At 46.7% G+C, this 139799-nt stretch overlaps 7 protein-coding genes across 10 annotated transcripts; 3 read left to right on the top strand and 4 right to left on the bottom strand.

The window, feature by feature from the left end:
* Window positions 1-3198: 3198 nt before the first annotated feature.
* LOC136326641 (polyunsaturated fatty acid lipoxygenase ALOX15) lies at window positions 3199-15460 on the bottom strand. The gene is made up of 14 exons (XM_066262906.1): window positions 15294-15460; window positions 13696-13900; window positions 13318-13399; window positions 13101-13223; window positions 12852-12955; window positions 12516-12676; window positions 11746-11889; window positions 10360-10569; window positions 7825-7911; window positions 7558-7727; window positions 7259-7380; window positions 6626-6726; window positions 6336-6503; window positions 3199-6227 (listed from the first exon to the last, which is right to left on the bottom strand). Exons 1-14 carry the CDS (start codon window positions 15426-15428, stop codon window positions 6048-6050), a joined length of 1992 nt encoding a protein of 663 aa, XP_066119003.1. The 5' UTR covers window positions 15429-15460; the 3' UTR covers window positions 3199-6047.
* Window positions 15461-43318: 27858 nt separating this feature from the next.
* Window positions 43319-77573, bottom strand: PELP1 (proline, glutamate and leucine rich protein 1). The gene is made up of 17 exons (XM_066262892.1): window positions 77288-77573; window positions 59427-59491; window positions 58738-58843; window positions 54519-54668; window positions 54222-54293; window positions 48923-48982; window positions 48187-48337; window positions 47872-48001; window positions 47653-47740; window positions 47126-47214; window positions 46930-47046; window positions 46629-46776; window positions 46339-46498; window positions 45574-45629; window positions 45206-45412; window positions 43625-45073; window positions 43319-43465 (listed from the first exon to the last, which is right to left on the bottom strand). The coding sequence occupies exons 1-17, from the start codon at window positions 77534-77536 to the stop codon at window positions 43373-43375; spliced, it is 3390 nt and encodes a 1129-aa protein (XP_066118989.1). The 5' UTR covers window positions 77537-77573; the 3' UTR covers window positions 43319-43372.
* On the bottom strand, window positions 62539-64803 carry LOC136326631 (kinesin-like protein KIF3A). Its single transcript, XM_066262891.1, has one exon. It carries the CDS (start codon window positions 64668-64670, stop codon window positions 62925-62927), a length of 1746 nt encoding a protein of 581 aa, XP_066118988.1. The 5' UTR covers window positions 64671-64803; the 3' UTR covers window positions 62539-62924.
* A 5218-nt stretch (window positions 77574-82791) lies between the features above and the next one.
* ARRB2 (arrestin beta 2) lies at window positions 82792-91741 on the top strand. 2 transcript variants are annotated; one of them, XM_066262896.1, is made up of 15 exons: window positions 82792-82926; window positions 85834-85864; window positions 86470-86530; window positions 86641-86685; window positions 87245-87441; window positions 87740-87799; window positions 88184-88251; window positions 88372-88507; window positions 88746-88830; window positions 89118-89190; window positions 89470-89607; window positions 90485-90568; window positions 90659-90738; window positions 90846-90900; window positions 91188-91741. In XM_066262896.1, exons 1-15 carry the CDS (start codon window positions 82904-82906, stop codon window positions 91279-91281), a joined length of 1230 nt encoding a protein of 409 aa, XP_066118993.1. In that variant the 5' UTR covers window positions 82792-82903; the 3' UTR covers window positions 91282-91741. The 2 variants fall into 2 exon arrangements, with proteins under 2 accessions (XP_066118993.1, XP_066118992.1); XM_066262895.1 differs by having other exon boundaries at window positions 90816-90900.
* Window positions 91742-95086: 3345 nt separating this feature from the next.
* CXCL16 (C-X-C motif chemokine ligand 16) lies at window positions 95087-112696 on the bottom strand. Of its 3 annotated transcripts, none has more exons than XM_066262898.1 (6): window positions 112567-112696; window positions 111796-112187; window positions 111294-111432; window positions 110921-111003; window positions 108374-108763; window positions 95087-96590 (listed from the first exon to the last, which is right to left on the bottom strand). In XM_066262898.1, exons 2-6 carry the CDS (start codon window positions 111863-111865, stop codon window positions 96490-96492), a joined length of 783 nt encoding a protein of 260 aa, XP_066118995.1. In that variant the 5' UTR covers window positions 111866-112187; window positions 112567-112696; the 3' UTR covers window positions 95087-96489. The 3 variants fall into 3 exon arrangements, with proteins under 3 accessions (XP_066118995.1, XP_066118996.1, XP_066118997.1); XM_066262899.1 differs by lacking the exon at window positions 112567-112696 and adding an exon at window positions 112349-112463; XM_066262900.1 differs by lacking the exons at window positions 95087-96590; window positions 112567-112696 and adding an exon at window positions 107373-107932 and having other exon boundaries at window positions 111796-112279.
* MED11 (mediator complex subunit 11) lies at window positions 105096-106748 on the top strand. Its single transcript, XM_066262905.1, has 3 exons — window positions 105096-105252; window positions 105446-105576; window positions 106225-106748. The coding sequence occupies exons 1-3, from the start codon at window positions 105168-105170 to the stop codon at window positions 106360-106362; spliced, it is 354 nt and encodes a 117-aa protein (XP_066119002.1). The 5' UTR covers window positions 105096-105167; the 3' UTR covers window positions 106363-106748.
* Window positions 112697-113086: 390 nt separating the features above from the next.
* Window positions 113087-119542, top strand: ZMYND15 (zinc finger MYND-type containing 15). Its single transcript, XM_066262893.1, has 14 exons — window positions 113087-113698; window positions 114132-114366; window positions 114460-114615; window positions 114874-115034; window positions 115537-115689; window positions 116006-116086; window positions 116193-116309; window positions 116430-116518; window positions 116606-116704; window positions 116865-117018; window positions 117104-117162; window positions 117433-117593; window positions 117895-118168; window positions 119485-119542. The coding sequence occupies exons 1-13, from the start codon at window positions 113098-113100 to the stop codon at window positions 118064-118066; spliced, it is 2238 nt and encodes a 745-aa protein (XP_066118990.1). The 5' UTR covers window positions 113087-113097; the 3' UTR covers window positions 118067-118168; window positions 119485-119542.
* The last annotated feature ends 20257 nt before the right edge of the window (window positions 119543-139799 follow it).

The following is a 139799-nucleotide window of genomic DNA, read 5'->3' as shown; positions in this document are numbered from 1 at the left end:
GTGGCCCAGTGGGTAGAGCATAAACCTGGGATGCTGAGGAACACTGAGGTTCCTAACCCAGGGCTTACCTGGTCAAGGCACATATAACAAGCTACCAATGAACAACCAAAGTTAAGTATTAATACTTCTTGCTACTCACCTCCTCTCTCTGTAAAATCAATATATAAAATCTTTAAAATATATATATACATTATTAGAAAAAATATAAAAACACCACTTTTAGCCTGACCAGTGGTGGCACAGTGAATAAATAGTCAACCTGGAATGCTGAGGTCTCAGGTTCAAAACCTCAAGGACAACGGCTTGAGCATGGGATCATCGACATGATCCTATGTCACTGGCTTGAGCGGAAAGGTCACTGGCTTGAAACCCAATGTAACTGGCTTAAACCACCCTCAACCCCCATCAAACCACATATGAGAAGCAATCAGTGAACAACTGAAGTGTCAAAACTACAAGGCGATGCTTCTCCGCTCGCCGTCTCTCTCTAAAGAAAAAAGGAAAAAAAAGCAGCACTTTTATACTTCCAGGTACTATGAAAGACCTTCCAACTATAATAAAACAAATGTATTTTTAAATTTTTTCTTGGCTTAAAAAGGATGGAAGATCAGCCCTGGCTGGTGGTGCAGTCAGTGCAGAGAGCATCGTCTGGAGCACCAGGGTCACCATGGACTCTGCAGGCACTGGCTCAGTCCTGAGGGCACTGGCTCCACCCTGAGGTTGCCAGTTTCAGCCCGGTCCGGGCACATATGAGAAGCAGTTTATGAGAGCACAACTAAGTGGAACGAGTTGAGGCTTGTTCATCTCCATTCTTTATCCCAAAATTAATGGGGGGGGGGGGGGAAGAAGGGACATCGTGGGGAAGCTGACACATGACTTGTTCCAGCAAGCAAACCACCAAGCAGAAGCTATTCTAGAGCTAGAAGCTATTCATGATTTTCTTTTGAACTTCAGCAAATTTGAACTAGCAAGGGATTTCCTCAAACTTATATGGGTCATCTTAGAAACCTCTACAGTTAATAGCATACTCAATAATTATTTAAAAACTGAAACATTTCCCCCTGAGATTGAAAACAAGCAAGGATGCTCACTTTCACTGCTTTTATTCAGCATTTTACTGAAAGTTCTAGCCAATTCAATAAGACCCAAAAAACAATAATAAATAAATAACATTTAAACTATGTAAGAAAGGAATAAAAGTATCTATTTCTATTTGTAGATGACATAATTGTTTCCACAGAAAGTCCCAAGGAATTTACAAAACAATATATAGAACTACTAAAATAATTTGGTGAGATCATAGGATACAGAATTAATATATAAAAATCAATTATAGTCTTATACAATAGAAACAAACAGTTGGGAATAAACCTTTAAACACAATTTTATTTACAATAGTGCCCCAAAGAAACCATACAGGGGGGCCTCAGCTACGACAGTCTCGACATGTGACGTTTCAAGTTTACGACACTCACACCCATGAAAACTTTAAAAAATTGAAGCATGAGTGTTTTGGCTTACATTGTTAGTGTTGTACTTACAGACTACGGGGGCAAACTTGTTCCGGACTGGCCTGGAACAATTCTTGAAGAAGGTAAAGAGGCCTGCAACAGATCCTGTACCCTCCACATCAGCTGCTTCTCGAGATGAACACCTGTAGTGCAGGTAGAATCATCTCCAGTATCTCCTGCATGTTCCTTAGGCAATCCTGATTCTCCTGACCCAGTATCTCCAGCACCTTCTGCAGGTTCTCCTGCCTCCCCAGCTTCCTCCTCCCAGTAGGTCACTCTCTCCCACCTTGCAATGCCCCTTCCAGTGTGCAAGCCAATCACAAGAATAAAGGTAAGGAATTTTTTTTATTTTACTGTCATTTTTGGTCACTTTTTCTGTTACTACAGTACAGTGTATAGTACAGTATATTTTTGTTCTTTTCCTTTTCCTGTGGCTTAGTTGTGTTTTTATGTTCTAGATTATGATTTTACAACTGTGTTAGGATAGGTAAGTGACTTAGGCTGCAGTGTGTTTCTACCTACACCAAAATTCAAGATATGTCATTGTGGTAGGAACTGAACTGTGTCATAACCTGAGGACCCCCTGTATAATACCTAGGAGAAGATGAAACAGAAGTGCAGACTGTGCCTCTTACCATCTGTGGATTCTCCCGAATCCCAGCATTAGACTCCACCCCCACCCTCAATGACATATTTTCTATTCTTTCTTCAAGAATCAGACCAAGCCTCATCCATATGTCTTCTGCCAAATTCAATAGTCAAGAAGCAATTTTTTGTATTATTTTAAAAGTTGGCTTATATGTAGTGTTGTCTTCTGTTTGTTTATTTTGTTTTGAGAGGAGCAGACAGAGAGAGATTGAGACAGAACATTAAGCTGCTGGATATATGTGCCCTGATTGAGGAATAGAACTGACAACGTCCGTGCTCTGGACAATGCTCAACCAACGGTGCTATTCAGCCAGGGCTTTTTTTTTTTTTTTTTTTTTTTTTTTTTTTTTTTTTTTGTGACAGAGACAGTGAGTAGACAGAGAGAGGGACAGAAAGACAAGAAGGGAGGGAAATGAGAAGTATCAATTCTTCATTGAGGCACCTTAGTTATTCGTTGATTGTAATCTCATATGTGCCTTGTCCGGGGGGTTCCAGCAGAGCAAGTGACCCCTTGCTCAAGCCAGCAACCTTGGGCTCAAGCCAGCGACCTTGGGCTTTAAGCTAAGGACCATGGGGTCATGTCTCTGATCCATGCTCAAGTCGGCGATCCCACACTCAAGCTGGTGAGCCTATGCTCAAGCCAGCAACCTCAGGGTTTCGAACCTGGATCCTCTGTGTCCCAGTCTGACGCTCCTTGCATAGCGCCACTGCCTGGTCAGGCCCATTTATTATTTTCTAAGTGATCCACAAGTGAAAATCTGAAAAATCTTGAGAATTGCTGTGTGAGGGTTGCTTTGTCTTGTGTCTGGCTTACGGACATGTGGTAAATCCAATCGAGTTAAAAAGAAATGCCATATTCTTTTGCCAGTATTTGATTTAGGATAGTTTTATCTAATTCCTTTTCTTTCATGAGTCTAAAATACCTCTTTGTTGTCATTAAACTCAGGTTAGTTTCAAAATTATTAAAAACTAGCTGTACCCGGCCACGCATTGCTGTGGCTCAGTCTGGTTAAATGGAAAAGAAAGAAAATAGAAAGCACACATTTCTAATATGTTTAATTTCACAATGCTTTTGGGTATACAATAATTTTTGTTGTTCTATTGTCTGTACAGATATAGAGATTGTCTGGTTTGCCGAGTCTAGAACACGCAACATGTAATTGTCCATGTGAGAAGCAATCCGTGTGTAGATCTAAAGCGCACAATTCTAAAGATTGGCCCTGGGCTTTGTTGATGGTGATTCCCAGTGCCAATCGAATTGGGAATTGCAGTGTTTTAAATTGAAATGGCATATCCATTGTAATCATAGTAATGCGAGGAATGAGGATATCTTCATCACATTTGAAAGGTCCTGTCAAGATTGTTGCTTCTATGACATTGCTCATTAATTTTTTACAGCACACAGCCCCAAACACTTCATGTTTTACCATGAAATCCATCAGCGATTTCAGCTTCTGTCTGAAAACACATGCTGTGATGTCATGCCTATCCACTGGCGATTGGCCAGGAAGTAAGAGCTGTTATATATCATCCCAAGCTGGATTGCATGTGAATGTAATGAATAGGTCTGGACGCCCGTAGTGAAGAATATACACAATTGCATCTTGAGGATACTCATGCATATGACGTGGATGCCTGTATATGAAGATGGCAAAATCGTTAGTCTTCCAACATTAGTTGTATTACCGTCATTTACAACTGCATCTCGCAAATGAACGTATTCTTCAGAGTGAAGCTTGGTCTGATTCAAATGGATGAATATCAACATTCTGTTTCAGTTTTTGCATACATATCTACGATGTATTGGTGAAACAATTGACGGCATTTCAAAGTGTGATTGTCTCCATTCTCTCGAATCATTAATCGGTATGAATAATAGTTTATTGTGCTGCATTTCATATTTGTTTCTTCGTCACTGACTGGATTTATCATCTTAACGTTGAAGTGATATCCATTGGCACCATCCCAAAATATGACTGGATATTGCAGGGCATCGTAGCATCGATGAGTTTCTGCAAGTTTTGTCAATTGATTGTTTTTCCGATGAAGAACAATATCTCCAGGTTGGAATTGACCTCCGACTATAACAATTGCCACTTCGTCTATAGTTGGAGCATTGAATCTTCGCACATGTTCTCCAGCAGCCGTTTTGTCAGCATGAATAACAATCTTGTGTCTATCAGATGGCATCATGTCAATTGCTGTTTTGAACAAATGCACTAAATTGTTTTTTCCGTGAAGAAGCTCTTGCAGTTGGGAAACGATGGACATTTTATGCCAGTAGAAATTCCGCAGCATGCATTCAGTTCATCATTGCCATCACCGATGAAATTCATTTGTAGGAATTTATGTTGACCATCTGGGAATGGAAGCAGGGAGCCGGCTTTATGATAAATTTGTCCTTTCACTTTGAAAGTAGGCATGAATTGAGCTGTTACGATTTCTGCGCTGAACGACGTTATTTGGAAGCATGAGTTCTATTTCTGATGTTAGATAGGAAATGCTTTGATTCAGTGGTATATCCGGCAAGCAAAGTTTTTAATGGCTCTGGCAGTTCTCCAAGTTGAGGCAGTTTAATTTTTCCAACGGCACAACACATTCCTTTCATTTCTCCATTAAATTTCAGAGCCTTACAATAAGGACACACTTCAGTCATAGTGCAGATAGAACATGCCAGCTCAAACTATAATCATCAGCTGGGTTGTACCGGAATGGAAGGCGACTGTAATCGCGTGATTGCTGAGCACGGAGTCGTGTTTGACGCTGATCTGCTGTTTCTCGTTGACGTCTTTCAGCCACTCTCAGCCTGTCGCGTTCATTCTGTTGAGAACGAAACAGATCTGAAGCTGCAGAAAGCGATTGCCATGCTCGCAACCGTACATCCTCAAGTCTGACTGCACGTTAATGGATTGTAAATCGGAAACATTGAAATGGAATCGTAAAATATTTAGTATAGCGTGTGTTGCTCATATGTCCAACAGATGGCACTGTTTTACAAAAAAGCATGTTTTTACCTGTTAGAGATGTGACATCTATATCTATAGAATAGTAGGTATATAAAAAAGAGCGCATATTCAAATGCAACGATGTGTCAAAATTTCAAAGCAATCAGTGAAGAACTTTTGGATATTTAAGATTTTGAAAAAACGAACATTTACATTTTTATTTATATAAGATACAGAGTAACATGTATTATTACCCTAGTTCATTCTAACATAAAACAGTTTATGTAAGTGTAACTATTATCTGCCCTTTGGGAGCCCAATGAGGGAGGAAGGGAGAACACTAGGAAAAGGTGAAGGAATACAGGAGAAATGCAGCCAAATTTATTCACCAGGGGCACACACAAGAAAAGGTGACTCTCTCAGAGGATGGAGATAGAAAGGCGTGTGGTTGGGGAGGATAAGACTGAAAGGCTAGGCCCTGGCCGGTTGGCTCAGCGGTAGAGCGTCGGCCTGGCATGCGGGGGACTCGGGTTCGATTCCCGGCCAGGGCACATAGGAGAAGCGCCCATTTGCTTCTCCACCCCCCACTCCTTCCTCTCTGTCTCTCTCTTCCCCTCCCGCAGCCAAGGCTCCATTGGAGCAAAGATGGCCCGGGCGCTGGGGATGGCTCCTTGGCCTCTGCCCCAGGCGTTAGAGTGTCTCTGGTCGCTCGCGGCAGAGCGACACCCCGGAGGGGCAGAACATCGCCCCCTGGTGGGCAGAGCGTCGCCCCTGGTGGGCGTGCCGGGTGGATCCTGGTCGGGCGCATGCGGGAATCTGTCTGTCTCTCCCCGTTTCCAGCTTCAGAAAAATAAAAAAAAAATAAAAAAGACTGAAAGGCTCTAAGGGATGTGGCTGTGGGTTGGGTGGAAGGGAGGCTGAAATAACCAAAGGTCAGGGCAGCTCATATGGCCACGCTGTTTTCCACCAGGCTGGGTCTCAGGTACTCGTAGGGCAGGTCCAGCTTTGCATTCCGGATCTCAATTTCTTTATCCAGGGCAGCCAGCTCCTTCCTGAACTTGTTCAGCACAGCTTTAGGCTCAGGGCCCCCAAAATACTCCTCCTCATGCTGGCCCAGAGCCACCTGGCATGGGGAGAAAAGGGCATTTGATCGCCTTATGACACCCGGTTTGGAGTGCCCATCTCCCCATAGCTGCCCCCTTCCTCAGGGACCAGAGCACCTGGCTCTCACCATAACAGGCTGGCGTCTGCCCAGTTGCCAAGTGATGGACATCTGGAGAGAAGCCTGATGAAAGTTGGGCAGTGTTGCCATGACCGTCTCCAGTGTCGCATCCTTGGTGGTCGGTGGGGGCAGTCGCATAGTACAGGGTGCGTTAGGGACCCAAGAATACCAATCCAGCTAAGGAAGGACAGATATCTAAAATCAGTATCTGCTAAGCAAACAAAAAACTTTAGCCGCCTGCACACAGCCCCATCCTCCAGTACAGGTGCAAATGTCCACTGCCCTCCCATAGTAAGTACCTGGCCCATGTGGACAGAGGAGTGCTGGCCAGTGCAGGTGAAGATGCACATGGTGACAAAGTGGCAGAGCTGGTCCCGGGACTGTAAGGAGATGGGAAACCCTGCAAGGGGTAAGGAAGGTTAGAAGCTCTGAAGCCAGAACAGAGCAGAGTTCAGAGAGCAGGGAGAGCAGGAGAGAGAGGGGGGCAAGGAATCTCAGGAACTGATGTGAGTGGCAGTGGGGAAATGGGGAGATCCCCTGGGAGGGCCTCTCTCAGTGGGGTACTGGTACGGTTCATACTGGCTCACAAGAGTCAGTTACGTTAAATGTTCAGGTATTAGGCAAGATGATTGACATCACAACTTTAGCTATGGTGGAAATATTTGCACCATGGAAATGGCCAAATGCTAAAACCCAGGGCTTCTTTATTCCCCCAGAGAGCCAGTTGTTGAACATTTATAAGCAGCCACTGGTCCCACTGCATCTGGGACCTAGAGAGGTTCTTATTGCACAGGAATCGAAGAAGGCCTTTGGGCATTTAAATAGGGGTTGGACATGCTTCTGGAAGGTTTAAGAGAAACAGGGAGGATTCTGGGGATGCTCCAAGGAGGAATCTCTCACATTGGCGGTCTCAGGGCAGGGGCTCAACTCACCTTGGTCCTGAGCCCCTTGCAGCCCAATTTCAGTGATCTCTCGACACCAGGACTGCAGTTCAAGATCCTCTTTCACGGCCTCGTCCATCTTATAGTGAAGACTCACAATTCCCTCCACATAGCTGCCGGCCAAGGGATTGGGCTGAGAGAGTGGAAGCTGACAGGGAGCCTCCAGATCCCCTGGGCTCCTTGCTCACAGGGCCAGGCCAGGGCCCCCAGGCCCCAACACAGTCCTTCTGTTCTCCTGGGCCTCTTCCTGCCCACCCACCCGCACCAGCCTTGTCTTCCCCTTGCCTCACCAAGAGATGACTTCCCAGAGCCGCAGGGCATCTTGGGCATAGAAGGAAGACTTGACTCCCAGGAGCCCTCGGTCAGCCAAGTCCTCAGGAGGACAGAATGATCTATAGGTTAAATTGGCTCCAGCTCGCCTAAGGAGCTCCACATGGCCTCCCCCACCAGAGCTCACCACCTGAAAAGCAAGGATGGGCAGGGTCAGGCAAATCCACCTGCCCAACGCCAGAGCTGGGAGAAACATGAGCTCCAGAATCTCCCTCCTGTCTACATACCTGGTCAAAAACGCCCATGTCAGAGACCAGCCCAGTCCTGGCCCGCACGTTAATTTCCATGGTGTATCGCAGATGCGGGATTAATAGCTGGAAGGAGAGAGCCAGAGACTGCAAAGTCAGAGGAGAGTAGTGACAAGTCCCTGTAGGAAACTGGAGTTGAAGAGCAGGAAAGGTTCCCGGTCTTCAGGAAAAGCAGAGACATGAAGTTCAGTGGTCCCTCGACAGCAAAGAGTGTTCAGTTGATTTGCAACTCATTCCACAAACCATTGATTTATTGCTGTATGATATTGTAAAAAGAAAAAAATCATTCTCCTTTTCTTTTCATATAAGACTGTCCAAGTTCTAGCTCAGTTTTCTCAACCTTTTTTTATCATCACTCTTCTAAAGAGCCTTTTCAGATATATTTTCCTCTTCTCCCCCCCCCCCCCTGAATTTTTTTAAGGAATTTTCCAAAGACTTTATTTGAGCCAAACTGATGATAGTTGTTGGGAAGCAAGATCTCAAATGCTTCACCCCATGAAATTTTAATGCTACAGATATACTATATCAGTTATGTTCTGTATGCATATGTTTGATTCCTACATAAAAATTGTAAGTTTTTTGTTGTTGTTGTTGTTTTTACAGGGACAGAGAGTCAGAGAAAGGGATAGATAGGGATAGACAGACAGTAATGGAGAGAGATGAGAAGCATCAATTATCAGTTTTTCGTTGCAACACCTTAGTTGTTCATTGATCGCTTTCTCATATGTGCCTTGACTGGGGGCCTCAGCAGACCGAGTAACTCCTTGCTGGAGCCAGCGACCTTGGGTCCAAGCTGGTGAGCTTTTTGCTCAAGCCAGATGAGCCCGCGCTCTAGCTGGCGACCTCGGGGAATTGAACCTGGGTCCTTCTGCATCCCAGTCTGACACTCTATTTACTGCGCCACCGCCTGGTCAGGCAAAAGTCTAAGTTTTTTTGCATCCCAGAACTTTTCCATGGTCCTGGTCCCATTTTTACCCCTTGGGGGTATATTTTCTTCCACTGACGATGCATGCTGTAACCTGCCTACCTTCAGAACTCCATCTCCTACCCTCTCCATTTTGACCATGGCACTCACCTTCTTTCTTTTTCATCTTAAGTGAGAGGAGGGTAGATAGAGAGACAGACTCCTGCACATGCCCCAACTGATATCCACCTCGCAAACCCCATTTAGAGCTGATGCTCAAATCAACTAAGCTATATCAGCGCCTGAGGTCGACACTCGGACCAATCGAGTGACTGGCTGTAGGAGAGGAAGAGGGAAGGAAGGGAGACAGAAGCACATCTCCTGTGCGCCCTGACCAGGAATCAAACCTAGGCTGTCCATATGCTGGGCCAACGTTCTACCCACTGAGCGAGCCAGCCAGAGCCTGCACTCACCTTCTCTCGGTTTTTCAGACATGCCACGCTTGTTACTGCCTTGAGACCTCTGCACTGTTCTAAGCATTCCCTCCACCTAGAATAGTGTGCGCCTTGATCATCTCATGGCTGGCGCCTCATAGTCTTGATCTCTATGTCATGTCATTAAGGGAGTCTTTCCTGACTACCCAATCTGAACTTGATATCCCATCACTCTGCTTTGATTCTCTGCATTGTACTTGTCACAGCTAATATGTTATAATGCAATCTTTATTGCCTGTGAGCCCTAAAGTGAATTACTTAGCACGGACATCCAGAATGGTTCTTGCCCCACTAGAAGCATCCAAGAAAAAACGTTAATGGGTGAATACTGCATTCAAATTGTCTGTTTGAAAAAAAAAATGGCTACTGTTCTTGACCTGAGCACATCTAACTGGCCTATGTGTTATTATTTTAGAACTCTTCAGAACTGGTTGGAAAAATCTGTTATTTGCATGGTCCCCTTTTGGCAGGGTCAGAAACCTATGGATCACGAGCCAGATATGGCTCTTTTGATGGCTGCAAAGACTCGTGGACAAATCTTTAATAAAAAATAATAATAATAACGTTAAAAATATAAAATATTCTCATGTATTACAATCCACATATTTCCTACCGCTCATGTTCATCGTTGCAGGTGGCTGGAGCCAATCACAGGTGTCCTCCAGAACAACACCAAATTTTTACTGGATAATGCGTAACATACACAGGTTGTTCTATGGCTTTCATGGAATTACATTTTAAGATATGTGGCATTCGTAGCTCTCTGAGCCAAAAAGGATCCCGACCCCTGCCGTTTGGGAAGGAATCCCAGTCTTTTGAGGGTACTATTTATAAGTAATACATTTATCTATCTGTGCATTATACATAAAGAGAGTAAGACTTCTTACCTCCCACCACACCCACTGCCCACCTTGCCAATGAGTCATTTTCCCCTACTTGGGAGGTGATGTCGCCCTGTTGAAAATGCAGAACAGTCCTTGCTCGCTCCCTTGCTCACTTGTCTTTCGTTGGTTGGCTTTCCCCACACCCTGAAATTCCACAGAGGTAGTGCCTCCAGAGGAAGGACTGTGCCATGAGGCCAAAGGGCAGGCAGAAGAGAAGGGGATAGGGCATTACCTTGAAGATAGGATGTATCGATGGAAGGCATCTCATGGTGGCCACAGCGATAACCTCAGACATTAAATGTCCCCTCAGAAGATGAGAATTCAGCTCATGAACCTGGAAGTCAGAGCTGCGGACCCAACATTTGGCCAAGAGCCAGACCATTGGGGGATCCGTGGGCAGGAAAAGTGGTGGTGTGGGGGATCCTGTGCATGGCAATTGGAGCTAGAGCAAGGATAAGAGTGGGGAAGAGAGAGATGAGTGTGGGTGCCCAGCAGATTCCCCATCCTTTGCATATTTAACCCCTCCCTTCTTCCTCAAATTTGCTTAGCTTTCTCCATCTGACTGCTGCTACTCCCCAACAGCTACTATTCCATCTCCGCCCTTTCCTACCCACTCAGAGCATTAACATGCTACAAGCTGCTCTACCCCGGGCCTTCTGCACAAACTCTTCTTCCACTGCCTTGCTGGCCTCCACCTTCCCTTTCAGCCCCTCAGGGTGAACAAGATTCAAACCCTCTGCTTCCTTTATCCCGTGCTCTTTTTCAGAAACTTCAGCTTCTCTTGGACCTTCCAACATCATCCCTATCAGCTGACTAAGTCTCCAGTTCTCAGCTACTGGTCACTAGCTAGCTGTAACAATTTGAATGTCTCCCCATACCTCATGATTGGCCTGACAAAAGGCCACCCAATCATATTTTTCTCTTTATTTCTGTAGGTGCCTTGCGTGACGCTTCCTTTTCTCTCTTCTTGAATCTAAGCCAGTTTAATTTTCCTCTGCATGCCCCATCCTCCTTCCTCTGTACCCCCACAGCTATTCCCCACATCGGAGCGCATCACCCCCATCTTGGACAATTGCTGGAGCATGTCACCCTAATCTTATATCTAGCATTTCCCTTCTCTGGTCCATTCTATACAAAATCACCCATAGAATATGCCAACAGAATCTTTCACAACAGCCTACTCCAGCTACCTGTGTCATACTCCTTGATTTGGTGTCCACAGCCAGCTACAGTCTCGGCCCTTTCACCTCACACTATTCCCCACCATTCCAGCCCAACTGTCTACTGGTAAGTTGACTTCTCACACTCATCACACCTCAGCCTTCTGCCCAACCCATCTCCCCCTGGGGCAGGTCCTGCCCCTCCCCCAAGGCCCTAGCCCACCCCATCTCTTCTGACTCCTCCCAGACTGTCTCCATCGTCAGGTACTTCCTCAGCACTGGAGCACATATAGATTTTCCTAACTGTCTCTCCAGCTAGACTGCAACTTCCCATCTCTGCCTATTTCCTCCTTCAGTGCCACCTCATGCTCAGCACAAGGGAATCCTCAGTGAATTTGGGTAAGGGGCTGAATTGACAGGGCCAGCCACAGGGAAGAAGAAATTCTAGGTCCTCTCACCTGGATGACCATGGGCAAGAGTTGCCCATCCGGCTGCAGTTTCAGCATGACCAGGGGGGCTGCCAGGTGCTGCTGGCTACACAGGATGACATTAGCCTTGATCCCATCCAGCAGGGAGAAGTCAGCTTCAAACAGCGTACCTCCCTGGATGGGGGTAGAGGGCAAGTGCTATCAACATAAGCCATCTTCTTCTCACCCAGATTACCCAAGGGAAGAAGAAAAAGAAGGAAACTAACTTGTCTGCATCATCTACTTTGTACCAGGTAATGAATCACATGCTGATTGCCTCACATAATTCTTACACGCACTTGAATTAGCCCCAGTTTTATAAAAGAGGACACAGGTGATAAAAGAGGTATCTTACCTGAAGTCACACAGCTTATAAACAGCAGAGCCAGGGTACAAATCCAAGTCTATCTTATCTTAAAATCTGAATTTTCTCTTTCAATTGATCCATGTTGACTCCTGGTTAACAACCCCACCCGATCTGAGTCTCTTACTCCACACTCTCCCAAATCCCTAGCACCACGGCCCAGTTATTTTTTCATTTTAATTCTGTCTCTATCGCCCATCACACCCTCTTCTTCCACACTATGCACTTCTCATTGGAGAAGTGTGTACACCTCTCCAGGACCACTCAAGATTCCCCTGTAGAATTCCCTCTGGCCATCCAACAGCAAGCTGGGCTCACAGTGGACCCCAAAGCAGCACATACAGTAACCACACTCTTATTTCACTGTGTGGCCTCCTTTGGGCTATGAGGTCTATACCTGGAGCTCCTTCTCCAGCTGGGCCTGCAGCTCCTCCATCCCTGGAGGAAACACTAGGCGGGCAGGAAGTTGACTGGAGCGCCTTAGCAACATTGGGTTGGCACCATTGAGAAACTGGTACCCGAAAAAGGCATCCTCCTGCCAGGAATCCCGCACCTTCCCTGGGGATGTGGAGCAAGTTGAGAGATTTGAGGTCCTGGTTCTTCCAACCCCCACCAAACCATCCCCTCTTGACTCCAGCCTACCAGAAGAACCCAGACCTCAGGTCACCCCACACTGGTCCCAGTGGAATCTGGGGGTCAGGATCTCAGAGAAACACTGGGGTAGGGTACTGACCAGCCAGCTTGCTTTGGCCACACCAGAAAATTCTGCTGAAGTCATCCAGTTCCTTCCAGCAAGCCAGAATATTTAAAGAGTCTTTGACAGCTAGCTCAGCCAGCCTTCAGGGAAAGATAGGCAAAATGGTTGAGAGTTATTCTCAGAATCACACATTACAACCATAGGCATCCACCTTGGACCAGTCTAGCCCCTTGGCTTCCACTGGACCAGGGTACTTCTCATTCATCCAGTCCCCCTTGTTCTCACCCCTTGGCCAGTGAAGCCTCAAAGTCAATCTTTTTGTCCTCCAGAAATCTCTCATCTAGCGGGAGGTCGCTTATACTGGCTGCAGCCACATTCAGGATTAACCCATCCTTCCAGTTGCCCCACCTGTGGTGCAGAAATGAAATCAGGCATTGATGTGAGGAGGGGCCAGGGCTCCCTGTGAGGTCAGGAGGAGTCACCGGGAAGGGGGCAGGCTAACCGGTACAGCTTCCTTCTCTCTTCCAGCTCCTCTTCCCTGTGTTTCTTGAACAGGCCTTGAAGGTCATCTACCACTGTGCAGCCTAGAAGTGGAAGGAGAACGTGGACGATACGGCTTCTCCTGAGAGCCTCTCCCTGTCCCTGCCAGGGGTGCCTTCTCAGCCCACCTCTGGAGGAGTAGAGGGCCTGACACTTCAGCATCATGCCCTCCCAACCTCCATTCTGCTGCATGCCATCTGCAGCAACCTGCCTCTTCCACAAGCTGAAAAGACCGGCCCTCCGGTTCCTGCCCCTCACCATTTCCAGTCTTCTCCTCTCTCCCCACCCCCAGCTTCTCTTGGGCCCCCAGTAGTCTCCTTGCAGCCCACCCTGCACTCACCAGTGCCCTCAGCCAGGCTCAGAACGCCATCGCCCTTCACCCAGCGGTAACACGGGAACCTGAACTCGTCCCCACTGGCCCCGGGGCCCTGCACAGAGACCCAGTTGCAGAACCAGGCGTCATCCTGAAGGAGGTGCCGCTTGCGCATTTTCACGAACAGCAGAGGCCCCAGGTACTCAGACACGTCCACTTTGAATTCCGTCTCCTACAGAGGACAGAAGAGGCTCACCATCCAGGGTGATGCCCGGAAGGAGGACTGGGACTGATTCCCAGCTGCCCCCAGGCCCTCCTGCTGGGCCTCTGGGAAAGCGGCGCAAAAGGAACTCAAAAGAGAAAAGATACGCACGGACCTGCTGTCTCCACGACCCCATTCTGGGTCGTCAAGTTCAGCCCAGGGTGAGGCAGAGGAGGGAGGATGCACTCCTTCCTGCTCTTTTCCCTTTCTGTAGTCTTTGATGTGCCAAGCGCTGAGCTGGGTGCTGGGCACCCACACAGTTGCGCGGGGAGGTTCACTGTGGACCAGGCAGTTACACCGTGGGACCCTGGCGACCCCAATGCCACCTCCAAGGTTTGGCGCGGTAGAGGCTCTCACCTACCTGGGGGCTGGCTTCCCCGTGAACATTCTGTCTAAGCAGAGACCTCTAGATGCTAAGGGTTTAGCCAGAAAAAGTGCGAGGAAGGAAAAGGTTGGGGACGTGCGTGCCAGGGAGAGGAAATGAGAGAGCGGAGGCTGATCGAGGGCAGCAGAGGCGTGGGGCGCGCAGAGCATGTGGGACATGAGCCTGGCTAGATCGTGAAAAGTCTCGAAGGTTAGGTCACGGCTTTGGATTTGGTCATGAGGACAAGTGGAAGCCATTCAAATGTTTTAAGCGGAATGGGGGAGGGGGTACGGGGGGGGGGGGAAGAGGCTGAAGGTGACGTAGGTTCAAGGAGACGCTGTGGGGAGGGGGGGAAGCGGACATCCAGACAGGGATGCCGGAGGTGTCCAGGAGATAGAATTGACACCCCTTGATTTCGTGGTTAGACAGGGGCGAACAGAGGGGGAGGCGTGAGTGACAGCCGGGGAGGCAAGAGGAGAGGTGTGAGAGAGGTGAGGAGCCCCCCTTGGGGCATGTTCCTTTAGACATTCGTGGGACAGACATCTGGATCTGGGGGTCTTGGAGAGAGCTTGATGGACGATGGAAATTTGGGGATGGGGATGAAGGGAGAAAAAGGGGACAGAAGCCAACCCCCACCCCGCTTCGGTTCCTCCATCCCCCCCTGCCCCGTGATAAAGCCCGCAAGGTCGGGTTTCAGCAACAGCAGAAGAGATTTGAAATAGCAGCTTTTAAGAAGAGAGGAAAACAGGAGATGCACAGCCGCTTAAGGGTCCTTGAGTTTCAGAAAGAGAGCTCTGTGGGCGTGCGGGAGCATCCTCTCCATCCCAAGGAAGCCGGTGGCCCGAACTTTTATTGAGCGCTTGCTACGTGCCCCGCCCCGCCCTAAGGGCCCTGCCCAGCGGTCTCTGAGTGCTCTTAGCGCGGGGGCGAGTCTCTTCCCCGGTATTTGACGGCCTCCGGCCCGGTGCGCATCCCACTGCCCGGCTCCAGCCAGCTCACCTTGCCCCGCGACGGCCACAAGCGCGTCCCGAGAGCAGCTTCCCCGTGCTGGCCGACCAGCCACAGCTGCACCGGGTTGTTGGAGCCCGCACAGAGGGAGGACCCAGTGGACACGCGGACGCGGTAGACACCCATCTTGTCCAAAGACGTTTCGTGCCTTCTGAGGGGGAAGAGTGGACATGCCAAATAACTGGGCCCAAGACCCCGCCCCTCGGGAGCCTTGCAGGAGTAGGGGTGTGACTGGCAGGTCTCCAACCAACCCGGCCTGGCCACATGCTCTGGGCAGCCCAGAATTCAGCCCCAGCCCAGAAGGCGGGGCCCTAGAGGGGATACCGGGTACAGGCCACTATCTTTGTGGGAGGAGGATGGAATGGGGAAGCAGAATAGGATTTGGGAGAAAACATGCGGGAAGAAGGAATTGACATCTAGCCCAGGGGGCAGGTGGTGTGTGTAACCTGGAAGCCCCCTCCATCTAAACACACACATACCCCCTCCCACACACACACACACACACACACACACTTGCTAGTCTCACAGGCTGGTTCACCCTTTTCAACGGTCCTGCTTAATGTTGTAGGGGTGGATGAGGAGGCAAGGAGGCCTGATCTGCAGCAGCATTTGAATAAGATACCTTTGTGCCACCAAATTAATTTGACCAAATGTGAACCCTTGCAGCTATTCCCGGTGCAAGGCTCTGGGGCTCATGCCTTTCCAGCTTACAAGCCCTGCCTCTCTGCTGCCTGCAGGGTGAAAATCCAAACATTTTGTCCCTCAGAGCTCTTGCTGACCTTGCTTGCCCTCCTCCCACTTCATTCCACTGCACCCCACCCCACCTCTGCTCTCTCCACTTTGGGCTGGAGCCCTGTGTTTCCCAGAACCCACTTTGTTGTTTGCCTGCAGTCCTTACTCCTGAAAATTTTTATTCACCTTTTAAACTCTGGTTAGACTTCAGTTTTTGAAAGAAGTCTTCCCTGGCCATTCGACCCCTCCCTACGCCCTCACCAGAGCTAATAAGCTTTCCTCTCTACTGCTTTCCCTGTGTGCATACTTCTATTATTGCACACTTAATACTACAGTAACTTGTTTGTATGTCCATATCCCCCACCAAGGGGAGCCCCTCCCAAGCCAGGAACACATCCCAGCACAAATTACTCAATTTTGTTTCCCCTGAATTTAGCACAGTAGCAGGTTTGTGGGTGTCAATGTTTGCTCAAACATACTGAACTACAAGTTTAATGAAAGAGAAATGCTTCCCTTGAGGAAATGAAGACAAAGAACTTTCCATGTAAATAATAAGAGAATAGCAAAACAAGCTCCGGTACCCTCATGGTATAGATTAATATTAGTCTGGTGAAACCAATGAATTTGGTGGAAAATGTCTGTAATGCATACTTTCTTGTCTGCTTGACTTTTTGTTTTTTTGTTTTTTTTTGTGAGGGTATGGGAAGTACATTCACTTGATCCAAAGTTCACAAAGTACAAAGTGGTGTTCGCTAATGTCTGGCTCCCTCTTTGCCTCAGGTGACTCAGTCCCTTCACCCCATCCCAGCCGTCCACATTCACAAGCAAGTACATGCCTATCCTTTCTGTCCTTTTTCTGCACATAGTATAAACTTTACATACTGTTCTGCACCTTGTTTTTCCACATTACAACATAAATCAGGAGATCATTGTGCATCAGTACTTACAGAGCTTCCTCATTCTTACGGTGGCTATTGTTTTGATATAACAATGTTCTCTGCCAGTTTTCTTACATGTGGACATTTAGTTTGTTTGCTATCTTTTGTAACTATAAAATAAGTGTTCTGGAAAAATGTTTCCTGGTGTAGATACCATTTTTCCTATGTCGGTATATCTGTAATACAAAATCCTAGAAAATGCAAGATCTATTCTAGGTCAAAAGCATGTATGTGTACCTTTGGCAGAAATTGCTCAGCTGCCCTTAATAGAAGTTGTACCGATGTATGCTCCCATCAGTGAGTTAATGGATGTATAAGAAAGCCCATTCTCCCTCACTTTTGCCCAATTGTGTATTGATAAATGTTTTTACATTAGCCAATCTGAAAGGTGAAAAATGGTACCTAGTAGAATTTTAATTGCATCTCTCTTCTTATGAGTAAGGTTGAGCATCTTTTCATATTGTAGGAGCCATTTGTATTTCTTTTTCTGTGAACTAGCTGTTTCATTTTCTATTTGATTTTGGTCTTTTTCTTATTGATCTGTAAGAACTATTTGTATATTAAGAAAGTGCCCTGGCTGGATAGCTCAGTTAGTTAGAGCATTGTCTCCAATGCAGAGGTTGCCAGTTTGATATCCAGTCAGGGTACATATAGGAACAGATCAAAGTTGCCCCTACCCTCTCTCCTCTCACTCTCAAATCAATAAATAAGGAAATTTTAAATGTTTTTTAAAAAGGGAAAAATATTAGCCCTGTTCAAGCTCTATCACTACAAAAAGAGCCCCATAGAAATGACTTCTTTTTACCTATATCACTTCCTTAGAGCCAAGACAATGGTCTATAATAGTCTTCTCCACTAAAAGAAACCTGGGCTCCTTTGAAAGTAGCGGACTCTATGCCTTGGGGCAGGTAAAACTCGGTAAAAGCCTGGAACTGTGCTACTGTTGTTAAAACAGTAGGGTTGCTCTCAAGACAGTCACAGACTGTTCTGATACGGCAAAAGGTTTGACTCAAGAGACTCCCACTGGTTTTGTTGCGACTTTTTGAAAAGCAAAGACTAAATAATAAATAGGGTTAATTGAAATAGATAAATGTATCAGTTAGTAACCAAAAAATCGATTGGTTAATGGGTTGCATTAACCAAAAAATCTGTTCAAAATGGCTCAAACAAGAGAAACTTATTGTCTCAGAAAAGAAGAAGCCTGTCCCAGTAGAGCCCAAGCTCTACGTCAATCAGGCATCCCTGATTCGACTTCCTTGTGCAGTGGCACACTCCTGCTTATCAGCAGGGCTGGCAGCCTGTTCAAGATTACTCTTGAGGCGGCTATGAGGATGCTACTGTTAAATGTCACTGGAGGGAAGACACGACAAATTAGTTGCAATAATCACACAGGCAATTTACTACTCACGAATCCTTTTGGCGTGCCTGGGAACAGCTTAAGGGGGCCCCGTCAGCGAGCTCCTCTTGGCTGGCTTTGGTCAGAGCTCAGTGATGTGCCATGGAGACAGTCCACATCAACGTTGGAGTCTGGGCGACTACTGCAGCAAGGGCCCCTCAGCTTTAGTACTCTTTCTGGCCAACACCTTCTAACAGGTGTCAATCTACAGGATTATCACCTCAAACCACCTTTTTGGGAGTTCCTCACAGGGAACTCCCTTTATGTCAATGCACTGAAATGTTTACATTAAACCACTTTTTAAGATGTTCTTATTTTCATTAATTTTCAAAGTTAATGAAAATAACACCAAGCCATTTCTTACTATGTATAACTTCACACACATACTAACTGGGCTCTGCTTGTAAGTCAGAGACTGTGTATCACATTACAGAGTTAGAGCACTAAGCCACTATATTAATTCTTATCCAATTGGCATAACTTTACTTAATTTTAATAATTATTTTTAATATCCTTTTAATTACATTTATATATCTTCCATATTTTTATATTTCTATATATTTAATTACTATAACCTTATATTACTACAACAAAGCCCATAGGATAGGTTGTCTCTAGGGTTGTTAGATCCGTGGCTCAACAGCTTCATTAAGAAGCCAGGGTTTTCACCTGGGATCCACCCGGCACGCCCACCAGGGGCAAAGCTCTGCTCACCAGGGGGCGATGCTCTGCCCATCCTGGGCGTCGCCATGTTGCGACCAGAGCCACTCAAGCGCCTGAGGCAGAGGCCACAGAGCCATCCCCAGCGCCCGGGCCATCTTTGCTCCAATGGAGCCTTGGCTGCGGGAGGGGAAGAGAGAGACAGAGAGGAAAGCGCGGCGGAGGGGTGGAGAAGCAAATGGGTGCTTCTCCTGTGTGCCCTGGCCGGGAATCGAACCCGGGTCCTCCGCACACTAGGCCGATGCTCTACGCTGAGCCAACCGGCCAGGGCCTTTTTATATGTTTATTTTATTATCATTTTAAAACAATACTGTTCAATGCTATGTAATATAAAAAAAGATATCATATCCTAAAACTTCTACAAATCTATTTTATCATACTTTTGTTAAAATTTCTTTAATTTTTAATGTACTGAGTTATTCAGCAGTGAAGAGACTCTGAAATTCAATAAAAACCAAAATCCTGTTTTTAATGATTTAAAAAAAAAAAAAAAAAAAAAAAAAAAGAAGCCAGGGTTTGACTTGGCTGATGGTGGCAAGTGAATAGAGTGTTGATCTGGAACACTGAAGTCCCAGGTTCAAATTCTCTGAGGTCTCTGGCTTGAGTAAGAGGTCACTAGCTTGGCTGGAGCCCCCCTTCCCTCACATTAACACACATGTGAGAACAAATCAATGAACAAATAAAGTGATACAACAATGAGTTGATGCTTCTCTCTCTCTCTCCCTTTTTCTAAAAGAAGAAGAGGAAGCCAGGATTGTTTGTTTTGCTGTCTTTCCATCCTTCAATGAATTACCTTCTTACCACTCCAGTAATCCCACACAGACACAACATCTACTGAAGAAGGAAGGGCCATTCCTTCATGAGCCACCCTTTGTGAGAGTAGGGGAAGCTTTCTCAGAAACCATCCAGCAGCTTCCCCTTATCTACTTGGCCAAAACTGGGCACCAAACCCAAATCCTTCAAACAGACAAAGGAAATGAAACCACCATAGTCATCTTAACCTTGTCAGGATTTACCCCTGAATTACATGAGGAAAGGTGAAGTTTTACTAGAACAAAGATAGCTCCTTGGGAAATACAATAAGCTTCAGAGCCTCAAGTATGAATCAATCTGATGGGAATCCCAATTCTGAGATCCTGAGACAATATTCTTTGGGAGTGCAGGGGGATCTGACAAAATTCAGCAACACCAAGAAAACATCAAAAGAAGTATTTTAACGACTTTGAAGAAGTCTCTTCTACATGACCTGTGGTGACACTATGGATAAAGCACAGACCTGGAATGCTGAGGTCACTGGTTTGAAACCCAGGGCTTGCCTGGTCAAGGCACATATGAGAATCAACTACAGCAACTATAGCAACTATGAAGCAACTAGGAGTTGATGCTTCCTGCTCCTTCCCCACTTCCTTTCTATCTCTCTCTCTCTCTCTCTCTCTCTCTCTCAAATCAATAAATAAAAATTTTAAAAAGAAAAGAAAGAAAATCTGTGGGAAAGTCCATATAATAAGGAACTGAGCTCTCCTGCCAACAGCCAGTGAGGAACTGAAGCCTCCAGCCGACAGCCTCGTGAGGGAGCCATCTTGGAAACAGCCCCAGTCATCTTGGAAACAGCCCCAGTCAAGCCTTCAGATGATGCAGCCCCAGCTGACATATTGACTAAAACGTTATGAAAGACCTATGTTAGAACCACCTGACTCTCAGAAACTGTGTGAGATAATAAATGTTTGTTGTTCTAAGCCACTGAGCTTAGAGAGAATAATAATGCAGCAATACATAGTAAATAATAAATATGGTTGGCATATTTATTTTCTGAATCCCTGAACTCACAAGCTTGTGTAAAACTAAAACATTTATAATGAACTGACCACTTACAAAACTAGTCCTCACGTATTCTTACCAACCTTGCTAATCTAATTGGCTGCAGAGTGAAACTTCAAGCTTTGAAAAAGAAAACTTCACAAACTCCATGAAATGCTATTAGAAAATGAATCAAGCCTGACCTGTGGTGGCACAGTGGATAAAGCATTGACTTGGAATGCTGAGGTTGCTGGTTCAAGGCGCCAGGCTTGCCTGGTCAAAATATATATATGCGGGCGTTGATGCTTTCTGCTCCTCCCTCCTCCCTTCTCTCTCTCTCTCTCTCTCTCTCTTTCTCCTCACTAAAATAAATAAATAAAATTTTTTTAAAAATTTAAAAAGAAAACATATCAATCAGCCAGGCAATTGACAATGTTCATGTTGGAAGAAGAGCCATCCACCTGACATAACTCAGACAGGGGCTAAGCAAGGTTTTGGGTTGACTGTCGATGGATAACACATTCTCTGCAATAAAAAAAAACAGGCTTGGACAACCAGCAAAGCTTTTCTATGCAGGTGATGTCCACTGTCACTTACCTCTGTGTGGCCTCCTCTGTCCCCATGGGGCTCCTGTGAACTGACAACAGATGGTGCCCTCAAATTAAGGACAGAGAGAGTCCTGGATGTTAAACCTATTCACCTCTGTAGCTCCTCCCAGTCCTAATGCATCGGTCTTTTCCAAAACCCCCATCATGCAAAGGAGCCATTCCTAATCCCTTTATGTCCAGACTTTGAAACTCAACAATCCAAAACTGAGGCTCAGCACTGTAGGCCCAGTGAAATCATGAAAGTACCAGGACAATAAAAACCGATATGTTAATGTTGTATTTTGTAGGTACACTGCTCACAAAAATTAGGGGATATTTCAGAATGAATATGAAGCTATAAAATATCCCCTAATTTTTGTGGGCAGTATATTATTCCATCAAAGTGGGGCTCAGCCATGTAATTTAATGGATTATAAATAGCACTCCTCACATCCATGGTTGAAAGGTGTGGGATATGGGGAGGGCAAAGAAATCGCTGAATACTCCATGTTGCATGACGTGGTTCCTCCAACTTCCATAAAAATTATGAAATGCTTGATGTGATGTGATTTTAGGTGAAGAAACTGAATTTTGCTTCTAAATTTGCTCAATGGCCAATCAGAGACATTTTACTGGGAGCTGGGGTGAGAGGCAAGATGTGAGGCTATTAGTCTGAAGACTTCCACAGAAATTTGGGGGAAACTTTTGGATTTCTCTAGGCCATGAAAATCTGGGGAGAGGAGTAAGGACATTTCCCCTAGAGGTAAGGGTCAGGTATGTCCCATACTGACCATTATGCTACATTTGAGGTCCCATCCAGGGTGGTTTGAAGTAAGGTGGTGTAGTGACTACATGTTAAGCCTGAGCAAGAAGTGCACCCTCCCCACTACTGCTTAATTTTGGATAATTTATGCCAGGGTATTGATGCTACTCCCACAAAAACCTCTATGGTCCTAGGAAATCCACCTCAAAGATAACAGGAAGCTGTGTGACTGCATTGATATCAATCTTGTAGCCTTCAGGAAATAGATGCACAATCTCAAACTGGATGTTTTAATGCTAAGCTATGTCTACTTCGTTATGTGAACTTAGACCTGCTCAGCCTAAGACATTCTCTGGTGAAATAACTGGTGGCAAAAGACCTCAATATCTAGTGTTCTAGCCTCTAGACACCCCATTTCTTAAGAGAGTAGTGCTTTTCAGGATGTGTATTTGATATGCCTGAACTTTATAAGACTATACACTCTGTTCCTTCTGTTGAATCAGGATTCCATTATCCAGTTGAAAGACAATGGGTAGTTTATAATTTTTTGGTGACTATAAATAAAACTACCATAAAGATTTTCACACAGGTTGCTGTATGAACATAAGTATTTATTTCTCTTGGGTAAATACCTAAGAGTTGGTTCACTGAATCATATGGAAAGTTTATGTTTAACTTTCTAAGAAACTGCCAGTTTTCTATAGTGCATGTACCATTTTACATTCCCACCTGTGTGGAAATAAATAAAGATCACCCAAATGAGAACAGAGGCTATTTATTCAGAGTTGGCTACATAACAAAGGAGTTAGCCACCATCACTTGGCATTTTGAAGAGATTCAAAGATAGGCAAGGTAGTTGGAAAGCTCTACAGTGGACAAAAAGGAGGGCTTTGGGTATTTCCCTGATTGGAGGATCACCAACATATGTGATTGGTTAGGGGAGCACTTTTGCCTTTCCCTCATAGATGTTAAATTGAAGCAGAAGCAAAAATTAAGGAAGTTGGCAGTTATTGACCAAGTGCTGCCTGTCAGAAGCCGAAGCCGATCAACGACTGCTGGCTGACAAGGTCACAGCAGAGAAGATCCACAACTGCTGGCTGACAAGGTCACAGCAGAGAAGGCCAACAACTGCTGGCTGACAAAGTCACAGCAGAGAAGACCAACGGCTGCTGGTTGACAAAGTCACAGCAGAGAAAAGGCACAACGATACTTCCCCCTTTGACCTTTTGGATTAATTTGGCCTTTTATCCGCCCTTTTCTGGGTGTGTGCTATAATTTTGGCACAGGGATAATAGCACCGTGCATTCCTTGTAGATTCGTAGTGATTTCTTGGAAATAAGACAGAGGGTGTGAGTTCCACAGAAAAGCCTTTAAGACCCTTTGCCTGGGCTCATAGACATAAGAGGCTGGCTATGATATCCCTTGAAAAGGAATAAGCTTGTAAGAGAATTCCTTCTTATTAATCATGTTAGAAAAATAGATTGTGACTTATGAATAGGTAGGAAACAGTAACTATATACAGAAGCACCTTTCAGCCTTCACTTAATTCATTACTTTACCTCCCTAGCCTTTTCCTGTGGTAGAGAAACTTTCCTTTCTTCTTGCATACCTGCCCTGCAGGTGGTGGAACACTCTGAGAAAAATAAAGTTAGAACTTAACTAATGCATAATTAGTAGATAAATAAAACTTGACAAGACAATAGGACATTAGGTAAAGTAGAATTATTAATCAGTACTGACCTTTTAGAAGTTTGTACCAATATTGTTATTGCTGTTCAAGTTACTGTATAACCATACTTTGAATGACTTACCACCTGATTTATAGCTTATACAAATGAATTAACTGTTGCCTAGAAATATGTAACCATAGTGAAACAAAAACAATTATTAATCAATGTATTCTGAATACCATGTGATTGTAACTTAGTGTATGTGTATAAAAATAAAGCTAGACCAGCATTTGGCAGAGATGCCTGGCAGTAAATGCTAAAGAGAAAAAAGAATTCCGCTCTCTCACTAGATTCGCGCCGATGCCATCTCTTCCTGTGAGACCCCTAGATTCCCCCCGGGGCTGGACCTCGGCAGCTGACTGTTGGGGCCAATTGCTGCAGAGGTTGTGGTTGTGGTTTGGCTTCCATGGCTGCTTGCTCCAGAAGTTGTAGGTCAGAGAGAGAGGGGGGGAAAGACAGACAGACAGACAAGAAGCGAGAGAGATGAGAAGCATCAACTCATAGTTGCATCCTTGTACTTGTTCATTGCTTGCTTCTCATATGTGCTTTGATCCAGGGGCTCAAGCCAAGGCAGTGACCCCTTGCTCAAGCCAGCGACCTTGGGCTTTTCATGCCAGCAACACTTCTGGGCTCAAGCTGGAGAGCTTTAGGGATCTTGTGGATGATTCCCCAGCTCAAGCCCATGACCCCGGTGCTGGGCTTGGAACCACCAACCTCAGCATTCTGGGTCGACACTTTATCCACTGCACCACTGCTGGTCAGGCAAAAGAAGCCCTTTTGAAATAGTTTATGGGAGACCCTTACAAACTTCTGTTTTAGAAACACTCCTCTTTAGATTTATAACATGAATCAAAAAAAATCAAACAATATGTTCAACATTTAGGGCAAACACTAACAACTTTGTTCAGTTTTCTCATTGCAGGTCCTTCTACCCATCTGATGAGCCCTTACAACCGATCCAGCTGGGAAACTAAGTCTTACTAAAGATCTGGAAGAGTCAAGGTCCTGAACAGCATGTAGCCAAGCAGTGAACCAGTCCCATGACATCCTGCTGACAACATCCTCTTCCCTAAAGTTCTTGGGAATCAAGCCTCCAATCTACCACACACAGAATTCTAAACAGCATAACTCAAAAAATTTAACATAAAAATGTTTTTTAATGCCAGAATAAATTTAATTTAGTCATATATATCTCATTTAATTACCATAAAAGCATGCTTGGACTTTTTTTCTTTAATATTTGACTTAATTACTATAACATATTTCTCAGAAATTTGTATATAGTGCGCCTACAATTATTTGTAGGATTCTAAATGTGCCCTGACTTCAAAAAGTTTGAGAACCACTGGCCTAGATGATTCAGTAGGAAGTTCTTACACTGAATGTGCCAAAGGCTAGAAAGATGAATGGATAGGGCCCAAACACGCCAAAGCTACAAGATACTTGAATATAGAAAAGTTCCTCCCCTCTCTATCTCTGTAAGAATCCCAGACTTGCTGTCTGAGTGGTGCTGTGGTGCAGTGGATAGAGTGTCGACCTGGAACACTGAGAACCCAGGTTTGAAACCCCGAGATCATCAGCTTGAGCACAGGCTAGTTCAGCTTGAGCGCAGGGTCATTGGCCTGAGCGTGTGATCACAGACATGACCCCATGGTCACTAGATTCAGCCCAAGGCCACTGGCTTAAGCAAGGGGTCACTGGCTCAGGTGGAGAACCCCAGTCAAGTCATGTATGAGAAAGTAATCAGTGAACAACTGAAGTGCTGCAGCTACTAATTGATGCTTCTCATTTCTCTCCCTTTCTGTTTCTCTCTCTCTCAGTCTCTCTGTCTCTTTCTTTCGCTTAAAAAAAATTGCAGATTTGAGCAGGGAAAGGAGATAAGATAGTCTTCAAAATGGGAGCTCACCATTCTTGCCTAATTAAGCAGTGATGCAGTGGATAGAGTGTCAACCTGGGATGCCGAGGACCCCAAGGTCACCAGTTGAGCACAGGCTCATCAGTTTCAGCACAGGGTACCCAGCTTGAGTGTGGGATCATAGACATGACCCCATGGTTGCTGGCTTGAGCCCAAAGGTCCTTGGCTTGAGCAAGGGGTCACTGGCTCAGCTGGAGCACTGCCCCCCCAGGTCAAGGCACATTTGAGAAAGCAATCAATGAACAACTAAGGTACCACAATGAAGAATTGCTGCTTCTCATCTATCTATCTATCTCTCTAGCACTAAAATAGATGATAGATAGATAGATAGATAGATAGATAGATAGATAGATAGATAGATAGATAGATAGAGATAGATATTAGATAGATATAGATATAGATATTAGATAGATAATTAGATAGATGATAGATAAGATAGATATTAGATAGATAGATGGATAGATAGATAGATAGATAGATGATAGATAGATAGATAATAGATAGGTAGGTAGGTAGGTAGGTAGGTAGATGATAGATAGGTAGGTAGATAGATATATATATAGAGAGAGAGAGAGATAAAGTGGGAGACCACCATTCTCCCAAGGTCACAGCATCTGAGTAAACCTTCCATTTTGCACCAGCACTTGTGTCACGAGCTTGCTTTTGTTGTGGCATGCAACCTCCTTGTTCAGTTACAGAGGGAGTTCTGTTTGTCATTTGTTTTTTCACTGATTTCTGTTCTTATCTTTATTATTTCCTTTCTTCTGCTAGCTTTTGGTCTGCTCTTCTATTTCTTTGTATTTTTTTGTGTGCGAGAGAGACAGAGAGAGGGATAGATAGGGACAGGCAGACAGGAAGGGAGACAGATGAAAAGCATTAATTCTTCGTTGTGGCACCTTAGTTGTTCATTGATTGCTTTCTCATATGAGCCTTGACCAGGGACTACAGCAGACCAGTGACCCTTTGCTCAAGCCACTGATCTTCCATTTTATTTTCAAAGGTGAAGCTTATATTTTGACTTGAGAGCTTTTATCCTTTTGTGTGTGAGAGAGAGAGACAGAGAAAGACAGAGACAGACACACAGGAAGGGAGAGAGATATGAGAATCATCAGTTCTTCATTGTTGTGGCACCTTAGTTGTTCATTGATTGCTTTCTCATATGTGCCTTGACCCAGGGTGCAATGCTCCAGCTGAGTCAGTGACCCCTTGCTCAAGCCAGCAACCTTGGGCTCAAGTTAGTGAACCTTGCTCAAATCAGATGATCCTGCACTCAAGCCAGCGACCTTGGGGTTTCAAATCTGAGTCCTCCAGTTCCAGTCCGACACTCTATCCACTGCACCACACCTGGTCAAGCTATCCTTTCTAATATAAGTATTTAATGCTACAGCTTCCGTTTAGGCAGTGGTGGCCAAGAGTCAGCTTGCAGCTCTAGGTCACCACTCAGCAACTCAGGACTATCAATTATGTCTCTTTCCAATCTTGTGTTTAGAGATGTCAGCTTGATACCTGAAAATCAGTTGTGGTGAGACACTACAGAAATCAGAAAATACTACAAATTATGACTAGACCCTCTTCCCCACCAGAGAGCTTGTTTCTAAATAATTACTAGTTACCAGTGGCTCCAAGCACTGTTATAGCTGTCTCCCACAATTTTTGCTATGTTGTATTTTCATTCTGTTTAAAATATTTAAAGTAACTTTTGTTGTTGCTGTTTTGTTTTGTTTTTAATTTAAGTGAGAGGAGGGGAGATAGAGAGACAAAATCCTGCATGCGTTTTGACTGGGATCCACCTTGTGACCCCCATCTGGGGCTGATGCTCTGACCATCTGGGGCCATGCTCACAACTGAGCTATTTTTAGCACCTGAGGTGGAGACTCAACAGACCCATCCTCAGCACCCAAGGTCAACTCACTCAAACCAATCCAGCCACGGTTGTGGGAGAAGAGAGAGAAAAAAGGGGGAGGGAAGGGAGAGGAGGAGCATATGGTAGCTTCCCCTCTGTGCCCTGATCAAGAATCAAACCCGGGACTTCCACACACCAGAGCAACACTCTACCACTAAGCCAACCAGCCAGGGAAGTGTGTTTTTTAATTTTTAAACATTTGAGGGATTTTTCAGATATCTTTCTATTGTTGATTTCTAGTTTAATTCCATATGGTCAGAGACATACTTTGCATGATTTTCTATTATTATTATTATTTTATTATTTTTGGCAAGAGAGAGAAACAGACAGACAGACAGGATGGGAGAGAGATGAGAAGTATCAACACATAGTTATGGCACTTTAGTTGTTCACTGATTGCTTCTCATATGTGTCTTGACCAGGGAACTCCAGCTGAGTCAGTGACCCTTTACTCAAGCCAGTGACCTTGGGACTGAGTCAGCCTTTGGGCAACCTTTAGGCTCAAGCCAGCAACCCCGCGCTCAAGCTGGTGAGCCCACACTCAAGCCAGATGAGCCCATGCTCAAGCTCACAACCTTGGGGTTACAAACCTGGGTCCTCAGCATCTCAGGTTGATGCTCTATTCACTGTGCCGCCACCTGCTCAGGCTGATTTTTTTTTTAATTAAGTGAGAGCAGGGGAGACAAAGAGGTGACTTCTGCATGTGCCCGGACCCAGATCCACACCATAAGCCCCCTGTGTGGTGATCCTCTGCCCATCTGGGGAGTTACTCCCTTGCTTGGTGTAATGCTGGTGGCCGAGGCCAGGCAGGTCCACATTGGATTTGGGCAGTGAGTAGATAAACTGTGGATCCAGAAAGCATAGGGCCATTCCATTTAATAAAGTCTCACAATGGCAGACAAGCACACAGGCAAGAGAAAACCTCTTCTCTGGCACATAAACAGCAAGAATGGCCCCTCACAGTGGCAGACAGGCAATCCGCCATCCCCAACCCTCTATCTCTCACCCGTCCTGCAACAGGGTATGTGGTCTTGGCCGTAACTGGAGTTGTGGTTGTAATACTCTCAGTGGCTAGGAGGGCAGCATACACAACTGCCAACTGTTTCTCCACTAATGAGTAATGGACTTTTCAGCGCCTTTCCACAATTGGGACTAAGACCAAATAGGTTGCCATAGGTGCTATGTCTGTTGCCACAGCCCCATCCAAACCCCTCAGGGGTCACGTGGACATCAAGCTCACAGGGCCTGGCAGGATCAAACACATTCAAGGCCTATGCCACCTTGACAGCTCTCTTAGCTGAGGCAAATGCACCTTGTGCCTGCTCAGTCAAATCCCAGCAAACCCCCTTCCAAATAAGGTGAGATAAGGGAAGCAGTAAATGAGCTAAATGGGGTATGAATGCTCACCTATACCCAACAGACCTAGGAATTCCTATAACTGCTTTACCGTAGTGGGCACAGGGTATGCTTGGATCTTATCTATAACTGCACCAGGGATAACCTTTGTCATACCTGACCAGACAACTCCCAAGAACTTTACAGATAACCCAGGTCTTTGTAATTTGCCCTCATTGACCACCCAGCCACACACTTTCAAGTGGGATAGCAGGGTAGAAATTGCTTGCTCCAATTCTGGAAGAGAGTCACTAGTTAGCATAATGTCATCAATATAATGATACATGCGAACTGCCTCTGGCTGTTTCCATTTAGCCAGGTCAGCAGCCACCAGCCCATGACACAAGGTGGGGCTATGCAAAGAGCCCTGTGGTAATACTGTAAAGGTCCACTGCCACCCTTCCCACGTGAAGGCAAATTGGTCTTGACACTTTGCAGCTATAGCAACAGAGAAAAAGGAGTTAGCCAAATCTGCCACCAAGTGGTATGGCCTGTACGCATGGCTTAACTGATCCATCAGGTCAGTTACTGAGGGTATAGCAGCATGCAAAGTGGGAACAACTTTATTAAGTTCCCTGTAATCCACTGTCATTCACCAGGTTCCGTCTGCTTTGCGCACAGGCCACACCAGGGAATTATAAGGGCTGTGTACTAGCCAAATGATCCCCACCTTTCCTAGTTCGAGGACTGTCCCAGTGATTTCTTCATAGCTGCATGGCAGGTGATACAGCTTCGTGCTAGTCACATGCCAGAGAATGGATAATTGCAAGGGGTAGTGTGTTGCATGTCCCTGCAACACTGCCTTCACAACCCAGACTCGCAGGCGTAACTCCCCAGCTGTAGTTTCCAACCACAGTTCTTAAAAGACATCTACCCCCAAAACATACTCAGGAGTAGGGGATACATATACTTTATATGGCTTAGGAGGCAGTCTTCCTATCTCCAATGGAATAGTTATTGGCTTTACTTGAACAGTTTGGCCCCCATACCCATCAATGGCCACTGGGGTCCCAGCAAACCATTCCAGGTTCCCATAAAGAAGGGAACATTCTGCACCTGCATCCACCAACACCAATACCCATTGTACATTAGAAGGGGACTAGTGGTTAGCCAGTTCCATGTGTGCCCTCCAGTCCCCACCCCTTCCTGTTAGATGGGTTCCTCGATCTTCCCCCTATTCAAACTGGAACAGCGGGTCTTGGGGGTCCTCTTCTCCTTCAGTGGTCTCCATCATATAATCTTGTAACCTTGCTGCCCGTCCACCATCTGTTTTATTGGTAGCTTCTAGGACTGTTCTTCTCAGCAGCTGGAATCTCTGTCCTGATATAAGCTGCGGCCAAAGCTCCAAAAGAACCTTAATAGGCTTGCCATCCAATTCCTCCCTATCTGCCCCAGCCACAATTAAATCAACCCACATCTGTGTTCAGGTGACTTTCACAGGCCCATTCCTCTTGCTAGTTGGAGGGGCAGCACGGGCAGCAGCCCTCACCGCTTTGTGATTCCATGTTACCTCCAGCTCCCCCAAATCTGCTACCATCTGCATAATTGCATTGATGGGCTGTCCCGCATAGGGGCCCCGGATAGCCACTAGTGACCCAAAAAGGGCTGACAGGGCACTGCAGAGGATAAGATCTCACATCGCAACCATAACCACTTCCTCATCTGGTCCACAGGACCCTGGGTGGAAAGCAGCATTCTTCATACCTAGTTCCCTTTACTAACTCAATATAGCACTGCCACCGATTCATTGCCCAGGGCAAGTCTCCAGCATTCTGCCAGACCATAAAAATGGCAGCCATCACCCATTCTAATAGGGTATGGTTTCCTGGGTTGTCATGGCAGTTCTGAAAATGCTGCCTCAAGGAGGAGTATGTGGTAATGGTGGCCAATTTCTCCATCTCTGTTCCAGAGAGCATGATGCCATTCACTCCTATGTCCCACAACCTCAGTAACCACGCTGCCAGTGGATCCATGGGTTTTTGCCTGAATTGCACCCCCAACTCCATCAGCTCTGCCTGGGTGTAGGGCCGGACCACAGAGTGTTCCACTATCTGTGGAGGAGGCAGTGGTTGCCCCTGAGGGACTCTTTGCTGCTGGGATTTTACCTTCTTGGTAACCACCAGCTGGGCTCTGAGTCTGTAGATGATAGTTGCAGCCTGAGCTTCCTCTCAGAAGAGAAAGAGTTGGAAATACTTGCTTCCACCAACTCAGAGCCACTCCACTGGCAGGAATGCAGTTCCATCTTCTGTGCCCGCTTTGGCTCCTGCAGCTGCCAGCTCTCATCCTGAAGCTGACTCTGGAGCCCATGAACCCACAGTTGTTTCTCCAACAGTTGTCACTGCCAATGTTCAGTTTCCAAAGCAAACTGCAATTCCTTCTCCAGAGACCACTCCAGTTCCAGGCGCCGTTGGTGTTCAGCCTGCATCTCACATTGCAACTTTTAAACCCAGTTGGCCTTTTTCCCCAGTGCTCACTCCAGTTCACGCCATCACTGGTTCTCAGCCTGCAGTCTGACTTACAATTCTCAGATCTTCAGCTCTTTCTCCAGTGACTGTTCCAGCTCATGCCATTGTTGCCACTCAGTCTGTAGTTCACCCTGGAGCTTTCCACCTCAAACCACCTGAGTGCTGTGTATGGGTGGCTACAGGTCCTTGAAAATGACAATGGTACCCATTTCATTGATTCTATGTGAGGCAATGGGCTCAGAACCTAGGAGTGGACAGGAAGTAACATGTCCCCTACCACCCACAGGCTGCTGGAATCATTGAGCAGTATAATGGACTCTTAAAGCAGGGACTGCGACAGGAGGGGGGCCCTGGCTCCCTTACTGGATGGTCATGCCCCTTGTGGACAGTACTCCAGATTTTGAATGAGCGACCTCAATGGCGGGGCCCAGCTCCAGTGGAGGCCCTCCTGCACCGGGCAGCTGCTCCCATCCAGTTGCAGATATGCACCAAGGACTCTTTGCTCAAGCCGGCTTTTGGGTGGCAGGGCAACGTGCTTTTGCCTGCCCCAACAGCCCTCCTTAAAGGCCAATGGCTTCAATGGACATGGCCCTGGACTATACAGGCCCCCCGCCTATGATAGGTGGCCTTATTGGCACTATGGGGTGGAGGCTGGAGGGGGACCTCCAGTTAACTCCCTGGGCAACCAGCATCTGGCCACCTAAGGTAGAAGTGTATTATTATTCCTTGCATGCTCAGGGAGACAGCATTATGAAGGGCACCTTTGTAATTTCTTTATGGCCCATAGAGTTCTCCCATTTTGATGCACATCGAACCAGCAGATCCTGGTGTGCAGGCCAATAAAGTTTGGTATGACCAATCAGGGTGCCCTCTGGTACCGGGTACTGTGCTGTCTGCAGACAGAACTCTGGCCTGGATTCTGCAGAAAGGAAAGATTTGCCTCTCTTGGTGCCGCTGATCACTCCATCATTTTGCCCATAGCTATGTTTGTAAATCTGTTGCTGTAGATGGTACTGTTTTGGTTTTTGTAATGTACCTCACTCCTCACACAGGGGCGATCACAGAAGAAACCTGTCACGTAGATTGTGAGGCGAGCAACCCTAAAGGGGTGGAATGTGGGGCAGCCACGTTTGGCTTGCTTGCAGGTTTACTGGCTGCAAGCACTTTGCTTGATTAGTATGTGAGCACGTGGCAGAGGCACATGTGCACAGCTTATACAGCATAAGGCTACGGGTGCTTCCCCTGGGTGGTGATTCTCCCAGATCACTCTCCTGCCAACATGAGGTACAGTTTTCCTTGCTCCCTAGTCCTTACTGCGAATAGCAGGTTTTCCTTTGTTTATTAGCTCTTTCCCTTTGTTGTTTATTTGCGATCCTCCAGTAAACAGGTATGGCCTGATGCTTTCCAGCTCTGCAGTTCCTCTACTGTCTGCCTGAATTCAGTGGGAACCTATCTGACCTCAAACACCAGCATTACACTTGGCAACCAAACTACTTTTTTTAGCACCTGAGGCAGAGGCCACAGAGCTATCCTCGGTGCCCAGGACTAACTTGCTCGAGCCAATCGAACCATGGCTATGGGTGAGGAAGAGAAAGAAAGAGAGATGGGAGGGAGCAGATGGGAGCTTCTCCTGTGTGCCCTGACTGGGAATCAAACCTGGAACATCCATACACTGAGCCAATGCTCTACCACTGAGCTAACTGGCCAGGGCGGGCTGATTTTTGATTATTTTAAATTTAAATTTCTTTTATGACCCAGAATATAATCTGTCTTGGTGGATTTTCCATGTGTACTTGAAAAGTGTTATTCTGATACTATTTGGGTGAAGTGCTCTTTTTCTTTTTTTTAATTGATTTTAGAGAGAGGAAGGGAGACAAACAGAAACACTGATCTGTTTCTGTATGTGCCCTGACCAGGAATTAAACCCACAGCCGTCGTGTTTCAGGACAACACTCTAACCAACTAGAGCAGTCCAGCCAGCGTGTGGGTAGTGTTCTATAGTGTCAATTAAGTCAAGGTGGTTATTGTGTTGAGATATTTTTTCAGAGGATTAAGAAGGTGTGTATGGGAGGGCACTTAATCCTGTGTTTTCTAGCACAGTGTATTCAAGATTTCATATTTTATTGATTTTAGAGAGAGAAGAACAAAAGGCGGGGGGGGGGGGAGTAAGCGGGAAGCATCAACTCATAGTAGTTGCTTCCCATGTGTGTCTTTTTTTATTTTTCCAGAGAGAGAGGAGAGAGGGCAAGGAGAGCAGGAAGCATCAAGTTTCTTCTCATATGTGCCATGATCAGGCAAGCCAGAGGTTTTGAAGCGGTGACTTCAGCATTCCAGGTCGATGCTTTAACCCACTGCGCCACCACAAGTCAGGCTTAAGATGGTTGTAAGGCCAGTAGCCAAGGCCACAATCAGTCGCCTGGCCCATGTAGGTTTGCATTTGATTCGGACAGACGGTAATGAAACAACGAAGCCAAGAATTGGTGGGCCATTAGCTTTAATCCTAGCTTGCACCAGATGGGCAAGAAATACACAGTGGGAAAACACTTTCCTTTCCATTCAGGGCTCCCAAAGCCACTGACTTATCCGAGTTTCCTAGAATCAAAGATTTCCACCTCACCAGCCTTATTCACCTCTGCACAAACTGACTTCTCCTTCAGCACTCCACCATCTTGGCTGCTTCTCCTCTCCTCCATGTGGCCTTCCTCTGCTCTCTTCTCTAATGCTAATCTCAGGAACTGAGAGAGAGCAAGCTCCCGGTCTGCCCCATTTTATAGTGTAGAAATCCAAACCTTTAATCCAATATACAAACAAGTCTCTGATACAAAGTCACTTATCTGAAGCATAAATGGGATTCCTCATAAGAGTGCACTACACCGTATCTTTCAACAGTCAAGGATGTGGGAAAAGCTTAGTCTTAAAACTAAGTCTTAGGCTATAAGGATGCTGCCTGCTTACAGCCTGTCCCTCACATCCAATGCAAACTATAAGCGAACAAACATATATTATATTTACAAACTTATTTGACCAACAATGGTTAATAGTGTTTTTCAGGTCTACTATAACCTTGCTGACTTTTGTCTGCATTTTCTATCAGTTATTGAGAGTGAAGTATTTAAGTTTCCAAGTATAACTGTGGATTTGCCTATTTCTCCTATTAGTTTTGTTGGTGGTGAAACTGCACTAGGTGTTAGACTAGTGGAGTTATGTAGAGGCCCTGAATAGGAACATAGGACAGGGACAGAGTTCAGTGCCCTGAGGCAAAAGCCACAGTGGCTTGACTGACAAACCTGCTTAATGCAGTACTGTGCTGAATGCAGCACAATAGGGATAGAATTAGCAATTCTGATTAATCAATAGGTGGGTACATTTGAGCTACTCCCTTGCCCTTTTATCTGCTCTAAAAAAGTTCTCCTTCCTGACTCCTCGTTCTTGTCCCTGCTTCTATTGGTGTGTATCAATAAATACCTATGAAGACTGGGGGTCAGGCCATCTCATGAGACCTAGGGGATTGTGAGGCTGTCTCCTCTAGGTCCCTTGGTGCACTCCATGTGTTCTGCGAGTAGTCATTGTCTCCACGACAAATGGTGCCCCGTGTGAGGAACAGGAACCAAACGACAGAGTTAGGACCTCGGTTCAGTAATTTCAGTACCTGGGTTCTGGTTAAGAATTCAGAGTCAAGACTCAAACTATAAGAGAAAGTTTATTTAGAGGGAGAAGTGAGCTGTGGAAGAAATGGGACCAAGAAACAAATTAGAGGCAAAAGAAGGACCCTTGGAGCTTAGGAGAAAGAGAAAACATGCCTAAGGAATGGGGTGAGGAAAGGCACGGGTATGCTCAATAGAGAGAACTGCACTTGCTCCTCTGTCTTGAGGGCTTTTATTTGGAGGTCTCAAGGAAGGATCTCAACAGACTATTCATCAGATTTCCAGGTGTGTCTCCTCTGGTTTGTGGTCTCCACTAATTGGTCAGTGCCGGGGGTCTTAGTCATTACAGCTGGTCCTGAGGTCAGCCGTGGAAGCACTCTATCAGGTTTTCCTGCTTTTCTGGGCGTTGAGCTGAAACACAGCTAAAGCTGATGTCATCTCCAGGTGTTAATACTTGAGTGGTCGTGCAAGGGTTTGGAGTTTTCTCAGGGGAACAAGCCAGCATTTGTGTTGCCTCCACTTCACTCAGCCAGTCTCCACGGGTTTTTACATCCAAGTTATGGGGACTGGAACCCTGGACTGGGGAGCCTGGTGTGGGGCTGAGACCACTGCATCCTCATGCAGAATCTCCGCAGTCAAGAGATATCCCTCCCAATTTCTAACCACCACACGAGGGTGTGGGACCAGCCTGTTTTGCATCTCCACCCATCTTACCAGTCTAAAGGAAGCTGCTTCTCTATATCCTGAGTGATAAGACTTCTGTTCAGCTAGATTTCAGGCAGTTGTGAAAGATTGTTGTTCTGTAGCTTAGTTGTAATTTTAATGTGGTCATGGGAGGTTCCAAGTACCATGTTTAATCTATGCCACCATCTTTTTTTTTTTAATTTTTTAGTGAGAGCAGGGGAGGCAGAGAGACAGACTCCCACATGCCCCCTCAACCAGGATCCACCCGCAAGCCCCCTATGCTGCGATGCTCTGCCCACATGGGATGTTGCTACCTTGGCAACTGAGCTATTTTTAACACCTGAGGTGGAGGCCAGGGAGTCAACTCACTCCAATCAATTGAGCCATGGTGAGAGGGGGAGAGAGAGGAGAGAGGAAGGGAGGGGGAGGGGTAGAGAAGCAGATGGGCGCTTCTCCTGTGTGCCCTGACTGGGAATCAAACCCAGGACATGCACACACCAGGCCAACACTCTACCACTGAGCCAACCTGCCAGGGTACCTATACCACCATCCTGACCAGAAGCCCTTCTTCATGTATTTTGAATCCTTGTTATTAGGTGCATATAAATTTATTATTTTTATGAATTCTTATTGGAATGACCCATTTTTCATTCTGTAATGTTTCTTTATCCCTGATAACATTTACTTGATGTGAAATCTAGTTTTCTAGAATAAAGCCAATCCATTTTTCTACTAGTGTTTTTCTTACATATCTTTCTCAACTCTTACTTTTAACATATTTATATCATATTTAAAGTGAATTTTTTATAAACAGAATATACTTGGGCCTTTTTTTTTTTTTTTTTTTTTTAGAAGTAGTAGATTTTCCTACATGCCTTGACTGGGCTTGTCCTAGGTCTCAAACCAGCAACCTCAGCATTCCAGGTTAAGGCTTTATCCACTGCACCACCACAGGTCAGGCAGATATTTTAAGGAAACATAGGAAAACCTGAGGCTCTGTGGGATGCTGACAACCATGAATCCAGCCTTGGTGTAACCAGCAGTCCATCAGCTGGATGGGGCTGAGGAAGATGACATTATAAACTTCAGAACTCCAGAATTCCTTTTAAATTCCAAGTATTTTATACAAGAGTAAAGTCTAGGAAATGATTATAAAAGAAAAAATACCTTGTAGGAAACTCTTGAATGATTTTAAATTAAAAGCAACAATTGGTGGGTTGGGTAAATCAGTAAGCATTAGTATCTTTATATTTACAGACACATTGACTAAAATATGATATTAAATACCTCAAAGAAAGATTGCAACAAGTGGGGAAGATTTATTTTGGTTTGGTCTTCCTAATTTCGTCTTTAAATGGAATGATTAAAGAATTCAAAAAATTTATTTCTGGCTCTATCTAACGAATAAAATCCGTGTGTCTGTGTGTATACATTTTATATATATCCATACACGCACAAAGTGTGTGTATATGTTTGTGTGTGTGTGTGTCTCTCTCTCTATATATATATATAATCAGCTATATTCAGGGCATAATCCTAACTCTCAGAAGCAAGAATTATTTGTAATATTGGTTTAAACTGTGTATGTTCTCAGGATGAAGTTATTGGAATTTTGGCCATTTGGAAGTGATAATAAGCTTAAACTTGGCTATAATATATTATGAAAAGTTTCAGCCTGATCTGTGGTGGTACAGAGGCTAAATCGTTGATCTAGAATGTTGAGGTTGCCAGTTCAAGACCCCAGGCTTGCCCAGTCAAGGCACATACAAGAAGCAACTACAAGTTGATGCTTCCTGCTCCTCCCCCACCTTTCTCTCTCACTTTCTCCCTTCTCTCTTAAAAAAAAACAGTTTCTGAGAAACTTGAACTAGAGTCTTGGAGAGGGACATAAAATGTTTTGGAAATGCCAGAACTTGAGAAGAGTTGGCAGCTAGAAAATTTTCTTGTGAAATTTCAAGTGATATTATCACTTGAAAAATGATATTTAATCACGCAATTTCCAAGGAATTAGATGTTTTCATTTCAGTTTGTTCACTTTGGACTTAATACAGGGTGTGGATTTGAAAGTGAAGGATTAAGTAAGAAGCTTGACCTACTGAATTTCCCCATGTATAAAGACACACTCTTTTCCAAAATATTTTGGGTTTTTCTAAAAACTGAGTACATCTTATACAGTGGTTAGATTTTTTTTTTACTTGCATTTCCTGCTTTTTCACGCTTGTTGAAGAGCTGTATGAATTTTATGACGAATAAAACGAGTTCAATAACTTTATGTAATATTTTTTTTCAAATTTTGGGCCCCAAAATTAAGGTGCATCTTATACATGGGGAATACGGTATATTATGTATGGAATGACCTCAGGTTCTCAATGGTTTTTTTGTTTGTTTGTTTTTAAATATCAAGAGAGACAGACAGACAGAAAGGGAAAAGAAGTGAGAAGTATCAATTTGTAGTTGCCGCACTTCAGTTGTTCACTGATTGTTCCTCACTCGTGCCTTGACTGGGGGAGGGCTCCAGCAGAGCCGTGACCTCATGCTCAAGCCATTGGACCTTAGGCTCAAGGTAGCAACCATGGGGTCATGTCTATGATTCCATGCTCAAGCTGGCGACCCTACCCTCAAGCTGGAGTGCCCACACTCAAGCTGGCGACCTCAGGGTTCCTTTGTGCCGGGAACACTTCTAACATATTCACAACTTTAGGATTTTCTATTCAGGGATTAGACAGAAAAAGCTTAACTGACTGGAATCTCTGCCACTGACATCATGGTGCCCTTGGAGTTAATGCACAGATTGCGCCCCATTCCGTAAGTGCCTAGACTCCTCTGAAGAATGGATACAAAGTCAGCTGCTTAACAAGCCCATGCTAACCTAGAGGGAGGCTTCTAGTGGCCGGCGGCAGAGGTCTCTCCTTTAATCCTGTCCTCCGTCTTGTAAACATCACACTTCAGCAGATTAGAAAGCTTGATCTCGGTGCTTCTAACAGCCTTGTTTCCCAAGTCCCAGATAGTTCCCACTGTGGTTTTCACAAGACTCAGACTGAGCTGAAGCACACCCCAGTGTGATCACTCTAACATGTGTTCCATAAGCATAGAGGGGAGAGATCTCAAGAACTGGAGCATTCTTGACCAGTGTACCTCCCTCCCCATAAAGAATAGAGTATGGCTCAATGATGGGGCAAGGAATAGGGTTGTATAGCAGTCCCTACAGCCTGCTTAAACACAGAGCACACAATATACAAAACAAACACATAAAAGTTTGGCATCTGCCATTTTTATTCCCCAAATCATACATTCATCCAGTCCATACTTTTCTTGAGAAAGCTGACCTTTCTAAACAGGATAGGGCACACAGTCCAAAGAAACATTTGCAGACACTTCAAAAAAATGGATGAGCAAACACACCTTTATCTCCAATCCCTTCCTAATGACACTATAAGGACAGTGGTGGATTAAAAAAAAAAGAAACATATAAACCCACAAGAATAAAGACAGAAGAGGTGACAACTGCACATGAGAGATGTCAACAAATTTTGTCACCTGGAAACAATAAAGTGATAATAGCCTTAAGAGATTAAAGATAAAAAACTAGATACATGGAGCAGAGCAGAGCTAAGGTTATAAAACTCCAACAAGCAAGCCAATTCCTAAAAAGGCTCCCAGAGTCCTAAAAAGGCTCAGAATATTGCACATACCAGAAGTTACCTGTGAAGGCTCAAGTGCAGAGAAGGACTGGACACACTGGAGAATTCACCGAAAATTCTTAGCAGTAGCAGACCTTTTTGCCAGTCTGCACGGCAAGGCAACTACTGCTCACAAAAACTAGGGGAGATATTTCAAAATGAATATGAAGCGATTAAAAAAAGCATTTCATTTTTTTTTATTAAAGAACTTCAGAAAAGGAAACAAAAAAGTTGTTCAACTATGCAAATAAGATGCAAACTCATTATCACGATTGAGTAGCAAGTGACATATTGGTGGGGGAACAGAAGCATGTTAAACTGAACGAGTGCCACAGACTGACTGCTCAGTAGGGTGTATGGTCACCCAAGACTGCCAAAACACACTGACAGCGATGGGGCACGGACAGGGTCAGACTGTCCAGCAGTTCTCGTGGGATCCTCTGCCACTCTTGCCCCAGGACAACTTGCAGCTCAAGAAGTGTTGTGGGAGGCATTGGACGGTTTGCCAGACGTCTTCCCAGTGCATCCCAGGCATGTCCAATGGGATTCAGATCTGGAGAACATGAAAGCCAGTCCATGTGTTCAATTTCTGCTTCCTGAAGCATCTTGTTGACAAAATGTGCACAGTGGAGCCTTACATTATCATCGTGAAAAGAAACTTGTTTCCAATTACTCCATCATTAGGTACCACTATAAGTACAGAACCTCTTCTTGATATCTGACAGCAGTCACTGATCTGCTTCTGATGACATGGAGGTCAGTACAACCACCAATGCTGATGCCAGCCCTCACCATGATTCATCCATCATTGAAGGAGTCCCTTTCTCTCATGAAATATGGATTCTCCCACATTCCTTGTTCACGCCAAATCAGGACACAACGATTGTCAGGCTGCAGACTGAACCATCACTCTTCAGAGAACAGGTGACCACTCATCATGGGTCCAATGACGATGCTCATCAGCTCACCTTCTATGGGTTCTACAGTGTTCAGCAGATAATGGAATGTATACCATTGGTTGCCGGGCATGCAGTCCAACACAGTGGAACCGATTTCATATGCTCTGGGTACATATCCGTTGTCTAGTGGCAGCAAGAAACTGTCCCCAAAGCTCTATTGCATTGCTGCACCTGTTCCTTCTTGCCAATAAGGTCAAGTAGCTGTCATCTCTTGCTGTTGTGGCAGATAGGCTACCTGGCCGTTGTCTTCTTCATACTGTGCCAGTCTCTCAAAAGTGATTCCAGTCTGCTTATCACCCTTTGGGATGTTCCAAGTGCTGTTTCCTCTGTCGTCTGTGTTCGACCAGCTTCAAGACATCCTACGGCTCTTCAGGCTTCGCATTCGGGCAAATCATGTTGCAGGGCATTGCAAGGACTGGGAAATTGCAGGATATGCACTTTCAAGATCAGGGAACATGCAGAAACTCTACTTTCAGTCTTGTATAGTACATTTCCACCAATGAAATAAAAGTTGGTTTTGCATCTCATCTGCATAATCGAACAACTTTCTTTGACTTGTCATGTGCTTTTCTGATGTTCCTGTATAATTTTTAAAAAATCAAATGCTTCTTTTATCTCTTCATATTCATTTTGAAATATCCCCTAATTTTTGTGAGCAGTGTACCTCTGCCTAATCCTGGAGGCAAAGTAGTTCACTTCCAAGGAACACCTGGCCAGACTGAGAGCTAGAATGCAATTTCATGCTGAAAGCAACATACTAGACAGGGAACTAACTCCCCAGCCCCCCACCCATCCAAGCTTCAAATCTTCATCCATTCAAGTTTCAAATAACAAAATTTGTTGACATCTCATCTCCTGCTGTCTTTATTCCTGTGGGTCTATATACAGGGTGGGGCAAAAGTTTACAATTTTTCAAATGGAAAATAATATAATAATTAATAACAAAAATACCAGAATCAACTATTTCATGTACTCACAACCATAAACCCACTTCTACCCCACCCTGTACTAAACACCAGCAGCCAGGCTGAAATAAATGAGATAAGACAACTCCTGGTTGGGAAACTGAGCATGACAAAGTGAAATGATTTACAGATACTAGCATTTGAGGGTCTCCCCACCTGACTGCCTCCAGCAAAGTCCTCTAGTAGAAAAGTCCCACTGATGCAAGCAAATTCTCCAGGGAGCAACTTCTAGGACTTGACTTTAAAAATGAAAGGTGGTCAAGCATCACCAGATGTTTTAGGAAGGCTTCTACTGTGAAATACAGAGACCAAACGAAAAGGGAACTTGTAGAGAAGAGGGAACTGAAGAAAACTTCTTTTGAAATTATTAGTAACATTGAGATAAGAGATGACATTGCAGCCGTAAAACAAAAACAGGAAACTATTGGGGGGGGGGGGGCACGGCGGAACAGACAGGAAAGGAGATGAAAAGCATCAACTCATTGTTGAGGCACCTTAGTTGTTAGTTGTTCATTGATTGCTTTCTCATATGTGCCTTGACCAGGACGAGGGGGGCTCCAGCTGAGCCAGTGACCCCTTGCTCAAGCCAGCATCCATGAGGTCATGTCTGTGATCCCACACTCAAGACAGCAACCTTGGAGTTTCAAATCTGGGACCCCAATATCCCAGGCCAACACTCTATCCACTGCACCACTGCATGATCAGGCTAGAAACTATTATTTTAAAGGAACATTCAGAGAATAAAATGACTGAGGTCGCTGGTTCGAAACCCTGGGCTTGCCCAGTCAAGGCACATATGGGAGTTGATGCTTCCTGCTCCTCCCTTCCTTCTCTCTCTCGCTCCTCTATAAAATGAATAAAATCTTAAAGATGAGCCCTTGATAATAAAAATATGGTAGCAGAAATTAAAATTTCAAAAGAAAGGTTGTAGTATTTAATGAGATCTCCCAGAAAAAGGAAAGAATAATAAGATTCCCTGAATGGGAGAAGAGGAAAAAAGATAAGGAAAATACAAATTAAAAAATGTCTAGAACTGAGAATATTAGTTCCAGGTTGATACAACCCACCAAGTACCAAAAATAATGAACATAAACACAAAGACCAAGGCATCCCATTGTGAAATTTCAGAATGCTGGGGACAAATAAAAAACATTCCAAATGCTTCCAGAGAAAAATTAAAAAAAAAGAATAGGTCACATACAAAGTCCAAATGGCAACACTGAAAACCAGAAATGGGACACTGCCTACAAGAACTGGAAGGAAGCCATAAAACAAAACAGGAAATTCTGACACACATATCTGGCTGAAGAGTCAAATGTGAAGACAAAGTTATTTTCAGACATGCTAAAAGTAAACCATTCACTTTACCTCCCATATACCCTTCCTCAAGAAGCTGATAGATGTGCAGCCACTGAACTACAGAAATAATCTGAGAAAGAGAAAGGCATGGGATGCAGGAAAGAGGAGGCTGAGATGCTGTCACTGCAAGGACCAGCCCCAGAAGAGAGCCCAGTCCCCATACCCGCTCTGCATTCCTCTTGAATTTGGTATGCCCAAAGTTCAAATTTCACAGAATTCAATGACTAAACTCTTGAAGTCAATGGCTCCTCCTCTGGACAATGGAGACAAAAGAACACCTAACTATGGAGACACTCAAGGAATACGCTGGCTACCTTGGAAAGCCCAGCAGACAGTGGGGCTTCTCGCTAGGGGCACAGTTGTGGCAAAAGGCAGAAGCAGCAGTAGATATCCAAATACATAACTTTATTGGAAACAAGTGGGAGGTGTAGGGGAGGGCTAGGAACCAGGCTCTGTGACAGGTGGTGGCTTCTCATCATCAGGGGGACAATCAACGAAGTCAGCCAGCATGGCAGCTGTATCATCCTGCTCCTTTTAGGGACAAAGATATAAGATGCAAAAGTCTCACATAAACGCACAGAGGAGTGGGTCAGACTGAAGACAAACTTATTCTCTAATACAAGGGCTGCAACCCCTTCTCCCTGCCCAGCCTTCCCACCCAGCGCTGGCCTCCCTGCCTGGCCCATTTACCTTTTCCTGGAGAGCTGCTGTCTCTCTCTCTGGCTCCGTCTCCATTTCTTCTGCTGCAGATGTCTCTGGTGGGGGTGGTACCTTGTCACCCCCACTCTCAGTCCCCTCTTCTAGCAGGGTTGAGGGAGCACAGGGCTCCTCTTCAATAAGCTCCTGAGGAGGTGGCACTGCTGGGGGACTCCCTTCTTCCCTCTCCAGCTCCTCCTGGGAGGGGAGCACCTCAGGGGCCAGTGTGGGCGCCGTCTCGGCCCCATGCTCCTCCTCCACCCCCGGCTCCTCCACTTCTAACAGCAGCCCGGGCTCTGGCTCCGGCTCGGGCTCCGGCTGCACCTTGGGGGACTCGGAAGGGGGCAGAGGTGGAGGCAGGCTGGTGTGTGGAGGTGCTCCTTCTTCTACCACCCCTCCTGCTGAGCCAAACTCCAACGTTTCCACCTCTTCCAACTCTTCTTCTTCTTCCTCCTCCTCCTCCTCCTCCTCTTCCTCTAACTCGCCTTCCTCTTCCTCAAATTCCTCCTCAAACTCTTCTTCCTCTTCTTCTTCAAAATACTCTTCCTCCTCTTCTTCTTCCTCAAAATCTTCTTCCTCCTCCTCCTCTTCCTCCTCCTCTTCCTCCTCCTCTTCTTCCTCCTCCTCCTCCTCATCACTGCTGTTGATATTAATAACCGTCAAATCTTCTTCCAGGGCTGGGGGTCCTCCTCCACCAGGAGTTCCTTCAGGGACTAACTGGGGTGGCTGGAGTGCCACGGGGCCCGAAACAGGAGGGGGCGGGGGCGGAGGGAGAGGCCCTGGAGCTGCGGGAAGCTCTTCAGGCTCCTCCTTGGCTGGCAGAGGAGGGGACGCTATTGGTGGCCCAGCTGGGGCAACGGGGGGTGGTGTGGTGCCTGAGGGGGGTGGGAGTGGTAAGGGTAGCAGCCCCTCAGGCACGATCACCACACTGTCATCAGAGTCGCTCTCCAAGGAGATCTCCACATCAGAAGCCTCCTCCTTATCATAGTGGACAAAGGCTGGCCTGGGCACTCTCCCCCCAAAAGTTTCATCTGGGGGTAGAGTAGGTGGAGGAGTGCCACTAGGGGCCAGGATGGGGTCCTCATTTGAGCCTGCCCGATGGTTCTCAGGGCCAGGAAGGAGCCGGGGGGGTACAGACACCAGTCCTGGGACAGAGAGGCCTAAGTGGTTGGCTGTGGCTGGAGGTCCAGGGCGTGTTGGGGGCATTGGGCCTGCTGAGGGCAAGGGGCCCACAGAGGGCACAGGGCCAGCTGAGGGCATGCTGCCTGCTGAGGGCATGGGGCCTGGGGGATGAAAAGGGGGGGGCCTGAACGGAGACGGGGCCTCAGGAGGAGGAACTGGAGCAGGTGTGGGGCAGGTGAGGCCCGTGGACTGCAGAGGAGGAACGCGGGGGTGGGTCAGAGTAGCGCAGGTCACCAGTGCTTCTGAGCAGAAAGAAGAGACCTGAGGAAGGAAGCAAAAGCAGGTGAGAGCATCAGGAACACAGGCAGCACAGCACCAGAGAGGAGAGCCTGCCAGCACCAGAAACAAGAGACTCCTGAAACCAGAGGCAGACTCAGCCCAGGTGGCCGTTACCTCAAGGCTGTCTTCTTGCTGGCCAAGGGAGAAGGCTTGCAGGGCACAGGTGAGAGGAGGCGGGCAGCGAGGAGAAGGTGCCAGCAGCAGAGCCAGCAGCAGGCGGTAAAGTTCACGGCGGCAGCAGGAACTGGTATATGGTGAGCTGCCTAGGACCTCACCCTGTTGGACACCCATGACCAGCGGTAGCACCAGATCATGCAGTCTCTGAAAAGGACATAGGGCACAATTAGAGACACCATCGAGACTACCCAACCCTTCTCCAGGGCCTCCTCCCAAGTTCGAATGGACAACCTCTGGGGACATAGCACCAACATTAACAGAGAATGGCCCCGCCCCAATCTCCATGGAGACCAGGTTGCACTAACCCTGTGAGTCTCCTCCTTGATAAGAGGCCCGCACATGAGGATGGTCCGGCTGAGGCCTGGGGAAGAGGACCAGTGTGTGAGAAACAGGCCACTAACAGCACTGAGAGCAAGCGCTTTGCAACACACGGTTCAAGGTGAGCACCCAGCTTGCCCTAACTCAGGCATGTCACTAGGTGCTCTAAGTTTGTTTTCTCCACTATGAAACAGAAATCATACTACATAGGGCTGTTGATAATGTAGGTCCATTATAAATGGGCATTTATATATCTGAGGAGCACTGGTTCTGCTCTTTACATGGGTAGCAGGCAGTGAAATATAGAGGACCCAGATGAAAGCCACCCATTAACTACACAGTAATTGACTACTGTATATTTCTGCCTTCAGATTTGCGATATGTTCAAAGCAGGAAGCTCCACTGAGCAGCCTGCCTAAAGAGAATGTAGCCTCCACAGGGCACGGGTTTCCCCACTTGCTACAACTGTACCTGGCATATGGAGAGGATATGCACACAGGATAAATGAGACCCTGAGGTGGAGGGCACAGTATGATGACCAACTCCCCGTCCCCTGGCCCCATCTAACAGCAGGATCCAGATTTCGCCTGCAGCCTAGTGGTTGCATGGCTGCTTCTCCTTTTGGCCTCTCTTGCAGGCTTTTAGCTGGTTCTACATTTTATCTACACCTTCTACTTCACTTCAATGATTGGTTTTAGGCTATAGCCGCAGACCATCTCAGCGTGAAGGTGCAGGGCAGAGGCCTCACCCACCTCTCAGCGCAGCTGCACACACATCGCTGTTGGCATTGCTGTCTCCCTTTCGGTGGCTGGGAGGGGCCATAGCTTCCCCCACGTCCAGCTTTAGCTTCTTGGGGGCACTGGGCTTCCCCGTCTGCAAACCCCCATCAGGGCTCCCCCGAGGACTGTGCAGCTGGCAGTGGAGGGAAACAAATGACATTCATAGGCAAACAGGAGCTGGTGTTGGGTGAGGAGGCTCGTTTGGACAAGGAGCGCAGGATGAGAGTCTGGCACAGGACAGAGCGAGTAGAAGCCTCACCTACCTTAAGGGCATCAGCAGGGGGGGAGATGTCGCTGAGCAGGTGGGTGAGCAGGGCCTCCCCTGAGGCGCCTCCCTGAAGCACTCCTGCCGAGGCACCACACACCTGCACCCACAGCTCTAACACAGCATAGACCTTGGTCCGCATGGCACTGTGCAGTTGAGCAGAGAGCAGCTCGTGAACAGGGAGCCAACGTACCAGATCCCGACTCTCCACCCTCGGTCTTCCCAGCCCCTTGGAGGCCCCAGCCCAACTGCATCCCCTCACCCATCCTCTCCTTTTTATCCCCATCCTTGACAGTCACCTGTAAGGCTTTTCCTGGCCTAGAGAGAGAGAATCCCTACCAATGCTCCAGGCATTGAGGACCTGGGGAAGCAGGCGGCTGATCAGGGCCCCAAAGCGCAAGAGCCGTCCTCCACACCTAGGGGCGAAGACACAACGGTGACCTCCATTCCCAGTGTATCCAAGTCCCTAATCACACTCTGCCTAGTCCCACTCACGCGAGGATGAGCGCAGAGAGAAGGTCCAAGGCTTCTAGGTGGATAGAGGGCAGCAGGAGCAACTGCAGCGGGCCATCTCCAAGCAAGCTCTGAAGAAAATTGGCAAAGGAGTGGGGGAAGTGAGACAGAGAGATAAATGGATACAGAGCAGCCGTGTGTGACTAAATACGTACATACACACGTAAGGAACCCACCCCTAAGCCCTGCTCTCCCAAAAAGATCAAACCCCCATTCAATAAAACAGACCCTGGAAGGAGGCTGAGGAGAGGGATGGCTGGACCTCTCAGTAATGACTCAGCTGGCCCCAACTTCATCCTCCCCTAGAAGCATGTGCTACAGGTGTCCCCAAATCCACTCTGATGTGTACATGTGCTGGGAGAAGCACAAGGAATAATGGCATTTGGATAAAAGGAGCTGTCCAGGACAAACTCAGGCTTAACACTGGTTAGGGAGCTTCAGATTCCTCACTACTTTCCTGGCTGCCCTGGGTCCTGAAGGACTGTGAGCAGGGAACAAACACCACTTACAATATTCTTGGCACTGATGCTAAGGGTCCGGCAGACAACATCCAGGATTTCCTGCACAGGGATGGACACGGGAGCCCCAAACTCAGAGCTAAAGAGAATCAGAGCAGGGAGACTATCAGCACAGGTTCCTCCCGTCTCCTTCCTCATGATGAAGAAGGCCCCCTCATATCAATCACTCCCTCTCCAGGCCCATGCTCCCTCCAACACTCACTCACACACCTGAGCATGAGCCCCAGGCAACAGGCCAGCCCGGAAAACCTCTGCCGAAGCCGGAGAAGGACATGGGTATCACCATCTTCTGAGGGGGAAAACAGCATCTCCACTCCAGGGCCTTCATACTGCATCGGAGCTGTTCATAGACACAAGCACCTCACACTCCAGGGCTTCTTCCCATCCCCTCCTTTTTCACTTCTGGTGGATGACCTACCATTCTGCCTAGAAATCAACTGGGCCACCTGTCTGGGCCACCCTCCTGGTTCCCTCCTGCCATGCTCCCCAACCCCTCTGCCACTGACTACCAGCCATGGTGCCTACCCAGTTCTGCGCCCTCATAGAGAGCGCCTAGCAGACTGTGCAATGAAGCCAGCAGGCTGTGTAGCTCCTGCTGCCAGCTCTCGGTGTGCTTCAAGCCCTGGGAAAATCCAGCCCCTAGAGAGGGCAGCCGGGAATAACACTCACACGCCAACTACAGAAGAAAGGACAGAAACTTGGTCAGATGGGAATCTGGCCTAACCAGAATCCACCAGAGCCACCAATGCCAGGGAGATGAGAAGCATCAACTCATTATTGTGGCACTTTTAGTTGTTCATTGATTGCTTCTCATATGTGCCTTGAGGGGGAGAGCTCCAGCTGAGCCAGTGACCTTGGGCTCAAGCCAGCAACCTTAGGCTTCAAGCCAGTGACCTTTGGGCTCAAGCCAGCGACCATGGGGTCATGTCTATGATCCCATACTCAAGCCAGTGACCTCATTTTCAAGCCAGCAGCCTCGGGGTCCTCAGCCTGGGTCCTCAGTGTCCCAGGCTGATACCAATCCACTGTGCCACTGCCTGGTCAAGTCACAGAGAGCTTTTAAGGAACATAGAAAAATGACAATTGGACAGAAGGACTCAGATGGAAACATGGAGGCAGAAGTCATGCCTTGTGCTTCCTATGTTAACAGGGACAGAAGTGGGAACATGGTCCAAGCAGTAACAAGAGGGAAATGCTAAGAATGAGAAATAAGAGAAGCTTCAACTCACGGCCAGGCTTCTCATCTCCCCCTTTCCTTTACCTTTTGGAGCTGAGGGCTTAAGGCATCCACTCGAGACAGGAAAAATGAGGCCAGTTTGCCCTGGGTTGTGGAAAAGAGAGGAAAAAGCTGGTGAGTCAGCTCTGAGGGCCAGAGAGATCGCCCTGTCCATGCCCAGCAGCAGAATCTAAGCCCTCGCCTTTTTCTCTCCTATAGACACAGGAAGCAAAGCACTCTACAGGACGTCACACCTGGGCGCAGACGTGCTCTTGGGGTAAAAAGACATCCTGAATATCAGACCTCATCTTTCGCCTCCATTTGGTGGGGAATGGGTCTGTCCTGTGCCTCATAGACACTGGGCTCCCTGCTGCCAATTTTCCCTCAAGCCAAAAGGACACAAGTACTAAAAAGCAGGAACCCTCATATCCAACTCCCTACTAGCTTAGACAAGAAGCAAGGGTCCTAGCTGGGTGGGAGCTGAGGTACTAACCAGAGGTGGGAAGGCAGGTCAAGATCAAGAAAGAAGGGAAGGCCTCTGCAGAAGAACTGAGGCAGCACATCTCAGAGCAGTGACCTGTCAGTTAGCAAACATTTACTCTGCCTACTATGTGAAGGTGCTGGCACAGCAGTGTTCAATGTGGGCCACAATTGATTTGGGGATAGAATCAAAGGAGCCTGTGAAGTGGATGGAAAAAAAATGTGTCATTTCCACTAACCTGTAAATAAAACGCAGTGTTTCTTTCCACTATAAATGTAAACAAAAAGCCACAGTAGTATTAGCAGTACCTCTGGTGGTCACCAACAGAAGCACTCTTTTTTACTTCACATTATAATTACAACAGGCATCTTGAAATATCATTCACATGCGTCACTAATTTGATACATTTCAGGAGTTTAACCTGCTACTAGATCTTATTGTTTGACACATTAATGAAGAATCACACACTACTCTACCACAACTTTTAAAAATATGTATTTTAACAGAATCAGTTTCCCTTAGAATTCTATGTTATTTTATTTTATGATTTAAAAACATTCTGCAAAGGGGTCCATGGCATAAAAAAAGGTAAGATTATTAAAGTAGACCCTTGGAAAGGAATGAATTAGGAGCTCCACCTTCAATGAGATGTGCGTTAGGAAGACAAGTATATGGGAAACAACCTGGAACCCACAGTGGCACTGTACCGAGAGGGGTACAGGGGAGGGCCCAGAGGGACTGATGCTGGGAGGCAGGGCTAGGGAGGGCAGGACTGCGCCAGGCTTCAGCCAAAGGGGAGAATCCCCAAGAGACTAGAGGGGAAACACTACAGACCCAGAAGATGCCCTGGAGAGGCCGGCCAATGCCTTAAATCCCAGTCTGGAACAGGTGGACACTGGGAAAGGGCAGATGGAGCATCAAACACACAAATTTGAAGACAAACCAGCACTGGCACCAGACACGTGGCAGGGGACTTATAGGAAAAAAGGAGGAGCAGAAGTCTGTCAGCGTGCAGTTCAGCAACTAAACCTCCAAGGACTCCTTCTCACCTGCCCTGTGGCAGGAACCATTCCGTTGCCCTCATTACACTTCAGGATTCTCACTGACCATGAGACAAGCACTGTTACAGCTGATGCCTGGATAAAGACCAGGAACTGTTTCCCTTGGGACTCAGACAGCATTTTCATGTCTGATGTGGTAGTGTTCAGGACACTTCAACCCAAATACAGTAACCCTTCACAGGTCTCCTGAGTCACCAGCTTCCCCAAGGATAAGATTTCATAAAGAGCTGCCAAAGCCCCAACTACAGTGGCATCCAGCTCTTTTGGCCAACTGACTGCTCATAACTTTCCTGAGACTCTGGCTCCAAAAGCTGGGCTGAGGCCAACAGAAGTCTGCTTACATGAGTGCAATAAAGCAGAGTACAGGGACACGGCTCTGACCACAGGTCTACCCCAGGCAACCCAAAAAGCAAACTAAAGCTCTGGCTCACTTGGAACATTTTACTTGAAATGCAAGTGCACGTGTGTGTCTAGGGTATCTCTCAAGAGTGGCACTAGCCTCCCCCTCATTCCAAGGAACTAGTAATCAATTTGGCAAGGAGAGATAAAGCCTCTATGGGAGTGACCTCATGGACTCGGAATGCTCGAGAGACACCATTTGGGAGGAGTCACCCTGAGTTTGGAGTCTGCAATGCCTTGAAAGTCTCTGGGGACAGGACAGAGAACAAATCAACATTCCAAAATGGCAATGAATAGTTTCTAAGCACTGGTCTGCAAGATTTTCCAAGTACAATCTGCCCCTGGGGCCTTTGCACAAAATAGATGCTTCTCTGACAAGCCGGCAACAGACAAAAAGAAAAAACCCTCAACAGAGAGAAGTTCTTCAGATGGCTCTACATTCTTAAATAAAGGTATACATACTCTGTTAACAACATATGGAAGTTTTATTGGTTTGGAAAGGATACTCAAAATGCAGGCCATGATTTCAAAAACTACACATCTGACAAAAGGCTTTAAGTTATAGATGAATTTTCCTGACCACTCTCGAAGAAAATTAAGAGGTACCAGCAGAGGACACACTTGGCACTCTAGTCTCCCAGGCTATTTAGACCTTGACTCTGCAGGTAACACTCAGTTCTTCCTCCATTTTCATGGGGAGATGCAGGTAGATACAGAAAACCCCATATAGACACTTGCAGTAACACCTCACAAACTTTGACCAGTGAGGGATCAGGGACAAAGATCTATCTAGCCCATGTAATTTGATAAGTTAATTTACAAAATGTTTTAGAAGAAAGGCAGTTTTTACTAAATTCAGTAAAAAAAAAAAAAAAAAAACTTTTCTAAGCTTTAATAAAATCCATGAGTTAATTCAAATGCCTTCTTGACAAAAGTCTTGCTCTACCTATCCAAGGATCCCATTACCTATCATTAGTGGCATTCACATGAAAACAAAGAACAACCCTGGCCAGTCTGCTCAGTGGTAGAACATCAGCCCAGCATGTGGATGTTCCAGGTTCAATTCTCAGTCTGGGCACACAGACATGTCCATCTGCTTCTCCACCCCTCCCCCTCTCACTTCTCACTCTCTCTCTCTTCTCCTCCCCTCCTGCAGCCTGTATCAATTGAAGCCAGTTGGCTCCCGGGCAATGAGTCCATGGCCTCCACCTCTGGTGCTAAAATGGCTCCAGTTGCAAAAGAGCAAGGGCCCCAGATGGGCAAGCACCGCCCCCTAGTGGGCTGGCAGGGTGGACTGGGAGTCTGTCTCTGCCTCCCCTCACTAAAAAATAACAAGAAAAGAAAGAGGGGAGAAAAGGGGGAGGAGAGGAGAGGGGGGGAGGAGAGGAAAGGGGAGGGGAGGGAGAGCAGGGAAGAAAAAGGAAAGAAAAAGGAGAGGGGAGGGGGAGGGAGAGGAAAGAAGGACCAATGGCTCTCTCTTGGTTCCTGAGATTAGCATTAGAGAGGAGAGCAGATAAAGGCCACATGGAGGAGGCCAGGAGAAGCAGTCAAGATGGTGGAGTGCTGAGGGAGAAAGGCAGTTTGAGCAGAGTTTTTGCAGAGAAGGAGATGGAAAACAGAGGTGAATGAGACTGGTGAGGTTAGAAACCTTTGATTCTAGGAAACTCGGATAAGTCAGTAGCTTTGTGAGCACTGAATGAGTGGGTTTTGGAGCCCAGTGTGTGTTTTTACTTGCCCGCGGGTGCAAGCTAGGATTAAAGATGATGGCCCACCAAAAAAAAAAAAAAAAAGAAGGACGAATGGAAAAGGACATGACTCCATGTTCTCTGAAGAGTATCATCTGCTTGGGCACTTTTCAGATACTGCAGGTAACCAGTTATGAAAGCCACTGCATGCAGACGCCACTTGCAGATCACAGCATGCGTACCCACAGAGCTCCATGTCTGACTCACAATCCTTCTCAAGCCACTAACAATTGATGAGAGCTGGCAGTAGTGTGGGAGCCTATCTGCCAATCCTGTCTGTGTTCTTAAAAGCTTCTAAGGAGTCTGGTTAAGTGGAAAGAAAACACATGCTTTTAGGGCAAAAAAAGATCTGGCTCACACTGGTTTCACAACTCTCAGATAAACAAACTTGGGTTAGGTTAGCTACACACCTGAGGGCCTTTTCCTAGTTAGTTTGGTGATACCAACTCCACATGATTACTCCAATAATGAGAAGACACACTCAACAGAGTGCCTAGCACACTGTGGATACCTAATAAATACCAGTTTCCTTACTCTTTCTTTTACTTTCCTGATTTGGTCATAGAACTACTTGGTTTTACTTTCAAGAAAATTTGAATGGCAAACTCTCCCTTAATTGGTAATACTGATGGCTGATACAGTTAACTACATCAGTTACACAAAAAAAGTATTGATTTGATGCTAATTCTAGTTCATTATGTAGATTTGTGCTTCCATTTGAGTAAAAGGATTCCCACTGGTTTGTCAAGCAATGATGAGTATAACAAAAAAAGAGAACATTTACTCTACAGGAGAACACCTATTTGTTCTTAGGTACTAGCTGGCATCCAATTATACTGCAAACAACAGATGTGTCGATTACAAAGGCCCCTTTAACTGTTACTGCTTTGGCAGAATTTAACCATTCATTCATATCAGTTACTGTATCTCCTTGAAAACAAAGCTAACAATTTTACTGGCCTCTTTTCTCACCTGAGCCACACACATCCTGCCTGTCTGACCTACTAACGCTCCCCTGTACAGCCATCTTGTATGGGTCATGACAACTTGGGGGAAAGGGTGCGGAAGTGACAAAGTTTAGTCAGGAATATAAGGAGGCATGTTGGAGAAGTTATTATAGGGAAGTAATAAATCAGGAAGGCTTCCTGGAAGAAATTACAAGAGCTTCCGGAATAAGGTAAGATAAAATGGTAGAAAAGCAGGTGGGACATTCTAGAGCAGCAGTTCTCAACCTTGGGTCACGACCCCAGCGGGGTCACCTAAAGCCATCAGAAAATACATAATGCATATCAGGTATTTACATTCCGAATCATAACTGTAGCAAAATTACAGTTATGAAGTAGCCACCAAAATTATTTTTTGGTTTGGGGTCACCGCAACATGAGGAACTGTATTGCGGGGTCATGGCATTAGAAAGGTTGAGAACCGCTGCTCTAGAGGTACAGAACAGGGCAGAAAGAAGAAGGAGCCCATGGTTAAGAGCCTGAGCTTGGACATAAGATATAGTTTCCCATCTCTATTGATCTTAGGCAAGTTATGTGGAGATCGATGACAGAACAATCAGAACCAGGTACTTGGAAGTCTCAGCAACGGAATATGAGGTAAAACAGCTAACATGACTTATGTTGTTGGGAGGAGGGATATCCATGAATACTCACTTTGAGAGACCCACAAGCCCGAGGAAAATAGGTCATACACGCCTTCATTCCCTCCAGTGCTGCCAACTCACACTGGGAAAAAAAAGTAAAGAAGTGAGAGCCCGATGCCCCAACAGATCCCATCACCACCCCACAGCCCTTCAAGTTCCTCTTCCATACACATTTTCTTGGCCCTTCCTTCTCACTTCTTTGATCCCACTTCCCAATCAATTCCCATCACATTCCTTAATCCAAGTGGTCCGGGTAAGGCAGGTACTGCGAAGGGCCAGGGGTGGAGGGACTGGAGACATAGCTCACCTCTGGTCTGAGGCCTAGCAGGGAGGTGAGAAGGCCAGGGAGGTGGTTCATGGAGATGTCCCGGAAGAGTGTAGGAAGTTGGGCCGCGTATCGGAGCAGGTCCCTCAGAACAGCCACAGCCAACTCCATTGTGGGGGGTGGGTCCTGGGACTAAAGAGCAACAACACCCCATGCTTCCAACCTCCCCTTCATGGTCACCAAAAGGAGAAGAAACAAGAGGTATGAGAACATGGGGCTTCTGAGAAATACCACAGTTAATGTTAATATTACCATCAGGCCCACTAGGAATAGAGTGCATTAGAGATATGATGGAGTATCCAAGAGTAACATATTTGTCTACAGAAAAGACATGCGTTTACATTTTTATATTAGAGGTATCTGGGGTCCTAGGGATTTAGGGGGGGAAAAGTAACAAAGCCATACCTTAAAGATCTAACTGAAAGATCTCAAGAGCTTGATTCTCCCATACTAGACTTCCCCAGAACGGAATGGAGAAGAGCACTTGTAGACTGAAAAAAAAGTCTCAGCCACACAAAACCACTCCATCCCTCCAAGCTGGCTCAGACCTACCCTGGAACTCGTGGAGAAAAGAACGGTTCAGATTTAGAACTACCCTAGAAAATGAACATGTCTCTAAGGAAAAAGCATTCAGCCTGTACCTCCTGCTAGAGCAGGAGGCTATGTGTCAGAGACAAATAAAAATGTTTAAGAAAGTAAGCTGCCCATTATCAAAACTGAAAACTCCATCTTCATCCTCACCCACCTTTCTCCTTCACTCCTCTTGTCATACTAGAGGAGGCAGGTGCCTCCTATTCGAGGCAATCCCCCCGCTATGCTTCAGAGCCTAACTGCCCCTTCTGAGAATGCCTACCCTGTTAACTAGTCCCCTCTCTCCTGTATTTCTATCCAGTACTTCTAAAATGGATTCTTCCCACTGACATTTATAAAAGCTTAAGCCTCTCCCATTTTATAATCCTTTAAGTCCATACTTCACTCGCCCAATCTCAGCTATTTCTCTCCCTCTGAGCCGAGTATTTTAAAAGAATTGCCTATCTGCCCTATTTCCATTCCTTTGCTCGCTCACTTCTCATTCCAGGCACTCTGGCTTCAGTGTAGACTGCGCCACTAAAAACACTTTGACTTATAACCCTTGAGTTTCTAAATCTGATAATTCTCAGTCTTTGTCTTGTTCCACCTCAGAGGAGCATAAACAGAAAGATCTTCCCTGGTTTCCATCCAATCCACAATTCTGTTGTCTCCTTTCTGCTACTGTCTTGCTCTCCTCTGTAAGCTCATCGTCCTCTACCTGACCATTAAATGTGGAGTACCTAACAGTATCTGTATAAGGACACATCTTGATCATCTTGTTTTTATCCTTACACCCAATGCCATCTAAACACTGAAGACTCATCTCCTTTGTAAAACATACTGACTAAAGCCCCCCACCTACCCACTGAACCCTCAAGGTTATACTCTGAGATAACTGGCTACTTCCACTCACACCAGATCAGGGGTAAGCTTATTAGGAAACCTTCTACTGAATTCCCAAGGCCATATCCATGGTATTTTCACCTCACCTCTGAACCTAGCTGTCTTCCAATGTTCTGAAATCTAGGAGTCCTCCTGGATACATTCTCTCCCTGGCCCTACTTCATCATCAATATGTGTCCACTTTGCCTCTAAATCTCTCTTGAATTCATCTACTTATTATTTCTGCTAACACCACCCTTGTCCAAGCTATTGTGAATATTGTGCTAGGTCACTTTAATAGCCTATACATGGTCTTTACACTTCCATTCTGGCTCCTTTCTAATGCTGTCTCCATAGAGCAGCCAGAGTGATACTTTCAAATGAAAATTTGATAACAGCACCACTACCACCACCTCTTCCTCCTCCCTACTTAAAATCCTCCATGAATTCCCACTATTCCAAAAATAAAAACTAAAAGTCCTTAGCGTGCTTACAATACCATATATGGCTTGGTCCTCATCTACTTACCTCCCCAGTTGCATGTCATCAGACCCACACACACCAGTGTGCTTACAATTCTCATCCTCTGCCATCCTGTCTGTCTGTCCCTGCCTGTCCCGCCACCACTCTCACTAAAAAAAAAAGTTACTATTTTTCCTTTCGTGAGATTATATAAATGTCTTGTGTGTGGCCTTCAACCTTTTGCCCACCTGTTTTAGCACCAAAAGTACCTTCCCTGAATGGATTATTACTATGACAGTAGTCTGGTAGTCTTATAAAACTCATTCCACCCAGGCTTCCAACTTAGCTACTTCACCGAAAGACCCCTTTGTTGGGGCATATGGTAATTCTTGAAGATCCCCAATGAAGATCAAGAGACTAACTTCCAAGGTCAAACTTGGGGCCTCACATTACGTGACCTACTTGTAGCTTTTGATATAGTTGATCACTTCCTTCTTACAAACTTTTCTTCACTTGGTTTCTGGGATACCACTCTCAATTCTCCTCTTACTATTCTGGTCACTCCTTTCTAGTCATCTTTAGAGGTTCCTCCTCACTTCTCTGGCCTCTAAATGTTTGAGCACCCAAGAACCTAGTCCTTGTACTGCTTTTTTTCACTCCCTTGGTGAAATGAGCTGATCCAGCTTCATAACTGACAACTCCCAAATTCATACTCTAACCAGGATTTATCCTAACTTCTGACTTACCTGCTCAACATCTATTTGGCACCTCCATTTTGATGTTAAATAGATAGATATCCCAGATTTAACATCGGAAACTGAAGTGATTCTTACCCCGAAAATCTGTTCTTCCTACAATATTCCTTTCCTGAATAAAGGGCTAGTTGCTTAAGTGAAACACCTGGAATCACCTTTACATTTATGTCCCATCCATATCCAATTTGTTATCAAATCTTGGCACTGTGACTGGTTGGCTCAGCAATAGATCATCAGCACAGAGTATAGAAGTCCTGGGTTCGATTCCTGGTCAGGGCACACAATAAAAGCAACCATCTGCTTCACCCTTTCCTCCCTCTCTCTCTCTTTCTTCCCCTCCCACAGCCATGGCTCAAATGGTTGAAGCAAAGTTGCCCCCAGGCACTGAGAATGGCTCCATGGCCTCTGCCTTAGGCACTAAAATAGCTCAGTTGCAGAGCAATGGATATGCTGCCCTGCCCAGCAGAGAGTATGGCCTGGTAGGGGCTTGCCAGGTGGATCCCGGTTGGGTGCATGCAGGAGTCTGTCTCTGCCTCCCCACTTCTCACTTATAAAAAGAATAAAATAAAAAAATAAAAATTCTTTAAGTGGGCTAAATGCCTCTTCTCTCAGATATTTTGCACAAACAGAACACGTTCTTAGCCCAATTTACTCCTAATCACCAGTTCAGAAAAGTCCTCTCTGAATCACCGACCTGGTCACCCCCAGCATCTCATTCTAGGTCAACTTCTCTCAGGACGTGTTCTCAGACACCCTGCACTCCTTACCTCCGTGGCACCTACCTCATTTTATCACTTCACTCTCATCTGAGTAATGATTCAATGAAAGACTTTCCACTACAACAGGAACCAGCAAAGTAGTCTGTGGGGGCCTGCTGTTACATGACCCACAAACTAAGAATGATTTTTACATTTTTAAAGGGTTGGAAAATTAACAAAGAGCAACATACAACAGAAACCACACGTGGTTGACAAAACCTAAAAGATTTACTATCTATAAACATTTACTTCATAAAAAGTTTCCCAAGCCCTAAGCTAGACTCTACGCACCATGAAAGCAGGGTCCAAGTCCATCTTACACTGTCTCCCCAGAGCTTAGCACACTGACTGCCACATGTGCTCAGAATATGGAGTTCTCATCAAAGAATGTAAAAGTAGAAAAAAACAAAAATGTTAAGAGAAAGGTAAAAAAAATTAAAAACTAAAGTAAAAGGAATAGGGGAAAAAAATCAAACACCTGGTAAAAGAACTTTAGAGATGTCACTCATTAGATAAGCTCATGAGGAAGTACAACAGACAGAGGTTACAGTGTGTAAAAGGTCAGATGAATTAAAATAACCCATTAGATAAAAATATGAAAAGGTTTAAAAGATTTCCATTTGAAGCTTATCCTCCCGCTATCAGAAAACTGCTTCCAATTATTCTGTCCTCAGAACTAAATGTCCAACCCACAAAGAATATACCACATCCAGAATGGAGAATAAGGAATGGTTACAGGAGGGGGTGGAGTTGGGGCAGCAGCTGAATCCTTACCTGCAAGACCTGCTGAATGCTCCGGAGCCAAGAGACACAATGCTGCTGGAACATCTCTGTAGAGCTTTCCCCCACCAGCAAAGATAGCAGGCAGAGGCCCTCAAACCTTATAAGAAAGAAGTGAGTGATAATAAGTAGGTGGAGGCTAGACTGCAGAGGAAGCTATGTACTGTTCTTTTGTTCTCATTGGACCTCTAAATCACTGTGGTTTCTCACTCCTGAAATATTTAGAAGATTTGGAGTAAAGTGTGGGCAGCAAGAAAAGAAGGGAACAGAGATAATCCCAGGTGGGGCATAAAAAACTTGGGAGCTGGAATAGGTGGGATTCAACTAGAGTGAGCTCGTGAAAATAATGACATGCCTGGCCTGTGGTGACGCAGTGGATAAAGTATTGACCTGGAATGCTGAGGTCGCTGGTTCAAAACCCTGGGCTTGCCTGGTCAAGGCACATATGGGAGTTGATGCTTCCTGCTCCTCCCCCACCTCTCTCCTCTCTAAAATGAATAAGTAAAATATAAATAAATAAGTAGCTTTAAAAAAGAAAAAGAAAAGAATGACACTCCCCAGTCTCTTGGGAATGAAGAAATCTCTCTCTTGAAACAATGGGGTGGTGACGACAGATGGACAGATATATAGCTCACTTCCTAAAGAAACATCCCCCTAAAGAAAAAACAAGGTTAAAGACTTACCGAGTTTTGATAGAACCCAGCCGTGCATTACTGAGACCAACCAAGACCCCAACAGCTGAAAGGTTCTGGAAGAAAAAAAATAGGAAAGTGAGTCAGGCATAGGATGCTAAAGATGCAGAACTTCTCCAAGCTCTTCCCTGTTCCAGTATCTATGAGGTCTTTTCTGAAATCACATCCCCTTTAAGGATAAAAGACCATTATTCTAGCAGCCTTCAGCTTTTGTCCTATTTTTAGCAGACAACACACACAACAGCCTGTCCCACAGGTTTTCCTCAAGTCACATCTTGCTTGACCCCCTTCTCCCACCTTCTACCCCAAAATCAGTGCTATAGAGAGAACAGGCCAACTCATCCCAGCTATCAGACCACAAAGATAGGTCTGCTTCACCTATGTATCCCTGAACAGCACCCAGCATAGAGGAGACGTTCATAAATGGTTGCTGAATAGACACTGAACTCATCTGTTACCCTTCCTCCTTCACCCCCAAGCAAATTCCCTTCCTCTGTCCCTGGCTTCCTTAGAGCTGTTAAGAATGGCAAAATAGGCTTCCAGTCAAGATGGCAGAGGAGGTAAATGCTGCACTCACCTCTTCCCATGACCACATCAAAATAACAACTAAACTACAGAAAAACCATCATTGAGAACAGCCTGAAATCTAGTTGAACAGAAACCCTGTAACTAAGAATATACACAAGAAGCCAGATGGAGACTGATAGGAGGGGTAGAGATGTGGAACAGGCTGGTCTCAGCCACATGGAGCAGCTCCACCACTATAGTCACAGCCAGTGCTCACAACCAATCAGCCAGAGGATCAATTTATCCCACTGACGTGCCAACATCAATCAAGATTGAACTACAACAAGAGGGAAAACACAACCTGCACACAAGAGACAGAGCTGGAGCACCAGCTCAGGAGACCAGGAAGACTATCGTTGGGCCATACAAGACATCTACTACATAAGGCCAAGTGGAACAATAAATTGATGCCTCTCTCTTTCTAAAATCAACAAATAAAAATATTAAAACTATACTTTTAAAAATAAATGAAAAATAAAATGCCAAAGGTTAAACACAAAGAGAGAATCTTTTTTAAGTATTTTTTATTTATTCAGTTTTTTAGAGAAGGGAAAGAGAGAGAGAGAGAGAGAAGGAGGGAAGAGCAGGAAGCATCAACTCCCATATGTGCCTTGACCAGGCAAGCCCAGGATTTCGAACTGGCAACCTCAGCATTCCAGGTCGATGCTTTATCCACTGCACCACCACAGGCCCGGCCAAAGAGATAATCTAAAAGTAGAAAGAGATAAGCAGTTTACCTATAAGGGAGTTCCCATAAGACTGTCAACTAATTCCTCAATAAAAACTTTGAAAGTCAGACAGGATTGGCATGAAATAGTCTAAGTGATTTAAAGCAAGGACCTATAGCCAAGATTATTCTACCCAGCAAAGCTACCATTTAGTATCAAAGGTCTTGCCTGACCAGTGGTGGCACAGTGAATATAGCATTGACCTGGGACACTGGGGTCCAGGGTTCAAAATTTCAAAATCGCCAGCTTGGGTGTGGGTTCACTGGCTTGAATGCAGATGTACCATCTTGAGCACGGGGTCACTGGCTCAAGCCCAAGATCACTGACTTGAGCCCAGGGTTGCTGGCTTGAGTAAGGGGTCAATGACTCAGCTAGAGCCCCCTGGTTAAGGCACTTATGAGAAGCAATCAATGAACAACTAAAGAGATGCAACTATGAATTGATGCTTCTCATCTCTCTCCTTCCTCATTCTCTCCCTTCCCGTTTCTCTCCCTCTCTTAAAAAAAAATAATAATAATTGAAGGACAGATAAAGAGCTTCTCAGACAAAAAAAAAAGCTAAAGGAGTTCACCACCAAACCAGTATTACAAGAAATATTTAAAACTTCTTTAAGAAGGAAATAAAAAAGGTAAAAAATATAATAAATGATTAATAAATACATAGTATCAACAATTACTTTTTACTGTTTTTTAACTGACTTTAGAGCGAGAGGAAGGGAAAGAGAGAAAGAGAAAAGTCAATTTGTTGTTCCATTTATTTATACATTCACTGGTTGATTCTTGTATGTGCCCTGACCAGGAATTGAAGAACATGCAACCTTGGCATATTGTGATGACACTCTAACCAACTGAGCTACCCGGCTAGGGCCTAAAAATTACTTTGAATGTAAATAGATTAAATGCTCCAATCAAATGACATAGGGTGTCTCAATGGATAAGAAAATGAAACGTTTACATATGCTGTCTACATTCACTTTAGATCAAAAAACCCCCAAACAAAAAGTTAAGGAATGGAAAATGATATTTCATGGAAATGGAATGGAAAAGAAAAGCTGGTAATGATTGATGCTTCTCATCTCTCCATTCCTGTCTGTCCCTGTCTATCTCTCTCTCTGACTGTCTCTGTCTCTGTAAAAAAAAAAAAGAAAGAAAAAGAAAAGCTGGGGTAGCAATACTTATACCAGACAAAATAGACTTTAACACAAAGGCTACACATAACAAGAGATAAAAGAAAAAGGACCCAGCAGGTCTACTTCTGGGTACTTATCCAAAGAAACCCAAAACATTCATTCAAAAAGTTATATGCAAAAAAGAAAAAATAGCCTGACCAGGTAGTGGTGCAGGGGCTAGAACATTGGACTGGGACGTGGAGTACCCAGGTTCGAGACCCCAAGGTTGCCAGCTTGAGTGCAGGCTCATCTGGTTTGGGCAAGGCTCACCAGCTTGAGCAAGGGGTCACTTGATCTGCTGTGGCCCCCCAGGTCAAGGTACATACGAGAAAGTAATCAATGAACAACTAAGATGCCACAACGAAGAATTGATGCTTCTCATCTCTCTCTTTCCTATCTGTCCCTCTCTGTCTCTCTCTCTCGCTAAAAAAAATAAATGTATGCCAAGGTAGACCTAATCAAGCAGAGCCTCCTTCCAACCCTCTCCTCTCACGTTCTGAGAGCCCCAATGTGGTTTCCTCCTCAGCCCTGCCACAAGTAACCTCTCCTCCCTTGAATGGTCAGATTCCTCTCATAGCCCATTTCACCGCAACCACACTCAGCACTCATTCTTTTTTTTTTTTTTTTTTTTTTTTTTTTATTGAGACTTTAAGTTCATAACATTTACTGAAGTAAAGAGTCAATTACAGTTTCAGGCTTTGCAGAACGCTTTCTTCTCCCTGTCTTTGGCCTTGCTTTCCCCTTGGAAGTCCACGGCCTCTCCAATTTCATCAAGGACTGCCGTAGGCTCTCCTCAGTACAGGCAAGATACACGTGGGAAATGTCCACTTCAAAGGGATCTTTCTCTTTTTTATCAGGAATTGGAGTCTGCTTCCTCATGTTATTTCCTGTATAGGCAACACATTTTAGCTGCCATTCTCCTATGTCTTTATTCCAGTGGACATAGTTTTCAATCATTTCTTGATAATCCTGAGGTATAAAGTGATCAATAATAAGCATCTGAAGTCGAAGCTCCCGGCTAAGTTGTCAAATGTTCTCCAGCAGGCCTTCAATTTCCCTCTGATGTTCTTGTTGAAGATCAGCCATCTCTGACTTCGCGGCCATCAGCATAGTCCAGACTTTCTTTAATTTCTTGGTCTTTCCCTGTGCTTCCTCCTGCAAACTGGTATACTTCTCTTCAATATCCAGGCGTTCTTGTTCTTTCTCTTTCAGCTCTCTGCGCAGCTGCTCAGCCCTCTTCCTCCTCTCCTCCAGCTCCATGTTCGATTCCTCAAGAAGTTTCTCTTGTTCCTCAGCTTTTGCTAACAAATCAACACCACCAACAATGACCTTCTTCTCCAGTGCAGATAATTTCTCTAGCAAAGACTGATGCTCTTGTTGGGCCTTGAGAAGATCCTTTTCTCGTTTCTCTAACTCAGCTTTCGCCTTGTTTCTTTCTTCTTCTTCCATGTCGAGCTTTGTTTCAAGTGCTTTTCTCTCTTCATCAATTTTCGCTTGCATTTCCACCATCTTATCTGGGGAAACTTTCTCTTTACCTGCTTGATCCCTTCTTTTTTTCCTTTTCTCTCCATGTTCTCCAACCTCGCCCTCTTCATCGTCATCCTCTTCTGACCCGCTGACATCAGAGCCTGATATTTCCTCCCCTTCTTCAAGTTTTTTTTTCAGTTCTTCTATTTCTTTCTGAAATTGACGAAGCAAAGTATCCTTTGGATCTTCATTAATTCTAGCTTTATTTTTAATATTCTTAGCACAGTTAGCATACCGTAACATACTGATAGTTTCATCATAATTGTAATCAGCTGGCCCAATATTTGCACACATCATGGTCTTTGAGTTTCCTCCTAAGGAATCCTGAAGACGACGAGTCAATTTAGAGTTACGATAAGGCACATGAGTGCTTTTTCCATCAACCAAGGCAGAAATCACATTACCAAGAGTGGAAAGTGAAAGATTGATTTTGGTAGCCTCCTTGAGGCGCTGTCCAGTAGCTCCAGTTTTTGCTTGTCTTTCTGAGCCAGCAAGATCTACAAGATGGAGCTTCCCCATCCTGACATGCATGTTACCGTCAACACCTTTTTCACTGCATTCTATAGTAATTGTGAAGATGGCATGGGAACGGGAACTATGCTCATTCATATTAGTTGCACCAACAGAACGATTTTTGTGGCCTAGTGTCATAATTCTATCCATATCATCAGCATTATTTACCACATAAGCTGATAAGTCTTTGATATAAACTCCCACATCAGGTCTTTCTTTAACCTCTAATCTCTGTGTCTGATCCTTGCCCAAAAGGTCACGAACTTCTTCATTATATATTTCCAAATAAGATACTCGAACCAAAAATCTTGTATCACCCTCTGCTTTTGCAATATGACCAAATATGTGAGCAAATGAATTTGGAATGATTCCTCTCAGTTCAGGAACAGCTCGAACGCCTTCCATGGTAAAAGTTTTGCCTGTTCCAGTTTGTCCATATGCAAAAATAGTCCCATTGTAGCCTTCAAGAACAGAATCAATAATAGGTCTTACAGTTAAGTTATAAACATCAAGTTGTTTACTCTCTGGCCCAAAAACTGTATCAAAAGTAAATGTCTTTGGAGGTTCATTGGAAGAATCAGTCTTATGTACAGTGATAGTTCCCCTCATTTCATCCACACTGACAGCCTGCTTGTAGCACATGGATTTCTCTCTCTCATTGAGGGGTCGGCACCTAACAACCACCTTCACATTATCACAGCTTTCGGGCTTCTCTGATTTATTGATCGGCATTGTGGCTCCCTCGCGTGCCCGGTGGACGTCCCTCCCCAGGGTGCAGTCCCACCACGCCGGGTTCACGAGAGAGGTTGGCCAAAGACCACCAAAACACCGACCGCTTTGGCGCTCCGAGACTGCGGCTCTTCGGAGCAAGAGTGCGCTCTACGCAGGCGCACTACGAGCTCACTCCATCCCACCACTGGGCTCAGGCTTCCTCCGCCCTTGAATTACGCCTGCCAGCACTCATTCTTTCAATGAACATATATTATGCACTGAGTCTAGTGAAGGAATACAGAGCTGAATAAAATAAAGGCCCTGTTCTCATAAAGGGAAATGTTCATTTATTCAATGAACACTTACTTAATACCTACTTCATGTGAGCCATTGTTTTAGGTGTGGGAAGCTTGTGTTCTAGTTAGAAAAGACAGAAAATAAACAAATGACCAAATAACAGTATGTTGGAAGGTGCTAAGTGTCATAGGGAAAATAAAGGAGAGAAGGGAGGGCAGGGGAGAGGAAGGGAGAGAAGGGCAGAGGAGGCTGGAATAACAGAGATATTTTATGGAGAGTGGGCATAAAAGCTCTCTCTAAAAAGGACATTTGAGCAGAGACCTAAAGGAGAGTGAGGACAAGAAACATTGGTACCCTCATATACTGCTTATAAGAATGTAAAAAGTGGCCCTGGCCGGTTGGCTCAGCGGTGGAGCTTCGGCCTGGCGTGCGGGGGACCCAGGTTCGATTCCCGGCCAGGGCACATAGGAGAGGCGCCCATTTGCTTCTCCACCCCGCCCCCTCCTTCCTATCTGTCTCTCTCTTCCCCTCCCGTAGCCAGGGCTCCATTGGAGCGAAGATGGCCCGGGTGCTGGGGATGACTCCTTGGCCTCTGCCCCAGGCGCTAGAGTGGCTCTGGTTGTGGCAGAGCGACGCCCCGGAGGGGCAGAGCATCGCTCCCTGGTGGGCAGAGCATCGCCCCTGGTGGGCGTGCCGGGTGGATCCCGGTTGGGCGCATGCGGGAGTCTGTCTGTCTCTCCCCGTTTCCAGCTTCAGAAAGGTATAAAAAAAAAAAAAAAAAAGAATGTAAAAAGCCCTGGCCAGTGGTAGAGCGTCTGCCTGGCATGCAGGAGTCCCGGGTTTGATTCCCGGCCAGGGCACACAGGAGAAGCGCCCATCTGCTTCTCCACCCCTCCCCCTTGCCTTCCTCTCTGTCTCTCTCTTCCCTTCCCACAGCCGAGGCTCCATTGGAGCAAAGTTGGCCCGGCTGCTGAGGATGGCTCTGTGACCTCTGCCTCAGGTGCTAGAATGGCTCTGGTCGCAACAGAGCGACGCCCGGGATGGACAGAGCATCGCCCCCTGGTGGGCATGCCGAGTGGATCCCCGTCAGGTGCATGTGGGAGTCTGTCTGACTGCCTCCCCGTTTCTGGCTTCAGAAAAATACAAAAAAAAAAAAAAAAAGAATGTAAAAAGATGCAGCCACTTTGGGAAACAGTCTAGCAGTCCTCAAAAGGTTATACATAGAGCCTTGGCTGGTGGCACAGTGCACAGAGTGTCATCCCAGAGCGACAAGGTCACTGGTTTGATTCCGGTGTCACTGGCTCAACTCCAAGGTTGCCAGTTTGAGCCCTGGTCAAGGCACATGAGAAGCAATCAATGGCACAACTAAGTAGAACAAGTTGATACTCCTCTCTCTTCCTTCCCCCCTCTCAAAAAAAAAAAAAGGGGGCCCTGGCCAGTTGGCTCAGCGGTAGAGCATCGGCCTGGCGTGCAGGGGACCCGGGTTTGATTCCGGGCCAGGGCACATAGGAGAAGCGCCCATTTGCTTCTCCACCCCCCCTTCCTCTCTGTCTCTCTCTTCCCCTCCCGCAGCCAAGGCTCCATTGGAGCAAAGATGGCCCTGGCGCTGGGGATGGCTCCTTGGCCTCTGCCCCAGGCGCTAGAGTGGCTCTGGTCGCGGCAGAGCGACACCCCAGTGGGCAGAGCATCGCCCCCTGGTGGGGCAGAGCGTCGCCCCTGGTGGGCGTGCCGGGTGGATCCCAGTCGGGCGCATGCGGGAGTCTGACTGTCTCTCCCCGTTTCCAGCTTCAGAAAAATACAAAAAAAAAAAAAAAATGGTTACACATAGAGTTACCCATATGACCCAGCAATTCACCCTAGGCATATGCCCAAGAGAAATGAAAATACATGTTCTTTCAAGTCTGTACACAGGCATTCATAGCAGCACTATTCATAATAGCCAAAAAATGGGCCCTTCTCCTCCCTTCCCCTCCCCATCTCTCTCTCTCTCTCTCTCTCTTTCTCTCTCTCTCTCTCTCTTCCCCTCCTGCAGCCATGGCTTGAATGAATGGTTTGAGCAAAGTTGGCCCTGAACACTGAGAATGGCTCCATGGCCTTGGCCTCAGGTGCTAAAATAGCTCATTTGCCAAACAGTGGAGCTGTGGTCCAGCCAGGCCACATGTGAAATGTGTCCCTGCTTCCTACCTCTCACTTAATAAAAAAAATTTTTTTTAATGAAAACAACCCAGATGGATGTATCAACTAATAAATACATAAACAAAATGTAGTACATCCATACAATGGAGTATTAATTGGACATAAAAAAGGAATGATGTTCGGCCCTGGCCGGTTGGCTCAGCGGTAGAGCGTCGGCCTAGCGTGCAGAGGACCAGGGTTCGATTCCCGGCCAGGGCACACAGGAGAAGCGCCCATTTGCTTCTCCACCCCTCCGCCGCGCTTTCCTCTCTGTCTCTCTCTTCCCCTCCCGCAGCCAAGGCTCCATTGGAGCAAAGATGGCCCAGGCGCTGGGGATGGCTCTGTGGCCTCTGCCTCAGGCGCTAGAGTGGCTCTGGTCACAACATGGCGACGCCCAGGATGGGCAGACCATCGTCCCCTGGTGGGCAGAGCATCGCCCCATGGTGGGCTTGCCGAGTGGATCCTGGTCGGGCGCATGCGGGAGTCTGTCTGACTGTCTCTCCCTGTTTCCAGCTTCAGAAAAATGCAAAAAAAAAAAAAAAAAAAAAAAAAGGAATGATGTTCTAAGACATGGAGGAACCTTAAAACATTATGCTAAGTGAAAAAAGCCAGACCCAAAAGGCCACATATTGTATTATTCATTTATATGAATGGTAAAAGTAAGAAAATCTAGAAATGAAAAGTAGATTAGTATTAGTGATTGCCTGAGTCTGAAGGGCAAGGAGAGGGCGGGAGGAAATGGAGTGACTACCAATGGGTAATGTTTCCTTTTAAAGTGATGAAAATTATCTAAAATTGATCATGGTGATGGTTGCACAACTCTACCAAAAAAAACCCCTAAAAACTACTGAATTATACATTTAAACGGATGAATTGTATGGTATGTGAATTACATCTCATAAAGCTGTTTTTTTAAAAAGGCATACTGACAACAACGACAAAAATAAAAAAGATTATTCCAGGCAAAGAGAAAAACAGCAAAGGTTGTGGGATGACAGGACATTTGGCATAGCTGAGGACTGACAAGGAATGGTCACTGGAGAAAAGTGAGCAAGAGAGGGAAGTAATACAAAATGAAGGTCCAGCCTGACCAGGTGGTGGCGCAGTGGATAGAGCATCGGACTGCGATGCAGAGGACCCGGGTTCGGGACCCCGAGGTCACCAGCTTGAGTGCGGGCTCATCTGGTTTGAGGAAAAAACCCACCAGCTTGAACCCAGGGTCGCTGGCTCCAGCAAGGGGTACTCGGTCTGCTGAAGGCCCGCGGTCAAGGCACATGTGAGAGAGCAATCAATGAACAACTAAGGTGTTGCAACGCGCAATGAAAAACTAATGATTGATGCTTCTCATCTCTCTCCGTTCCTGTCTGTCCCTGTCTATCCCTCTCTCTGACTCACTCTCTGTCTCTGTAAAAAATAAATAAATAGGTTGGCTCAGCGGTAGAGCGTCGGCCTAGTGTGCGGAGGACCGGGGTTCGATTCCCGGCCAGGGCACACAGGAGAAGCGCCCATTTGCTTCTCCACCCCTCCGCCGCGCTTTCCTCTCTGTCTCTCTCTTCCCCTCCCGCAGCCAAGGCTCCATTGGAGAAAGATGGCCCGGGCGCTGGGGATGGCTCTGTGGCCTCTGCCTCAGGCGCTGGAGTGGCTCTGGTCGCAACATGGCGACGCCCAGGATGGGCAGAGCATCGCTCCCTGGTGGGCAAAGCGTCGCCCCTGGTGGGCGTGCCGGGTGGATCCCGGTCGGGCGCATGCGGGAGTCTGTCTGACTGTCTCTCCCTGTTTCCAGCTTCAGAAAAAATGGGAAAATAAATAAATAAATAAATAAATAAATAAATAAATAAATAAAAATTAAAAAAAAAAAATGAAGGTCCAGTAGCAGAGTCAGACCTTGTAGAGTTGTAAAGGCAACTGTTGACTTTTATTTTTTTAATTAATTTATTTATTATTTATTCATTTTAGAGAGGAGAGAGAGAGAGAGAGAGAAAGGGGGGAGGAGCAGGAAGCATCAACTCCCATATGTGCCTTGACCACACAAGTGCAGGGTTTTGAACCAGCGACCTCAGTGTTCCCAGGTCGACGCTTTATCCACTGCGCCACCACAGGTCAGGCCTGACTTTTATTTTAAGTGAGATAAAAATCAAGGGGAGAGAGGTGAATGGGACAGAGGAGCAATACTGTCTGATTTATGATTTATTTTCAAAACACAGCAACAACACTTGAGCTACTTTGTTAAGAAGGTAGAAGCAGTCAAATGTAGAAAGTTACTGCAACAACAAAGGGAAGACATGATGCAGCTTAAATAGTGTGGTACTCTGCCCAGGCCGAATGGCTTGGTTGGTTAGACAATCATCCCAAAACGCAGAGAATGCCAGTTCGATTCCTGGTTGGGGGCACGTTCAGGAACAGATTAATGTTCCTGTCTCTTTCTCTCTTTCCCTCTCTCTCTCCCCCCCCCTTCCTCTCTCTCTAAAAATCAATAAAATATTAAAAAAATAAAAATAAAAGTGTGGTACTCTGACCAGTGGTGGTAGCACGGTGCATAGTGTCAACTGGGGATGCTGAGGTCCCAGGTTCAAAACCCAGAGGTTGCAGGCTTGAGCACAGGCTCATCGAAATAATCTCATGGTCACTGGCTTGAGCCCAAAGGTCGCTGGTTTGAGTAAGGGGTCACTAGCTCCACTTGAGCCCCTGGTGCAGGCATGTATGAGAAGAAATCAACAAACAACTAAAGTGAAGCAACTATAAGTTGATGCTTCTCATCTCTCTACCTTTCTTTCTCTCTCAAAAAAAAAAAAATAGTGTGGTAACAGTGGGGATACATCAAATTCTGGATATATTCTGAAGATCAAAAAAACAAGATTTTTTTTTTATTAAGTGAGAGGTGGGAGGCAGAGACGGACTCCCGCATGGGCCCAATCGGGATCTACCCAGCAAAGACCCTACCAGGCAATGCTCTACCAGTCTGGGCTGCTGCTCCACTGCTTGGCAACCGAGCTATTCCAGTGCCTGAGGCAAGGCCATGGAGCCAGCCTCAGCTCACCAGGCCAATTCTGCTCAAACCATTTGAGCCATGGCTGTGGGAGGGGAAGAGGGGTAGGGTGGGGGGAGCAGATGGTAGCTTCCTGTGTGCCCTGACTGGGAATCAAACCCAGGACTTCTACACACCAGGCCAACACTTTACTGCTGAGCCAACCGGTCAGGGTGTCAAGATTTGATAACAAATTGGATATGGATGGGACATAAATGTAAAGGTGATTCCAAGGTGTTTCACTTAAGCAACTAGCCCTTTATTCAGGAAAGGAATATTGTAGGAAGAACAGATTTTCAGGGTAAGAATCAGTTCAGTTTCCGATGTTAAATCTAGGATATCTATTTAACATCAAAATGGAGGTGCCAAATAGATGTTGAACAGGTAAGTCAGAAGTTAGGATAAATCCTGGTTAGAGTATGAATTTGGGAGTTGTCAGTCATGAAGCTGGATCAGCTCATCTCACCAAGGGAGTGAAAAAAAGCAGTACAAGGACTAGGTTCTTGGGTGCTCAAACATTTAGAGGCCAGAGAAGTGAGGAGGAACCTCTAAAGATGACTAGAAAGGAGTGACCAGAATAGTAAGAGGAGAATTGAGAGTGGTATCCCAGAAACCAAGTGAAGAAAAGTTTGTAAGAAGGAAGTGATCAACTATATCAAAAGCTTTTTTTTTACGTGTAGATCACGTAATATGAGGCCCCAAGTTGGACCTTGGAAGTTAGTCTCTTGAACTTCACTGGGGATCTTCAAGAATTACCATATGCCCCAACAAAGGGGTCTTTCGGTGAAGTAGCTAAGTTGGAAGCCTAGGTGGAAGGAGTTTTATAAGACTACCATCATAGTAATAATCCATTCAGAGAAGGTACTTTTGGTGCCAAAACAGGTGGGCAAAAGGATGACAAGACATTTATATGATATAATCTCCCCACAAAAGAAAAAATAATTTTTTTTTTTAGTGAGAGGAGTGGAGGGACAGACAGATAAGAAGGTAGAGAGATGAGAACACCAACTTGTTGTTGTGACTCTTTAATTGTTTATTGATTGCTGTCTCAATGTGTCTTGACGGGGACATATGAGCAAGCAGAATGAGTGCCCCATTGTTCAAGCCAGTGACCTTTGGGCTCAAATCAGCAACCATGAGGTCATGTCTATGATCCCTTGTTCAAGCCAGCAACCCGCACTCAGCCGGATGAGCCCACACTAAAGCCAGTGACTTCAGAGTTTTGAATCTGGGTCCTCAGCATCCTAGGTCGATGCTCTATCTACTATGCCACCACCTGGTCAGGCTGTAAGTTTACGGTGAAGAAACCTAGCAGATATCAACTTAACCCAGTGATCAAAGGTAGCATCACCAGTAATGGGACAAAGAAACATATGTGCCTCCTGATAAAATATACCAAGAATGTCACATCATTTCTGCACCAAGCTGAGAGATATCCTATAAAATAACCATCTTGTACTCTTGAAAAGTGTCAAGATCATGACAAACACAATATGTGATCCTACACTGACTCCCAAACAAAAACTTTTCTTTTGCTATAAGACAACTTTAGGACAATTTATAAAATTTGAGTAACAGCTATAGATTAAATCATTTATGATATCAATGTTAATCTTCTGAATTTGATAGAATGTGGTTATATTAAGGAGCATCCTGTTTTTGGGGAAAAGCACACTGAAGATTTAGAGGTAAAAGGCATTATGTATGGCCTAACCAGGCATTGGCTCAGTGGATAGAGCATTAGCCTGGGATACAGAGGACCCAGGTTCGAAACCCTGAGGTCGCCGGCTTGAGCGTGGGCTCACCAGCTTGAGTGTGGGGTCACTGGTTTGAGTTAGAATCATAGACATGACCCCATGGTTGCTGGCTTGAGCCAAGAAGTTCGCTGGCTTGAAGCCCAAGGTCACTGGTTTGAGCAACAGGTCCTGGTTCAGCTACAGCCCCCATTAAGGCATATATGAGAAAGCAATCAATGAACAATTAAGGTGCTGCAACGAAAAACTAATGCTTCTCATCTCTCTCCCTTCCTGCCTATCTGTCTCCTTCGCTTTAAAAAAATAAAAGGCATTATGTCTGTAGCTTACTCCTACACTGACCTAGAAAAAATATACACAATGAATGATAAATATGCACTTAAAATATTAACATCTGGGCCTGACCAGGTGGTGACGCAGTGGATAGAACGTCGGACTGGGATGCGGAAGACCCAGGTTCGAGACCCCGAGGTCGCCAGCTTGAGAGCGGGCTCATCTGGTTTGAGCAAAAGCTCACCAGCTTGAACCCAAGGTCGCTGGCTTGAGCAAGGGGTTACTTGGTCTGCTGTAGCCCCACGGTCAAGGCACATATGAGAAAGCAATCAATGAACAACTAAGGTATCACAACAAAAAATTAATGATTGATGCTTCTCATCTCTCTCCGTTCCTGTCTGTCCCTATCTATCTCTCTCTCTTTCTCTGTAAAAAATAATAATAATTAACATCTGGGGAACATGAGCAGAGGGAATACAGGAATTCTTTGAACTACTCAAATTTTCTATAAATTTTAAATTATTTGAAAGTAATATTTTAAAAAATGGGAAAAGAATAAAGGACAGCAAGTATAAACAACTCTTCTGAGTTCTGCCATAAAGAGAAGCAGAGAAATGGGAAAGGAGCTAAAAGGGATTTTTTAAAGCAATTTTGAGCTGTACACTGATAAAAATGATACAATAGAGAGGGAAAATCTGATGATGGAGAAGTGGGTTGAATAGCTAAAGAAATATACTTAAGTACAGAGGGCATGTATCTGATGCTCAAGCAGAGGGTAGGCCTTAGATAGGAGCATGATCCAGTTCATCCCTAGTAATGGGAGGGAAGGCAGGGGGCATAGGGCACATGGGCATGGATGCATTAAAGCTAGCAGCTACAGTGGTAGGAGCCTGTGGAAATTTTCATCTTACTGTTTCTACTTTCTCAGCTATGAGTAAAAATGGAGAGAAGTTGTCTAGGAAGGTGGAAATGTAACAGGATTACTAGGCAAATGTAACAGGATTGCTAGGCAACAGTGTGGGGTGATTATGGCCACAAATTTAAAGTAAGACTAGTCAGCAAAGATACATGTTTTTTTCTTCAGCTATACTGAGCAGTGAAGGTGACAGCAAGAATAAACAGATTTAACAAAGAGAGAGTACTGCCAGGCAAGCTCAATGAAGGGAAGAAACAAGGAAGTGATTACAATAAAATTTAAACAGAATAAAAGAGAACATGAAAGATAATAAATTAGTTAATTTCTTTCAAATAGTGATAACTGCTAAGAAAGAAACAAAATAGGATAATATGAAAAAGAAAGTGAACAGGAAATACTGCTTTATTTTAAAGGGTGGTCAGGACAGATTCCTCTGAAATAGTGACAGGTAAGTTGAACCCTAAATGAGTAGCTCACCTTCCCATGAGTTTCCAGCAGTCTCAGCATGCTCCAGAAAAGAGATTAGCTTAGGTAGCTGGAGAACAGTTAAGATAGGCAGGGAGTCATATGAGATGAAGTCAGCATTATGTAGGCCCTAGGGCCTTGTTCAGTGATTAAGTTACTGTAGGGTTTTAAGCAGAATACTGCAATCTTACTGATTTTTTTTAAGAACACTGGCTACTGACTAGGGAACAAGCAGTACAAAGCCCTAGGAATACAAGGCAAAACAAGACACTCAGTCCCTCAAAGCACATGATCTGAGATTTGCTTTAAACACTCCAGGTGGAGAAGAAAAGGCAGAGTAGGATGGTGGAAATTTCATTGGTAAAATGTTCATTATTAAATTTGGTTAACGGGGACAGCATAGACAGAGCAAGGCTGTTTCAAAATACTACTTTCTCTACTTTTCTATAATCTGAAATTTTCCGTAAGTTGTTTAATTACACACACAAAAAAAACAAATCAAAACCAAGTTGTATGGGTGTGGAGAGAGGCTGTATGTATATGTGAAATAAATAAATAGGTCATTTCAATATGGTGTGGTAAAGGATAGCTGCCCATAGCTGGTTTGTGAAGGGTTCCCAAAGGCAGTGACAAATAAGCAGAGAACTGAAAAGATCTGGGAAGGGAAGCAGCACAGGGAGAGATTCCAAGCAGAAAACAGTGAATGTAAAAGCCGAAGGCAAGAAAGCCCAGGTACTGAAGGATTTAAAAAGGCAACAAATATGATCAGGATTTTCCTTCCAAAACTTCACTCCAGTCGCTATGTGGGAAATGGATTAAAAAGAGCGGCCCTGAGCCCTGGCCGGTTGGCTCAGCGGTAGAGCGTCGGCCTGGCGTGCGGGGGGACCCGGGTTCGATTCCTGGCCAGGGCACATAGGAGAAGCGCCCATTTGCTTCTCCACCCCCCCCCCTCCTTCCTCTCTGTTTCTCTCTTCCCCTCCCGCAGCCAAGGCTCCATTGGAGCAAAGATGGCTCGGGCGCTGGGGATGGCTCCTTGGCCTCTGCCCCAGGTGCTAGAGTGGCTCTGGTCGCGGCAGAGCGATGCCCCGGAGGGGCAGAGCATCGCCTCCTGGTGGGCAGAGCATGGCCCCTGGTGGGCGTCCTGGTGGGCGTGCCGGGTGGATCCGGGTCGGGCGCATGCGGGAGTCTGTCTGACTGTCTCTCCCCGTTTCCAGCTTCAGAAAAATACAAAAAAAAAAAAAAAAAAAGAGCAAGAGTGAAGGAAGAAAAACCAGTTAGGAGGCTGTTGCTATAATCCAAGCCAGAAATTGTGAGCTGTACTAAGGTAGTTGTATTTTAGAACTGACTTTACAGTACCTATGGGAAAGCAATGTTGGTGATTAAGCCTAGATGGATAGACCAATCAATGGATCTCTTTTTCTCTGAAGCTCCAAGACTATTTACTTATCTTCATTACTCATCTCCACTAGACTAGAAACTCTCTAAGGGATTTGTCTTATTTATCTACCTAGAAATGAGCAATAGTAGCTAACACTTTACAGATACTCAATAAATGTTTACCGAATGAAAATCTATGGGGAAACAAAGGAAACCATACAGTTCCACATGTTGAAAATCCAATTCCAGAAACAAAAGTAGAAAAATAATTCAAGGCAAAATATAACCAAAAATGTGGTGCACGGCCTGACCTGTGGTGGCAGAGTAGATAAAGCATCAATCAGGAATGCTGAGGTCACCTGTTTGAAATCCTGGACTTGTCTGGTCAAGGCACATATGACAAGCCTGACCAGGCGGTGGCACAGTGGATAGGGCGTCAACCTGGGACACTGAAGACCCAGATTCAAAACCCCAAGGTTGCCCGCTTGAGCACGGGCTCACCAGCTCGAGCGCAGGGTTGCAGGCATTGAGCAATGCATCGCTTGCTCGGCTGGAGCCATCCCCCCCACCCACCCAGTCAAGGCACATATGAGAAGCAATCAAAGAACAGCTAAAGTGCCACAAGTAGGACTTGATGCTTCTCATCTCTCTCCCTTACTGTCTGACTGTCCCCCTCTTTGTCTGTCTCTCTCCCCTTCGCTAAAAAGAAAAAAAAGGCACATACAACAAGCAACTACTGCTACGAGTTGATGCTTCCTGCTCCTCTCCCCCCATCTCTCTCTCCTCTCCAAAATCAGTAAATAAAATCTTTAATAAAAAAAATGTGGTACAGGGAATATTAAAGGGAGAATTCTAGTTTCACCCTTAGCTTCTTTCCTCAAATATCTACTAGACTTTAGACACTTAAGATAAAATAAACAAGACATTAAGTTCATGTAGCTCACCTTCAGGAAGAAAGGGAAAACTTGAAAAAGATGAAAGAAATCACACATTTTTAGCAGAATAGATATTTCAGAAATACTTAGGAACCACGTGAATCAAAGGAGGATTTAGAAGGAAAATATATAATCAGTTCCTGCTTCTGAAACTGGGCTGAGATAGAAGAGGCATGATTTTGTCACCCTCAACAATGAGTAATGTTAATATGAGTAAAAAATGAGGTTATCCCTCATAAATTTGGGGCTAACTGAATCACCCAGCAGGTTGTGACAACCCTCTTCCTGGAAGGCAGCACAGAGCTGAGAAGGTCCCAGTAACAAAGGCTCAATAAGAAAGACCTCATGCACATTGGTCCAGAAGCACAGGTAGAATCTGGAAGAGGATTGGGGGAAAGGATGGAGTGCAAGAGATATTAAAGGCATAGGTTAAACATGTTATGTCTTCTTAGAATCAGTGCTTCGCCTGGGCAAAACGGGGGTTCGCGTTATGAATGGGGAATGACAAAGATAGGGAAAGGGGAGGCAGGATCTAAAAACTACTCGGAGGATTAAATCAACAGGACCTGATAGAGTGCATATGGAGGTGTGTTAGCAAAAAGAGAAGTGTTTAGGATGGATGACATTCAGGATTCTAGCTTGCAGATTGAAAGAATATTAGGTTCTGCTCTTAGTATAATCCAAAGAACCGTTCTAAGCCAGTCTAAAAAGCTCTGCATGACCTGTCCACTACTTACCCACGTCACCGGCCTCATAGAGCCCACTCTCTTCCCCTCCACCTGGGTCCCAGGCACAATGCCCTTCTTTTCGGTTCCTTCTTACCATAGGGCCTTCCCACATGACCTTCCCAGTGAATGAACCACCTTTCCCATTCTTTCCCTACCCAACCCCTACTCTTCCTTGGCTGTCTCAGCTGAAACTCCAGTACCTCTAACCTAATTCTCCACTAGTGTTCATAGTGCTTTATAACATTTTATTCATCGCCATCACATATACAACTAACTTAAGCGTCCAATACTTGACCCTCAATATGGACTCAGTAAATATTCAATAAGTCCATATACTCAGTAGGAAATAATCCCAAACACAAGATTCTGCCAGAGAAAAAAAGATGCTAAAGATCATAGATCTAGTGTGTGAGGGGGGCCTGGGATAGAATCCATTCGTGTGTGACTACCAATAGCCTAGCAACAGAGAAATGAGGTCCATATTCTTCCCAGTTTCTACCCATGGCTCCCATGGCTGACAAAGGAGAAATGCTTGAATTTCATCCAGGCTGATACCCAGATTCGTTTTCTGCCCCCAGCTCTCCTTTCCTTCACCTCAACTCCCTATTACAGCTACAGTTCAACGTGAACCCAGGGCATACTTGCTGCGCCATCATTCCTACAAGGCCGCGGGTACGCGGGACACTGACTCACCTGGGCCCCGCCCACCGTCCCATGCAGCCGCAATAGGCGCACGAGCCCGGGCAAATGTGGGGCCGAACGAACTGGTGGATGCACCGGAGCAACGGTGGACCCAGCTCGCGGCTGCAGCAATCCGGACACGCTTTCCAGCAGCAGCATACGGAGACGCGGGCCCGAACCCACAGCTGAAAGACCCCCGGTCCCGCCGGAAACCCCAGCCGCAGAGCCCGCAGAGGCCCCGCTGAGAACCGCTGCGGCCATCTTCACTCGGGCTCTAATGGTGGCGTGGCGCGATGACGCAAACACAACGCGACAGACGCCTCGTGGGGAGGGGAGTAAGAAGGGGTCTGTGGTCCTGCGCACTGGGGTGAACGGAGGTTAGTCTCCGAGCTCTATCTGACAGGGAGCATGTGCAGGACGGAAGCTAGCGCCGGGTGGAGAGCTTGGGTTGGGGCACGTGGTTGTTTAGTTAGTTCCTAGGACGGGAAGGGCTGGCGTGTGGTCCGGCAGGGGGCAGTACAGTGGCGCTCAAAGAACACATGGTCAGGACAAAAGGTGCCCGAGTTTGAAAGGTGTCGGTTAAGTAACAGATACTCGAGACACTTTCGCTCTAGACAGCACTGATATCTAAGGAATTAGTCCCTTGTTTGGAATCATAAACATTTTAAACTACATTTACAACTACAGAACTGACAACATGCTCCTTGCAAATTTAAAAAGATAAATCTAGTATTGGGTTGATGTATAAGGCATAGAACAGTTATTCTACATGGTTGGCAGGAAAGTAAATTGATGCAACTCTTCTAGATGTTATTTTGCCAGTTCCTGTCAAAATTAAAAATAGGTATTCTCTTTCATCCAACACGTTTATTCACTCAACAAATATTTCTTGAGCACCTTTCAAGGTGCCAGACATCATTCTAAGTAACGAGAATAAGCCTGACCTGTGGTGACACAGTGGATAAAGCATTGACCTGAAATTCTGAGGTTGCAGGTTTAAAACCCTGGGCTTGCCTGGTCAAGGCACATATGGGAGCTGATGCTTCCTGCTTCTCACCCCTTCTCTCTCTCTTTTTCTCTCTCTAAAATGAATAAAGTCTTACAGGTTTTTTTGTTTGTTTGTTTGTTTTGTTTTTTTTGACGGAGAGAGGGACAAACAGTAAGGGGGAGAGATGAGAAGCATCAATTCTTCCTTGCGGCATCTTTGTTGCTCATTGATTGCTTTCTCATATGTGCCTTGAGGGAGTGAGTAGAAAGGGACCTACAGCAGAGTGAGTGACCCCTTGCTCAAGGCAGCGACCTTGGGCTCAAGCCAGTGACCATAGGGTCATGTCTATGATCCCATGCTCCAGCCAGCGACCCCGCACTCAAGCTGGTGCGTCCACACTCAAGCCGGATGAGCCCACACTCAAGCCGGCAATCTCAGGGTTTTGAACCTGGGTCCTCCGCGTCCCAGTCTGACGCTGTATCCACTGCGCCACTGCCTGGTCAGGCTTAAAAATATTTAAAAAATAATAATGAAGAATCCCCTGGCAGAGTACCTCAGTTACTTAGAGCATCATCCCTGTACGCCAATATAGCAGTTGGAGCCCCAGTCAGGGCACATACAAGAATTAACCAATGAATGCATAAATAGTGGAACAACAAATCAATGCTTCTCTTGCCCTCTCTAAAAAATAAATTCAAAGAAATTTTGTTTTAAGTAGTGAAAAAGGCAAGACCCCTCTAGTCATGAGATAGTCAATAAATGAGAAAATAAATACATTTTGGATAGTGCTGTGAGTTATTAAAAAAAAATAAGCATGGTAATGTGCTACAGGGTGGCGTGATTGGAGTGGGACTTCTTAGAAAGAAAGCCCTCTCTGAGGATGGCAAGATGTTGTCATTCGTACAGAATCAAAGAAAAGTTTCTCTAAAAAGCAGCAGCATGCGCAAAGCCTCTGAGGTGGAAATGGTCTTGCCGGTGGGTAGAAAGAGGGCTAGTTTGGCCCAAGGATAGAGAAAGAGAAGAAGAATAGTTGATATACATGGTATGTGTTAAGATTAGAGAAGTGAATAAGGATCAAATCTCATGGATTCTAGTAGGCTGAGGTGAAAAGATGGGATTTCATTCACATATTTGGAAGCCACTGAAGGGCTTTAAGCAAGGAGAGACAAGAACTTATATTTGAAAAGACCACTCTGGTTGCTGAGTGAAGAAGGGACTTAGAAGGCCAAAAGGGAAGAAAGGAGAACAATAAAGAAGCCATTGTAAGGGATTATCATAACAAGCCAGGTAACAGAGAATGGTGACTGGAACCAGAGAGGAACTGGAGATGGAGAAATAGAGAAAAAATAACCTAATGGGTTAATGTATTTTGGAGGCTGAATGACAGGACTTAAAGAAGGATTATATAGAGGGCAGTAAGAAGAAAAATGATGACCCTTGGATTTGACTTTTCTTAGATTCAAATTATTAGATTATCTTTGTACACAAAATATTATTTTGATGTGGTGTTAAATTTATACACAATTTTCATGCCTGACCAGGCAGTGGTGAAGTGAATAGAGCATTGGCCTGGGATGCTGAGGACTCAAGATTGAAACCCCAAGGTGGCCAGCTTGAGTGCAGACTCATCTGGCTTGAGTGTGGGCTCCCCAGCTTCAGTGAGGGTTTGCAGGTTTGAGCTTGGGATCATAGACATGACCCCATGGTTGCTGGCCTGAGCCAAAGATGGCTGGCTTGAAGCCCTAGGTCACTGGTTTGAGCCAAAGGTCACTTGGCTAAGGTGGAACCCCCTGGTCAAGGCACATATGAGAAAGCAATCAATTTACAACTAAGGTGCCATGACTATGAGTTGATGCTTCTCATCTCTCTCCCTTCCTGTTTGTCTGTCCCTGTCTGCCTGTCTCTCTCTCACTTAAGAACAAACAAAAGACCCTGGCTGGTTGGCTCAGCAGTAGAGTATCAACCTGCATGTGGAAGTCCTGGGTTCGATTTCTGGTCAGGGCAAACAGGAGAGGCAACTATCTGCTTCTCCACCCTTTCCCCTCCCCTCCCTCCTCTTCCCTCAGCCATGGCTCGATTGATTCAAAAACTTCAGCCTGGGAGCTGAGGATGGCTCTGTGGAACCTCTGCCTCAGGCACTAAAAATAGCTCGGTTGCCAGTGGCCCATATGTGCAGAGCATCAGCCCCAGACAAGGGTTGTTGGGTGGATCCCGGTCAGGGAACATGCGGGAGTCTGTCTCTTTATCTCCTCTACTCTCACTAAAATACACACACACACACACACAATTTTCAGAGAAATACCATCTTTATAAGCAATGGATTTTCTGACCTAGGAGTTATCTCTTCCATTCTTTCTGGCCTTTGATATCTTTCTAAAAGGATCTACTAGGATCTTTTAACACAAAAGTTCTTATTCCATTGAGACCACTTACCTTTCAGTTAGAAAAGCACTTTAGATATGTCACAATAAAGATCTCATTACCTTCTGGTCATGACCCTTTGTCAAAAGTAAGTGTTGGAACTAAAAGAAATGTTTAAATCTTGAAAGAGGTGAATAGGTGAAAGAAGTGGTGATAAAACTGCAGGGTGCAGGCCCTGGCCGGTTGGCTCAGCAGTAGAGTGTCAGCACTGCATGTGGAAGTCCTGGGTTCAATTCCCAGTCAAGGCATACAGGAGAAGTGACCATCTGCTTCTCTACCCCTCCCCCTCTCACTTCTCTCTCTCTCTCCTTTCTTTCTCTCTCTCTTCCTCTCTTGCAACCATGGCTTGATTGGAGCAAGTTGGCCCCGGGAGATGAGGATGGTTCCATGGCCTTCACCTCAGGTGCTAGGAAGAGCTCAGTAGCAATGCCCCAGATGAGCAGAGTATTGTCCCCTAGTGAGCTTGCTGGGTGGATCCCTGGCAGGGCAAATGCAGGAGTCTGTCTCTCTGCCTCCCCTCCTCTCACTGAAGAAAAAACAAACAAACAAACAAACAAACTGAAGGGTGGGGAGGTGACAGCTGTGGTCAAGGTCTGTGTTTGAACCTTAATGACAACTTCAGAAAACTGTCTTATGTGCTTATTACCTTTTGTTACATATAAAAGTGGAGGGGGAATGTTAAGTTGGTTCATTTGGGGAAGATCTGGGGAGTCTGGAAAAAGAAGAAATACTGAAGTTCCTTAAATCTGAAATGTCAGTCATCCATCATCCTCCCCAAATCCAGTCAATTTTGTTCTAGAAATGACTGTCCAGCCTGGCCCCTCTTCTTCCTTCCACTCTATGGTTCATCATCTCCCTTTGACTAGTTTTCATCTACAACAGCCTTGCCCCACTCCCTCCACTCTCCACATTGCCTAGAATTATCTTCCTAAAAGAGAAATGTAAAAAAAAAAAATCTCACCATGCCACTTCTTTGCTTAAAAAACAGTGCTGGATCCATGTGTCCTTCTCCAGAGAAGGTCCTCAGTCGCATTCCTCTACCTGCTATACAAAATCCTTCACACTCTGTTCTAGTCTTTCTCCTCAGCCTTATCTCTCCCTCTGTCTTACCCCATAAACATTTCAGAACAGGATGGGCCTTGCCTTTCTCTTTAGAATACCCTTTCTCAATTTCTGCCCACCATACAGAAAGATTGTCCTCAAATGTCCCTTCCTCTGAATAGTGTGCACTTCCTCCACCTCCACCTCAGCAAAACACAGTGGTATTTTTTTTTGTCTTCTGAGTCATACCTCCATTATAACATTCCTGGGGCCATACCTATTTATTTATGTGTCTCCTCAAGTATACTAGGAAGGCAGGGGACATGTTAATTCATGTCTATGTCCCCATAGCCCTAGCATAGTGACTAGCACAAAATAGGCATGGATAGATGGATGAATGTTAGCTGCAATGAGTGGATGGAGATGAGTAGTCAGAGATATTAGACAAAGTAACCCTATAAAGATGAAAGACACCAGGGGGAGCTGACACACCATAATAAATAAGTGGGAGGGCTGGCCAAAGAAAGCTGCAAGCACTGGGGTGAGCGGTGCTCACCAAAGCAAGCATCCCTCAACTGGAACCGCACGCCCACGTGGGCATCCCCTCATCCTCCTACCCAGACTCCGCTTGAGCTCTTCTACAGCCCCCACCACCTCCACCTACGCACCATCCCCAACACCCCTACCGCCTCCACCTCCACTGAGAAGGCAAACAAAGGGGAGGGGACCCCTGCAGGGTCTGGATACAGGGAGCCAATCAGAGGGCTCCCATCTCCCGGAAGGCGGGCGCCTTCATTTAAGAGGGCCCAAGCAGTTCCTAAACCGGGAGATGAGGAGGGGCGGAGAGATGGGCGGGAAAAGCTGGAAATTGGGAGGGATCCCCGGGAGGGGTGGGACGCGGAGGGCGGGGGGGGGGCGGAACCAATCACTGTGAAAGTCTGTGAGGAGAAGGCGGGCTGCACCGCGGCGCGCGCGATCGGGGCTGACGCATCTGGCCCCGCTTCCCCAGGATCCGGGAGGGGGGGCGGGAATGGGAGGGGGACCTGCAGGGGTGGGGGGAAGAGGAGACGGAGCCGAGGGCGCGCGTGCGCAGTGGCGTGGGGAGGAGCAGGGACCTGGCAGCGGGCTGGGAGGCTGCGAGTGATCCGTGAACCGGGCGGGCGGCGGGCGCGCGCACCATGGGGGAGAAACCCGGGACCAGGTAAAGAGGTGGGGCCACACGGCGGGACGTGGGCGGCGGCTCCGGGCGGGTTCCAGAACGCTTTCCAGACAAGGACACTGGGGAGAGAATCGGGAGCCGGACGCCTGGGTCCCTGGGGGGCAACCATCTGGGGCCAGACGCCTAGGTCCTCGAGGATAATGAGGGGGATGCATGCAGGGTCTCTGCAGAAAGCGAGTGCTGAAGGGGGTCTGGAAACCTGGGTTCACGCAAGGATGTGGGGGTAGGACGATTGGGTTCTCGCGTGCAGGCTGCGATGCAGGGGCGAAGGAAGGAAGAACAGGTGGCCAGTCCCAAGGGGTTTGGTATGGGCAGGCTGGATGCCGGAAGGGGGGTTTCCCATGGATTCGTGCTTAGCCACTAAAAGCCTCTTGTTCAATGCCCCACAGGCAGTGGGGCTGCCCCCACCTGTCCCGAGGGCCAGGTAGCTCCACTTCCAAACTTCTGCCTTCCCTGGTGTTGCTAGGAGCAACAGCCTCATCTTGAAGGAACAGAGTGCGTGGCGAACCTCCCCGAGTCTGGGCCTTACCCCTGTTCCCGCGGGTGAAGGGAGGGGGTATCTGCCCAGGGCACGCCATCCACTCCCCGGATGTTTTATATGCAGTCGAGGCTCCTTCCTTACACTGGCACCCTGAGTTCTCTTTTTTAGTCTAGCAAAATCCACTTCCTGTTGTGACCCAACACCCCAAAGAGGGCAGTGGGTGAATGCCTAAGTCCCTGGGGAGCAGCAGCAAAGAGAAAAAGATTGAGGCTCTATGCCTTTATCCAGAGGGGATCATGAATGGGGGCCTGGTCCCTAGCTGCTACTTGTTCTGCAAAACATCGTTTCAGCTCCACCACTCACCACCCATAGAGTAGGGGAATCTAGGTTTCTGAGCACCAAGTCGACCAGTATTAAAGAGAGATGATCATAGGAAAGATTGGTGCCCTGGGTTTGGGATTAAACAGCCCAGAGAAAGGAGAAGTCACTGACTTGAGGGAGGCCCCCTGATTTCCGTTATGTGGTTCAGGAAGGGGGAAGGATGGACCAAAGGGGGATCGCTAACTTGGCTCAATTCTACCCCTCACCCCTATCAAATCCTGGGCCACAGGAAATCAAGAGAATAGCAGGAAGTGTGAGGGGTCATCTGCTTCTGTGCCTCCACTCCCTTGTCACCCTCACACCCGCTTCTTGAGCAGCCTTGATATACACATGCTGTTTCTCCCTAGCCTGGCAGGAGATTGGCTGGGTTAAGATCCAGAGGGCAGGTGCCCTGCAGCTGCTCCAGGGCAATTACCACAAAGCAGCACTGCAATTGGCCAACTGATTGTGGATGTCGCAGCCCTTTGCCAGGGCTCCTAAAAGGAAAAAACACTGGGACAAAGAGGACAGCCAGAAGCAAAGGGAGGGAGAGCTGATGATGCCATAGCAATCAGCCTCCAATTTGGGACAAGAGGTGGGGTGCTTATTCTAGCTGCCATTACATCAATGTTTACTCTTCTTTATTGGATGGGAATACCCAGGGACCTCCATAACCTTTGCCTTATGGATTGGATAGTTTGGCCTTCTGGGAAGAAGGGTCAAATGAAGTTGTTATAGCAGAAACAGGTGGTGGGGTTGGAGGAAGGATGGTGAAGTTGGCAGGATTTCAGTTTCTACTATCTGAGGACCCTTCCCAGAGATCACTGCTGTGGCTGAGTGGATTGGGAATGGATTGTAAGGTGGTGCAGAAAAGAACAAGCCCACAAGTAGCCAGAGCATTGGAGTTGCCAGATAATTTCCCACTCTTCCAGCAGTATGTGGAGTCCAGGCTTAAATTGTTTCAGCAATTAGGAACTGAATCCCTTTCAATACACAAACTTAATGCCAATTACAGAGGCAGGTAGTATAATAGTTTAGTGACTAATTGTGGACTCAGAGCCAGATGCCTGTGTTTGTCTACCATTTACACTGTGACCTTAGGCAAGATACTTAAACTCTCCTGTGCCTCAGTTTTCTCACCAATAAAGTAGGAATATTGGGACCTCCGTTACTGGGTTATTAAGAATATTAAATAGATAACACACATGAAACACTAAACAGTGTTGGGTATACAATATTCACCCAGTAAATGGTAGCCTCATTGTTGTTGTCGTTTGGCTGGCATAGTGCTGGGGATGACTAAATGAATAAGGGCTCTGATGTTCATAGTCTATCTTGTGCAGCAGACAGGACACAGCTCACTGCCCTTGCGTGGTATTACACCACAAATACAACATAAATGAGGTGTAATGGGAACCACAAAAAAAGGAGTGATCAGGGTCTGGGCTTGATCCACTTTTTAAAGGAGGTGATATTTGAGCTGGACCTTGAAAGACAAACAGGCTTTTAAGCTGCTGAGATCAGAGATGGGAAGAGTTGATGGTTAATGGAGTAGGGTCACACTTAGGTAATGCCTATAGTAAAAACCATTTTAGAGGCAAAGGCCGAGGTCATTAGTCTTTCCAGTACTCCAGCTGTCTTTGGAGCTGGAGACCACAGAAGATGGAAAGAGGGTTAGGTCTTACGCAGACATTACTGCAACCTGCCCATTCAGGTCCACCTGGGACGGGTCCTCTGGGAAGAACCAGGGTGGTTCCTATGGCAACCAGTGGCCATTGCCATGGAGGAGGGGAACTAGTGAGGTTGGATGGGGGGTTGCCATGACAATCAGCTTTGGGGGTCTGCCAAGTTGGGAATATTAAGGACCTGTGATTACCTTTCTTTTTGGGAAAAGGTGGGAGGGGGTAGGGTTGGACAAAGCCCCAAAGCCTCCAGATGGGAACCCTGGGTGAGCTCTGCTTCTCAGGCTGGGGAGGGACAAGGTCCTGGTGCTGGGGTCCCTGCTGAGTCTGAGGAAGGCTGTGGGGTTTCCCTTTCTGTTTTGTTAGGGTCTTCAAGAAGTCGAGCCCTAACTGCAAGGTGAGTCTCCCACAGTGCTTCTCTTCCTGACCCTCCCTGGGCCCTTATAAGGCCCAGCCTGCCCCTATACAATCACCAACCCCTAGCTGCCCACTTCCTGTGACAGCTAAGAGCCTACTTCCTTCCCTCCAGAAGCCCCTTGCCACAAAGACTGCTTGTTCAGCCTGAGCCAGCCACAGGGCTGAGTGGGGACAGGTCTGGGTCCCTAAGCAAGACCAAGGAAGAGGAGCCAGAAGTCCTTGCCCCTACCTATAGCCCTCAGGAACCAATCCAGGATGCCTGGGGCTGAGAAGTTAATAGCGCCCAGGCTATATAGCCTGTTTACCCCAGAGCCCTTCTCTAACTGGCAGTGACCCACAAACCCACAAACACAATTGGTGTGCAGAGGTGTGAAAAGATACTAGGGAGGAGCTAAAAAGCCTCAAAGTTGGGTAGTAGTCCAGGAAGGCCCACCACCTTCCCTTTCCACCCTTACTGGGAGGACACCAGGAGAAACTTCCAGACTTTCCAGCCTAGGAAGACCAGGGGCAGGGCAGCCCACCAGAGGCTCTCGTGCCCTGCTACTCTCCTACCCAATCTTCCCCGCGATCCCTCTCCATCCTCAGCTCACTGTGTACTTGGGCAAGCGGGACTTTGTCGATCACCTGGACAAAGTGGATCCTGTAGGTAAGTGTGTCCAGAAAGGGGCATCTTGTGCCCCAAGAGGAGAAGTTGCTGGGCCCAGAAACAGAGGAGAGACCCTGATAGGAAGTGAGCTCATTGTGTATCTTTCCTAGATGGTGTGGTGCTTGTGGACCCTGACTACTTGAAGGACCGCAAAGGTACTGGCCCCCAACTCCCAGAGTCCAAGGGGAGGTGGGGAAGTGAAATGGGCTGGGACTGAGAGGAGTCCCAGATCGATAACAGGCTGAGGCGGAAGCCAGGTATAGGATTCAGGCAAATTTTATGCTGCTGAGGCCTGACCAGGAGGTGGCACAGTGGATAGAGCGTCGGACTGGGATGCGGAAGACCCACGTTCGAGACCCCGAGGTCACCAGCTTGAGCGCAGGCTCATCTGGTGTGAGCAAAAAGTTCACCAGCTTGGATCCAAGGTCCTTGGCTTGAGCAAGGGGTTACTCGGTCTGCTGTAGCCCACGGTCAAGGCACATATGAGAAAGCAATCAATGAACAACTAAGGTGTTGCAACGAAAAACTGATGATTGATGCTTCTCATCTCTGTCCGTTCCTTTCTGTCCCTATCTATCCCTCTCTCTGGCTCTCGTTCTGTCTCTGAAAAAAAAAAAAAAAATTTATGCTGCTGAGAAGCAGCAGCTACGACTAGGTACTGGGGCACTGGAGAAGGGGAGCTCCTGACCACCCCACCTTGCCCTCCTTTGCCAGTGTTTGTGACCCTCACCTGCGCCTTCCGCTATGGCCGCGAAGACCTGGACGTGCTGGGCTTGTCCTTCCGCAAAGACCTGTTCATCGCCACCTACCAGGCCTTCCCCCCAATGCCCAACCCGCCCCGGCCCCCCACCCGCCTGCAGGACCGGCTGCTGAGGAAGCTGGGCCAGCATGCCCACCCCTTTTTTTTCACAGTGAGGATGCCCTCCCCTACCTTCTGCAGGGCAAAGGGTCTAGGACTGTGTTGGCGGGGGGGAGGGTGAAGCACCTGATTTGGGCAGATCTTGAGGAAACCATAAGGAGGGACCCTAGGCCTACCTCTCCCTTCAGGGTCACCCTGTATTCAGGAAGCCCTTGCCTCTGCCTCCTTCCTGGGGCCCCTTCCTTTTTCCTTTCTCATCCCCAGGACTTCTCCAGCCTCTTAAATTGAGATTGGGAGGAAGACTTACGGGCTTCCAGAGGAACTGAGGTCTCCCCTTTCCTCTGCCACAGATTCCCCAGAATCTGCCCTGCTCCGTCACCCTGCAGCCAGGCCCAGAGGACACAGGGAAGGTAGGCACTGGAGAAATAGTTCTGAGGCCTCACGGGACAGAGTAGCATCCAGCAGTCACATGAGATGGGGGTGGGCTGTTGAGAAGCCAGGTGGAATGAAGGGTAGGGTAATGTTCCCAACGGCCGTGGGGTGTGTTTAGGATAGTCACTGCTCATATGCGTATTCCTGGGTATAAGGGCTCACCTTGAACAGCCAGGATGAAGCCTCTGCCAGGTGCAAGGCCTTTAGCAGGGAGAGGAGGAGGGGCAGGCCCTATGCTGCTCAGACCCGGATGGGGCAAGAGTGCCTGCACAAGACTGAGGGAAAAGGGAAGGAAGGGAGTGTGGTGGTGTTGGCAGTGCCAGGGCCCTTGTGTAAGACCTGACCTTTTCTCCCCTCCCCAGGCCTGCGGCGTAGACTTTGAGATTCGAGCCTTTTGTGCCAAATCACTAGAAGAGAAAAGCCACAAAAGGTGACAGAAGCCACCTCCCCTGTGGTTTGTCCATTCCATCCTAGCTCCCAGGAGCCCCAGCCCTGTGGGAGGTAGGAGTGGGTATTTAGGGGTCTGAGGACCTATCCCTCTCACTCTCAGGAACTCTGTGCGTCTGGTGATCCGAAAGGTGCAGTTTGCCCCGGAGAAACCCGGTCCCCAGCCTTCAGCTGAAACCACACGCCACTTCCTCATGTCTGACCGGTCCCTGCACCTTGAGGCTTCCCTGGACAAGGAGGTGGGGTGTGAGAGGGTGCGGTGCAGGTGCTACACTGCAGGCCAGACCCTGGGGGGAGGGGTGAAGCCACATGTCAAGATGCTGTTTTTAAAAGCTGCTGCCTTAGGAAGTTGTAGAGAATTGCTGTGGGTTTGTGTTTAGAGGAAAGAGGTCAAGCAATGTGTCTATATCAGGGGCATACTGATAATGGGACCAGTGAAAACAGAACCAATTAACTTGATTCTCCTCCCCTCAAAAGCTGTACTACCACGGGGAGCCCCTCAGTGTCAATGTCCATGTCACCAACAACTCCACCAAGACTGTCAAGAAGATCAAAGTCTCTGGTAGGAGGTGGGGGTTGGAAAGGGGTGTTGGGGGAGGGAGTTGCTGTACATGGCCTTCTGGCATGATCTCAGCCCAAGGACATACCCCAGTGCAGGAGACCCAGCAGAGCTCAAAGAATTTAGGCTGTCCCAGAATGAGATATGAAGGAGGTGTTTACTGCTACAGGAAGGGCCAGGGTGTGTGTGGGGGGGGTGACCCTGGGGCCTGGGTCCCCTGCCACGTGGTCTGGAGTGGGGTGGTAGTCTTCGCCCCATGCAGAGCTGCTTGACCCCACCCTGCCCCACAGTGAGACAGTATGCCGACATCTGCCTCTTCAGCACCGCCCAGTACAAGTGTCCCGTAGCTCAGATCGAACAAGAGTGAGTATCAGAACATCCCTGCGTGCTAACCTCAAGGGAGAAGAGTAGGCTCGGGAGAATGTGAGGTGGGGGTGGAATTCTTCCCAAATGATCTCCACTTTTAAGGGCATTTCCTCCAGTCAGGTGGCTCTGAGCTGTTAATTTTCTTAACAAGATTGAACCAAAACCTACTCTCGTGACCTGTGCCCAAAGAGAGAAGGGGCTGGTGATGGGGGTAAGAGCTGCCCCTTGCCCAGCCTGGCCCCTCCAATAGTCTTGTTCTCTTGTGACCCACTCCAGTGACCAGGTATCGCCCAGCTCCACATTCTGCAAAGTGTACACTGTAACCCCACTGCTCAGTGACAACCGGGAGAAGCGTGGTCTTGCCCTGGATGGGAAGCTCAAGCATGAGGACACCAACCTGGCTTCCAGCACCATGTGAGGATGGGCTGAATATGGGGCGGGGAGTTCTGCAACCCATGAGACAACATTCATTTGATACCAGCTCCGGGCCACATTCTGTCCCAGGTGCCAGGCTCAATCAGTGAACAGAAGAGACACCCCTCTTACGTTCTAGGGGAGGGAGGGAGGGTAGACAAATTAGAGATACAGCATGTTCAGTAACCAGTGGTAAGGAGGAAAAGCATGGCAGAGGAGGGAGAAAGTCAGGAGAGAGGCAGGCCATGCTAACTTTGAGCAGGGTGGTTAGGGAAAGACGGAATCTAGAGGTGAATTTTGAGTAAGGACACAAAGGAAATAGGCAGTATGGACATGCAGGGAGAGCGTTCCCAGGCAGAGAGAGCTGCAAACACAGACCCACAGGTGAACCAGGCCAGTGTATCTGAGGAAGTTCAAGGCCAGCAGAGCTGCTGTGGCCTCTGTGGTGCCATTGTGCCTGTGGGCAGGAGCAGCCCTGGCGTCAGAGCTTCACAAAGTAAGCGCTGAACTTCACCCCTGCTCGTGCTTTTGTACAGGGTACACACTGACCACACAGAGCAGGCCTAGAGGCCAGCATGGTGAGAATGAACTCCAAGGACAAGAGCAGGAGGTAGGGCCAGAGGGCTAATGGAGAGCAAGACAGGCTGTTAGGTCACCAGTACTTCAGCGTTGATTGTGAATGAGATGAGAAGCCACAGGAGGGTTCTGTGCAGAGGATTGGTGTGGGGTGCTTTACTATTACGGCACTGCCAATGCTGCTGGAGCCCTGGGAGCTGGTGTGAGTCTGTGGTCCTGCTCAGGGTCCTGACAGGAGCTCTGAGGGTGGGCTAAGGTGTAGGGCGATGGGCCACGATCTAGCTCCTCCCCCCAATTGCAGCGTGAAAGAGGGTGCCAACAAGGAGGTGCTGGGGATCCTGGTTTCGTACAGGGTCAAGGTGAAGCTGGTGGTGTCTCGCGGCGGGTGAGTGTCGGGCAGCCTGGGGCGGAGCTTGCAGGGGTTTCCTCCAGCTCTGCACTGCCGTCACCTCTTCATGCCTCTCTCCGTGCCCAGGGATGTCTCAGTGGAGCTGCCTTTTGTTCTTATGCACCCCAAGCCCCATGACCACATCACCCTCCCCAGACCCCAATCAGGTAAGCATGCCACCCTCCCTGAGCCACCAAAGGGAGGGCCTGAAGCCAGGCCAGTGGAGACAAGCTGGTCGTTCCAGCACTCGCCCACCTACTTTCCTTCCCCTCAGCTGCTCCCGAAACAGATGCCCCTGTGGACACCAACCTCATTGAATTTGACACCAAGTAAGAGCCCCATCACTTCCTTTCCTACCTTTGACTCTGGAGAAATATCCCTGTCATGTTCAAATCTCCCCTCTACCCCCGTTTCTTTTCTCTTTTGGGGGAGGGATGGTTGAAGCATGAATCAAGATGATAGCCTTGTGAGCCGCGTGTTACGGCCCCTTCTCTGTCCCTTGCTGCAAGTATCTCTGATCCCATTTACACTCTAACACCTCGGTCTCTGGAAGGGAGTGGGAAGCTGAGATGAGGGTCTGAAGCCCTCGCCTCACCCCCTCCTTTCCACCACCAAGCTATGCCACCGATGATGACATCGTATTTGAGGACTTTGCCCGGCTTCGGCTGAAGGGGATGAAGGATGAGGACTATGACGACCAGTTCTGCTAGGAAAGGGGGCTAGAAGGGAGTGGATGGTGTTGGGAGAGGTAGGGGCAGGACCAAGACGCCCACTGTCATTGGAGGGTGGGTCCTAGCCTCTTTTCCCTTCCCTTCCATCCAGCAGGTTCCTCAACCAACCCCTTTCTTCCCACCCTCCCTCTCCCATCCCCACCAGATATGCACTGGACCCATATCTTGTTAAACGTGGGCATTAATTTTTTTACTACAGCTGTGCTGCCCAACCCCTCAATGGGTGGTAAGCTGTGTCCATACCTAAATATTTTGGAGGGGGACGCTGAAAAGAGAAGTGATAGTAGGAAAAGAGGGGAGAAAGAACTGCCACATTCAACCTCATACCAACACTCCCTCTGGTCACTATCTGCCTCCCATTCCTTCAAGTTGAGACCCTTTGCAGGGACAAGGCCACTTCTTTGTTTCTGAGCATAAAGAATAAACCTTTTAATAGGCATGAGAGTATGTTGTTTTCTATGTAGCTCTTGAGGAATGTGCTCATCCATGAGTGTGTTAGCTTGTGGGTGAGGACATAAGCTAAGCTCTCCTCTACACCCACATGCACCTGGCCCACAGGCTGTCAATAAATGTTTGCTGAATGAATGGGCTGTACCTGTGTTTCAAAGTAAACATTGAAGCTTAATTTGGGCAGTCCAAATTCAAGGGTACAGTTTGGAAAAGCCACAAAGTTTAGACTCTTCCTTGTTGTGGCCCACACACATGACCGCATGGTGACCTGTTGTGCCTGCAGTCCATCCCTGGGGCTCAGTGGGACCACAGCTGTGGCCTCAGCAGACAGAAGTCACACATCTCCAGGGAGCCTGGGACTTACATTCTAATACAGAGGCCAAGGCTATAGGCAGCCCAAGAGTGTCACTGCTTTGGACAAGTCCGAGTAGCTACATCCAGCTGTTGCTCTTCTGCTGTTTGTGACTCCCTGAAGCTTGGCCAAAGCCCCAGGCTAAGCTGGAGGGAGTTAGTAACACTACTATGACATTCCTCACCTCTACCACCCACTTCCACTTCTGTAGGCCAGACTTTCTCTCTTTTTCCTCTTTAAGGTTCATTCATTCATTCCATGAACAATCTTGATTTTAAGTCCCTATTATATGCCAGGCATAAAGGATATAGCAGTGACCAAACCAAACATGCCTAACCAGGTGGTGGCACAATGGATAGAGCGTCGGAGTGGGACACAGAGGACCCAGGTTCAAAACCCCGAGGTCGCCAGCTTGAGCTCAGGCTCGTCCGGCTTGCATGCGGGCTCACCAGCTTGAGCGCAGGGTCACTGGCTTGAGTGTAAGATCACAGACATGACCCCATGGTTGCTGGCTTGAGCCCAAGGTCACTGGCTTGAGCCCAAGGTTGCTGGCTTGAGCAAGGGGCCACTTGCTCTGCTGTAGCCCCCCAATCAAGGCACATATGAGAAAGCAATCAATGAACAACTAAAGTGCTGCAACAAAGAATTGATACTTTTCTCTCCCTTCCTGTCTGTCTGTCCCTATCTGCCCTCTCTCTGTCTCTCTGCCTCTGTCACAAAAACAAAACAGAAAACATTAAATCATTCTCTAATCATTTAATTCCAATAGCTGTGCTCCAAAGAAGAATAGGAGCTATAAGAATATGTGACAGAGGCCCTGGCTGGTTGGCTCAGCGGTAGAGCGTCGGCCTGGCGTGCGAGGGACCCGGGTTCGATTTCCGGCCAGGGCACATAGGAGAAGCGCCCATTTGCTTCCCCCCCCCTCCTTCCTCTCTGTCTCTCTCTTCCCCTCCTGCAGCCAAGGCTCCATTGGAGCAAAGATGGCCCGGGCGCTGGGGATGGCTCCTTGGCCTCTGCCTCAGGCGCTAGAGTGGCTCTGGTCACAGCAGAGCAATGCCCCGGAGGGGCAGAGCATCGCCCCCTGGTGGGCAGAGCATCGCCCCTGGTGGGGGTGCCGGGTAGATCCCGGTCGGGCGCATGCGGGAGCCTGTCTGACTGTCTCTCCCTGTTTCCAGCTTCAGAAAAATACAAAAAAATACAAAAAAAAAAAAAAAAGAATATGTGACGGAGTTCTGACCTAAGCTGGAGTTTGAGGAAGATTTCCCTGGAGGAAGTGACCTTTGAGCAGAGAACTGAAACAGAAGGAGTTTCAGCATTCTGGGCAATGGCAACACGATGAGTGAAGGCAGAAAGGAACAGCTTATTTCAGGGACTGAAAGAGGCCAGAGACTGTAAAAACAGAGAGTCACGGACAAAGTAGCTCCAGATGAGGCTGGTAAGGTAGATGGGACAGCCCACAGAAGCCTATTAATGGCCCATGACATCTAATTAAATCATTATTTACCCACAGACTTTGTGCTGTCAAAATGCCAATGACCTTGCTTACCCCTCCACAGTAGCAGCCTACCTTGCACACCCTGGTCTTTATCACATGGAGGTACAGTCAGCATCCCTCTGACTTTCATGAACCTGCTCCATGACCTCTGAGCTCTTGGCTTATGGATCTCAAACTTTTTCAAATGAATCAGAATCCTCTGGCCCTGGCTGGATTGCTCAGTTGGTCAGAGCACCATCCTGATGCTCAAAGGTTGCGGATTCAATTCCCAGTCAGGGCACATACAGGAAAAGATTGATGTTTCTCTTCCCTTCCTCTAAGATAAATAAATTAATTAAAAAGAAAAGAATCTTCTGGACCAGGTAGTTAGACCCTCATTCCAATACACCGAGGTTACAGGTTCAATCCCCGATCAGGGCACATACAAGAATCAACCAATGACAGCATAGATAAGTGCAGCAACAGATTGTTTCTCTCTTTCTCTAAAATAATAATTTTTTAATTAAAAAAAAAGAAGAATCCTCTGGGATGCAAGAAAAAGACATAAAGTCCCAGGCTCTACCTTCCTAGATTTCAACTGAATATTCCCAGAAAGAATCCATGAAATTTAGATTTTGAATTACCATACATTTTAAAAAATATATGATACTTTATTTATTGATTTTTGGAGGGGGATGAGAAGGATCAACTCTCAGTTGCTTCGCTTCAGTTGTTCATTGATTGCTTTTTTTTTTTTTTCCTGAAGTTGGAAACGGGGAGGCAGTCAGACAGACTCCCGCATGCGCCCAACCTGGATCCACCCAGCATGCCCACCAAGGGGCGATGCTCCGCCCATCTGGAGCGATGCTCTGTCGCCGGCATGCCCACCAGAGGGCGATGCTCTGCCCATCTGGGGTGTTGCTCTGTTGCAACCAGAGCCATTCTAGCGCCTGAGGCAGAGGCCATGGAGCCATCTCAGCGCCTGGGCCAACTTTGCTCCAATGGAGCCTTGGCTGCGGGAGGGGAAGAGAGAGACAGAGAGGAAGGGAGGGGAGGGGTGGAGAAGCAGATGGGCACTTCTCCTGTGTGCCCTGGCCGGGAATCGAACCCGGGACTCCTGCACGCCAGGCCAACGCTCTACCACTGAGCCAACCAGCCAGGGCTCATTGATTGCTTCTTGTGTGTGCCTTGACTGGGCAAGCCCAGGGTTTCAGACTGGCAACCTCAGCATTCCAGGTTGACACTCCATCCACTATACCACCCGGGTCAAGCTAAATTAGTACACACTTTGAGAAAGAGTGCCTTTTTTCTTTTAGTTTTTTGTGGATTTTTTTTTTAACAAGTACAAAGATATTTATTTACTTATTTTAATTTTTTTTTTTTTAACAGAGACAGAGTCAGAGAGATGGATAGATAGGGACCAAGCCAGTGACCTTGGGTCCAAGCTGGTGAGCTTTGCTCAAACCAGATGAGCCTGCGCTCAAGCTGGAAACCTTGGGGTTTCAAACCTGGGTCCTCCACATCCCAGTCCGACGCTCTATCCACTGCACCACTGCCTGGTCAGGCTAGTTTTTTGTGTTTTTAAGAAGTAAAAACAAAGAAAACTGGATAGAGGGTGACAGAGGACGATCTCTCTTTGGGTGATGGGTATGCAACCGAACTAAATGACAAGATAACCTGGAAATGTTTTCTTTGAATATATGTACCCTGATTTATTGATGTCACCCCATTAAAATAAAAATTTATTTATAATAAAAAGAGGTAAAAACATACTCATGGTTTTTTAAAAATATTCAAACAATAAACAGAAAAGAAGGCTCCCTCCTGCCTCTGATTCCCAGCCTCCCAGTTCTCATTCCCAGAGGCAACCACTATCACCAGTTCTTTTGATTATTCTCCAAAGATATTCTTCAAACTCAGTCATACTCATATAGTTATATTTCCCCCTTATTTTAAATACAGATAGTAGCATACTATGAACACTCGTCTACATCTTGCTTTTTTTCTTTTAATAATATAGCTAGGAGAGCATTCCTTTAACAATACAAATAGATCTATCTCATTCTTTTAAAGAGCTGCATAGCTTCCCATTGCCTAGATGTCATTTATTTTTACCAGTTTCCCATCAATAGACATTAAGGATGTACACTCTTTTGCTAATTCAAACAGCATTACAGTAATTACCCTTGAATAGACACAAAATATCCTTTTGTCCATTTAAAGTATATCTGTAGGGCAAATTCTTAAAAGGAGAGTTGGTGGGTTAGACAGTGAGCATCTTTTTGATCACTGCAAATCAAGCAGGTGACATGTGACATCATCCTAGCTTCAATTTGCATTTTTTTGTTTAGGAGTGAGTGTGAACCAGATTTACTGGGTTGATGTTGTCAACCAATGGTCACTGGCGCCAATTCAAAGCCAACAGGAATCCCAATTTGGGGTGCTGCGAGAAAGGCAATTTTACTCAGTGTAAAACAGCTCAATAGTAATACAGCACAGCTAGGAAAACAGCATAACTATGAGACAGCCTAGGGGCCAAGTGACCCAGGGGCCAGGTCCCTCTTGAGCTAGACAACTTGGCTTTGCTCCTTGCTGATCTGCTTCATGCTGGTCTGCTCTGCTCGGAGACATCTTCCTTCAGGGAAACAGTCTTCAGTGGAAAGTGCACTCTTAGAGCAGCTGACTTATATGGACAGAAGTCCCTGATTGGTTTGTCTTCATGCAAATGAGGGCTCCAAATTCTCACAAATTGATTGGCCAAAAAGACATTGTCCTGATTGGTCAGAATGGAGCCACTCTGATTGGTGAAGTAGCTGATGGGGGATATAGCTGGGCAGCTCTAACTGGACAGGGAAAGTCTCAGTCCTGTTGGTTGAAGTAGGATTCCAGAAACTCCTTTATAAGGGCTGGTTCAGATGGCAGGCAGTTCAGTGCAGAGGCAGGTAGTGCAGGCTTCTCCCTGAAGTGTAGTTTGCAGGAGAGGACTCCATGTAGAAATGGCTCTGTGAGGGGCTGTTTAATTTATAGATTTTAGAGAGAGAGGAGAGAGAGAGGAAGAGGAGCATCCTAGTTGCTTTGTAGTTGCTTCTTATATGTGCCTTGACTAGGCAAGTCCAGGGTTTCAAACACGTGTGACCTCAACATTCCAGATCAACACTTGATCCATTGCACCACCACAGGTCAGGCATGTTTTTGTTTTTATTTGAGCCCAGTTAGGCACCAGGAGCCCTTCTTAGCCGGTACCTTCTTTCTCATGATCCACAATGTTATTTTCCTAATGTACCAAGAGCTCTTTATGTAGTAAATAAATTAGCCCTTTGTAATAAATTTTGCAAATATTTTGTTGTCTTTTGAATTTATTTATAGTTTTCCTTTTCTTTTTACTGAGGTCAAATTCATATAACGTTAACCATTTTAAAGTGTATCATTCAGGCCATGGCCAGTTGGCTCAGTGGTAGAGCATCGGCCTGGCATGCGGGGGTCCCGGGTTCGATTCCAGGCCAGGGCACACAGGAGAAGCGCCCATATGCTTCTCCACCCCCACCCCCTCTCCTTCCTCTCTGTCTCTCTCTTCCCCTCCCACAGCCAAGGCTCCATTGGAGCAAAGATGGCCCGGGCGCTGGGGATGGCTCCTTGGCCTCTGCCCCAGGTGCTAGAGTGGCTCTGGTCGCAATAGAGCGACACCCTGGAGGAGCAGAGCATCACCCCCTGGTGGGCAGAGCATCGCCCCTGGTAGGCGTGCCGGGTGGATCCCGGTCGGGCGCATGCGGGAGTCTGTCTGACTGTCTCTCCCCGTTTCCAGCTTCAGAAAAATACAAAAAAAAAAAAGTGTATCATTCAGTAGCATTTAGTACATTCACAATGTTGTGCAACCATCACTTCTAGTTTCAAAGTATTTTATTTCTGGCATTTTTAATAATTCATAAGTTATTTTATTTTAATGTAGTCTATTATACTCATGTTTTTTTATGGCTTATTTTATTTTGTCACAAAGTTCTTGACCTTTCTATTTCCTCACAATTTGACACTTCCTTTTCTTTCCACACTAAGTTCAGGATCATCAGATCAACCACTATCTCGCCAGCACCCTCAACTCTTGCTCCTTTCACAGTACCTGCTCTCAAACCCCACCCTTGGCTCTGTCCACCACCACCCTGCCCTTCTCCACTCCAACACTGGGCAGCTGAGCACGGCCAGAGAAAATCACACAACCATATTTATTCATTCATTAAGCAAGTATTTTTTTTCTTTTTTTTAATATTTTATTTATTGGTTTTTTTAGAGAGGAGTGAGAGAGAGAGAGAGAGAGAGAGGAGAGGAGCAAGAAGCATCAACTCCCATATGTGCCTTGACCAGGCAAGCCCAAGGTTTCGAACCGGCGACCTCAGTGTTCCAGGTCGACGCTTTATCCCACTGCGCCACCACAGGTCAGGCTAAGCACATATTTTGAACACATCCTAGGTGCCAACAATATGTTGGGTACAAATTTGGGGCCCACTATAAACTTATGGTCTCTAACCTCAGCTAGGCCCTCAATGCCTGACAACCCTTTGTTTCATTCCATGTCCTTGGTCACCTTCCTTTCCTGCTTCCATCTTACTTATTTTCCAAACCTCCTTCATGTTCATAGTGACTTCTCTTTTGTTTTTCACAGAAATTAAACTATGAGGGTTAAATGATTTCAACTTCCTGCCTCCTACCAACAAACAAAGACATCTATACCAATTTTCCTAGACAACCAAGGTTAAGATGCCTTCTCCAGTTCAAAGCTAATCCCCCTGCCTGTGCTCAGATTGCTCCCTTCCCACTCCCCTCTCTTCAAACCTGTGCCTCTCTCTACTGTTTCTTCCTCCATGATAAATAAATCCATGCAAGTTTCTTCCACTAAAGAAAGGAAGGAAAAAAGGGAGGGATGGAGGGATGAGGGAAAGTGGAAGAGAGAAAGGAAGAAAGGAAATCAAAGAAAAAAACACTCCTTGCCTGACCAGGTGGTGGCACAGTGGATAGAGCATCAGACTGGGACACAGAGGGCCCAGATTCAAGACCCCAACGTCGCCGGCTTGAGCATGGGCTCATTCCATTGAGTATGGGCTCACCAGCTTGAGCAAGGGGTCACTCGCTCTGCTGCAGCCCCCCCCCAATCAAGGCATATATGAGAAAGCAATGAATGAACAAGCAATTAACGAACATGCCACAACGAAGAATTGATGCTTCTCATCTCCCTTCCTGTCCATCTGTCCCTGTCTGTCCCTCTCTGTGACTGTCACAAAAAAGAAGAAAAATATCCTACACTCTTTCACAGTAAAATGTATCTCTATTTCCTCTTTTGATTTTTACTGTTTTTATTTTCAAAGTTATATATGCACATAGTTTAAGAAGTCAGATAGGACTACAAGGCCTATTACAATAAAAAGCAGACCTTTCCCCTCTCCACTTTCCTTCCCAGAGGCAACTACTTTCACTTCCTTCAGACTTTTCTTTTGATATTTTCCTCCCTCCCCATCTCTAAACATGTTTGTTTTGCTATTTCTTAATTTTTGTTTTAAGCACCATCCAGTAAAAGAGAAAAAAGATGAAAACCGAGTTCCCTTGCTTCCCTCTGCCTCACCATAAATCATTTTCCATCCTGCCCCTGTATTTCATACTCCCAAAAAGATTATATCATTTGGGATTGGATCAGTATTTAGTATTTACATTATTATGCTTATGCAAATGTTATTCATAGCTAAGTCATATAATATCAATCACTTTTCTCATCTTGCATAACTTTATTTTCCCTGAATGTCATTTTCAAATTTGCTTATCCTCTGAATTTATCACTAATTCTGCCCTATATTCTCTTCCAAAAGTTTACATATTTTTTTTAATCTTTTTTTTTAAATTTTTTTTTTATTCATCTTACAGAGGACAGGGAGAGACAGAGAGAGAGAGAGAGAGAGAAGAGAGACAGAGAGAGAGAAGGGGGGAGGAGCTGGAAGCATCAACTCCCATATGTGCCTTGACCAGGCAAGCCCAGGGTTTCGAACCGGCGACCTCAGCATTTCCAGGTCGACACTTTATCCACTGCGCCACCACAGGTCAGGCTACATATTTTTTTAATTCACTGAAAACAAAACAGATGTTCATCTCTTTCATCTCCTTGAAGAAATTTCCCAGGAGTCTCCTAATCTGGGTCTAACTCAAATGACCTCCTGAGAAAAGGTATGTGGGAGAAAAATTTGATGAGAAAAGACATCAAAATGTCTTTATTTTATCTTTTTTTTTTATTTATTTAAGTGAGAGGAGGGTATATAAACAGACTCTCACGTGCATCCCCACCGGAATCCACCTGGCAACCCTCCGTCTGGGGGGTCCATTCTCACAACTGAGCTATTTTTAGCACCTGAGGTTGAGGCTCCAAGGAGCCATCCTCAATGCCTGGGGCCAACACAAAAAGTAATTGAGCTATGGCTGCAGGAGGTGAAGAGAGAGAGAGTGTGTGTGTGTGAGAAAAGGGAGGGGGAGGGAAGGAGAAGCAGATGGTCGTTTCTCCTGTGTGCCCTGACTTGGAATCGAACCCAGGACATCCACATGCCAGGTCAATGGTCTACCACTGAGCCAACCAGCCAAGGTCTATTTTATCTTTATTATTGGTAATTTGGCCCTAAAATCTATTCTTCCATGGTGCTAGAACAATAGCTGACTACCTAGGTAGGTAAGGACTGAATTTCCCTGAACCCCAGAGTTGGTTGAGACATAAAACTAAGTTTTCTTCAATGAAATGTAAGTAGAAATTATATGGGCCACTGCACAGCCAGACCTCTGAGATAGGTCTGGCTATCTCAGTCTTCAGTGGAAAGTGCACTCTTAGAGCAGCTGACTTATATGGACAGAAGTCCCTGATTGGTCTGTCTTCATGCAAATGAGGGCTCCAAATTCTCACAAAATGATTGGCCATAAAGACATTGTCCTGATTGGTCAGAATGGAGCCACTCTGATTGGTGAAGTAGCTGATGGGGCCACTCTGATTGACTGGTGAAGTAGCTGTAACTCTACATTTTTTCCTTCCACCTCCCTGCTACCTGTGACCCAAGGATGGCAGCCACCCAGTTTTGACATCATAGACAGCAATGCCCTAGAGCAGTGTTTCTCAGATTTTACTGGACATACAAACCCCCTGGGGTCTTCAGCACAGATACAGACTCAGTAGGTTTGTGGTGGGTCCTGAGATTCTGCATTTCTAACAAGTTTCTAGGTAATGCTAATGCTGCAGACCACACTTTTCAGTAGAAGACCCTACAGGATGACAAAGCTGTGCTGCTAGCCTTGGTTTCCATATGATTTGTGAAGCACTGAACTATTTTTTGAGAAAAAAATAAGTTATTTTATTTTAAATTTTTAAAATTCATTTTAGAGGGAGGAGGGAGGGGGAGAAAGAGAGAGAGAAAGGGGAGGAAGAGCAGAAAGCATTAACTCCCGTATGTACCTTGACCAGGCAAGCTTAGGGTTTTGAAACAGCGACCTCAGTATTCCAGGTCAATGATTTATCCCAGGGGTCGGAAACCTATGGCACACGAGCCAGATGTGGCTCTTTTGATGGCTGCATCTGGCTCGCAGACAAATCTTTAATAAAAAAAATAATGTTAAAAATATAAAACATTCTCATGTATTACAATCCATTCATTTCCTACCACTCATGTTCATGGTTGCAGGTGGCTGGAGCCAATCACAGCTGTCCTCTGGGACAACACCAAATTTTTATTGAATGAGTAACGTACACGGTTGTTGTATGGCTCTCACAGAATTGCATTTTAAAATATGTGGTGTAATTCATGGTTCTCTCAGCCAAAAAGGTTCCTGACCCCTGATTTATCCACTGTGCCATGACAGGTCAGGCCAAAAAAATAAGTTCTACTTTATTGAATTATTGCATTTTTAGCCTTCACCCAAAGCTGGAATATAGGATTCCAGATTGGAAATCACTTTCCCCAAAAATGCTGAAGGCATGATCCACTGTCTTCTAGTCTGGAGTGTTATGATCAAGAGGCCCAGTGCCATTCTAATTGCTGATTCTTAGCACGTGGTCAATTTTCTCTCTGAAAGCTTTTTTTTTTTTTCCTTTTCTTTTCTGAAGCTGGAAACAGGGAGAGACAGTCAGACAGACTCCCGCATGCCCCCAACCGGGATCCACCCGGCACGCCCACCAGGGGGCGACGCTCTGCCCCTCCGGGGCGTTGCTCTGTTGCGACCAGAGCCACTCTGGCGCCTGGGGCAGAGGCCGTGGAGCCATCCCCAGTGCCTGGGCCATCTTCGCTCCAATGGAGCCTCGGCTGCGGGAGGGGAAGCGAGAGACAGAGAGGAAGGAGAGGTGGAGGGGTGGAGAAGCAGATGGGCGCTTCTCCTGTGTGCCTTGGCCGGGAATCGAACCTGGGACTTCTGCACGCCAGGCCGACGCTCTACCACTGAACCAACCGGCAGGGCCTCTGAAAGCTTTTTGTAAGACCTTTTTCTTTAAGTCTAGTGTTCTGATATTTGATGTGCTTTAATGTTGAGCACTTATGGGCCCTTTTCATCTGGAAGCACAAGTCCATTCTTCCTCTTCATTTTCCCTAATCTCCTCTTGTGGAATTTAAGATCCCTGGTCAGATTCTCTAATTTACCCGTTTCCCCCCTATATGCTATCTTCTTTCTCTTGCTTTACTTGCTGGGAGAGCTCATCAGTTTCTCACTAATCCCCCCCCCCTTTTTGTGACAGAGAGATAGAGGGACAGATAAGAAGGAAGAGAGATGAAAAGCATCCATTCTTCATTGCAGTACCTTAGTTGTTCATTGATTGCTTTCTCATATGTGACTTGATCGGGGGGCTACAGCAGACCGAGTGGCCCCTTGCTCAAGCCAGCAATCTTGGGCTCAAGCTGGTGAGCCTTGCTCAAACCAGATGAACCCGCACTCAAGCTGGCGACCTTGGGGTTTCGAACCTGGGTCCTCTGTGTCCCAGTCTGACGCTCTATCCACTGCGCCACCGCCTGGTCAGGCTCACTAAACCCTTTTACTACATTTTTCCTTCCTTCCTTCATGGTTTTATTTTTCAAGTGTGTTTTCTTGGATTCAATCCTTTATTATACAATAGTTAGGTGAAAATGTCAATAGTTTTCCTTTTTCCTTAAGCTTAGCTTTACATCGTCCAAAGAATTGTTTTATTTTTCCCTGTTTATTTTGGCCTCTGCCTTTTATGTTAGAGAGTTTCTTCAAGCATCTAGAAATCAGCCCTGGCTGGTTGGCTCAGTGGTAGAGTGCCCGCCCAGCATGTGGATGTCCTGGGTTTGATTCCCAGTCAGAGCACACAGGAGAAGCGACCATCTGTTTCTCCACCTCTACCCCTCCCTCTTCCCTCTCTCTCCCCCTCCCACCATGGCTCAATTGATTGGAGTGAGTTAGCTCCCTGCCTCCACTTCAGGTGCTAAAAATAAAAACAGCTCAGTTGTCAAGGGAGCAACACCCCAGATGGGCAGAGCATCACAGCATAGGGGTTTTTTTCGGGTGGATCCCAGTTGGGGTGCATGTGGGAGCCTGTCTCTCTGCCCAGCATGTGCAAGTCGAGTTCGATTCCTGGTCAGGGCACACAAGAGAAGCGACCATCTGCTTCTCCACTCCCCCCTTTCTCCTACCGCAGCCATGGCTCAGCTCAAATAGTTCAAGCAAGTTGGCCCTGGGCACTGAGAATGACTCCATGGCCTAGTCTCAGGCACTAAAACTGCTCAGTTGCAGAGCAACAGAGCAGCGGCCCCAGATGGGCTGAGCATCACCCAGCAGGGGGCTTGCTACGTAGATCCTGGTTGGATAACATGTAGGAATCAGTCTCTGCCTCCCCACCTCTCACTTAATAAAAAAGAAAAAAAGAAACCCTTTGCCTTGTCTGCTGGCATGTAAGGGTGAGGTGCTAAGAAACTGACTAGAAGATCTATGGACATAGTTGGGACTTGCCAACTGTGGGTTTCACCATGGGGTGAACTGGCTAACTGCTTTGTTGGAAAACCCCAGTTCTTTGTGGTCTTTTCTCTGACTAATCAAATTCTAGATAAGAGCCTTCTAGTCTCTGATCTGGTTAGCAGAGTTCAAGAAACCACCACTCAGTAAATAAACGTTCACATCTCCATTCCAGTACAACTGTTTCCAGGTGCCCTCCAAGCCGAAGACTTTCTGTTTTCCATCTCCAACAAAGAAACCTCCAGAAATATGATAGTTGGGGGTGAGTAGTTGCCCAGATATATGGAGTAAAGGAGGAAAGGGGGCTCTAACTACTTCAAAAACTCCTAATTTTAGTACTACCTACACCTCAGTTGTATATGATGCCACTAATTCAAAGATACATCAAGTTGCTTCTAAACTTCCTTCAGTACTGGCTTAGTTACCATCCCTGTAAATCAGTTGCCAATTCTGTTTTCAAGTTTTTATCTAAAGTTTTGCTATTAACTCCTCTTACTTTTTGACCCCTTTATGAAATCCCCTATTGTTATTTTATTAGGCTTTAGGAATGGAGTAAATGCTAGATCCCTCAAGTTTAATGGAAAATCTTCATTCATTTGCTGACTGTGAAATTAGCTTCAGTCTCAATCTTCTGTAAGATGTCAACACACTTCTTAAAAATCCTTCATAGGTCCCAAATGCCTTCAGAACAAAGTCCAAATTACTTAGCTTGCAAACCTTTCCCTGATCTGTCTCTCCACTCCAGTCTTATCAGTCACACTTAACCACCACCACACTCCACTCAAACTGAATCCCTTGCTGCACTTGAAATGTGCTGGAACCCTTCAGGCACCATGCCCTTGCCTATTCCAGTTCCCCTTTCCTCTTCAACCAGGTAGATACCTGGTTAACCCTGAAGATTCCACTCAAGCAGCACCTATTCCAGAATTCTTTCTCTGTGCTCCTGGTGATACACCCTGAGCATGTCTCTAACAAAATGACTATCCCACTATCGCGGGGCAGTCCGTCTCATTCATCTTTGTATCCGCAGTGCGCACCGCATAATAAAAACCAAAAATGGATAGGGGAAAAGGCCAAAATACGCCAACTTCTGATACTATATTGAGTCCCTTTGACTTGGCTCTTGTTCAGGAGGAAACGCTAGAGCGTATAATGAAACACTCACCAAGTCAAGCATTCCCCAGGCCCCAACAGAGGGCAGAGCCGGGTGGGTACACAGAGAGGATCCATGGCTGTGTAGTCTGGAGAAATACCCCAAAACTCCCACCATCATCACCTAGCACCAGCGGACGCTCAATAAATTCCTATAAGAGAAATTAACTACAAAACACATGATAGTGTCGTGAAAGAAGACTGATCAGACCGGCCTCCGGCTAGACAACGTTTCCTTGGACTGCTCTTACACAGGTAGTCGTGCGGTCGCGGTGCAGGCCTGGCCACACGCAAAACTTCCTGGGAGTTGTAGTTCACCCGCCGAACGGAGAAAGGCGAGACTGCGCTGAGCATCCTGGGAATTGTAGTGTTGGCTAGAAGGCCTCTTTGCGCAGGTGCAAGCCGACCTTCTGGTCAGGGCTCAGGCGGCGCATTTTGCAGGAGAAAGTCCCCGTGGATTTGAGAGTGACGATGGCTACCTACAGCCTGGCAAATGAGCGACTACGTGCCCTGGAAGACATCGAAAGAGAAATCGGTGCCATTCTTCAGAATGCAGGTTCGGGATATGACGAGCTGAAGGCAGAGAGTGAGGCCGAGCCGCGCGTTCCTGCGCTGGTGGGGGATCAGGAGCAGTATTAGGGAGGACACCTCAGGCTTGCGCTGAGCCTACGCGTGTTGGAGGGGCAGGCCCTTGGGCGGGGCTGTACTGGCAGTTTCGTAGTAGCCCTGCCTTCTCTGTGTCCCGGCAGGTACTGTGATCCTGGAACTTTCCAAGGAAAAAACCAATGAGCGGCTGCTAGACCGGCAAGCGGCGGCTTTCACGGCTTCTGTGCAACACGTCGAGGCGGAGCTGTCGGCTCAAATTCGCTACCTAACCCAGGTGGGTGGGTAGTGGGAGGTGCAGTGTACCCACCCGGCTCTTTCTGCCTTAGCCTTAGCCTTCAGAGGGCCCAGGCCTAGCAAGCTTTGGCCTCAGGAGCCAGACAGGACCAGGTAGCCCGAGCCAGCAGCAGACGGGATGATTCTAGCAGGACTCTCTCCCTTCCAGGACCGGTTTCTTCCTCTAAAAGGAGAAAATTAAAGGCGGCCTGGCCTACTCTACTTTACTGGGCTTCATCACATGAGCCACTATATGATTAAGTCCTGGGAGAGGGCTTGTAAACAATCCCAACGCCACAGGCAAACCTGACCTCAGTGTCATGAAACCAACATGGCTACATCCTGAAAAAGGGACAGGATTGAGAGGGTTCTGAAGTCATTACAATAGCAACCACTATTTCCAAATTTTAACAATGTGCCAGACATTCTGCATTATCTTATTTAATCATTCAACTCTAGGAATTATTTATTGTCACTCCCATTTTCCAGATGAGGTTAACAGAAGTTAAGTGGTTTGCCTTAGATCATCCAGTTACCATGTGGCATAATAGATTAAAACTCAGGAAGAAATAGACAAGAGACCTGATGCCTTGTTGGGGAGATGGAAACAGGAGGGGATGCTTCGTTGACCAATTGAAATGTCCTGTAGGTAGCTACAGGGCAGCCCCATGAGGGCTCCAGCTACTCTTCAAGGAAGGACTGTCAGATGGCCCTGAAGCGAGTGGACTATGCTCGCCTCAAGCTTGGTGATGTAGCCCGTACCTGTGAGCAGATGCTGGAAAACTAAGCCAAGTAGGTGGAGAGACAGAGCTTGGAAGGAGACCACCACCTGCACCCGGGACAGAACCTGGAGAACTGTAGCATGGTGAGCACAGGCTGCCACACATGCCCTGCTGGTCAGAATATATGAGCACAAAGAGGTAAAAGGTGGGAATGGAGATACTCAAACACCAAGCCTGCCCACAACTCAGCGCTGGCTCCTCCAGCAGGATGCGCCTGGTCTGCATTTCCCGAAAGTGCTGACAGCTCAGGCCAGAAATGGAGATTCAGACACCCAACCCACTTCCTCATATACTTCATGTCCTTGTCCCTAGCTTCCACAGACTTGAACCAATGGAGATAAGTTCTCCATTGGAAGAGATTTAAAAAAAAAAGAAGAAGGGGTTTTTGTAATAAAAACAATAACAATTAAAAACAATGAGCTCAGAGTATCACTGGGGCATATATGGGTGATACAGTGGATTGAGGAAGTAAAACCAGACTGTATGGCAGCTGCTGATGGATAGTGGAAAAGCCCAGGCCTTAAGTGTGGGGTCAAAGGAGGAAGCAGGAAAGGACTGAAGTTGGTGTAATGTGAAGATAGACTTTGGGGGGTGGGGAGGAAGGGGAAATGGGACCAGAGAGAAGCTGAAACCAGTAATCATGGTAAAGGGGCAATGGCATGACACCAATGTATACAGAAAGAAGAGTAAATAATTATAAAAATAAATTTATTTAACTTTTTTTCTTTTTTTGAGAGAGAGAGAGAGACAAAGAGAGGAACATCTATCTTTCTGTACGTGTTCTGACTGAGGAATTGAACAGCAACCTCTATGCTCCAGGACAACACTCCAACCAACTGAGCTCTCCAGCCAGGGCTTTATATTTTTCTTTCTTTCTTTTTTTTTTTTTTTAAGAGATAGAGGAAGAGAGAGAGGGAAGGGGAAAGGGAAACATTCATTTGTTGTTCCATTCATTTGTTCATTCATTGGTTGCTTCCCATGTGTGTCATGACCAGGGAATGAACCCACAGCTTTCTTTTTTTTTTTTTTTTAAATTTTTTTTTTTTAATTCATTTTTAGAGAGGAGAGAGGGAGAGAGAGACAGAGAGAGAGAAGGGTGTTGGAGCTGGAAGCATCAACTCCCATATGTGCCTTGACTAGGTAAGCCCAGGGTTTTTTTGAACCTGCGACCTCAGCGTTTCCAGGTCGACGCTTTATCCACTGCGCCACCACAGTTCTGGCACTTTCTTGTTTCAAGACAATACTCTTAACTCACTGAACTGACTAGGGCTAAAAATAATTTTTAGTAAAAATATCACACAGTAATTATCTAGAATTTCATCCTGGGTAAAACGTGGATTTTACAATTCAGCATAGAAAAAAACAAGCAGAAGGAAGGTCTAAGAGAGGTCAATGGCTCGTTAAACATCATCAAATATAGATATATCCATGGTGCCTACCCTGTCCCAGAGAAATTGTTGAAGTGTATTAAATGTATATGATGCTGACTAAATCACAAGTTCTACCCTCACAGGCTTCCGTTCCTAGCCCAAGTGTTGGAGTCTAGTGCCACAGGTATATATTGAAGCTGCAAATCTGGAAAAGATAAATTGAAAGATGAGCTTTGAGATAAAGGGAGGTTGGGGTAGGGGAGTAATAGTTTGAATTGGAGAATCAGACTTCAAAAACATTTAACCATACAACCTGATACACAGTAGGTGCTCAGTAAAGATTTGTGAATTAAATGGGTGGCTCCCACCTTGTACAACTTCATCACTAGCCTGCTCTAACTGCCATCTTGATGTTTCTCCAAGCACTTCCTGGCTTTGAAGGCCAAGCACTGGTCCCTGGACCCATGGTGGCTTCCTCCCTCCCCATTCTGTAGTCTAACTGACTCTTCTGACCTATGGTCCATGGTGCAGATAGCCTTCATATTTATCTGTCTGGGTGGGTTTCTAGCTACCTGGAAGCTACTGAGGTCAGGATCCCTGCCAGGGAGACTGGTTCCTAATGGAGGGGTTCAGAGGGCCAGTTTACCTGGAGTGTACTGCAGTGACTTCTTACTTCTCCTCTTACACACCACAGTGAGGAGGACTGCAGTGAGGATGAAGCTGACAGCCAAGAGCGACAGTACTGGCACAATGACAGGTGTCCCAGCTGTAGGAACCACATTTTCTTCCATCTGCTTCTGGTTCTCCCCAGCCTCCCGACTGTGGCCCACAGCGGAAGTAGTGATTTCATTAGCATGGGTGAGCTCTCTGTCCAAGGGCAGTGTTCCTGCTGGAAGTGTGGCCTGCTGGGTAGACTGCAGGGTGGGTGGCAGGTATGTCTGGGCAGCTGCCCATTCTGTGGGCTCAGGAACCTGGGTGCTGGGGGGAGTTAAATGTTCCGGGTGGAGCAATCTCCCAGAGTATGCACATCCACAATCTGGAGAGGCAAGAAGGGAGGAATCAGGGATATGAAGAGACAGGGTGAAGAATTAGATAGAGGGAAGGGTAGTGGGTCAAGGAGAAGATCAAGGGAACAGTTGAAGACCAGGAGAGGAAGGCAGGGGGAGAGGTGAAGGAAGTGAGCCAGCCACAACATGAAACCATTGGGACAAGTGTGCATTCTGACCTGGGAAGTCAAGAGACCTGGGCTGGAATCCTGACTCTGCTACAAAGTAGCTGTGTGAACTTGCCCCTTGTCTCTTAATCTCTCTGGTACTCATTTCTTTCAACCCTAAAGTGGGAATAATTTTAGTACCAAGAGCCAGGGTAGCTGAGCATATTAAAGGAAATAATGTAGGCCTGTGGAGCCCAAAGGGAAATAAGTTTACCAGTGATGCTACACAGACAACTTTAGGTGAGATGTGAAAACCATTTTGTATTTTAATTGTTGTGTATTTATTTTTAGGAGAAAAATACAGCCCTGGCCGGTTGGCTCAGTGGTAAAGCGTCGGCCTGGCATGCAAGGGGTCCCAGGTTCGATTCCCGGCCAGGGCACACAGGAGAAGCGCCCATCTGCTTCTCCACACAACCCCCCTCCTTCCTCTCTGTCTCTCTCTTCCCCTCCCACAGCGAGGCTCCATTGGAGCAAATATGGCCCGGGCTGGGGATGGCTCCTTGGCCTCTGCCCCAGGCGCTAGAGTGGCTCTGGTCGCAGCAGAGCGATGCCCCCTGGTGGGCAGAGCGTCGCCCCCTGTTGGGCGTACCGGGTGGAACCCGGTCGGGCGCATGCGGGAGTCTGTCTGACTGTCTCTCCCTGTTTCCAGCTTCGGAAAAATACAAAAAAAAAAAAAAAAGAAAGAAAGAAAGAAAGAAAAATACAACCAGCACATTCAATTTGTGACTTCACAGATATTATTGCTTAAAACAAATTGCCATTTGAGTTTTCCTTTTCTTTTTTAAGTGAGAGGTGGACAGTCAGAGACAGACACCTGCATGTACCCTGACTGGGATCCACCCAGCAAGGCCCTATCAGGCCATACTCTGCAGGTTGGGCCGTAGTTTTATTGCTCAGCAACCAAGCTATTTTAGTGCCTGAGGCCAAGGTCATGGAGTCATCCTCAGCACCCCTGGCCAACTTTGCTCTAACAAGCCAAAAGTGCAGGAAAGGAAGAGAAAGAGAGAGAGAGAGAGGGAGAGAGAGAGATGGGGGCAAGGGGTGGAGAAGCAGATGGGTGCTTCTGCATGCCCTGACCAGGAATCAAACCCAGGACTTCCATACACTCTGCAGATGCTTTACTGCTGAGCCACCTGGCCAGGGCCTATTTAAGTTTTTCAAAAGTAGCTTATGTACTCCTAAGACTTATTCATTTCATTGTGTGTAAATTGTACCTCAAAAGAAAAAAGAACAATAAAATATTGAATTCTTAATAACATGCATGTAGAAATTTTTGAGAGTGAAGTATAGTCATGACTGCATTTTACTTAGAAATGCATAAAAAAAAAATAAGATAGCCTGACCAGGCAGTGGCACAGTGGATAGAGTGTCGACCTGGGATGCTGTGGACCCAGGTTCAAGACCTCAAGGTGACCAGCTTCAGCATGGGCTTCCCACCTTGAGTATGGGATCATAGGCATGATCCCAAGGTCACTGGCTTGAAGCCTAAGGTCTCTGGCTTCAGCAAGGGGTCACTGGCTTGTCTGGAGCACACGCCCCCACCCCCCAGCCAACACATGTATGAAAAAGCAATCAGTGAAAAATGGAAGTGTCGCAAGAAGTTGATGCTTTTGATCTCTTTCCCTTCCTATCTGTCCCTGTCCCTCTATCTCTCTTGCTAAAAAAAAAAAAAAAAAAGAACCAATAAGTGCAAAAATGGGTGAAATAAGTTAATGATTCTCTTTCCCTTCCTCTGTAAAATCAAAACAAAAAAAAATTTAAATATTTTTAAAATAATATCACAGGATGAACTGGCAAAAAATCATAAAAGTGGTGGTGAATAATGTTTGGTAAACAAGGACTTAGGTGAAAGTACTTTGGCCAACATCAGAATGGGAATGTGAGGTGTCACAGGGGAAAGGGCTGAAGCAAAGAAAATGTGTTAGGTGGAGGCATAGAGCTCTGGAGAGAGAGCCTGGAGAGGAGGGGGAAAGCTCTCACCTCTGCGATCAAAGCAGCTCATCAATTCAGTCACCCACTGGTCTTTGCTGCCCCCACACACAGTCTGGAGAGGTAGCTGGAACCTTTGGAGGAAGAACCTGGTCTCAGCTTTGCAAGGGCACCCCCCATCCCCATTTTTCCAGCTCTTTCCTCATTCCAAAGATGTGAGGTCACCGGAGAGCACCCTGTTTCTGCTGAGACTGGGAAATTCCCAAGAAGGTGGAACGGGTGTGTAGGGGTGAGAATTACGGCAAATAAAACCCAGAAAAGGGATAGGTCCTCTCAGAAATTCAAGTGTGACCAGCGGGTCCTGGAGGACCCCGGCAAGGAGGGATTGTGCAGGCGCTGCCTCCTCAGGAGTGGGTGAGATTACCTGACGAAAGTAATGCACTGCGTATAGTTTTCCAGACGTCTTCGGAGCTGCTTCATGAATTTAACCGTTGGAGGGGAGGCAGAAGAAAATGTTTTATCGCAGTAACAACTTCCAGTGCTGCTGCCCTCGTTGCCAGTGCCTGAACGGAGGCAGAAGTGGTCAAGGACAGATCCCAGGCCAAGGCGCTCGCTCCCCCAGCTGTTACTTCTCCTCCAACCCACTGCCCCATTGACCCTGGATCTGATCCCCAGGCACAACCCGTTCATCACACCCCAAAAGACGTTCATAATCCACCCTGTACCCAAGTGTCCCGCCCCGCCTGACACTAACTCCAAGCCTCTGGCCCTCCCCCTGCCCCGGCTGCCTTGGGGACCCTGGCTCTCCACTGATTCAACTCGATCCCGTGGCCCCAGCACTCCCACCCCACCCCGCAGCACACACACACACTCCCAGCCTTTTCCCCGGACTCGGGGGTCTAGGTCTCAGCCGGCCCCCGACGCACCTGGCCGAGTCAGCTGCGCTAGCAGGAGGAGGAGGAGGAGGAGGGACTGGGGTCCCCCGCCCTGCTTCATCTCGGGGCCGCCTAGCCCAGCCCGGCTCTCCGACGGGCTCCGGAGAGGGACGTCCGGCCGCTCCCTCTACGGCTTTAGCTTTCTTCACCTGCTCCGCCTGCGAGTCCGGGAGAAACAGAGGCCGTGGGCTCCCGAGCGGGCGCGAGGCGGCAGTGCCCACCTTCCCTCCTGGCGCTCGCTTCGTCCGGAGCCCACGGCGCAGTCAGTGCCTCCACCCCGCGCGCGCGGCGGCGGCACCCGGCGGGTGGGAAACTCCCGGAGGCGGAGCTCCTTCGCCCCCGCGCCTGGCGGGAGCCTGCGTGGACGGGTTGGCCGGGAATATCTGCAGAAAGAGAAAGAAAACTCGGGCTACGGAGCGGGGCGGATCGGCGGGCAGCACCCCGATGGGCTGATTCAGCGGGGTTTACGGATGCCAGTCCCCGGGCGTCGACTCGTTCACCCAGCGCAGTCCGCGGGGCCGGGGACAAGGGTGCGAGGCTATACCCCGCCTCCTCTTCCAAGGCGCTTTCACTTCCCCCGCAGGGGTCCTGGCGCAACTGGATCCAATCACATGGCCGCGGTGATACCGGCAGGAAAGGCCGCGTGCCCAGCTGGACCAGCACTGGCCTGGGCCTCCCGGACACACGCTGCCAACTCGCGAGGAGCGGGCCGTGCGCTCCGCAGCCCTGACGTCACGGCCGCCCCCACCCCGAGGTATTTACCTTCGAAAAGTGGTGGCGGCTGCAGGTACCGGAGTAATGGAACGGCCGGCTGGGAGAGGCTAGGTCTCCTGGGGCTCGCTGCCAAACCGATCCAAGGTGAAGGAATGCTGTATGTAGCCCTTACTCCCTCCTCCGACATCCCACGGAGGGATCCAAAATTCTTCCCCCCTTGCCAAAACCTTCCCAACTGGACTAGCCCTCCTTCATCTCTATCCCAACTCAAACACTGCTTTTAAAGGTTTGAGCCTCAAATTTTGAGCCCCATATTCAATCTCACTCCTGAATACATCTTTACCACTAACGGTCCACTTTCAAGTCTAGCCCCATTCTCATCCCTGATACCCATCTTTAGCCTTGAAAAACCTTATTCTCAGCTCCTAACCCTCATCTTATAGATGACACCCCAACTGACCCTTAAACCCATGCTCCTGCATTTTGTGACCCAGCTCCAAATTCTCACTACCACCCTCTCCCTCACCATATAATCTTTCCTCTGCTTAGCCTGAGCCTAGGCCCTGTGCCCATGAAGACATGGAGTTTGTGTCTGGATACCGAGATGAGTTCCTTGATTTCACTGCCCTTCTCTTTGGCTGGTTCCGAAAGTTCACGGCAGAGCGTGGGGCTGTGGAGACAGGCATTGAGGGCCGCTGGCGACAGCTGGAAGCTCAGATCAGAAGACTGCCCCAGGACCCTGCCCTTTGGGTGCTCCATGTCTTGCCCAACCATAGTGTGGGCATCAGCTTGGGGCAAGGGGCAGAGCCAGGCCCTGGACCAGGCCTGGGGGCTGGCTGGCTGCTGGGAGATGAGCCCCCCCTCCACCTCCAAGACCTAAGCCCCTATGTCAGGCTTGTCAGTTTGGAGGAAGGGGAGGAAGGGGAGGAGGAGGAGGAGGAGGAGGAGGAAGAGGAAGAAGAGAGAAAAAATAGAGAGGAGGAGGGTGCAGGCAGAGAGAAGGTAGAACCAGAGGAGAATGGGGAGCCAGCCCATATGAGCAAGGAGTCCCTCCAAGAAGGAAATCCTTCAGGGGAGCCAGAGGAGACTGAGCAGGAGGCAGGAGGTGGCGAAGATGGCTGCCGAGAGGACAGGGCAGAAGACAAAACGGGGCCTGAGAGGAGGAAGGGACGGAGAAGTGGTAAGAACCTAGGACTTGCCCTGCATTACCCCTGCTCAGATATACTCCCCCTCAAAAGCCCTGCTTACCACTCAGAACCCAGCCAGGGGTCACAAACAAAAGGATGGCTTCAGACCAATCTCTCCTGAAAAGGTGTTTTCCTTGTCCCAAATTGTTTTATTGTTTTGTTTTTTAATTTGAGCCAACATTTAAAGAAAAAAACTCCCTAAGTCTGGAGTTATACCTTCTTAAGAAAAACTGAAGTATTCGCAGCAGGCCCACAGTTCTGCATGGCAGCAAATACTGCTACTATGTAGCCACTGTCCCCTTTGGATGAGGCATACCCTTTCCACCTAGTTCCCTTGACTCACTAGGTTTACTTGCCTAGCCCCTGTAGGCATTTGAGTTTGGTGCTCCTGACCCCTCCACCTCCAACTCTTCCCTTCTTCTCCAGAGGCTGCCTCCCTGCACCTTTCCTGCCTCTTACTGGTGACAGATGAACATGGCACCATCTTGGGCATTGACCTACTAATGGATGGAGCCCAGAGGAGTGCAGGCAAGAGCTCAGGGACAGAGAACCTGGCTCCTCGGGCCTATGCTCTCCTCTGCCACAGCATGGCCTGCCCCATGGGCTCTGGAGACCCTCGAAAGCCCCAACAGCTTACTGTAGGAGATGCCCAGCTGCATCGGTACAGAAATCTGGTATCTGAGGGTGGGGAGGCCTAGGGGGCTTGGACTTCTGAACTCCACCGCCTGATGGATGCCCTGTCTACCCCATTCAGAGATCTGGAGAGTCTAGTCCCAAGGCTGGGAGTGAAGTTAGCCAAGACTCCAATGCGGACATGGGGTCCCCACCCAGGCTTCACGTTTGCCTCCCTTCAGGCTCAAACCTGCCATGTTTGTCACAAGCACAGCTTTGAAGTGAAGCTGACACCCTGGTGAGCAGCCTGCAAAGATGAAATGAGAGGAAGGAAGACCCCAATAGTCAGGCAAACACAGAGAAAGCAAGCTGGTGGGGGACCCTTTAGACAGAATGAGGGACAGGGAAATAAAATGAAGAAAACAACAAGCTGTTACTGGCAGAGAGAATACAAACAAACAGACCAAGTCACATATGGATAGCTACAGGGCAGATGGACAGCAGACAAAGGACTTACAGAGATTAACACGGTGCCCACCACTCCCTGTGACCCCAGCCCCCAGTGTAGTGCTGTCTTATACTGTGGAGAGGCCTGTCTTCGGGCCGACTGGCGACGATGCCCAGATGATGTGAGCCACAAATTTTGGTGCTCGAGGCTAGCAGCCTTCATGGAACGAACAGGAGAACTGGCAACTCTGCCTTTTACCTATACTGCAGGTAACATAGGTGGTCAGGGTGGGGGCGGGGGACCAGGTCTTTGTGTCTGGGGCCTGCAGTCTGGGCACAGGGTTCTGGAGGTCCGAATCCCTGGAATAAGGGCTGGGTGGTGGATATTTGGGGCTGGGCTAGACCCCTGAGGCTGGAGATAGGATCTCTGGAGCACCCCAGTCCCTGAGAGAGTTTAAGGGCTTTGGAACTAGTAATTTAAACACTTGCTTCCCAGCTCCACCATTAACTGTTGACCTTAAAATCACTATCTTAGTGCCTTAATTTTCTCATCTGTAAAACAGGAACACTAGCAAATTATCTCAGGGAATTGTTATGTGGGAATTGTTATTCTGCAGGCTGGATGTCTGCTACACTGTAGACATTCAGAAATATTAGTTCTCTCCCGGTTAGCACCATACTCAGACCCCAGATCCTTGGGAGAGGCCGAGGAGAGCTAATGTCTGTGGTCCTAGCCCCCAAGCCTTCAACCCTTCTCCTCCTCCTCCTCCAGAGGTGACCAGTGAAACTTTCAACAAAGAGGCCTTCCTGGCCTCACGGGGCCTCACTCGTGGCTACTGGACCCAGATCAGCATGCTGATTCCAGGCTCTAGCACCCCCAGGCACCTCCAGGGCAGCACACCATCCCACAGTCTTCTTCTCAATGGTGCGTGGGAACTTTCTTCGGGCATGGGCCTCTCCGACTAGAGGAAAAGATGGGAGAGAATAGAGTTGTTTGGGTCCCAGGTAACTCCTCCATTTCACACCAAACCCTACCACTATTACCAGGGCCATTTCAGTCCTTTCCTCAACCCTTTAAGTCACCCCTACTCTCCCCATCTAGATACCCCCCCCCCCCATTCCTTTTGCTGTAGTGCAAGGTCCTCTCTCAGGTAATACAGCTCCTTTGGAAGGGAGAGGGAGACATGCCAGGTGGGAGTCTCCCTAACACCAGGCTCCTCTTCTTTCTTTCCTCCTCTCAGGAGATCCCTACAAGCTTCTCCAGGGGGATGGCCCTGCCCTGATGCCTCCTGTGCCCCCAGATCCACCCAAGGGCCTCTTTGGTGAGCTGAAGTCCTGTAGGAACTAGCGGTAGAGACAGGGACTGAAGAGCCAGCAGTCCGGAGTGGAGACCTGGGGTCAGGTCCTCCAGTAACCCACTCTCCCTAGGCTCGTGGCAGGATTACTACACATGGCGGGGCCTCAGCTTGGACTCCCCCGTGGCTGTGCTTCTCACCTACCCACTGACTGTGTACTACGTCATCACCCACCTGGTGCCCCAGTCCTGTAAGGAGAGCAAACGCAGGGGGAGAGGGGAGTGCTTGAAGAGAGGCGACAGGGAGCTGGTAGGGAACAGGAGGGAAGGTGAGGGAGACCAAATCCTTAAACAGCTAGCTTCTCGTACAGTCCCTGAGCTCAACATCCAGAATAAACAGTCATTGAAAATCCACGTGGTGGAGGCCAGGAAGGAGTTTGACCTTGTCATGGTGTTTTGGGTAAGTCCCTCCAGGCCTGGAGGTTGGGCATTTGAGAGTAGAAGTGGATGCAAGGTGGGACCCAGGTCTGTCCTCTCTATCCTTTAGGAGCTCTTGGTCTTGCTCCCCCACGTGGCCCTGGAACTACAGTTTGTGGGTGACGGCCTGCCGCCTGAGAGTGACCAGCAGCATTTTACCCTGCAGAGGGTGAGGGTGGAGGAAGACCCTGCTCTTCAGTCCTGAGCCTCCTGTCCTCCTGACTGACCTTGCCCTTCTGCTCCCTCCTCTCCCCTCCTCTGTCTTGCCTGATGCATCCTCCAGTACCCTAACTTCCAGTGGTCTCCTCACCCCCCTCGTTGCTCCCCAGGATGGCCATGAAGTATCTGTCCGTCCTGGTTCTGGGGTATCAGCGCGGCTTAGCTCTGGAACTAAGGAGAAGGGAGGCCGAAGGGACCTGCAGATCAAAGTGTCTGCACGGCCTTACCATCTGCTCCAGGGGCCCAAGCCTGACTTGGTTATTGGTGAGAACCTGGGGAAGGAGTGTGGAGAAGGTGGGAGAAGAAAACCAAGGGAGCTAGCTTCTCCCTGACCTCCCTTGATCCACAGGATTTAACTCCGGCTTTGGCCTCAAGGACACTTGGCTGAGCTCACTGCCCCGGTTACAGGTGGGTGAAGGCGCAAAAGGGAATTTCTCTCACCTCTTGCCCAGTCCCTCCTCCTTTTCTGAAAGTTTCTGCTTCTCCATTATGTGTTCCACAAACCTGGGGCCGCCGATGGGTCCTCCTGCCCCTCTCGGTCTGCCTGTACCTCTTCCCGCTCCATCCCGGTCTATCTGGATCCTCAGTTTTCAGCCCAGTCTGCAACCCTTGCTGCTCAGGAGGTCCCTGGGGGTAGGAGCCTCTCTGAGAGTGTCTGAGGCCCCGCCCCCACCCTAGTCCCTCCGAGTGCCGGCCTTCTTCACCGAGAGCAGCGAGTACGGCTGTGTGATGGACGACCAGACCATGGCAGTGGCCACAGGAGGGGGCACCAGCCCTCCACAGCCCAATCCCTTCCGCTCCCCGTTTCGTCTCAGAGCGGCCGACAACTGCATGCCCTGGTAAGGGCCCGCCGCCCTCTATTTCCTCCCAGACCCTTAACTTCTTACTCTCTGGCTGAGCATCCTACGTGCCCATCCCTGCCCTCGTCTCTGCTCTCCTGGGATCCTCCTGGCCCAGCCCTACATCCTGCCTTTTCTGCCCCGGCTACTCTCCATCCTCTGGCGGGTCTCGAAAACTCCAACACACCCGTCTTTAGACCCAGCTCGCAAAATCTCTCCAAATCCTCGCTCATCCCCACCAAAACCCCCGCCACGCCTCCGGCCGCGGGAATCCACCCTTGACGGCGCCCCGCCCCCTCAGGTACTGCAACGCCTTCATCTTCCACCTGGTCTACAAACCTCCGCAGGGCAGCGGGACCCGCTCGGCGCCCGGGCCCGGGCAGCCCGCCCCAGCTCCTGCTGCACCTCCGGCCCCTGCTCGCAGGCGCCGAGGGGAAAAGAAAACTGGGCGGGGGGCCCGCCGGCGGAGGTGAGGACTGAGAGGGGGCAGTGCGCCCCCGCTCCAAACCCCCGCCCCAAAGGGACGCAAAGCACCCGAGGCCGAGGGGGAGGCCGGTTAGCGGAGCACGGAAAAGGTAAATAAAATTGCTTGTTTGAAAACCATGGAGTCAAATGCTCATAATTGGGTCACTAACAGGGAAGGGAGAAAAGGATGTAGGGATGAGTTCTTTTCCTCCAGCTTCTTTCAGTCCCTCGGTGGCTGTCCCCTTTATTACTTGAAATTCTGACCCTCCTTGGTAATCCCTAACTTCTAGTGTATGTGGGAAAGTCATTTTGCCACCCCGGTAACCCTCAGGGACATGCCCCAAGGCAAAACCGAGAAGCAGAAAGTAGCTTTTCACTAGGGGTCAAGGGAAGCACACAACCTCTTAGGGGCACACAGACCCCTGGGTTTATATTCAGTAAAAGGTCCCAGCCACTCAACTATCCAAGTGAGAAACCTGGAGGCTCCCCTGGACTTCACCTTCTCTCATCACACATAACCAATCAAGAATCAGCTCCCGCTGTGTCAGACTGCTAACGTCAGTCAAAGCCACTGGTTTATGTCCATTCCCACCACAAAGTCGTCTTCACATTTCAGCCAGCCAGCATATTCCTTCTAAAATACACTTTTGAACACATTTACCTGGCCCCCAAATCCCTTCAGTGACTTCACTCTGCTTTTCAAGTCCCCTTTGGTGTGGGCTAGACTTAGACACTATCACTGAGTATAAAAAGGGCAAAAATAGTGGAGAAATCTGTCAGACACCACCTTAACCAAGTGATTAAGGTTAAAGAAAAAAGTCATGTTAACATCATATGTTCCCTGACATGATGCATTGAGAAGGCCACATCACCACTATAGTATTCTTTGCAAAATCCATAACCTCAGTCTAATCATGAGAAAGCATCAGACAAATCCAAATTGTAAAACAGTCTACAAAATACCTGACCACTAATCATCAAAAGTGTTAAAGTCAAAAAAAAAAAAAAAAAGTGTTAAAGTCATAAGAGGTAAGGAAAGACCAAGAAACTGACAGATTGGAAGAGAGTCAGGAGATATGACAACTGTATATGCAACATTCTGGATTGGATCCTGGAACAAAAAGGACATTAATGGAAAAACTGGAGAAATCTGAACAAAGTCTGTAGTATAGCAATGGTATTGTATCAATGTTAATTTCTTAGTTTTGCTAAATATATCATGTTCATATAAGATGCAACATTAAAGGAAGATGGGTGAAGGATATATGAGAATACATCTTTATAACTTATCTATAAATATAAAATTATTTCAAAATAAAAAGTCAAAAATCAAGTTCAGACTCCTTCTATGACTTGTAAGGTGCCTCTCTCTGACATTCTCTCTCTCTCTCTCTCTCTCTCTCTTATTTATTTTTTTATTTTTTAGGTGAGAGGAGGAGAGATAGTGAGGCAGACTCTGGCATGTGCCCTGACCGGGATCCACCCAGCAACCCAAACTGGGTCCAATGCTCCAGTACCAAGCTATTTTTAGCACCTGAGGTTAATGCACTCCCATGGAGCTATCCTCAGTGCCCAGGGCCATGCTCAAACCAATCAAGCCACTGGCTGCAGGAGGGGAAGAAGGAGGAAAGGGGGGAGGGGAAAGGGGAGAAGCAGATGGTCGCTTCCTCTGTGTGCCCTGACTGGAAATCAAATTTGGAACGTGTATACACCAGGCCTGAGCCACTGGCCAGGGCCATGTCATTCTCTTTTATTATAAATATTTTATTATTTAAGTTTCCAAATATTCACAAAAGCCCAGAGACTAAGTATAATGAGTCACTAGGTAGCCCTCACTCAACTTCAACAATTATCAACATTTTCCCCATTTTATTATTACCCCCTGTGATGCTATGATATAGTAAGAAATATATATTTGGTCTTTCCAGGGTTCCTGGCATAAAACCCTTGGAATTTCCAGTGTGATGGCTTTGATAGAAGTGTCTTTTGTTATTCATAACTTTCTTTCGACCATACTTGTGTTTATGCCAATGAGATGACCCTGGTGATCCCAGGTTAACTTCCTGATGGGGACCAGCTGCTAGAGGGAACCAACCCTGTGATTAGAGGCTGGAACTTTCAGCCCCGCCCCTCAGCCCCACGGAGATATGAGGGGGTGGCTGGAGATTGAGCTAATTAAAGATTTAATCAATCATCCCTCCACTCTCCATACTGGAATCTTCATAAAAACCCCTACCTGATGGGGTTCAGAGAGCTTCCGGGTTGGTGAACACACTGAGGTGCTGAGGATGGCATACCTAGGGAGCATGGAAGTTCCACACCACCCCTTATACCTTGCCCTATGCATATCTCTTCCTTTTGGCTCTTCCCTTTTAATAAACCAGTAATAGTAAACTGTTTTTCCTGAGTTCTGTGAGCCATTTTAGTGAATTAGTGAACTTGAAGGGGAGTCATGGGAACCCACAATTTATAGTCAGTTGGTCAGAAGTGTAGGAGGCCAGGACTTACTATTGGCATCTGAAGTAGGGGGCAGTCTTGTGGAATTAAGCTCACTCTGGAATTGTAGTGTTATCAGAGGAAGACTAGGCCCCGAGTGGGTCTGCCTCAGGCCAGCCTGTAGTGTGTGGGTTTTAACTTGGTGCAGGAAAGATTACCCGGCATGAGTCCAGGTGATTTTGAGAGTATGTTTATTAAAGCTGGAGGCAGTGAAACAAAGGAAGGACTTAGGGTAAGAGAAGCAACGGGAGAGAGTGCTCTGCTTTCTCTCTATGACCATTATAGGAAAGAAGTGAGCCGAGATGGGGCTGCTTTCAGCTCACTAGGAAGTCAAAGAATAGGGGCCCTTGGAGACAGGTTCAGGGGGTTAGCCCAGGACAAGCTGCCACTGACTGCTACACCCTCTTTGCAAGTCCTATGGGGATCCTTAGAGTTTAAAAGGAAGAAAAAGTTCATGCCTAATAAAGGGCATGGGCGAGCCTGCCCTGGGTCTTTGTTATGAGAGTTTTTATCTTTCTTCTGCGGATGAGAGTCTTAGGGGAGGGTTTCAGCAAAGTACTCAGCAGCTTTCCAGGTGTGTGTTTAATATGGTAATGCATCAGAACTAGTGCCTGACCTGTGGTGGCACAGTGGATAAAGGGTCCACCGAATGCTGAGGTTGCCGGTTTGAAACCCCGGGCTTGCCTGGTCAAGGCACATATGGGAGTTGATGCTTCCTGCTCCTCCCACCTTTTCTCTCTCTCTCTCTCTCTTTTTCTCTCTCCTCTCCGAAATGAATAAATAAAATAAAAATTTTTAAAAATGAGTGTATAGCCCTGGCCGGTTGGCTCAGCGGTAGAGCGTCGGCCTAGCGTGCGGAGGACCCGGGTTCGATTCCCGGCCAGGGCACATAGGAGAAGCGCTCATTTGCTTCTCCACCCCTCCGCCGCGCCTTCCTCTCTGTCTCTCTCTTCCCCTCCCGCAGCTGAGGCTCCATTGGAGCAAAGATGGCCCAGGCGCTGGGGATGGCTCTGTGGCCTCTGCCCCAGGCGCTAGAGTGGCTCTGGTCGCAACATGGCGACGCCCAGGATGGGCCGAGCATCGCCCCCTGGTGGGCAGAGCGTCGCCCCCTGGTGGGCGTGCCGGGTGGATCCCGGTCGGGCGCATGCGGGAGTCTGTCTGACTGTCTCTCCCTGTTTCCAGCTTCAGAAAAGAAAAAAAAAAAAAAAAAAAAATGAGTGTATAGGGGAGTTTGGGATTATTCTTTGATTGGCTTTACTATTTTACTTTTATCTTGAGTCGCCTGGCTTTAATTGGGTTTTTGTTGTTTGTTCCCCTAACTTCACCCATCCTTGGGTTTGACTGGCACAAATGGCATTAATTGGGTCTCTGTCCTCTATCTCCCTGACCAGGGTGAGTTAAGCTATTTATTCTCTGGTCAGAGAGGAGAAATGTAAACCAGTTGTTCTTAAGTATCCTCGTTAAGGGAAGATAAAGTCTTACAATTCACTAGCTGCCTGTAAATTGGTCAAATTGTTGGCCTTGTTTAATTATGTTGTCTCATTTTCCCCTTTCCACTTGCCCAAGAATTTTCCTAGCTTCTTACTATCCTGCCTCAGTAGGACACCCAGTTGGTGTATAGGTAGTTGGAGAATAGGTTGGTAAGGAGAAAAATATAACCCACAAATGTTATGTAAGAAAGCTAGTAATAAAAACAGCTAATAGTTGGTGTCAGAAGTGAGATTTGCTAGATTGGCCCTAACTCACAGAAATATGTGGCTTTGATACTAGAGAGGCAAGTCCCTAGGGGAGACTTGAGCTCCAAACCAAGAGGGTTCTTGGCTTCTAGAGGGAAAGAAGTCAAGATGTGAGCCAGACAAAAGGTTATAGTGGAAAAGCAGGTTTTATAGAACAGAGAGGACAAGCAAGAAAAGCTACTCCATAGAATAGTGGACTCTCCTCACAAGAGAAGGAGAGAAGACCCCACCCATCTCTAGGAGGTAAGCTTATATCTGTAGTTTCTATGGGAAACTGCTGGTATGGGGGGGAAGTTTGGATTAACTTTAACCTTTACAGGATATATTTTTGGTTCATTTTCCCTTTATGGTATTGGTAAATGATAAGGTTTGGGTGAGCAGCTATTAATCAATCTATGCAGGAATTTTTTGTCCAGAGGCTCTTCATGGTCTGCTCAACTGAGTCTGTGTCACGCAGCACACAGCAGGTCTCTGACTTAACTTTGTGTGACTTCAGTTAACTTATATAGTTCTCATGCCCCTCTCGTATATTGGGAAAAGCAAGAATGACAGGAGGGTAAGTGAGGAGCCTGTAATTCCTGAGTGGTCATGTGGTTACCCTGGGGGGGGGGGGGGGGAGTAGCAGCTGGGCTGCAATCATTTACTGAAAGTTTAAAGTTACAAATGTAATTTAGAATTGGATCCAACTCTCAGGAGTTGGTTCACTGCATACATAAGTAAATGCAAACTAATAAGAAAAAAGTGAAAGCCCTGGCCATTGGCGCATGGATAGAACCTTGTCCCAAAGCACCAAGGTCACCTGCTTGATCCCAAGGTCGCTAGCTCAATCCCAGGGTTACAGGCTCAACCCTGAGGTTTGAGCCCCCCCCCCCCCCCCGTCAGGGCACATATGAGAAGCAATCAATGGGTGCACAACAAAGTGGCACAATGAATTGAATTGATGCTTCTCTCTCTCCTTTTCTCTCTCTCTCTCTCTCTTTCTCTTTTTTTCCTCTCATCAATGGCAAAAAGAAAGTGAAATATACAATCCCTTGGCTATTATCAATAATAGCTAAAATGAAATTTAAAAAAAAGTGTGATACTAAAATAAATTCAGATTTTGGTCAGTTTAAGCATTAGCCACAAGTCTCAAAGCTGCCCACAAAGTGAAAAATTGTGCTAGAATAACAGAAAGTACCTCTAAGGCCTCTAGTCACCAAGAAGGTAGTCAATATGGAGGGTGGGCCAAACCGAGAAAGTACTGAAACCAGGGGATACAATGTGAAGGAGTTGCATTATTTTGTAGATTGTTATCCTCAGCTTCCTGAAGAACCTTTGCTAAAATGGATCACAAAAGTGACTGATTTAGGAGCAATAGCTTTGGTGTTAAAAGCTACAGGGTAGCCTGACCTGTGGTGGCGCAGTGGATAAAGCGTCAACCTAGAAACACTGAGGTTGCCGGTTCAAAACCCTGGGCTTGCCTGGTCAAGGCACATATGGGAGTTGATGCTTCCTGCTCCTCCCCCTTCTTTCTCTCTCTCTCTCTCTATCTATCTCCCCCCTCCTCTCTAAAATGAATAAATAAATAAAAATTAAAAAGCTACAGGGTAGAAGAGCATGTTTGGGTTGATACAGGACCCCCAGCTCCTATATCACAGATGACTGTGCACAATCTAGACACACAAGAGGTTATTCCCTGCTTGACCAGGCGGTGGCGCAGTGGATAGAGCGTTGGACTGGGATGCCAAGGACCCAGGTTCGAGATCCTGAGGGTGCCAGCTTGAGTGCGGGCTCATCTGGTTTGAGCAAAAGCCCACCAGCTTGAACCCAAGGTCACTGGCTCCAGCAAGGGGTTACTCGGTCTGCTGAAGGCCTGCAGTCAAGGCACATATGAGAAAGCAATCAATGAACAACTACGGTGTTGCAATGTGCAACAAAAAACCAATGATTGATGCTTCTCATCTCCGTTCCTGTCTGTCTGTCCCTGTCTATCCCTCTCTCTGACTCACTCTCTGTCTCTGTAAAATAAATAAATAAATAAATAAAGAGCCTGACCAGGCGGTGGCACAGTGATTAGAGCGTCAGACTGGGATACCAAGGACCCAGGTTCGAGACCCCAAGGTCGCCACCTTGAGTGTGAGCTCATCTGGTTTGAGCAAAAGCTCACCAGCTTGGAGCCAAGGTCGCTGGCTCGAGCAAGGGGTCTCATCTCTCTCCGTTCCTGTCTGTCTGTCCCTGTCTATCCCCCTCTCTGACTCTCTCTCTGTCTCTGTAAAATAATTAATTAATTTTAAAAAAGAGAGAGAGAAAGGAAGGAAGGAAGGAAGGAAGGAAGGAAGGAAGGAAGGAAGGAAGGAAGGAAGAAAGAAAGAAAGAAAGAAAGAAAGAAAGAAAGAAAGAAAGAAAGAAAGAAAGAAAGAAAGAAGAAAGAAAGAAAGAAAATGCCTGATCCTGGGGGAGCACAGTGGATGGAGTGTCAACCTGGAATGCTAAGGTCTTCAGTTAGAAACCCTGGGCTTGCCCAGTCAAGGCACATTTGACAAGCAACCAATAAACAGCTAGATGAAGCAACTATGAGTTGATACTTCTTGCTCTCCACCCACCCTCTGTAAAATCAATAAAATAAAATCTTTATTAAAAAAAGGAATCAACTAATGAATGCATGAATAAGTGGAACAACAAATCAATGTTCTTCTCTCACTTCCTCTTTTACTAAAGATCAATAAATAGGCCCTGGCTGGGTGGTTCAGTGGAAAAGTGTTGTCCAGCATACAAAGGTCAGGGCATCTACAAGAAGCAATCAATGAGTACACAACTAAGTGGAAGAATGAGTTGATCCTTCACTCTCTGTTCTCCCCCTCTGTCCCCCTTCCTCTCTCTCTCTCTGTCAAATTAACTGAAAAATTAAAATTAAATAAATAAACAAACAAATAAATAAAAGATCCACACATGGCTTTTGTTATGTCTCTTAAGTCTCTTTTATTCTGTAACAGACTAACCTCCTTTTTCTTTTTCTTTTCTTTTTTCCAGTGGCAAAAATGTATTAAAAATTGAAATAGGGGACATACAGTTTATAAGGCGTTTGGAAGTTGCCCTTCTGTGCTAACCAATCCCCCTTTTCTTTTCTTTTTTTTTTCTTTACAGGGACAGAGAGAAAGTCAGAAAGAGGAATAGATAGGGACAGACAGACAGGAACAGAGAGAGATGAGAAGCATCAATCATTAGTTTTTCTTTGCGACACCTTAGTTGTTCATTGATTGCTTTCTCATATGTGCCTTGACCGTGGGCCTTCAGCAGACCGAGTAACCCATTGCTCGTGCCAGCGACCTTGGGTCCAAGCTGCTGAGCTTTTTTGCTCAAGCCAGATGAGCCCAGGCTCAAGCTGACAACCTCGGGGTCTCAAACCTGGGTCCTCCTCATCCCAGTCCGACGCTCTATCCACTGCATCACCGCCTGGTCAGGCTCCCCCCTTTTCTTTTAATTTTCATGCCACTGCTCAGATGAGAAACTGAATTGTTTGTCTGGTAGAATGTTCCTCATTCTGGATCTGGCTGTTTACTTCCTCAGAATGTTTTTTAAAATTGTTGACTCACCTGCTTTAGTTCCTGTAAACTGGTAGTTAGATCTAGATGACAAGGCCCTTTTAATGTGGTCCCTGCCAGCCTCTTCGCGGATGATCTCATGCCACTTCCCACCCCTTCACTGCCCTCCAGCCAGACACCTCAAATGAACACTTCACATTCTCTCATTGTGGAACTTCCCCATTTTCTTGCTCAACTAATTCCTTCTCAGCTTACATATCACTTCCTTAGAGAGGAAGGACTTTCTTGACCACCAAATGAGGGTAAAGCCCACTGCTAAGACCTCAGGGAGCCTTGTATGTCCCCTCTAGCTACAAAAGGGAAGCTTAGGTCTCTGGTGGACTGAGGGAAAATAGAACTTTTCATTACTCCCTCGGCCAGAAAATAACCTTTCCCTAAATTCCTGCCATCTACTGCATAAAAGTATGAAAGGACATGATTTTCTCCAACTGGTAGGGTTACTAAGGACTTGTTTATTCATTTTGTTTAGCTGTACTGCTCATTTTTCTTCCATGAACACACAATATGTTTATAATAAAAATGTTTAATTTACAAATTGCTCTCTTGAATAACTTATTTACTAAATATTGATTGAATGCACACAAGGCTTTGTGCAGGACCTTTGGAATTTATTGGATGAATTCCAAAGATAGATAATGGTCCCCACCTCCATGAAACATAGTCTTTGGGGAGGGGTCAGTAACTATGGCCTCTGGCCAAATCCAGCATGCTGCTTGTTTTGTATGGCCTGCAATCTAAGAAATCAAAAGAAAAAGAATTTTTATGATGTGAGAATTATATGAAATTCAAATCACAATGTCCATAAATGTACATTGAAATAGACCCACAGGCATATCTTTATGTATTACCTGTGGCTACTTTCATGATACAAACAGCAGGATTTGAGTACTGTGCTGGCGACAGAAGCCATATGGCTTGCAAAGCCTAAAATATTCACTAACAGGACCTTCAGAGAGAAAGTTTGCTGATCCCTGATCTAAGGCAAGATTTTAAAAATGCAGATTTATGAGATTTAGTGTGGGTCATAAAGTCAATGCTGTTGGCCAGCCTCAAATAGCATTCATCTTAAAAAAATAATAATAATTTATTGATATTAGATAGAAAGAAAGGGAGGGAGAGAGAAGGAAAGAGAAAGACAGGCATACAGAAACATTAATCTGTACCTGATGTGCCCTGACCAGGGATCAAACCCACAATCTCTGCATATTAAGACAACTCTCTAACTGAGTTAACTAACAGAGCTATCCAGGCATGGCTCTTCTTTCTTTCTTTTTTCTAAATGAAATAGAATAAAAAATAAAATATCAGTTGCATCACATGTAGTAAAAGTGAAATGTTTTCTAAAATAATTATCACTTCTATATACAGTATATGTGTGTGTATGTGCTGCATCATGACATAAAATACATTTCTTACTCTAGACCAGGGGTAGTCAAACTTTTTATATATCTACCGCCCACTTTTGTATCTCTGTTAGTAGTAAAATTTTCTAACCGCCCACCAGTTCCACAGTAATGGTGATTTATAAAGTAGGGAAGTAACTTTACTTTATAAAATTTATAAAGCAGAGTTACAGCAAGTTAAAGCATATAATAATAATTATTAATACTTACCAAGTACTTTATGTCAGATTTTTACTAAGTTTGGCAGAATAAATCTTTATAAAACAACTTACTATAGTTAAATCTATCTTTTTATTTATACTTTGGTTGCTCTGCTACCACTCATCATGAAAGCTGGAACGCCTAATAGTGGGCGGTAGGGACCAGGTTGACTACCACTGCTCTAGACTGTGGTCAAAACATCTAAAAGCCACCATCTTGGAGGGAGACCTGGAAAAACACAGAAGTAATAAGAAAATTACAGTACAATGTGATTGGTGTATTGATGAAAGAGTTACAGACTCTTACAGATATAGAGAAAGCACTTAAGACAGCCTCACAATATCAAGGAGGGCTTCCTGGAAGAAATAACATCTAAGCAATGAGCTGAAAGACAATTTAGCCAGATAAAGAAGAAGAGACAGAAGGCTCTGGCCAGTTGGCTCAGTGGTAGAGCATCAGCCTGGCATGTGGAAGTCCTGGGTTCAATTCCTGGTCAGGGCACACAGGAGAAGCACCCATCTGCTTCTCCACCCTTCTCCCTCTCCTTCCTCTCTATCTCTCTCTTCCCCTCCCTGCAGCCATGGCTTCACTGGGGCAAAATTGGCCCAGGCACTAAGGATGGCTCCATTACCTCCACCTCAGATGCTAGAATGGCTCTGGTTGTTGCCTGACCTGTGGTGGCGCAGTGGATAAAACCTCGACCTGGAATGCTGAGGTTGCCGGTTCAAAACCCTGGGCTTGCCTGGTCAAGGCACATATGGGAGTTGATGCTTCCTGCCCCTCCCCCTGTTCTCTCTCTATCTCTCCCTCTCTCTCTCTCTCCCCTCTCTCTCTAATAAAAAAAAATGAATAAATAAAAATTAAAAAAAAAAAAAAAAAGAATGGCTCTGGTTGCAATGGAGCAATGCCCCAGATGAGTAGAGCATCACCCCCTGTTGGACATGCTGGGTGGATCCCGGTTGGGTGCATGTGGGAGTCTGACTCTCTGCTTCCCTGCTTCTCACTTCAGAAAGAAAAAAAAAAAAAAGTAAGTTCCATGAAAAGAGAGACCTTGTCTGTCTTGTTTATAACTATACCCTAGCATAGTACTAGAATATAATAACTGCTCAGCATTTACTAAAATACTGTTAGAAAGATATTCCTGCTATATCGGGAGAAAGATGGACTATGAAAGGGTAAGACTTGAGGAAACAGACTAGCTAGGAAGTTTTGGTAATAATACAGGCAAGAGCTGACAGTGCCACCCTGGTGAGGTAGCTGTCAGAACATCATCACAAAATGCCAAGATTATAAATTCAATCCCTGGTCAGGGCACACACAGAAATCAACCAATGAATGTATGAATAAGTGGAACAACAAATAGGTTGCTGCTCCTGTATGTGCCCTGACCGGCAACCCTTGTACTCAAGCTGACACTCTAACCATCTGAGCTAGCTGGCCCAAGCAATAATATTTTTGTGTGTGTATTTTTATCAGGAACTGCACCACTTCCAGTCTCCTAATTTCAAGCATCCATCTTTCCAGTCCCCTCTCTGGCACCCTCAGTTCAACAATCTTTCAGGACTTTGAGTTCTTTAGTTCATTGACCAGTCCACATTTTCACTGTCCACCACCCTCTCCATCTCTTCACATTCCATCTTACCAAGTTTAGATCTGATTGTTTATTACTATAATAATTCCTTTGCATACACTTCTAATTCTCTTGGCCTTCTCCCTTCATCTTACTTGCAAAACTGCAAGCATGATGAAACCGAACTCACCAACAATAAGACTTTCCCTGAGTTACTAAGCACAGCTGGAGATAAACAACTGTGCTGACAGATCTCACTTTGAATTTATAATGAAAAGTTACAAGGATTGTTGGCTCTTAGTACTGCCAACAATTCTACAGGTTCCCTACTCAATTCTCTCTCTTACTTTTTGAAATGATGACTTCATGTCCCTTCTCTCCTCAAATTGCACCCCTTATCCTCAGCTAGTGATATTAATTTTTATTTTATAAAGGAAAGAGAAATGCCCTGACCAAGTAGCACAGTTGGTTAGAGTATCATCTTGATGCTCTATTCTCCCTTCCTCTCTCTCTCTAAAATTAATTAAAAGAGAGAGAGAGAAGCGACCAGAAAAGAACTTACCCATCTTTCCACTATCTTTCTCTACAGACCTGTCTTTCCCCATGCTTCCTCGTGTTTATTAATGACACCAACCATCCCATCACCGGGTCCAAATCTTAGGGTTCATCCATGTATTTAAACCAGGGGTCCCCAAACTACAGCCCGCAGGCTGCATGCGGCCCCCTGAGGCCATTTATCCGGCCCCCCACACACTTCCGGAAGGGGCACTTCTTTCATTGGTGGTCAGTGAGAGGAGCTCATTGACCATCTCATTAGCCAAAAGCAGGCCCATAGTTCCCATTGAAATACTGGTCAGTTTGTTGATTTAAATTTACTTGTTTTTTATTTTAAATATTGTATTTGTTCCCGTTTTGTTTTTTTACTTTACAATAAGATATGTGCAGTGTGCATAGGGATTTGTTCATAGTTTTTTTTTTATAGTCCGGCCCTCCAACAGTCTGAGGGACAGTGAACTGGCCCCCTGTGTAAAAAGTTTGGGGACCTCTGATTTAAACTCTCAAGCCCTGGCCGGTTGGTTCAGCAGTGGAGTGTCGGCCTGGCGTGTGGGAGTCCCAGGTTCAATTCCCAGCCAGGGCACATAGGAGAAGTGCCCATCTGCTTCTCCACCCTTCCCCCTCTCCTTTCTCTCTCTCTCTTCCCTTCCCGCAGCCAAGGCTCCGTTGGAGCAAAGTTGGTCCGGGCACTGAGGATGGCTCCATGGCCTCTGCCTCAGGCGCTAGATTGGCTCCGGTTGCAGCAGAGCAACGCCCCAGATAGGCTAAGCATCGCACCCTAGTGGGCGTGCCAGGTGGATCCTAGTCGGGTGCATGCAAGACTCTGTCTGTCTGCCTCCCCCTCCTCTCACTTCGGAAAAATACCAAAAAAAAAAAAAAACCCTTAAAAAAACAAACTCTCAGCAGGTCCCAACAGCTGTAGCTTCAAACTGTATCCCAAATCCATTCACTTTTTACTCACCATTACTACACTGGTACAGGCCACCTCTATCCCTCACCTGGGTTGCTGCAATAACCTCCTTAATGATCTCCCAACTTCTGGTCTTACCTTTCTACAATCTGTTCTCCTCATTACAAAAGGTAACAGTAGAACCTAAATTAGATCACATCAGCCAATGTTCCAAACTCTTCAGTTGTCAATGCGACAATGGCTACTCAAAGACCAGATGAAATGCTCCGGGGGGGGGGGGGGGGGGGGTCAACAGTCCCAGTCAGCAGATCCAGAGACTGAAACCTCATCCCCAGCCTTACTCAGATATTTATTAGCAACTACAAATAACTCAAGGAAGCAGACAGAAGAAGCTTTCAGGAGGTAAAGTAAAGGACAAGGAACATGTTGACTCCTAATCTCTGTTCTGAGAACCGAAACATTTTTTTATTGGTAAATCTTATTCTGTTGCTTTGTTGTTTCCAGCACACACTATTTCCAGTATGGGTTAGAGAGACGCCTGGACTCTCATCTGCTCAGGTCTTTTGCCCTGGAGTGCATCACTGTCTTCTAATTGTAATTCTAACTCTGCATGTTTTCATAGCATATTCCTACATATCCCTGTTCTTTTGTTTGAGTAAAGATTAACAGAGAGTAAGATGGTCAGGTGGTTCAGTGATGGCTGGCTTGTCAACAGGTAGTGGTGGTTGCAGTGGAAGGTGAAGGGCAAGTATAGAGAGAAACAGGTTTTTAGGGGTCACAGGCATTCCTGTATTTTGCAAAACTTTTTTAGCCTGCCTGATTAGATTCTTCAAAGTGTTCCAAGTGATGTCAGGTGCTCCTTTGAGTGCTTGGGAATGAGTTAGGTGTCTTTCTCTTTTTCGGGTTCATTTCCAGTGGTGGATTCACTATCGGGTCTGGATCTTTGGAACTGCATTGCTTTCTAGGGGCCGATGCCAACTCATAATAAAGCTTCAGGTTCCTCACTGGTATCCAAAGAAGACTTGATGACAAAATTGCAACATACCCTCACCCCCAGGTTAGTAATTTGACTGGATTCTGCCATTTAGGGCCAGCTAATATATCTTGGTACAACACAAGAGGCTTAGTCTGTTGCTCAGCTGGCATAAAATGCCTCTTGGCTATAGTAAGTCTAGATGAGGAAATGTTCAAAAAATTAAAAGTAGGCCCTGGCCGGTTGGCTCAGCGGTAGAGCGTCGGCCTGGCGTGCGGGGGACCCGGGTTCGATTCCCGGCCAGGGCACATAGGAGAAGCGCCCATCTGCTTCTCCACCCCCCACCCCCTCCTTCCTTTCTGTCTCTCTCTTCCCCTCCCGCAGCCGAGGCTCCATTGGAGCAAAGATGGCCCGGGCGCTGGGGATGGCTCCTTGGCCTCTGCCCCAGGTGCTAGAGTGGCTCTGGTCGCGGCAAAGCGACGCCCCAGAGGGGCAGAGCATCGCCCCCTGGTGGGCAGAGCGTTGCCCCTGGTGGGCGTGCCGGGTGGATCCCGGTCGGGCGCATGCGGGAGTCTGTCTGACTGTCTCTCCCCGTTTCCAGCTTCAGAAAAATACAAAAAAAAAAAAAAAAAAAATTAAAAGTAAAACGAGCCTTATACAATGGTTCTTGTGGGTTGAGTCTCTCCTCCTAAGTCCCCCTTTTGTGTTTGTGTAGTTGGGGCTTAAGAAGGCTATTGGCTCTTTTTGTAATACTTGTAAGTTTGGATGAATTTCTCAAGCTCCTGAAGCCCCTGAGAATGTCCTAATGTTCTTTTTATTTTCCTTTCAGTACAATCCTTCTTTTAAAGTCCTTCCTTCCTCTCCTTATCTCTCCTTTGTTTATTTCTCAGTTTCTTTTCTCTCTCTCTCTCTCTCTCTCTCTTTTCTCTTTATAAATCTACAACCTATACAAACCTCTGTAGCTTTCTTTTTTTTTCTTTTTTTTAATTTTTTTTTACTTATTTACTTTTTTAGATTTTATTTATTCATTTTTATTAGAGAAAGAGGGGAGAGAAAAAGAGGGAGAGATAGAGAGAGAACAGGGGCAGGAGCAGGAAGCATCAACTCCCATATGTGCCTTGACCAGGCAAGCCCCAGGGTTTCGAACCGGCGACCTCAGCATTCCAGGTCGATGCTTTATCCACTGCGCCACCACAGGTCAGGCCTCTGTGGCTTTCATAAACTTTTTTATCTATTCAGAAATAACTAGCTTTCAGAACTTATTTGTTTTCTTCCTTCTCAAGTATCTCTATACTTTATAACTTTTATTATTAAAACTATACCATTTCTTTCCAATTAATTAAAATTCTCAATTTTTAAAAACCCTAACTTTTAGTGAGGACTAAGTTAGTAATTAACAATTTTATATTGATACTTTTATGAACATATTTTATGACCCTTAGAAACAGGTTCTTTTATTGGCAAACAAACATATTGTTAAAAGATATAACAGAGATCATAGAAACCTTTTGTAAACCTAGGCAAAACAAACATGTATTTTTTTGTTAAGAACTTTAAACTTATTAATTAAATTTAAACTAGTAGTAATATCAAATGTATTTCTAGATCACCTGGTTTAAAAAAACATTTGGAATAGTTTTATATTTTACAGTATTATTGTTGAGCAGATAAAATATATTATGCTCACTTTGTTAAAGATGGCGCTGCCCACATGGAAGCCCGGTGCCCAGGTGATATTAATGTGTGTTGAGGGCGGGCTGTGGGCAGGCAAGATGCTTGTAGCCTTGGGCTTGGTTTTAGGACTAAGCCTTTCCCACCCTTTTTGATGTGGGGTGGTGCAATCCCATCATGCCCCAGATAAGTGACTTTGTATTAGAGACTTCCCTATTTTGTATATTGGATTAAAGGTTTTGATTTCTACACTATAAAATGGGGGCAGAACGGGAGCTTGCTCTCTTGGTTCCTGAGATTAGCATTAGAGAGCAGGGAGCAGAGAAAGGCCACATGGAGGAGGCCAGGAGAAGCAGCCAAGATGGCGGAGTGTTGAGTGAGAAGCCAGTTTGTGCAGAGGTTGTGCAGGGAGAAGGAAGGAGATGGGGAACAGGTGAATAAGTCTGGTGAGCTAGAAACCTTTGATTCTAGGAAACTCGAATAAGTCAGTAGCTTTGTGAGCACTGAATTTGAGTGGGTTTTGGAGCCCAGTGTGTGTTTTTACTTGCCCACCGGGTGCAAGCTAGGATTAAAGATGATGGCTCCCCAGTTTTTGGCTCTGTTGTTTCTTTACCAACTGTCCGAATCCAATGCGAACCTGCATGGGTCAGGTGGCTGTGATGGTGGCCGTGCCTACTGGCTTTACGATTATTAGTAATTGCAGAGAAGGCAAGACTTTCTCCTTGGCAGCCTTCCAGGATGACTAAAGAGAAGGGAATGGATGGGCTACTGAGCTGCTTGGATTTTAAAAGTATCCTTCCCCTCCCTTTACATTGAGGTTGTGGCATGACCCCTCTTATTGTTATAGCCTGAATGGGGTCTGGAGAGTTGTTCCTATTGTTCTCAGGATCACAATAGCTCCCAGATCTCTAGAAGAAAGCTTTGAGATATTTAAATGACCTGGTTCCTTTTTCCTTCCTAAAATTACCCTTAATTACATCTTTTTAAGAGTCAAATTAAGATTATCCTACTTACTGTATTAAGTCTAGTTTTAATTTGGTCTGGTAATTTGCATAAATAGAACAAGCATAGTAATTGATCATTGGCTTTTTACAATCTGCTTTGCTGGAACTTTATAAGGAATTTTTAGATTGAGTTCTAATTAGCCTGTCAGAACACACACAAAAGCCAAGCTACACAGTTGCCATTAGGCTCTACTTGTAATCTTTCTAAAAATGTCCTTCTTTCCCACAGTTGTAAGGGGTTTGTGGCCTTGGTCACAGACTCTCTCCTGTTCCCAACCCTCAGGTCCCTCCTGAAGGCATTGTCCCAAAGACTCTTCCTAGAAACTTCCCAGGGTGGGGAGAGTTGCTTAAGCAGAGGTGAAGGTTGGGTGAGGGAGATACTTAATGAAGAAGTTGCCCTAGTGGAAGGTTGGGTGAAGGGAATTTGAGTTTAAAGGGACTCTGAGTTTAAAAACAACCTGGACCTGCCTAACCAGGCAGTGGTGCAGTGGATAGAGCATCGAACGAGGATGTGGAGGACACAGATTTGAGACCCCGAGGTCACCAGTTTGAGGGCGGGCTCATCTGGTTTGAGCAAAGCTCACCAGCTTGGACCCAAGGTCGCTGGCTCGAGCAAGGGGTTACTCAGTCTGCCAAAGGCCCACGGTCAAGGCACATATGAGAAAGCAATCAATGAACAACTAAGGTGTCGCAATGAAAAACTGATGATTGATGCTTCTCATCTCTCTTTGTTCCTGCCTGTCTGTCCCTATCTGTCTCTGAAAAAAAAAAAAAAAAACCTGGACCTAAACCTCACATTCCAGGCTTTTGTTGTTTAAAGAAAAGGGATAAAGGCCCTGGCCAGTTGGCTCAGTGGTAGAGCGTTGGCCTGGCGTGCAGAAGTCCCGGGTTTGATTCCCGGCCAGGGCACACAGGAGAGGCGCCCATCTGCTTCTCCACCCTTCCCCCTCTCCTTCCTCTCTGTCTCTCTCTTCCCCTCCCGCAGCCGAGGCTCCATTGGAGCAAAGATGGCCTGGGCGCTGGGGATGGCTCCTTGGCTTCTGCCCCAGGCGCTAGAGTGGCTCTGGTTGCAACAAAGCGACGCCCCAGAGGGGCAGAGCATCGCCCCCTGGTGGGCGTGCCAGGTGGATCCCTGTCGGGTGCATGCGGGAGTCTGTCTGTCTCTCCCCGTTTCCAGCTTCGGAAAAATACAAAAAAAAAAGAAAAGAAAAGGGATAAAGGTCTCTTCTTCTTTTTTTTTTTTATTGTCTTTTTTTTATTTTATTTATTCATTTTTAGAGAAGACAGAGAGAGAGAGAAGGGGGGAGGAGCTGGAAGCATCAACTGCCATATATGCCTTGACCAGGCGAGCCCAGGGTTTCGAACCGGCAACCTCAGCATTTCCAGGTTGACACTTTATCCACTGCGCCACCACAGGTCAGGTAGGTCTCTTCTTCTGCAGATACTTTCTGCTGGTTAGGGTCAGTGAAATATCTAAGGGGAGGGGCTGGTCTGAGGTTCAGGCTAGGTGGTGAGAATAGTTTTTATAAGCCCTTTCCAATCCTAAGGGGTCATTTCATATCCCATCCCAATTGCTTCAACCATCCCCTTGGTAAAAGTGCTTTCCCAATCTTCTAAGTCTAAACTTACCTCCTTCAGATACCAAGGGCATGTTTGTCGGATTGTGAGCAAGAGGGCAGTTAAATAACAATCTGACACCCTATAGCCTGGAGGAGTCCCTGTAGCTGTAACTTGAGACTCTGCTGCTCAGGGGAAATGGAATTCCCCATGATGAAGGAGAGCTAAAAGGAAAGAGAAATCCCCTGGCCTGATCCCTAAAAGTGACCTCACCGCAAGCATTCAAGGGTTTTTCCCCTACTGCTTATGTCTCTTACTAAAAGGGGTGAATGGACATCCCTTTCTTTTTCCAAGCTTTGGAAGCTCATTTCTTCTGGTTCCTCATATGGGGCACCACTTGTCACGGCAACAATGAACTACTTGGAGTAGCAAACCTGTCATTTGATTCCCGTTCCTCACATGGGGCACCACTTGTCACAGTGACAATGTCTACTTGAAGACCAGATTAAATACTCCAAGGGGTCAAGGGGAGGCAACAGTCCTGGACAGTAGATTGAAGGATTGAAGCCATGTCCCCAGCCTTACTTAGATATTTATTAGCAACTACAAATAACTCAAGGAATCAGACAGCAGAAGTTTTCAGGGGTTGAAGTAAAGGACAAGAAACATGCTGACTCCTAATCTCTGTTCTGAGAGCCTAAACATTTTTTCATTGGTAAAGCTTATCCTGTTGTTTTGTTATTTCCAGCACACACTATTTCCAGTATGGGTCAGAGAGGCACCTGAACTCTTGTCTGCTCAGGACTTTTGCCCTAGGGTGCCTCACTGTCTCTAATTATAATCCTAACTCTGCATATTTTCATAGCATACTCCTACATCCAATGGCTTCTGCATAACACCTATAGCAGCACTCAAACTCTTACTTTGACCAACATGGGTTAGAGCAGGGGTCCCCAAACCAAGGCCTGCGGGCCACATGCGGCCCCCTGAGGCCATTTATCCTCCCCCACCACACTTCCAGAAGGGGCACCTCTTTCATTGGTAGTCAGCGCTGCAAAGCACAGCATCACTCACGTACAGTACTACTTCCGGTGATGCGGGATGCACGCGTCACGGCTCCGGAAGTGCATCATATCACTTGTTATGGCTAGCAGTGACAAATATGGAACCGGACATTGACCATCTCATTAGCCAAAAGCAGGCCCATAGTTCCCATTGAAATACTGGTCAGTTTGTTGGTTTAAATTTACTTGTTCTTTATTTTAAATATTGTATTTGTTCCTGTTTTGGTTTTTTACTTTAAAATAAGATATGTGCAGTGTGCATAGGGATTTGTTCATAGTTTTTTTCATAGTCTAGCCCTTCAACGGTCTGAGGGACAGTGAACTGGCCCCCTGTGTAAAAAGTTTGGGGACCCCTGGGTTAGAGCCTTACATCACCTCTCTAACTCTTCTCTCACTCACCAAGCTCCAATCACTCATTCTTTGTGTGCCTACAGCAGGCCACGTTCATTCCCTCAGGGCCTTTTCACTTTCTGTAGCTGGCACTGAAACAGTCTTCTCCCAAATCTTCCTCCCTGAATGTCACTGCCTCAGAGAGACCTTCCTTGACCTCCCTAGTTAAAATGGTCCTCAATACTTGTTAGTCAATCTCTTTAACTTGTTTTATTTTTGTAAGAATGAGATGGCACTCGAACACCAGGTGTGCAGGCTTTATTAGAGGAGAAAGACCTGCTGGGCACTTCTCCGGGAGAAGGACACAGAAACAGACTCTGAGGCAAAATTTTATAGGGTAGGGAAGAGCTTTGAGCAAGTGTGCGTGGAGTCAGCAGTTCTGGTATGCTCCCTTCTGCAGTTTTATGATTTTGGCTTCCTAGAATGCTTCTCCTTGGGGCAATCAACCAGCTTCCTAGAATTGTTCTGCTTCAGGGGCCATAGTCCAGTGAGGGTGGGGTCAGATAGACAAGCGGAACAGCAAAAGGGCAGTTGGAAGTTCTGGTGAATTCATGTATCTATCCATTTTTCTTCATAGCATTTCTTACTACCTAAAATTTATGTTTATTTGTTTACCTGTTTATTGTCTCCCTCTCCCAGCTGAATCCCCCACACATTGAACAATACCTGCTATAACTTAATAAACCTTTGTTGTATGAAAGAAAGAAAGAAAGAAAGAAAGAAAGAAAGAAAGAAAGAAAGAAAGAAAGAAAGAAAGAAAAGGAGAGGGAAGAAAGAAAGAAAAACAAGCAGTTATGGCCTGACCAGGTGGTGGCGCAGTGGATAGAGCGTTGGACTGGGATGCGGAGGACCCAGGTTCGAGACCCCCGAGGTTGCCAGCTTGAGTGCGGGCTCATCTGGTTTGAGCAAAAAGCTCACCAGCTTGGACCCAAGCTCGCTGGCTTGAGCAAGGGGTTACTTGGTCTGCTGAAGGCCTGTGGTCAAGGCACATATAAGAAAGCAATCAATGAACAACTAAGGTCTCGCAACGAAAAACTGATGATTGATGCTTCTCATCTCTCTCTGTTCCTGTCTGTCTGTCCTTGTCTGTCCTTCTCTCTGTCCCTGTTGCAAAAAGCCTCAAAAAACTGTTTTTTTTTTCTAAAGCTGGCTTAAATTATTTGCTCTTCCCTTCTTCATATTTCACCAGTCATGTTGAGCATGCAGCATAGCGTTATAAGCAGAGGAATTTGAGTGTGACAGGCCTGAGTACAAGTCCCAGCTTAACTAGTTTCAGCTGGGTGGTCTTAGGCAACTTAATCTGTCTGGACTTCATACACTCATTCAGCAATATTTACTGAGTGCCTACCTAACAACCAAGGCACTATTGCTATGGCTGTTGTGAGAATTATATACGATATAATGTATGATAAAGCTCTAGCACCAAGCCTGGATTATCATAAGTAAGTAATAACCTGGTGTTATTTGTGTCCATTCTTCAAGTTTTGCCAAAATACTTTTTTTTTATCAAGTGAGAGGCAGCAAGGCAGAAAGACAGGCTCCTACATGCGCCCTTATGGGGATCCACCTGGCAAGCCCAGTGTGGGGCTGATGTTTTGCCCTCGAGGCCACTGCTCTGTTGCTTGGCAACCAAGCTATTTTAGTACCTGAGGTGAGGCCATGGAACCATCCTCAGTGCCTGGGGCCAACTTTCTAATTTGAGCCATGGCTGTGGGAGGGCAAGAGAGAGGGAGAGGAGGAGTAAGAGGGGAGAAGCAGATGGTCACTTCTCCTGTGTGCCCTGACTGGGAATCAAAACTGGGACTTCCACAGCCTGGCCAACACTCTACTGCTGAGTCAACCAACCAGGGCCAAGGATACATTCTCATTGTCTATTTATAGTAATCTTTGTTTGCAACTGGGATGTTCTTTTTTTTTTTTTTTTAAGTGAGAGACAGGGAGGCAGGAAGGCAGAGACAGACTCCTGCATGCACTTCAACCAGGATTTATCCAGCAAACCCTCTATAGGGCGCTGCTCAGCCCTTCTGGGCTGCTGCTCCATTGCTCAGCAACCAAGCTATTTCAGCACCTAAAGCAGAGGTCAGGAACCTTTTTGGCTGAGAGAGCCATGAACGCCACATACTTTAAAATGTAATTCCATGAGAGCCATACAATATGTTTAACACTAAATACAAGTAAATGTGTGCATTTTATGTAAGACCAACACTTTTAAAGTACAATAAGTCTCTGAATTCTTTTTAATAATGTTGTTATATTGTTGCTAACCAATGATGAATAAAGTACTTCTTACCATTAATGCGACTTCTGGTGCTACATGGTTTTGTTGATGACTTTGTAGTCTGGTTGATACATGGTGAGGTTAAGCTTCATGCAGGCATTGAGACTTCCATCCATTAAATGTGATAGTAGGTTGGTCTTAACATTCTTTAGATGTGAGAAAGACTGCTCACATGCATACATAGAGCCAAACATTGTCCGTACAGCAATACTCACACGCTGCAGTGTGTGGTATGTGACGGGAAGCATGTTCCAAGTTTTTTGTGTTTTTTTTGTATTTTTCTGAAGCTGGAAACGGGGAGAGACAGTCAGACAGACTCCCGCATGCGCCCGACTGGGATCCACCCGGCACG

This window comes from Saccopteryx bilineata, chromosome 2 (genome assembly GCF_036850765.1).
Source record: "Saccopteryx bilineata isolate mSacBil1 chromosome 2, mSacBil1_pri_phased_curated, whole genome shotgun sequence".
Taxonomy (NCBI): domain Eukaryota; kingdom Metazoa; phylum Chordata; class Mammalia; order Chiroptera; family Emballonuridae; genus Saccopteryx; species Saccopteryx bilineata.
Note: the sequence above shows the minus strand (reverse complement) of the source record. Positions and strands in the feature narration are given on the sequence as shown.

What these genes read in the sequence shown, in the direction of transcription:
- LOC136326641 (XM_066262906.1), bottom strand. Translation starts at nt 15,428, where the DNA reads ATGGGTGTCTACCGCGTCCGCGTGTCCACTGGGTCCTCCCTCTGTGCG. An exon ending in ACATGGGCGTTTTTGACCAG is followed by an intron (nt 7,728 to 7,824) that starts GTATGTAGACAG and finishes CTTGCTTTTCAG; the next exon opens with GTGGTGAGCTCTGGTGGGGG. An exon ending in CCTCTGTCCACATGGGCCAG is followed by an intron (nt 6,504 to 6,625) that starts GTACTTACTATG and finishes GTCCTTCCTTAG; the next exon opens with CTGGATTGGTATTCTTGGGT.
- LOC136326631 (XM_066262891.1), bottom strand. Translation starts at nt 64,670, where the DNA reads ATGCCGATCAATAAATCAGAGAAGCCCGAAAGCTGTGATAATGTGAAG.
- PELP1 (XM_066262892.1), bottom strand. Translation starts at nt 77,536, where the DNA reads ATGGCCGCAGCGGTTCTCAGCGGGGCCTCTGCGGGCTCTGCGGCTGGG. An exon ending in CTCTCTGCGCTCATCCTCGC is followed by an intron (nt 47,047 to 47,125) that starts GTGAGTGGGACT and finishes CTTCGCCCCTAG; the next exon opens with GTGTGGAGGACGGCTCTTGC. An exon ending in GTGTGCAGCTGCGCTGAGAG is followed by an intron (nt 45,630 to 46,338) that starts GTGGGTGAGGCC and finishes CCTCTTCCCCAG; the next exon opens with GCCTCAGCCGGACCATCCTC.
- ARRB2 (XM_066262895.1), top strand. Translation starts at nt 82,904, where the DNA reads ATGGGGGAGAAACCCGGGACCAG. An exon ending in AGTCGAGCCCTAACTGCAAG is followed by an intron (nt 85,865 to 86,469) that starts GTGAGTCTCCCA and finishes CTCCATCCTCAG; the next exon opens with CTCACTGTGTACTTGGGCAA. An exon ending in CTACTTGAAGGACCGCAAAG is followed by an intron (nt 86,686 to 87,244) that starts GTACTGGCCCCC and finishes CTCCTTTGCCAG; the next exon opens with TGTTTGTGACCCTCACCTGC.
- MED11 (XM_066262905.1), top strand. Translation starts at nt 105,168, where the DNA reads ATGGCTACCTACAGCCTGGCAAATGAGCGACTACGTGCCCTGGAAGAC. An exon ending in TGCCATTCTTCAGAATGCAG is followed by an intron (nt 105,253 to 105,445) that starts GTTCGGGATATG and finishes GTGTCCCGGCAG; the next exon opens with GTACTGTGATCCTGGAACTT. An exon ending in AAATTCGCTACCTAACCCAG is followed by an intron (nt 105,577 to 106,224) that starts GTGGGTGGGTAG and finishes AATGTCCTGTAG; the next exon opens with GTAGCTACAGGGCAGCCCCA.
- CXCL16 (XM_066262898.1), bottom strand. Translation starts at nt 111,865, where the DNA reads ATGAAGCAGGGCGGGGGACCCCAGTCCCTCCTCCTCCTCCTCCTCCTG. An exon ending in CAGTGCATTACTTTCGTCAG is followed by an intron (nt 111,004 to 111,293) that starts GTAATCTCACCC and finishes CTTCCTCCAAAG; the next exon opens with GTTCCAGCTACCTCTCCAGA. An exon ending in GAGCTGCTTTGATCGCAGAG is followed by an intron (nt 108,764 to 110,920) that starts GTGAGAGCTTTC and finishes TTGCCTCTCCAG; the next exon opens with ATTGTGGATGTGCATACTCT.
- ZMYND15 (XM_066262893.1), top strand. Translation starts at nt 113,098, where the DNA reads ATGGAGTTTGTGTCTGGATACCGAGATGAGTTCCTTGATTTCACTGCC. An exon ending in AGCATTTTACCCTGCAGAGG is followed by an intron (nt 116,705 to 116,864) that starts GTGAGGGTGGAG and finishes GTTGCTCCCCAG; the next exon opens with GATGGCCATGAAGTATCTGT. An exon ending in GCTCACTGCCCCGGTTACAG is followed by an intron (nt 117,163 to 117,432) that starts GTGGGTGAAGGC and finishes CCCCCACCCTAG; the next exon opens with TCCCTCCGAGTGCCGGCCTT.